Source organism: Manis javanica, chromosome 2 (assembly GCF_040802235.1).
Source record: "Manis javanica isolate MJ-LG chromosome 2, MJ_LKY, whole genome shotgun sequence".
NCBI lineage: Eukaryota > Metazoa > Chordata > Mammalia > Pholidota > Manidae > Manis > Manis javanica.
The window spans coordinates 131422732-131566910 of NC_133157.1; the positions used below are offsets into that span (position 1 = coordinate 131422732).

General features: G+C 41.8%; 3 long non-coding RNA genes and 1 other non-coding gene across 7 annotated transcripts; 2 read left to right on the forward strand and 2 right to left on the reverse strand.

The window, feature by feature from the left end:
- The first annotated feature begins 12179 nt into the window (after positions 1 to 12179).
- On the forward strand, positions 12180 to 74362 carry LOC140847884 (uncharacterized). Its single transcript, XR_012128148.1, has 3 exons — positions 12180 to 12450; positions 33580 to 33745; positions 71276 to 74362. It is a non-coding gene; the product is annotated as an uncharacterized lncRNA (long non-coding RNA).
- Positions 38852 to 99784, reverse strand: LOC140847883 (uncharacterized). Of its 4 annotated transcripts, XR_012128144.1 has the most exons (7): positions 99303 to 99784; positions 74389 to 74488; positions 51089 to 51179; positions 45874 to 46037; positions 45236 to 45349; positions 40405 to 40589; positions 38852 to 39420 (listed from the first exon to the last, which is right to left on the reverse strand). It is a non-coding gene; the product is annotated as an uncharacterized lncRNA (long non-coding RNA). The 4 variants fall into 4 exon arrangements; XR_012128145.1 differs by lacking the exons at positions 45236 to 45349; positions 45874 to 46037; positions 51089 to 51179 and having other exon boundaries at positions 99303 to 99752; XR_012128147.1 differs by lacking the exons at positions 45236 to 45349; positions 45874 to 46037; positions 51089 to 51179; positions 74389 to 74488; positions 99303 to 99784 and adding an exon at positions 44655 to 45229.
- Positions 99785 to 107892: 8108 nt separating this feature from the next.
- LOC140845217 (uncharacterized) lies at positions 107893 to 113269 on the forward strand. Its single transcript, XR_012123991.1, has 3 exons — positions 107893 to 108250; positions 111094 to 111143; positions 112084 to 113269. It is a non-coding gene; the product is annotated as an uncharacterized lncRNA (long non-coding RNA).
- Positions 113270 to 121722: 8453 nt separating this feature from the next.
- Positions 121723 to 121824, reverse strand: LOC118967779 (U6 spliceosomal RNA). The gene has a single exon (XR_005055008.2). It is a non-coding gene; the product is annotated as a U6 spliceosomal RNA (small nuclear RNA).
- Positions 121825 to 144179: the final 22355 nt, after the last annotated feature.

The window sequence follows — 144179 nt, forward strand, 5'->3', positions numbered from 1 at the left end:
AGAACTCTCCTCTGGCAGTGCCCAGGGAGCTGCTAAGGAGGAAAGTCTCCCTTCCACACTTCCAGGCCCAGGTACCTCTTACATAAGACACAGCAGCCTGAGGAAATGTCAGGTGCCACAGAGCTGTCGGCGGGAGGAAGACCCAGGGGCTGCATGACCAGCACTGGAAGAAGGAGCAGCCAGCCCGCCCAGGAGGCGGGGTCCCCGGGATCTCTGGCCACTATCCTCCTGCCCTGAGGCCTCCTGGCAACAGGGTCTCTCCTACCCCAGGCAGGAGAGAAGTCAGACAGCCCTTTGCACCCCTGCCTTCCTTCAGGTGATTTTAGCCCAAGGAAACCACGCTGCTGCTTGGTACCCAACCGCTGGCTCAGGACCTGGCCTGGGGACCATGCCTGCCTTGCGGCTTTGCAGGTCACAGAGATTAGGGGGCTCGCCGTTGGGATGCTCCCAGGGCAGGGCTCCTTTTCCACAGGTGCCAGGGCCACCCTCCAGAGGCGCAGACCGCACAGGCCCAGTGGCTGGCCTCTCTGGGCACCGGACTCTGGAGGGGGAACCCAGACACTCTGCGTCGTGGAAGACAGTGTCTGGTTTGTGGTGTGGACCTGGACCGGTGGTGAAACTCTAGCCCTGCAGATTTATCCCTTTGCAGTTCTCAAAGACTGGTTTGGGGAAGCTTCCTATGAAAATGAAAATTGCTTTGGGAGGAGGAACTCACTAAACACAGCTCAGCTAGCCCTCCATCTGGGACTGACTTCCAACCTCGTTTCAGGTGTCCTTGGAATTGGGAAAAGGCCACACACCTGCAGAAGGACAGGTAACACAGGTAACAGAGAAATGGGCAGCTGACAGGCAGCCAGCAGGCCCAGGGAAGTGCTTGATTACTTTGTTTGAATGACCTGCTTCCTGGTTGCAGGAGGGAAAAGACCCCAGCACAGCTGCATGCTCAGCCCTGCCTTGTTTGCTTGTCTCCAAAGTTGACCCAAGGAACTCTCTTTAAAATGGAATCTGTTCCCTCTTAGAATCTAGGAGTAAGAGTCCTTTGTAACAGAACTGGAAGGAGCAAAGATAGGAAAGGCAAAAGGAAACCAATCAGCCACTGCACTTCTGCAGCTGGGCTTACAGCAGCTCTGCACTGGAAGCAAAATACCTGTTAAGGAATATGGGGTGCCTTTCATTTGTGTTCCACAATACGCCCCTGGCTACCTATTAACATCTGGGCCAATTAAACCTTTGATTTTATTCTCAAATCCTCATGCAAAATAGAGTTTCTGATTATCTTGTAGTTTACCTCCCCTAATTCCTCAGCATGAGCCTTTGCTTTTCATTGAACTTCTTTGAGAAGTTGTGTTTTTTTCTAAACAGGTCAGACTATTTGGTTTCAATTTTTTTGTTGATGAACTTCAGATTTTCATTTTCACCTGCCAGCTACTGTGGCCAGGTTCTAGCAGTGTACAGCTCATCGCAGAGCAGCAGAAGGCCTGCCAGTCCCCTGCAGAGGGCCCAGCGTCCCTTTGTGGAGAAGTCCTGGGACAGACGTGTGCTTTCGCCTCTCAGAGGGTCAGTGCTTGCTCCCCCGATTCTGCCCTTGCAGAAATGCCTCGCACCTCAAGCGTTACTTTTTAAATAGACACTCAGAGAAGATGAAAGAGAAACTGATCTCCCTGTATTTCTTAATGACTTGTACCTATCTAGGGTGGGAGCAGGCACACTGGCCCAAGCACTTCACAGCAGACACAACTCTAGCCTCAGTTTCCCCATCTGAGAGTATGAGTATGGAAGAAGTCAGTGTTTCCACATGAACTTGTGCTGCAGCTCCTCTTTGTGGCCTCTGTGTGTGGAAGCCACTCTGTCCCATAGATAAGTGGAGACTGAGGGTTCAGGAGGTGCAGCTTGAGAACCTCAGGCCTGGGTGATATTCCCCACCCCCAGCCCAGCCTCTGGGTCCAGTAAGTGCCTCCGCATCTCCAGAGAAGCACCTTCTCCCCTGGAGACTGGCCTCCCAGCTTATTTTCTGGGTCACATTTTGGAGCCCCTGTATTCTCCTCTGTAAAATGGGTGCCCTGCAAAGCAGCTGGGAGAACTAGTGCAGTAAAATGTGCAAGCCTCTTAGTGCCTGGGCTACGGGGACCCAGACGTGCACAGGGCGCACCTTTACTTTTTGCAACCTGATTCATCAAGGGACATTATATTGTGTAAAATTGACTTTAAGAAACCCTTCAGGCAAATTGTTTTGGTCACCAATGGACTTAAATCAGAGGGAGTTTTTCTCATCATGGTTTTGCATTTTTTAGAGCCTTTTATGCAACAAATGTAATCTTAAAATATTATTTTTAAGTGTAACTATTTTGGAGATTTCTTACTGGAAGCAGTTTTCTACTTCAAGTCAAAGGATTAAAGAAAAAAAAAGGTCAGTCCGCAGCAGCAGCACACACCGTATGTGCTCCCTAGAAATATGTCTTTAAGAAAGCAGGAAGTCTCAGCTAAGGGCAGAATTTAAATTTGAAGCATCCATTCAGCAGCTATCTTTATAAGCAGGGAAGATTGAATTGTGTCCAAATTGAGCATCAGATTTCCAGGGAAAGCAGATGAAAAATTAGAAAGTGTGCAGAAAACAGCAGAAAGGGCCGTTAAAAGGTTATAGCCTTTTAATATTGACAGGACGTTTTGGCCCGATAACAGACCCCTGAGCTGGAGGTCTTAATTCAGGCATGAAGATGGGGAAGAGGCGGCAGCAGGCTTGCAGAAAAAATGGGGCAGGGCCAAGGGGCACCAGAGCCTATTTGGAGTTCCCCAACATGTAGTTTAGGTAAAAGATTAGAAGTCAGAAAAGAAATGTGTGTGTATATATCTCAGCAGAGCAGTTAGGGCCATTCTGGGAGCTCCTTGGAGAGCAAGTCCCTCATGCAGCAGTATCATCAAAGGCTCACATTCTGGCGACCTTTCAGACTTTCAAGTATCACAAAGGTAGCCTGAGAGCTCAGGCTTAGTCTGTTTAAGTTTAGCGAGACTCCCTCCACGCTTGACACGTGGTCATGTGCTCTATCTGATCAAATTCTTCATCCCCCACTCTTAATGCCTAACCACTCTGGCCTGACCTCAGCAAGAATCCCCTTGAGCTGGCTTAGCACGGTCCCCTACCCTTGGTGTCTTCTTTTGGTAATTTCCCTGCACTGACGCCTCCTTCCACCTGTGGGCACTAAGCATCCCATTGTCCTTGCTGCATTTCCGGCATTGCATAGTCTGAGTACTTGGCATTTTGCTGTGGCAGCCTGAGTTGACTAACATCCCACAGCCCGTAGCCCAAACCTCAATGAATATGTAGTTTGGTGAGAATTAAACCCTTGGGCTTTTGTTGTTTGTTAATTTGCTTTGATTGCAGCATGGCGATTTTAGGCTTTGGACTGTAAAACAGACTGTAGACCAGAATACTTACTCCTTCATCAAAAACCATGAACTCATCTAACTGCAGTTACATACTACAAACATCTGTGGCTCTCTTGAGGCATGCTACATCTTGTCTTGACCAAAAATTTTAAAAAATATATGACTTTCGGGAGTGTTTTTAAGACTTTCTCTTTATTTAGAATGACATTCATCATTTAATCAATCTCTGTCAGTTTGAGTCAAATGTATTTCATGCTTTTTACAACCATCTCACATGATACAGTTAATAAAACATTCAGACCTTTATTTCATCGGATCATTACATGATCTGTTTAGGTTTGTGTTACTGCTTCTAAACCTCCCCAGCTGTCATTGCGATCACTCTCAGTGCAGTTAAGCTTCCCTGGAGTGCTCCACCACCACGGCCCTGGAGGGCAGTTCCTGCTCCCAGAATATGCCCGGTCTCCTCAACTATCTCCTTTCACCATCCAGGACTTGAGGCAGCTAGGAATTGACAATCCATGTAAAAGGGTTCAGGGCATACCACTCCAAAATACGCAGAATTGGCACCTTGATTATTTTGCATTGAAGGCATTTGCAGGCACAGGAAAGCTTCCTGCCCTCCCTCTTTCTATCTAAAAGCTGGTCATCAAGTTTCACACGAGGAAGTGCCCTCCTTGCACCAGGAAGAGCAGGACATCATTGTCCATGCCAATGTGGACCAGTACACACACATCTGTTAAAAGCACCCTGGTCTCTCTTTGGTCCCCACCCCATACACCTCCTAGTCCCTGTCCTTCAGTGTACTGTCCCAGCCCAAGACCACACTGATATGGAAAAGTCAGGTTTACAATCCATATATCTGATTATCTTGGGCTTGGGTAATACATTTACTTCCTTTGTCTTTAAAATAAGGAGCTGTATTAAGCCATCTCTATAGTTTCCCCCCAGCTCAAAAGGTGTATTATTGCATGATCTATGACCATAATTTTAAAGCAGTATGTACCAAAGCTTGTTGGAAAAATTATTCCCAAGAGATGTTAATACAATTTGAAAAACAGGGTTGCTTGATCAAATAACTTAGAGAAACAATGAATACTTTTCCTTCCCTTTAAAAGATTCATGATACAATTTAACATCTGAAGAACTCTGAGAAATCTTGCCATAAGGAAAATGGTTAAACTTTGCTTTATCCAGTATTTCCTAAATAATTTAAATATAACTTTTTTAAAGTGATACTTATTTATTCTTTTGCATGTTCCATAGAATGTATTTTCCAATACTGGTGTCAAACATTCATTTTGCTTCATAATATGAAATAAATGAGTTAAAGAAATAAGGTTAAGAGATCCAAAAATATAGGTATTTGACCAGTCTTCATATTTCCTATACTTGAACACAGTAATCAAGTTCTAATGGGGACATGGTTCAGGCTTTAGTGGTCCATGTTAGAGTGTTCTTTCAGACCAGATTCCACAGTCTTGGTGGCTGCTGACAAAGAGATATAATGAGGTTAACTCTAGGATTTTTCACTGCTCCAGGTTCAATACGCTACCTGAACTCTCAAACTGAGCCACAGTTAAATGATACACTTCCTATCATTTTCACTTTCCACATCGCCTTTTCATATCTTTTGTGCGTTAGATTGTCCCTTCAAATGGATTGCAAGTTTCTTCCATGACTTTAGCTCCCCTGCAATGTTCACTTGTGGACTGTCACCATGAATACAATCTCAACCACTGGGTAACTTAATGCAACCATTTACACTAAAGGTACAGAAGTGCATGGTTGAGGAAACAAATTAGTCAACTCTCCTAATCTGGAGGACCAGCAACATTGTTTTCCTGTATGTAATGCTTCAAAGGACAGAGGCAGAGACTTCTCTGTCTTTCCTGTGACTGATACTAGGGATGGGAAGTGGTGTGAGTGAGGTTGAGTGAACCAGCACATGAAAGGGAACCTCTCTGGAATCCCCAAGATTCCCTTGATTTGGAGAGTAAACTTCATTGTACAGATGAAGAGGGATCATCAGAGAGACTTGGGCATAGAACCCTGAAACATCATACCCTGTTTTTGCTGGCGGTCTAAACTAAATTTTAGCATGAACAAATATACTGATATATAAGCATCATACTTTAGAGGACATCTAAAACACAATCGGAGATACGTATTGTCTTCCTGTTTCCTTCATTCTGAATTAGATTCCTCAAACTTTTATGTATTTGAGCATGTGTGTGACATTGTGTATAAGATCTTAATTAGAATTGTGGGGTGTTTGCTTTACTCTGATCATTGGACAGACATGGAAGAATGAACAATACATAATATATAATAAGTGTATATAAATCTATCTATGTAACATATCTACTTATCTGTCTGCCTATCTATCTATCTATCTGTCTATCTATCTATCTATCTATCTATCTACCTACCTACCTACCTACCTACCTACCTACCTACCTACCTACCTTGCCTAAGTATCATCTATTTCCACCTATCCTTTCTTTCTTTCTCTCTTTCTGTTATTTCAGAAAAATCTTTAAAAGGTTTTTTTTAGATTCCCCATGATCTCCATTTTCATGTATTAAGGTTTGTACTATTTTGTTTTGCCTTTTCCTATTTTGTAATTTTGGGAATGACATATGGTAGAAGTATGATGACCCCAAAGAAAGTTGTTATGGCCAGGAGTCTGATTATTCTTCCATTCTACTTAAACTTGATCATCCCTATAAGTTAAAAGAAAAAAAAAGGATTCAGAATTATTTCAGTTCAATTTCAATAGTAAGATCATTTTACATAGCAAATATCACTAGCATTTTATTATATCACTGAATATATTAGTATTGATATATTAATAAGTGTATCTATATATTAATAATATATTAATAATAATACATTAATACTATACTATAAAGAATAAAAATAAATAATATTCATATGTATTAATAGTAATATAAATATATTATTTTATATTATTTATATCACCAACATTTTATTAATTACAGCACTATATGTTTCATACTGATTTCAGATAAAAATATGTATTGCACAGGTATCAAATCTTATTTTTAAAAGTGGGTGGTGACAAATGCCTAGGGTGCCTAACTGGTTTTCTTGGCTTCACTGGAGATGGCTGGTAATTATAGATCTGCTTTGGTTATGTAACTGTATTCCTATTATGTTAATGTGTGTGTGCAATTTAATTAGTAGTTTAAAACCTATACATGCTTAAGTTACTCTACAAGAAGATATGTCAAAGAAATAATCAATCCTCCCATGTTTTCTTCCATCTGCTACCTCTATAGCTTTTCTTCTTCCTTCCTAATTACAACCCTTAAATAGAATTCATGCCTCATATCGAATTTACAGAGTATCATAATTCCTCCAAGTGGTAAAGATACCTCAAGACAAATGCTGGGCATAGAAGCCACAGGGCATAAATCTGCAAAGAAGTAAAAAGCTGACCTTTTCGAACAATATGGCTTCTCTCTCATTTACCAACTTTACATCTCCCTGTATGACCCCGGAAGATGACTGGTTAGCCAGAGATGGGTAAGATTCCTCAAGGGAGGAACAACCTAAGACAGGCACAGTTGCAGGGGGGCCATCAGGTGAGAAATTGGGGATCAACAGTGGTGAGGCTTAGAACCTCATCTCCCCTGTTTTGAGAGAAATCTTCTGCATCCGTGGATGTTTTAATGCCCTTGTCTAGCTTGGATTAACACATAGTCTACAGGCACACACCTGAGCATCTACATTTGCTCTCTTACATCACTAAACTATGTTTTCTACCTTTATCTTGCATCCACCTACCAGTTCAGCATTTTATTAAAAATAAAAAAATAATAATAATAAAGGGAGAAATATGGGATCCACATATAAATCAAGTATAAAAATCAAACGAATATTCATATTTGACCTGATTGTTTATAGTTCATAATGCGTGATCAAAACCGAAAGTTTCTGTGATGACTGCCCTTGTACTGTTCACCATGTAAGAACTTATTCACTATGAAGAATTTGTTCACCATGTAAGAACTTGTTCGTTATGCTGCAGAAGATTGGAGACTGATGAGAATTAGGTTTGGGGTGGATTAATGATTGTGCATTGAGCATTGACTCCCCTATACAGAATTTTATTGTTGTTAACAACCATTTGATCAATGATCAATAAATATGAGAGATGCCCTCTAAAAAAAAAATGACAGCTGTACAGAAGCTCTCTCTATTCTCAAAAAAAAAAGTGGGTGATGATATTTGAACAATGGAAAATAAGGTTTGGAGAGAGAGAATTGTAGAAAGTATAAAGAATGTATGCCATAATGGCATAATGTTAGACCTTGATACTGGAGAGCCAAAAATCTGACTAGAAATTTCTAATGAAGGCAGATAAGAAACACAATAGTTAAATAAGTCAGCGATTACATGAGGGAAAAGATACTACTTACTTAGGAGAGACACATCTATTTCTAGTTCATTCAGAACTGTTTCCCATTTGGTCTCCCTGAAGAGGATAGGGTGCAATATGGAGAGCATCATTCACAAGAGCACCGTCCCCAGAAACACAGCAGAGATTTCCATCGGCCCTCCAGCTCAGCTAGGGCACAGTGCCAAAGCACAGTTTTAGAGGAAAAGCCTTGCTGGGGTGTCAGAGTTGCGGCAGGCTGCAGGGTGCTGTCCACGATGCAGATCCTTGACTGATGTGGAGCATCCTGATTTCAGGAGGGACTACATGCCCCTCAGCCATCTTCCACTTCTTTCTTTCAATGAGTCTTTCTTAGAAGAACCTTTTAGTAAGTAATGTGCATCAGTCAGTTATAGGTTAGAGCCCATGAAAATACCTGGACTGAAGCTCTTCTGTCTTTCTGGCTTAACGTAGAATCAAGGCTTTAATGGGATTTATAATCTTTTAGGAAAGCAGAGGCACCAGACACAAGTATGTCACTGTGTGCATAGCTAAATGCCCAGCTTGCAGCAGAGGACAAAGAGAAGCGGGTCCTACGCTCTGGGCAGTAGCATGAGATTCTTCTTCCTTGCTAATTAATAGACCTGCAAGGATGCAGTTCTATTACGGCAAAGCAGTAGTAATGTTCCTAAGGGGTGTGACGAAGAGTCAGCGTCAGTTTTACAAAACAAATAGAAAGTGACAATGAAGACCACAAGAGCCACCACAGACACGAGTTTTAAGAGTTCCTATCTCCCAGGGTCAAAGTAATTGAAAGTATAAACTCTTATATAAAGCTGCCAACTTGCCTTTTGTTAAATGTTGGGGAACATGGCCCAAGAGTCATAAAGGTACTTAGAATAATTAATCTATTGCCTTTCTTGGTGAAAATGGTTAAGATTTCAGAGGCTAAGCCCCTCCTTGTCTCTGTAAATACAACCATCAGGTCTACATATATGAATGTCTGAAGCTCTTTTTCTGGTCCATGCAAAGGAGAGACCAGGAAAAGTTCTCCTCACCCCAAAGGAACATCAAGTCACCTATTCCTGTTAATATTAGGAAACATTCACAGAAGGGGAAGGGATTAAGTGCTGGTCTTTGGCCCCCTGGAAGTCGCTATGAGGTCGGTCCGTGAGCATCCCTATGGGTACCAGCTAATGATTGCCATGTGGTTCAGCAGCAGGCCTATCTGCACATAAGGAACAGTCACTGGGGTAGTAACACCTAAATTCCTGAAAAGTCTGATTTCAATGGCCATTATTTTATATCTGCAGCTTCATCTCCAAATTCTCTTACATTTGTGCTCTGATAACCTGAAAGCATTTTTAGTTCCCAGAATTCAGTGAGTTGCTTCCTGCATCCGTGCTACACATGTGCCATCACCTCCCACGTGGAGCAGCCTCCCTTTCCTTGCTCAACTCGCAAACTCACCTTCCACGCTTCAAGCCACATTCAGACACTGCCTGTTATGGATTATCCTTCCCACCCCCTCTGCACTCTCTGAAGAAGTATCAATTCTGTGTTCTAAGGAAAAATTGTAAAAGCCCTGTTTAATATTCCTAACAAGAAAAATCAATAGATTTCTTGTGGCAAGGAGCTTTTCCATTCAGATTGAGAGCCTCTCTGATTATAATTACACCAGAATGTATCATTTCAGTTAGAGTCACATTTAAATCAAAGCATGCTTTCTCCATGCAGTACAAACCAATCCTAAATTAGGACCAAAACCTCATCATATTATATCAAGATAATGTAAAGTTCTCAAGGTTTAAATGTGGCCATTTTAAGTATAAGGAACAATGCAAATTCAAGAAAGGCTTGTTTATCCTGTCTTTTGGTAATCTGCTACTCTTTTTGGTGCCATCATTTTTTGCATAGTCAGACAGCCTGGTAATATTCAACAATTTATTGTATAATTCAATCACTTCATGTTTCAATTGTATTCATCCTGAAGGTTCATTTCCTTGAGTGCCCTCCAGCTGGAATTCAGAATTTTATATGAAAGTTTAGCAAAGCAACTCAAGAGGTACTGAAGAAAAAAGTCTCACCTTTTTTTTTTTGTTTTCAATGAAAGGAGGACTATTCTTCAAATTCAGAGGGTACAGTCACTCGGGCATTGGTTGTTAATGCTGGTTTGGCACTAAGTCTTTTACATGTTGTCTATCACACATGGGCTTTGATTGATGGGGTACACAATCCCTAAGATGATGTGTATTGAACGTGTCCCTTAAAGGACTGGAACACTGACCTCTGGCAAGTGAAAACCAGCTTTATATTACACTCAGGATGTCTCCACTGTAGGCATTATAGATAAAGCATCATTTTCATAAGAGCAAAAGTAAAACTGGACACATTCTGTATTTAACGTTCTATCACTTCTACTGCCTTCACAGTATTTGTATATAAGCATATCCTGAGTTTTTATTAAAACAAATAATTATTTGAGCCCAGATATACCCAGTGACCAACGATTATTTTGAAAATATGCCTGTGATCATTTCTGCACAGCAAAAATCATTCCATCAATGGTGATGTCTCCTTTGAAAATAAATGGCTGTAAGCTGACTCATTCAGTTCTGGGGAAAGGAGGTGTCTGGAAAAAAATGTGTCATGATTAGTATGCACTTGGTTGGCCACAAAAGATAATAGGCAGAAATATAAAATAGGCCCCCAGTTTTAGTAAATTCCGGGATGACAGGTCTATTACACCAATGCAGTCAGACTCACAGTCCTAATATAGAGTAACAGAAAGGGAAACTTCCTCAGAAGCACAAGGAAATACTTCCATTTTTGGTTAACCCTTTTCAAGTTACTGGAGGAGGACTGTGTTCCTGTTTTGGATCGTTTGACTTAAAGTGAATGAGAAAAATTTGGGAAAGTATTAGAGGAGAACTATGATCATGAGTAAAAGTTTAAAAATAGTGCAGTGTTAGGCGTATAGGCAGAGTTAAATCCCCTAAACTGTTAAAGCCACAAGTGAAATTAGAAATAATCTTATCCCAGTTTTTTTCTATTTCATGGCTGAAGGAATTACAGCCAGAAAAATCCAGTTGCTTATTTACTGCCACACAACTAGCTGAATTCAGAAATGGAAGGAATGCATTGTCTTGCACTAGTGCTGTGCTTTTCATACAGTGACAAGGATCCATCTGCAAATGCTAGTAGGTGTGGAAACAGACTGGAGGGAAACAATACCTAGTTACCAAATGCCTTTTAAATGCAAGGAACTTCATAATGAGGCTAACAGAAAGTCAGTAATTGTGACTAATAGAAGTTATTGTACACAGCTGGTCTGACCAATTTCCAGAAGGAAAAATTTTTAGGAAACCACCGTATGGCTTTGTTTTGTGCTCATTTACTTAACCCACGTTGACTGGATTTGTTCTATGAAAACACAGAAGTATAGGGGTGGGCCTTTTGAAGGTGGGTATAAACTCCAGTGCGGCTCATGGAGTAAAGCATCTGTCTGTCATTGCATGAGGCAGTTACAGTGCTTCCACACCCTGCATGAGATGAACACCACTGTGCAAAGATTCGCTCTTGAAAAGTCTCGGCTACCAACTCATTCGGTCAGCAGCTGGCTCTGACTGCCAGGAAACCCAGATGTGCACCCCCTGCTACCACCACTGTTGGGCTGCTGTGTAGGATGCTGTGACAGGGAGGCTCAAGGAAGGCACAGGATGGCCAGTAGGTGCCTGGGTGATGCAGGAGGACGTCCAAACAGGTTCCACAGAGAGCAGCAGCTCCCAGACTGGACCCGCACCACGCCAGACCTGGTCGTCTGTGCAGGCTGGTCCCCGCCATGTACCCTTAGGACTGGGTGTGCCTTTACATGCATGCCTTGGATTGCTCTGGGGGCTCTAATAGGCACCACTGACAGCGGACCGCAAACCATAGGCCCTGAGCCCTCTCGGCTCTGGAGTCTGGAGCCCAGGGTCCAGGTGCCAGCAAATCCTGTCGGGTGAGAGCCCATCTCCTGGCTCACAGACATGTCTCCTCACAGTGTCCTTACCCAGAGGCAGAGGTGGGGAGCTCCAGCAGTGTCTCTTACAAGGTCACTGATCCTGTCATGCAGGCCCCATCCTATAAGTAGGTCACCTCCATCACCCTGGAATTTGCTGGGGGCACATTCAGTCTATAGCAAAGTAACTGAGTATATTCCTCAGAATTTGGTTTTATTTGCCATGAATATGCCTTTTGGGGACAGTTTTACTCCTGGCCACTCAATACCCTACACTTTTTATTTCTGCTCTCAGTTCAGGGCAGAGTGCTGCCTTGCGGTGGGGACATGAGACTACCCGGCCTCACCCTTCCGCTGCTCAGCAGGGACACAAGACAGGAAGCAGAGAGCGTCTCTCATTGGCTGGCTGTTGCCTATGGTCCGCAGGATCGGCTCCGTGTCCGGGCAGCCTGGGGCCGGCCAGCTCTCAGACCAGCGGTGGAGCAGGCATGCCTCTGTATGACGGTGCCACCATACTAGAAGCTGTTACCACTCCATGAACGCTCTGTGGTGAGACAGCAGCATACGAGCTGTTAGTGAGGATTCTCGGCCTAGTTATTAGCTGTCACATTGGAGTACAGAATGCAGCCCTTCCTTTGGGAATTGGGTACAGACAGAACTGGTAAATATGGATGGGGCATGGGGTGTGAGATGGGCTCAGGGGTGCTGGGTGCCACAGAACTGAAGGTGTGAATGAAAAAGGGGCGACTTTCATCTCACTGAGAATGACTCTTTCTGGAAACCTCTGTACTCCAGTCTGCATGAGCCCTCACTCTCAGCATCCTCCAAATGTGCTTGGTATTCATCACCCTTGTCTTGTATAGATGGGGTCAGTGAAGGCATCTCGGGAGAAGCACCTATTGAGCAAATCCTGAATAATAAGAAAAAAGGTAGACACATGAAAATATGGAGTAATATCAGCCAATTCAGAGAAAGCAGTGCCAAGGTACAGAGGTGGGAGTGAGCTTGATATACTCTGAAAATATGAAACCACAAGAAAAAATGAAAGCAGAGAGGCAGGTGGAGCCCGGTCCGGTAGGGGCCTATGGGCCCAGAAAGCAACTTGGGGGAATTTTAAATCAGAATGGAATAATCTGGTTCATGTTCTAAAAGAACTCTGGTGGCTTGTGCAGAGCATTGCGAGAGGGAAGCAGGGAGGCAAAACAGGAGGGACTGCTACCATCCTGACAAAAGAGTGGGGGGTATACTCAAATACATATGGATATATGTATAAATATATATAGTATATGTGCTATATATGCACTATATAATATATATACATTGAGGGACATATTCTAATATCTATGACTACATATGTATAGTACATGTAATATATATGTACTATATAATAATATACATGGAGTATATATTCAAATATATATAAATATATATAAATATCCATATACCCATATAGTATATGTGCTATATATGCACCATATAATGTACATTGAGGATTATTCAAATACATACAAATGTATACACATATAGTATGGACTGTAATGCACTATAAGATAATATAAATTGGGAAATATATTCAAATACATATGAATAGATTAACGTATAGTCTATGAACCATAATGCACTGTATAATAATATTCATTGGGGGATATATTCAAATACATATTTTAGATGAGGGAAAAGAATTGCTGACGTGAGGATGAGAATGTGGAGAATGAGGAAGAGAGAACTCGTGGATTAGTGCAGAGTTTGAGGCTGAGGAACTGGGTGAGTGGTTGTAATTTTCGCTCTCCTCTCTCTCTCTGGTGTACAGTTCTGTTTCATTTTGGAGGCTCTGTCAGTGCCCATCCTGTGAAGTTATCCAGATCTTTCCTACCTCCCTCCTTAGCCCAGCAGATGTGGTCCACCCACACCTGCCAGGGGCCCACGTGGTGGTTCATGTACATGCTAAGAGCAGGCATCTGCATGGCCCACAGGACACCTGCCTTGGATGGAATGTGCCCCTGAAGTTCATGCTGAATCTTCACCCCCAGGTGATGGTGTCAGGAGGTGGGGCCTCTGGGAGTGATGAGCTCATGAGGGTGGGTTAGTGGCATCCTAAAGGAGACCCCAGAGCCCTAAACCCCTGTCATGGTGTCTCTTCCAGCAGCCTTCTGAGACTAGGAAAACAGTCACATATCTTTTCTACTGGCTTATCAGAATTCTAGTCCCATGGACACTGTACCCACCTTCTCCCCAGGGCCCAGGAGTAGCAGTGCAGAGGGCAGTGTGTGCCAGCATAGAGGGGTGGCATGGTTTTGGCAGAAGGGAGGCAGAATGGATCTGATACTTCAAAATTGCCTCCCCTGATTGACACAGAAAGGGGAAGGGCGGGGTTCATGCAGCTGGTCTTGTTAGAACTCCTCCTCTCAGGAACACTTGCAATACAATGGCTGGCACCCTGGTGAGAAACTTCAAATCCTAAAAGCTGAGCTCTAGGGCTTTTGCTCTGGCTGTGGGCACCTTACACCTTTCATCACAAGCTGGGAAGGGACAGGAGTGGGTGTAGAAGAGGCCTTTCCCAGCAACCCTGAAAGACTGCACCCTCACCTTTTCCCTCCTGATAAGCCATCTTGTCGCATTCTCTTCTTGGTGTTTTAATGAAACGCTGCTTTCTCTCAGTTACGAAATTGGCAAATGAAGAACTGCTGCCCTTTTCTGCCCCATAATCCACTTTTAAGACTGCTTATCATGGCTGCCATCAGTTCTCCTAATGGAACAGCCATCAGGGGGACCCACTGTGTCTGAGCTCTGCAGCAAATGGGCCAGTTTGGCAGCCCTCCTGCTTTGGTACATAAATTTCCACATGTATAAATTACGGCACTCTGGCTGGTTCACTTGAGGAAGGTTATTGTATTTCACATGCTGTTAAAAACCCAGGGTGTCAAAATCATGCTTTATGCTATCACCCCAGGCAAATATATCATTGTCAGAAGGCTTACTTCAATAAAACCTCTTTATGGGTGATAGATTTTATTTGTGAGTTTATGACAAATATCTGAAACATCAGGTATTCGTGTTGTAATCACCTTTTATGGGATTTAGTTTTCTCCCATGCTCAGAAGGAACACGCACACCTCTGCCCAGGGTTTGGAGAGGCTGAGACTTAGATGCTAATTTCCTGATAGCCTTAGGCGAGTTGCTCAATTTCTCTGTATTGCACCTTTATCAAAACTACCTTGCATGAATGTGATGGTAATTAATTGGGCATTAATGCTAATATTCTTTGAAGATTTGAAAGTGCTCTGTGTGGCCATCATTTCAGCAGGCTTATGGGTTTGGGTCCTTTTTATTGGTTTCTGAGGATTGTTTTATTATTTTTATTAATCCATTAAAATTAACTCCTAAATGTAAATGTTCCTATTGCACTCTACAGTTTTGAAGAGCAGTGGAAATTGATGTGAAAGCATGCCAGTATTCTCTGTAGTAGGATTTGCTGTATTTCTTTTCCTATAATGTTAGAGGGTGAGAAGTCGATCCTGCACAGAGAGACTTAGCACATGTTATACAAATGGTGTGCTCCAAGGAACACTGATTGACAGGTGTGACTGGGTGGTCATGATGCTCATGCACAGTCTGTTGAGGAACAGGTCCATTTCCATGGGGATGCTTGGAGGACTAGCCAGTCAACTGTTACATTATGGTGCAGTCTCTGAGGAGGGGGTGTCCTGGCATGGCTGTCCTGTGCTGGGGTGTCAGACAGCAAGCAGTGCAGTGGCCATGCTCTTCCCTCACTGCTCTGGAAGTGCAGGCCTGTGCACAGACCACCAGACATGGTCATGCGTGCCACGGGTTTCTCTAAAGCAGACCCTAGTTAATGGGGAAAGCAGGTCTCCCTGGCAGCCCATGGCATGGGGCAAGCCAGGCCTGTGTACAAGACAGAAAGCTTTCTAGAAAATGTCACAATGGTTCTGGAATTTAGTTCTGCCTCCACACCTGCTACATAATCTTGAGTACATTTTATAAATTATCTCACCACGTGTCCTTACCGGTGAATGAAGAAAACAATGTCTCTTCTGGCTCTAAAATGAGAATGAAACACACATTTCAAATTATGTCTTATTAAGTAGAGGCAGGTAGAAAGTTAATTTTTTAAAGGTTGAAGCATGTAATTTGAGAAAAGGTATTTAAAAGGCATAGACACTGTCTATAAGTAAGTTAATCATTAAATTAGATGTAGCTTAAAATATGGAATCTCAGGAAAATAACCTCATGCTTTTATTCATTGTAATGGCCTGTTTGCTCAGCACGTTTACTCCATCAGCTAACAAGCTTCTTGATTTTATTCCAGTAAAAGCATGCTTCCACCTAGTCAATTATGCCCTCCATTCTGAACCATTCATTTCTGAATTTGATATAAAAGGTGTATCTTTAGTCCAAATGTGACAACACAAGAAGCAATAATGACAAATAACCGCTCTTGCATTTCACACACATTCAAAGGTAAACCTCATTTGGTTGAACACATGCCAACAGTAAAACTCAGGTGGATTTTCAATGTTGATTTTGGAAACTGCAGCCATTTGTAAAACCTGTCATCAGACAGCAGGTAAAAAAGGTATCTGGTGATGGGCTCAGCAATGGGATACAATATGTGCAAAAAATGAAAATTCACCTCAGCTATTTAGTTTCCCTAACACCTTGGCCACACGTTAGGAATCAAATTAACATTTTTAAAGCCCAATAACATTTTCATTATATTTTGCCTCTACCTTTTCCTTGCTGGTGTTACAGCAAATGCAACTTTGTTACTCATTTTGTAAGTTTTTACTCTGCATATGGATTTTACTAAGTGAAATGTACATGTTGGCACTATTAGTCAATTAATTTTGCAAGACCTATTATTTACACTCAACATGTAAAACAGATTCAAAATGTGATGTAGCTTACAAAGAGCTCTACAATGTATTTTAGGGAATGAAAGTAAGCATATATGGTTACTGGTAAGTGGACAGCAATACATATACTACCAACTTAGGTATGCAGATAAATAAGGTATGCAGATAAGTAAGACCACTGCTGAATGGAAACAAATCCAATAAAACCGAAAGCGGGGTAAGTTACGGGTGAAGCGAGAAAGTCGGGTCTCAACCCGCCATGAGGTTCGTACTGACGCGGTGGGTCTGAGCGAAGCCTGAGGCCGGAGACCGTGCCCCCTGCACTACAATCCCGTTACTGAGCCAGGGTCCCAGCTCTGTGGAAAAGAGAATTCACAGTGAGGAAAGAAATCATGGGCAAGGGCAGAGAACCAAAGAGCGTGTGCCCAGCCTTGCCCACCACCATGATGTTCACAGGACACTTTGGGGCTTCAGGTGTTTTCGAATCCATGCCCAGGAAACTGATTCTGTGGACTCTAATGCTAACCTTTGTCCCTTAGCCAGCCCAGCCCCTTCCCTCTGAGCCCGTGCCCTTTGCTTTGTCCCAAGAGATCTCCTTCTGCCCTCCTCCTGCCCATCATCAATCCTTGCTTGCACCCCGTTTCCCACTGAAACATCAGCCCAAGTGTCAGCAAGTACCGCATTCCCTTGGTGTTCTTCACCGGGTTCTGCAGTCCAAGCACGCCTTACCGTCACGTGCTCATGGCATGGTCTGCTGGCATCAGCGTCACCTGGGAGCTTGTTAGATGTCTGGCATGCTGGGTGAGAATCTGCATTCCAACAAGATCCCCCAAGTAACTGTACCTTTAAGTTTGAGAGGCCTTGGACTCCTCCCCACAACATTGATAATTATTAGCAGCTAGGAAGGCGAGGACTAGACCGTCTCACCAGGGCATGCTCAGAGCCTGTGGCTAAATCAAAGGCGTCTCTCTGGTGCTCAGACCGCGTGCTCCATGGAGGAGGGAGCCGTGTTTGCCCTCATTGTCTCCGTAGTGCCAGGCCTAGCACCTCCTGAGCATGCTGTTGAATGGATGAGCAAATGATTTGGGTGAGATTAAATCCCTTCATTTCTAAAGCAGTGGAGAACAGACGCGGTGAGCGTGACAACACTGGGAAAGCAGCCACTGGCTCAAGCCCAGCAAAGACAGACAGATAGACACAGGGGCACCCAGAAGTCCTTAGGATTGTCAGGAAAAGAAGCATCGGGAGTCATAGGCCCTTGACTGTTTCCCAGAGAAATGAACCCAAGTTTGAGATGGATTATGCCACAGTGAAACCTTGAGACTTCAATCATGCAACCAATATAAAGGAAAACTAACCTCATGTGAACAAGACCAAGGAAGACTTTTAAAAACCATGACAAAGTATATGCACTTGAAAGACAATTAAAATTTGAGTATAAATAAGCCTCATACTGGCCTTACATGTGTCTGCTTCTCTCCTGAGCCATTCTCCAGGCAACCGTTCTCATTTCATCCAGTACTCCTGGGAACCGTTCCCTGTCCGTGAAGAAATTTTTCTCCTTCCTGCTTGAGGAATTGGGGGCTATCCTCAATGCCTTGGACCATCCAAACAGTTAGAAGCAAAGTTTATTGTATCAAGTAATTCTCAGTGGTGTTTTGAGAAGACAGTATAAATAGAGAATACAGAAGAATCAATAAGGATGAAATCCCTTAACAAAAAACAGTGTTTCCATTCACAGGGCTTATTAATGAATGCTCAATTTCAGAGGCACAGTAAGACAAAGAAAAAGGCACAAAGCCTGATTGAAAGAAAACTTTCTAGACCATTAGGATACCTGAGGTAAGGAAATAAGGAAGTCTACCTTCCTGGGCTGTAGGTTTTCAAAATCATTGTTTTACCAAAATTTTTCAATGATTTTTTAAACACTTTCAAAAAGGTCAATTCTTGCTAACCCAAATAATATTGGAAATGCTGTCTGGAATTTAGGAATATTACTGATGAAGCAAAATCCTTTCTTTTACATCCTGGGGATGTTAAATGTGAAAAATCTAGTATAATCTGTTTTAAAGTGGAAATTAGACCAATGGTTTGCTAAACAAATTCACATCTGCTTGGTGATATTTCACTGTGTAAACGGCTAACAGTTGCTTTGCTTCTGAACTCTGTGAGACCATCTTGCACACTACTCTGTTTTTATCTTTTGTCTGGTCCCTTCAGGACCATAATAGCTCTTGAGGGCATGGCCAGATCACATCTGCTGATGTGTGTTTGGTTAAATGGATTCCTGATCTTCCAAAAAAGCAAATACTGAAAACATGCTGTTGTAACCAGACCTCTGCGGTTTCCCCTGAGTTTTCATCTCTCATCTCACGCTGTGTCTCTAACACTAAAAGATGCACATGGTGCTAGAGAGCAGGGGTGCAGTGGAGCCACGAGAGCTGCATGGGGCCGCCACAGAAAGATCTTCAAAGTTTATTTTCTCAGCTTTCTAGAGTTAGAGAGTCCAATGGTGTCATCATGAAAGAAGAAATTCAATTCCCTCCATAAAATTTTTAAAAAATTCTAAAAGAACTAAAATACAAGGTCTGTATTTATAGGAAATGTTGATAGCAAAACTCAATGGGCAGGTGCGCAGTTGGGGAGCATCTGCACTGGGAAAGATCATCGGAGGGAAAAATGTTGAAGAGATGGGTCATAAACAAAGGCCCTTTTGTTTGGTGAGATTTTCAGATGCTGGAAGCTAAGGCAATTTCAGATTTTTTTTGTTTGCTCCAATGGCCATGAGAAATTTTGGGAGAAAACCTAACACAATTTAATCCTATTTTTCTCCAGAATCCCCATTCTATCAGTTTGCACTTGAAGCCACTCTCTCTCTCCTGGTGAGTCCCCTGAAAGGGAGCTTTAGTGGGATATGGTTGTACACACTTGGATACATATTAGACCCAGTAGAACAGTGGTGGGTCTGTCTTTCATCCCAGGGAGAAGGGACAATCCAAGAGCTTTGGTGGGGGAGTATGACTTCTCTTCAGGAGTACTGGATTGAAAAATAAAGAGCTATTAGGACAGGTAAATAAATGAGTTGTCTTAGAAATTACACTGTAAAGCATTTGGTCTCACCAGCATTTTGTCTTTAAAAACACTATAACTTTTTGTCAGATAATGCAGTCCACATGCAACACACACCTTTCTCTGCTACGTTGATGTCAAATGCCCTGTTTCGTTTTTTTTGAGAGGTCAGCATGAGTATCAACTGTGGCTGTGGCTTGAAGTGTGGGTGTGAAAGTTCTAACCCGTTCATGAAATACCAAGATACTCAGTTTATGCATGCAAAGAAGCAACACAGGGTATCCACTTTGTTCCTGAACATGGACGTCTGCAAATAGACTGCCAAGGTTTTTAGGAGGCCAAGTGTTGCTCAGAAAGAACAGGGGATTTAGAATCAAAAACCACTTGTGTTGTTCCAGGGCCGACTCCACTGAGAAACCAAAGTCATGATCCCTGTGAAGGTATAGCTGTATCGCCACTCCTCATCTGCAGTAGTGCTTCTGTTCCAGCCTCTGCCTTTGCCTACAGGCTCTGCTTTGCCCCAAGCACTAGGTGGAGCTCTTTATATAGCAACCCAGGCAATAATGGCTTACTGCTGATAGGTGTGTAAGCATTCGCCTACATAGTAGGCCAATTGCATCACCAAGTAGATTAAAGTCAGGGGAGGATCCTGGCCATAGAATTTCTATTTTCCCTACAGTGGATAACCTCATTCAGTCAATAGATATTTACTGTAGTACATACAGCATATACTCAGATACCATACGAGAAAAAATAGTTTTATTTGCAAAACTCCAAGCTCCAAAGCCAATTCTGCTCTATGGTTTAATAGTATAGGTGAAATTAATATGGGTTAATATTGTCACAAACTTCCAGTGGAATCTGATTTGGAAGTTCTTACTTCCAAAGCATAATCAGGAATTTACAGCCATTCTGCAATTCTCTAACCATTTCATTTGGAAAAACATATAACCTGGTGTGACTGGGGAATGGGATGGTGGTGACAGTAGCAGCATCTTGGATGTGGCATCATTTCCAATTCACCAGTTTACTTGGGTAGTTGAGTATTTCCTACTTACATATTTATGCACACAGAAATGATATGGCACAATTCATTTTTTAGTGAGTAGTAGAAAGCAAGAACAAGAAGGGAGCTAAAATAAATATATTAATATATTATCTTACTAGTTTATTATATGTTATTTTATTAATTACATAAATATATTATTAATGTATTAACTACATAGGAAAATAATAAATCATCTGTATATATGCATAGGACTGAAGACCATCATTGCAAAAAAAATTTCAGTATTATAAGTTGCTCTGTTTTTAATAAAAAGTGTAAAGTAAAATATTTGAATCATTAATATGTTATCGAAGTAGAATAGGAACATAAAGTTGGATTTGACTGGTTAAGTAAAATCTCAAGAACAAGATACAAATGACTCAAATTGTTAAAATTCTCTGAATGAAATTATTATAGAAATGTCCATAGTGATTTAGTGATTCATAGTGATTCAACAGTATTTTCATTAACCAATAACTTGGAAAAGCTATTTGGCTTGAAAAAAGTTTTTTATATCCCATTTAAGAAAATATTTGTTTAACATGTACAGAAGGTAACATCGTAACTTTTACAATTGCAGGAACATTCGAAACCAGAGTTGAAAGAAAAAAATGGAAAGAACTAATTTATTTTGGCGGCATCAGTTAAGAAAAAATTAGTTACAAGTTAATCCAAAAAGGCATTTTGTAGTTAGTGAATTTTTTGCCTATTATTAGAATTTGAGTGATGTCGCTGATCCCTGACATGGTCCCGGTTTGGGGCCCTGTTTGGGCCCCACGATCTGGAGTTGTTTCTCAGACAAACAGGAAAAGGAGGAGAGTGGAACTGAAAATCCCATCTGGTTCTAATTCAACATCACCAAAAAACTCTGATGCACCAACTCCAAAAATATAAAAGCCAGATTAAAATGGAGCTTATTTGAAGGACTGGCCTTGAAAGGGAAGCACTGCTTTCTCATCATTCTGGACATTCTGTTGTGTGTAGCTAGTGTGGCAATGGATCTGGGGACTGTTTTTAAACTGAACACTGCAGTTCGTCTGAGAAATATTTCATTCACAATAACCTGTTAACTTTGTATCTAACCTGGAATGCAGTGCCTCCTCACTCGGAGTCCCACAAGGACTTTCCACCCCATTAAGTGTACTAGGCACCTCTCACCCCTGGGGGTGAGCCACCCTCACTGAGGCCCCTGCCTGGTCCTGCCCTCACAGTGAGGTGGTTCCATTCCAGGTCCTAAGGAGTGCCTACGTCTCTCTGTATGCTCAGGCTCTGAGCTGCAGTTGGACATGTCTTGTTTCCGAATTTTCTGGGGGTTCAGGGGAAATAAGAGTAACTCAGAAAATTTAGTTGCTGCTGCTCTGCTCCCATCCCTTGGACATTTGGGTTTTCATAGTACCCACTGAGCACTGGAAGAAGAAAGTGTGGTGTTTCATGCAACAGCCTGAGAACTCCTTGGCATAATGGAATCAGTGTGGGTCCCCAGCAGATCGATGGGATTCTGAAAGACATGTGTCCCAGCTTCCATGACATCTAAATATCTATGTGTAATATAGGTTTTATATATATATTCTCTAGTGAATCCTCAGGGATTTGTATCAAAACAGAGAAAACAGTCAAGACTTAAGGTAAGCAAGCAGGATTTTGGAAAAACCCAAAATTTGAATTTCATTAGCACAAGGGGACTGAATTTCTTAGATGCTAGTATCTGAAGTGGCTAGGTGAAGGGAGTTGAGTGACATTGTAGACCTCCATCCAGTTTGTCAATGAATTGAAGAATAATTGTGCTTTCAGTTATCACTGGAAAATGAATATTTAGGCTATGTTTTTGAAGAGCATAAATGCACATAAAGGGCAAAGGCAGCCATGAACAGAAACTGACACAGACTGGCCCTCTGGTGTCAAGGCCATTTGGTATCACTGCCTACGTGGTGGTATTGGGGAAGCTCAGTTCTAATATGGGCCATCTCTGATAGGTTCCAAATGCCACCTTCTAGGGCCAGGGGTCCCAGAACTACATCCATGAAGACCCTGACAGAGCAGGACATGATTAAAAAGGTCTAGCTAGACTTCCCAACACTTCTTAAGTTTTACTGTAACTTAAGATAATATTCTAGTATTTTTCTGATTGTAAGAAAAAGATGTTTATTATAAAAAAAAGTGAGAAGAAAGAAAATAGCATAAAGAGGAAAATAAAAGTTACCCATAATTTTTTTACCATAACTACCACTCATATTTAGATATAATTCCTCCAATTTTTGTGTCTATTTCTAAAAACATATATATATATATATATATATATATATACACACAGATATATTTTAAAGAAAACTCTATACTGTCTCACATTTTGGTTTTCTACTTAATTTTTATTTTTGTTTTATAGTGTATCAAAAATTTTCAACATTGTTTTCTTTTAAAATAATGGTTATAATATACCATTGTTATTATACTATAAATTCTGTAATAAAATCACTTTCTAAATGTTTACAGTATTTCATTTTTGTCAGTATAAATTGTTTTAAAATGAATATCCTTTTAAGTATAAGTATAGGTGTATAGACAGACAATAGATAGATGGTAGATTGATGGCAGGTAGATATGGGTGTAGAGAGAGATACACATGTAGATGATATGGACATATCTATAGTACATGTCAAAAGAGAAGTTGACAGAAATAAGCCAGGAGGAAGGCACAGCAAGTTTGATATGATTTGAATGGTATGCCATGTGCAATGAGGATTCAATTATAAATGATGGGAGGCACAAGAAAAATAGCTTAAGGATAAAGGAGATTAGCAGTTAAAGAAAAAATAATTCATTGCCTGACTGCTCTGACAGTACTCTTAAGTAATTTAAGCCCATTTGTGGCCCAGGTGGCAATGTTAACACAGTACAGCTCTGTATGAATGCTTTTTGACAGAGAAATGAAATACCAGTGATCATGTTTTAGAAATTAAGCCAGGGATTAGAAGTTGTTTACACATGCCTAGGAAAATCAGTAAGAATGTAAAATGTCAGTACACCAGGTTCTTTATCCTTCTCACTTAGTGTACATCAAATTGGTACCATTTTTGAAATTTATAAAATATAATTTAAACACAGTCCAAATTCCTTCAAGAATTGGACACCAATTCCTCAATGTCTAAACTCCTATTCACATGGTCAAATGATGGTAAGTGTCACTTTATGTTATCTTGTTTTTAAATTTTTCAGAATGAAATTAGTTTTTTGCTTTATCTTCTGAATTATTTTTAAATTAGCACAAAGCAACAAATAGCTTTGAATCAAGACTGACTCTATTTCCACCTCCAATTTTGTATTGTAGGGTGCATTATGTACTGTTAGCACAACACATGAGTAAACTATAGAATTTCATTTCTGTATAATACAAAAATGTTTTTATAACACAAATAATGTCGTGCCAAACAGCATCCTTACACAAGAATGCCAAAACTGGCAATGTGTTATGAAGATTTCTGGCATTCACGTCTTTGTGAGAGAGATTGCTGAATACTGTATTTTATTGTTGTTCTTTCTAAAATTTAAATAACATGTAGTCTTATTTCCAAAACAAACCACATATTTCTTTTTCCTTAGTAAAGTAGTACTCATCTTTTAAGGAATTGGACTTTAGTTAAAGTCATCAAATTATTATTATTTCAATATACACTTTTTTAAGATTCCTTCTACTTCAAGAAAGGTAAGATACAGAGATTTTCTTCCTCTTTTAAAAATCTGTACATATTTGAAAGCAATTCATAGACTGAGTGGTTTTTTTGGAAAGTACTTTTAGGATTGTGTAAGAAAATGTTGTATCTGTCATCATAGCAGTCATGGCACTTGGCAGCGAATGTCTCACCTGTCCACATGAAATGGACTACTCCTCCACGTAGATCACCCATGGTATACTGTGTTACTGCAGAGTGATAATAGAATTCCTCTTGAGGGTCTGATTGTATGAAGTCTTGTATCCATCCTAAAATATTAAACGGTGAGTGATGAGACAGCATTAAAAACAAGGCATCAGAAAGTGTCTTCAAAGAAAAGTACAGTTGTAGCTGCGACAGCTTTTTAACAAATTCCCTTATTTCAAGCCCAGCTCTGCTTATCGTCTCAGGACAACTGTTTTCACAGTCGACCTGGAGACACTTGGTTTTAAATGTCAACATTTGGGAACATATACCATAGATATGGGACAAATTCTTTCTAAAAAACAAAATAACACACCCAACAGACACAAGCATAAACACATAATTAATATGCAATAATTCTGAAGTTTTTTTTAAAAGAGACTAATTGTGCTGGGCCAAAGAATGCTGAAACGTGCTTCTAGCCACTTGGTGTTGTGCATGCTTTCAGTCCAACCTGGATCAGGCCCTGACCTTACAGGAGCATTTTTCATTGCCTGCTTGGCTCCAGGCCACAGTTGGGTGACTCGGGCACTGGCTACATGGCTCTGGAGGAGATGACTTAGCACAGTGGGCTCAGCTGGTTCCACTGACACTCTGGTGCCACACACATACATACATGCATATGCACACACATATATACACACGCACACCTGCACACATACATGCATGCACACACACACCCATATATGCATACACACATCACACATGCACACATACATATATACTATGTGCATACATACACATGCACACATGCACACACACAGATTTTTTATCCCACTTCCTGACCCCTAAGGACACATTTATTTATTTATTTTTTCCACACAGTTTGGCTTCATCAAAATATTTTTAACAGAAAATTCGTGATGCACCTTTTTTTGTATCTTTTTTAGAAATGTACATTCCCACTGACTAATCAGGTACTTCTTCAGAAACAATGAGTTAGCCACACTGTACCTCCTCTTGCCGGTCACCCCTGGACTCCTTCATCTGCGCACTGAACAACTGAAAGCCAGCCTGCTCCCCCTCCCTTGGGAAGGAGAGGTCTGGTCCACCAGCAGGTGTGGGCTTGCAGCTTTTGAAAACAAAGGGGAAGGAGAGCTGTGGTGATGACTGCCAGCTGGGTCTCCAAATGTGGGGAGTCGCAGTCCAAATGTGGGGAATGCACAGTGGGTTCATTCTCCTCCACTTTGAGATTTCTGCCTTTGAGTGTCCAGAAGAGCAGCTGGGACACTGCCCTGAGACTGGCTCTCTCTGTTTCCTCCAGTGTTGCCGGTTCATGTCCCCTCAATCCATCAGTGAACTAGAGTCCATGGGAACATTATTTCTAATGACTGAGTCAGAAGCAAGCACAGAAAAACTGATCAGGGCATGCTGTCACTCACTCTTCTCAATAACTGGGGCCCTCGTCTCCCTGTCCACCCTTCCATAGGTGGCAAGTAGCCCCGCAAGCCCACACTGAGATCTGGGCAGTGATCATGGCTCCTCTCTGCTTTTGGATGGCCTGAGAAGCTTCAGGGAAGTGGTTCTCAAACTTGATGGTGTATTGGGACCCCACTGTGCAAAGCCATACCCAGAACAAGGACAGAACAAATGCATCATTATCTCATTCTCAGCATCTGCTGGGGTCCTGCACACTGGGTTTGAATTCCTGCTCTGCCACATCCGGGCACAGTGATTGCTGTCATGATGTGATTATTCTCTATTAGAATGGTTCTTCCTGGTAAAGGGGTCTATTAACCTCGCGAGATAAGTGAGAAGCTTTAAAAAAATCCAAAATGAAATGAAACTCAAAATGAGAATGGGTGGGGGACATACTTAAAAATGACAGTGTATCTAAACAATTTCTGCTAAGTCTAATATAACTGTAGGACACCACAGACTTGGGAGAATACTAGAAGAAAGGTGTCAGTGCAAGAAACATGAGGCCTGTCATAAGAGTTAAATGAACAAACAGTCTTTATTTTTCGTTTCTTTAAGTTTGTGGCAAGATTGCTCTAGGAAAGGTGTGGAGGGTGCATGTGACAGAATAAAAATAAAATAAAATAAAAACACCTTATTTTCTAGGTATTTAATCTTCTCCATCAAAGGGAACAGCCTCTGAATTGGGAAAGGTAGTTGAACTGTGTGCATTTCCTATGTGTAAAAGAGGGTAGTACCCTTATGAGTGACAGCTGCAGGAAGGACCTCCAGATGTGGCAGGACCCCGCTGAGGACTCAGCGTGAACTCGAGGTGGGCCACAGACTGGCTGTCCTCCTGAATTCCAAGGAGAAATTATGATGTTGATCCCTGGTAAAAGTTTACAGCGATTAGGCACATAAAACAATTTATTGAAGTTTATAAGAAAAACCAATAGGTTTTGCTAAAAATACATGTGAACCCATGATTATTTTTCTGCCAGCAATGCCAGAAACACAAGAGTAATCTCCTCAGAACCTTGTTTTTAGATTTCACTTGGGTGCTTAGCCCAGAGACAGTGAGTGTGGGGCATGAATCCCGGTCCCACTCCATTGCGTGAATTGACCCTTAGTGGTGGACTCAGAATGTGGGGCCTCTCCTTCCCCATTTTGAAAATCACCAAATAATGGCAGGATTGGTGGGAGAAGGGCAGGAGGGGCTCTGTCACAGTGTCATAAATGTGCACAATCCAAGGCTGAGCCCATGGGATGCTGCCTCATGTCAAAGTGCTCTGATCTGGGGCGCAGGACAGGTGGCCTTCACCTGGGATGATGATGGCCAGACAGTCATTGTTAAGTCATGTCCAGAGGAAAATTCGTCAAGAAGGAGGGGATGGCCACTTTGGGAGGCTAGTGAAAGGAAGGTGCCCAGTGGATGTGGCCATATGGGAGTCATGGGTAAATTTGGCAAGAAACATTTCAGGGGGTGCTGCAGGGAAGATGCCACTTATCCGGGGATGAGGAGTGAACGGGGACTTCTAGGCAGTGATGGTGGAAGGAATGCACACTTTAGATTTTCTCCCATTTCAAGCAAAGTAAACAATTGCAAAGGGTTCTTATTAGGTACAAACCCTCAAATGAAAGGATGATGTGAAGGCCAAAACTGCAGCATGCCTTCTGGAGCGACAGAGCAAAGGGATGGGGTGACCACCCTCCCAAGAAAACAGAGTCTAATTCTGGCTATAGAAAAACTATTTATTTGTTAAACTGTGGCCAGACCACAAAGAATCAGTAAGCATCTGAGAAGGGCCTCTAGCATGAAAATAATAAGGACCCAAACAAAAACAAATCACAAAAACAAAATCAATAAAAAAGGAAAGTCACTTGGGAGAAGAACATTTCCCAGAGTAAACAAACAAATCCTTACTGTCCTCAGAGACTGAAGAAAACATACCTTCGTGAACTGAGAATTTGCGATACACATACAAGATGATCAGAGACCCAGACAGAGCATTTAGAAATTAAAAACGTGTTGTAAAATAATTAATCAAGAGACTGTTCGGAAAGTATGTTGCAGAAATCCACCAAAAAGGGCAGCTGAACTGAATAAAGGAGCAGAAAGAGGAAGAGAATAAAAAAGGCAAAGAAAAAGCTGGAGGGGCAGTTTGGGGTGTCCAAGCCATTGTTCTTAGAATATTAGACAAAGGAGAAAGAGAAGATGCAGAGCAAGAAAATATCAAAAGAATACTTCAATAATACTTCTGAGAACAGAGGATTTCTAGGCCAAAAGGACCCACTGAAAACCTGCAATAGGAGATGAAAACAGACTTAACCACAGAATTCTGCTATGAAATCTCAGCAAAGAGAGAAGGCATCAAACCTCCAGAGAAAACATAATAAAAATAGGTCATATATAGAAGATCAAAGTAGAATGACTTTGGGCTTCCTAATAGTAATTCTGAAAGCTACAAAACAATGGATGGATGCCTTCACAACTCTAAAAGCAGAACAAAACAAACATTTCTAAAATAGAGTCTGTACTCAACTATTAAAAGTCTCAAAGGATCTATCGGGCATTTGCCTTCAGGTGGTGCCTAGGGAGTCTGCTCAATCAGAAGAGCATGCAAGCTGGCAAGGCCGCAGCGATGGGAACGAGGGAGGACGCAACCACTGTGTGGGAGGCAGAGGACAGTCGCAGGGGGCCAGGAAAGGAGGCCCTGGAGGCTGTGGCGGACACAAAGGCGGCCGGGCCAGGCTGTGCGGGACCACAAGGGAGGACAGTCTGCTGGTGGTTAAGGTTACATCCAGGCAAACAGGTCACTGGAGCAATGGCTCCTCGAAGAACAAGAGGGTGTAAGAACTGAGGACACAGAGGAGGCTGTCTTTGCCAGGGGAGGGTTCTTGCTTGCCTTGGAAGCCAGGAAACTCCACAGGGATAGAGATGCACTTCAGTCTGGAGATCTTAGGAAGGGGCACTAGTGAGGAGGTGATGCCATCAGTACTTTTCTTCTCATGTCATTTAATTCTTGAGGTGTCCTGAGAGGTGACAACTGTAACTGTCCTCGTTTATAAAAGAGGACACTGAGGCTCATAGGTGTTAATGACTTTCCTAAAGTCACAGAACCAATAAGAGGAAGAACAGGAAATGAAAACCAGGGCTAACTGTTTCCAAGAGCCCCGCCGTGAACTGTACAGCAAGGCCTGTCCTGGACAGAGTGCATGCCACACACACATGTGACTCAATCAGGTTGTGCCGTCCTCTCTACCGTCCAAGCCAGGACGAGCATGAAAAGAAGCCAGGACTTCTATTTTTGATGGAATATGATTTCTAACAGATGTCCAGATCCTTAAGGCCCCTTGAAATCACGTTCGATGTCTGCACAATTAATTCTGTCAGAGTTGCCACTAACACCATGCTTTGGTCAAAATTGGCACTGGAACATGATGGAACCCAGTGCAGACATCACTGTTTATTTGACATTTCTGCACAATGTACCCCTGTAGCACTCACCTTGTTGGAAATAATGGCATATTTTACTGACGAGGCAGGTAGTGGGAAAAAATTGTAAATGTTTCAACTTCTGAAACAGAAAAAGGCTTTGGCAATTATAAAGGTGTTTCCAGAGAGGGCAGTGCAGTTTCCACACTCCCAAGATATGGCTATGGAAGGAATACTCAGAAGTGACTTTCTGCAGCCTGGGATAGATGATATGGGTCAGAGACTGAGGCTGTGAGAGCCTGCAAGTGCAGAGTCTCTGTGTGCAGGGCAAACAGATGCCATTTGCCCAGCTTTGGAGTAAGGTAAAAGCAGAAGCATGCTCCTGAGAATCTGGTTTGACTTAATGTGCACATTTGAAAACAGAAGCATATTCTTTCACCAGTAATAATAACAAAACAGTGAACTAAGTAAAGGTCCACAGAAATCATCTAAATGGACAGAACTGTATCTGGATCATGAGCGTCTACTGGGCACAGCAGAAGAGGAGGTAGGGGGCTTTCCATCTGGGTACTGCTTTGCCTCAGTTTCTCTGTTTCTACTCTGGATGGAAACACATTTTCACCACTGACTTGAGTGACTTCTGCAATTTGTGAAATGCATTGTTTTAAATTGTTTTGCAAATATAAAATTATTTCCCATGAGGGCCCTAATTCCATCTCATCCCATATCACACCTATTCGACATACATGCACTTGGACATTGTAACTCACGCACTTAACCCAGGGACTGGCTGGGTCATTGTCACACCTTATCACTCTTCTAGTTTCAGGAGAAAAAACAGAACAGTGTTTTCATTGAAACCTGGTCTTTATTTTAGAGCAAGTCTGGATCCTTCTCTTGCAGATTAGCAAAACCTGAAACACTAAAATTCAGTTTCTGGTCAGGGTCCAGGCATTTCCTTGCCAAGGACATTTGGCTCACCTGCCCCCATTAGGCCGTTTGTCACTTTGCTGAGATTCCTGCCATTTTTTTCTCAGCACACCCATAAACTTTGGCATTGCTCCCTGTAAATAGCCAGAAATTATATGCATTCAGAGGCATGCAAAGAAAGCCAGACCTGCCCACTCTGCAGCCTCTGTGTCGTTAACGAAATGGGAGGGTTTCTTAAACCAAGCCAAACAGGAAAATCACAGGCCTAGCACAAAAACAAACAGAACAAACAATACAAAAGAAAGCCTTTTTTTATGGACTTGTTCTGCTTTCACTTCCTATAATAAACTTAAAACCTTCTTTGGGCAGACTCTGCTAGTGCTTGTGGCAAATTATAATCAAACTATTCTTGCTTTTGCTGGACTTCCCTCAAAGTCCAAGGGGACTCAAAGACATTCTGTGATCAGAACCAATGTGAGTGCCAGCAGCGCTCTGGGATGGTCCATGTGGGTGGGCATCCCCTATGCAATGCCCCTGGGCCCGGCCACAGCACTGGGGCTCACATCTGCCTACCTCACAAGTGCCACCAGTCCATCTGCTTACCAAGCTCTGTAGCTCACATCAATGGAACTTTCCAGATACTGTGGTGTTACACATGTCCCTTCACTTGATCTCCACTTTCCTCATCTCTAAGTACATGGGAAACTCCTGCAGTTGACATAATGTCCACTACCCCAAGGCTACCAGCCTGCAGCAAACAGGGAGGAGTCCAGAGCTGTTGGAGACCTGACACTTTTCAAGAGGCCACCCCTTACTCTTGTGTTTGCCCTGTGGCTAAGGATTTCAGTAAGAAGGGCGGAGTGCTCCAAATGAAGAGCATGTGTGAAGCTCCAAGATTCGGACCTGATTCTTTGTAATTTTGCTCTTTAATGAAATATTGCCCTGCCTCAGTTTGGTACATAGGATGCAAAAGTTGTGAGACAGTTTCCTGTTTCTTGATGGGAGAAATTATTCTGTGCTATCAATGCTCAATGCTATCACTGTGTAGAGACTTAACATGATTACGACCCACCTCTGGCCCCTTGCCTGTACAACACAGGCCAGATGAGGGCCTTGCCCCTCACTGATACTGGAGAACCATGTCCTGTGAATGCTCCCACACCACGGTCTGCAGCCCCCGTGTGCTAAAACTCGGTGGCACGGTGGGAAAAGAAAGTCATAGCAAAATGCACAGCTACGCTTATTGGTGTCAGTCTACCTATAATCCATGCCATTTCTTCCTGGTACATCAGCCAGAAATGGTGACCTGTCCCCACCTAGAGGCAAAGAGACATCCAGAAGTGTGTGAATGTTCTGGAGGTAGTAGGCAGGCCTTCACTAATCACTTACTGTGCACCAGGCATTCCAACGGCTTGCAAATACTAGGTCATTTATTTGTTGGGTCAACCTCTAAGGGGTTCTTCTAGAATCTTAAATGCATATAGGACACATGGTTGAAATTTATTTCACATAACTGGAACAGAAGAACTACAGAGAGCAAGGTTAGTCTTACGTAGTTAGAAAGCTCAAATGGATCAACACTGCAAGAATGAGCACGAGCAGTAGCTGAGACTTGGGACAGGAAGGGGGCACAGCTGTTCTGTGCTGTACATGAGGATGAGTGCTCTGAGCCTGGTGCTGGTGCCTGACCCCTCTTGCTTGTGTGTGTGAACTGGAGAGTGCTGGCCAGCTCCTGCAGACCACTTCCTAATTCCTATGAATTCTAGGTCAGGAGAAAATTAATTATTAGACTTTACTACATAGAAATGTTTTGCTTTTGGTCCTTTTGCATTTGAATCTATGCTAAAGACTGTTATGAGATGATTACCGCACACAGAGCTCAGCCACAGGCTTCACCATCTTTTTGGTCAGAGTGTTTAGTTTCAGGCAACAGAAATAAACATTTAGCTTAAAGTGGAAGTTTGTCACAGGACATGGGACATCTCAGAACTGCTGAGCAGGAATGAAGAGAAGCTTGAAGAAGGTGCTGGTTCTCATTCCTGCTTCGCCACACGGCTACTTCTTTATCTTTGTGTCTCTGTCTCTGTTTCTTTCCCCTGTCCTGTTTTGCTGCTTCATTTAACAGGATCTGGCTATCTTCTGGTTCTTGTTTGCCTCTCACAGTTTTAACCTTCCAGAGAGACAGATGGAATTTTCTTAGTTTCAGCTCCAAATCCCAAAAGTGGGATGTGATAGCTCAGGGCAGGTGAGGCATCTGTCCTTGACACCATCAGCCTGGCCAGGCCTAGGGGACCAGCTTTGATCTTTCCCCTTCCATGGGGAAAGGCCTTCCCATGAGGCAGTGCTGGGCGTTGGGCAGATGCGCTTTGGAAGCCCACATGTGCCCAGGGAGGACAGCCTGTGGACGGCTCGTGGCTGCTGGGACTAGTTCAGTAGACAGTCAGTCAGCTTCTTTGCTGTATGCCTCTGAGTCTTTGATGAGTGAGCTCCAGTGATACCTCTCAGAGTAGCCCAGACATATGTGACCTGTATGTAGCAAATAAAGCAAGGATCTTCAGAGACAATGCGAGAAGCCCTCCCTTAGGTAATAGTGCCCTGAGTGGCTAGTGCCCACATGCGCTCTGCTCTACAATTGCAAAGCATCCCATCACTAACTATTAAAATTCTGCTCTTACTCAAGGCCAAAGTGGAAGGTCATTTCTCCCTGAGGGCTTGCCCTCTACCTCTCCCTGTCTCCACCCCTCTCGTTGGTTCCACCCACCCACACACCCACACAGACTTGTGCTTCGACAATTTGATTAGCCCAATGAGCAATCAGATAGATGCTACCGCTATTGGTTCTTAAGGAATAAAAGTGACATTGGAATCCAAAGGATGTGACTCTAAACTATGGCTTCTCACTGTTTGATTTTATGAAAACTGATTAGGATGCCCATGCCTGAGATTCCCATCTGTAAATCGTTGCAAAATAACTTCTTCTCCTTTTGGTGAGTCAGGTGATATGCCCCGGGGTGCGACCTCAGCACAGTGGCAGTGCACACAGGTTTGCAGATGTAGCCCACCTCCTTATTCCCCGAAGTCCTTCCTCCCTGCCTTACAGTTGTGTTTGTAATTGTCATTTCAGCCTCACGACGCAGTGATTGAAGCCATTGGGATTTCCTGGAGTGGCTTCTGGAAGGCACGCTGAGTGGAGACAACGCAATCACAGCATGTGGAGAACAGCAGCACCAGCTGCCATCAGGGGCAAAAGGAGATTGAACCCCCTACTTAAAACTGATTCTACAACAACAGTGAGTAATCATACCTAATTTTTACTAGATGCCCAAAATGTACATTTCCCTCAGAGCAATTTTTGCCCCAAAACAAATTCTTTGCAGGTGACAGTGGCGACTTCCTCTTGGGTTAGACCTCGGGTCTGGGCCGGCCTGGCTGAGCTGCACCAGGCTCCCAGTCTTCCAGACAAGCCCTGGAGGGGCAGCGGTTCCATGCCGGAGCTGAACTTGCTCCCTTGCTGTTCGCTCTCCAGGACTCTAGGGTCCCAACTGTTTCCTTTAACCACTGACAGCTGTGCAAGCAATGACCCCTGAATGTAAGCAATGACCCCAGAGCCTTTGATTCTGTGAATCAGGAAAACCCAGAAGCAGTCCTCCTGCCTGGCCATTCTGCCAGTTCCCTCTGCAAATGGTCGTTCATAGCTCCAGGCCCGTGCTGCATCCTCATGGGCACATAGATGCTGCCCTCTGACCTGCTGCTGCTGGGCCTGCCTGACCCCACCTCAGGCCTGTTTCTCCCTTTTAGAGCAGGAGTTGATTGTCTTTGCCATCAGGGAGCAGCTGTTTCCACCCCCAGCTCTAACCCCTGCCTAGTTTGAAGATGGAATATACATTCTTTGAAACACAATTCAGCCTGGCTCTCCTTACCTATCAGAGCTGCTTCTTTTAAGAAACAAATCTTCTTTTGAATGATCTGAATGATAACATGGGCATAGCCTTCACACTAGTTGGAATAGGTGGAGAAGGTTATTTGACAACACTTTCATCTAGGACCTTGTGGTTCAGCAGAGAAGATGCAAGACGCTGAGGGCTAATTAGATACAGAAGAATTCTTTCAGAGAATTTCCAGGTGGATGGGTTGATAGTTCCTAGGAATCCAGGAAGAGCTGTTAGGGCTCGGTGCTCATGCACTGATTGCTAGGGCTCTTACGTCAAAGGGAACCCACCATGAAACTCCTCCCCATGTCTTTGTTGTGAGTTGTTCAGGGGTAGGGCAGTGGAGGAGGATAAGAAACATTCAGGCGGAGAGATAGTCCTTTGATCTGGCTGCCCTGGGAGCCTCTGAGAATAATCCCCGAGACAAGGAAAATAGCTTCTCTGGGTGTTGCCTCCCTGTGCCAGTTGATAGGATTCCAGGCTGTCAGTCCAGGCTCCCGAATTAGAAGCAGCTTTCTTATAGGAGTGGCACATTTCAAAATATGCTGTATTTCTCTTGAGCAATCATTTCACTGCTTTCTCCCTCATTCGGTACATTTTCTGCTGATACAGATTAGAGAGTTCATAAAAATGCATCCTGGTCCCATCCACACTGTAAGATTAACTGCTAATATATGACATTAACTTGCAGGATTTTATGGAGATTAGCATGTATAATTATATTTGATGGTATATGATAATTACCTGTTTGGTTGCATTTTAATGTGTGATGACTTGGGAACATTCATCAATCCATATATGGCTCAAAGATGATATAAAATTGCAACTCATTTGAATTGTTTTTAAAGTATTCAAACTGACATCTTTAGGCCTAAAAGAGACTGATTAATTTTATGGAGGTCATATTAATTAATACAGTGATTGGAACACCAATTGAAAATATTTTTTAGAAAATGGGACATTCTGATCAGTATTTTCCAAAGGGGCTTATTAAGTGTGAATGTAATATTTCTACATTTCTGATTTAACATGCAAAACTCCAACTTGGATTTGATTCCTTTAGAAGGCCAGGGTACAGGCAGTTCCATGGAAACAGTTTTAGAATCCAGTAGGTAAATGTTTCCTAGAGCTTGTCTTTGCCATGGGAGCAGAGAAGGAGAAGCTTCACTAGCTCTTCTTGTACTATCCCCCACCCGCCAGCTTGAACTCTTTCAGGCCTTTCAGAAGCTGCTTGTCTCTCCCCTGGAGAGAGTAACTGATTCAGGTATAGGCACACGATTCCTCACGTCACGTGACGACAAGCTTCATTTCCCACTCTACTCATGCACACTGTTAATTGATATTAAAACTGACCTTGAGCTTTTTTTTTACATTCCATACTCCTCTGTTTTTGCTGCCTCCCCAAATGACTCACCTCAAATGATTCACCTCATGCAAATCCTAAATGATAATACACAGGTGACATACAACTTAACCTAAAGTGCAAGTCGCCTTCAGCTTGGAGGCATCACGTTTCAAATTTTTCTCATGTTGGCCATGGAAACTGGGAAAAACCAAACCCAGTAATCCATTACACATGGAATCCTATGTCTGGGAAGTGCCACACCCCATCACTTCATCCATCCTATTCTAACAGGGGGAGGAAGCACACAGAGTCAAGAGATCCTCAGGAGGACCCATGCTAAGTGCCGAAGGAAGTGTGGGCCTCACACAGGTTGAACCCATCTATGCCCCAACTCAGGAGAAATAGCCACATGGACACTGAGGTGGGCAAGTAGGCATGGACAGGGGATCCCAGCCTTGTGAGAGAGAATCTGACTGGATAGACACACCTCATCCTTCATCATTTCTCTTGAATTCTTGTAGCTTTATATGTAGTTCATATAAGCTGATGGGAAAGTTGATGGAAGCTGATTCAAAAGCTCTAAAAAGGTTTTTTTGTAAGGCTAACTACTATTATGAGGTGGTCGATAAAGCTGATTTCAGTGTCTTTATAAAAGCTTTATATTCTTTTTCCAAAATCTAAGTTGGGCCACAAACGAATCATTTTCCATTTGTACATTCACTGCTTTTCTGAAATGAAGTGAAGGAGAATAATATGATGGCAACTGCTGAATAGCGTTCATGCTCAGTTTTCTAATTATTTCCACAATTAATCTTTCCTGCTGCAATTTTAGGATACCAATAAAATTATTAAATTTAAGACTAACTGCAGCTCACCAAAGTGCTTAATTAGGAGGGAATGTAGATAGCTAACTTTCTAGTTAACACTCCTGGGAATTAAGAAAGTTGATTATTTATAGCCATTGACCAAATTCATGAACCTGGAATATGGGTGGCAATCCTCCAAAGGGAGGTGCCAGTCAGAGACTGATGGGATGTTCCTGATTTTTGTAGAGCTCTTAAAAAAACACGTGACTCCCCCCATGAAATGGAATGAAAAGGAAGATGTGCCTCAAATTGCAGCCAGGATCATTTAACCTTAGACATGTGTTCAACAGATACAGGATAGGTCCACTATTTACTGAACTAACTGATGCTTCTAGCCAAGGACTGGAGAGAAACTACAAATAAGGCAGGCTCTGATGGCTGCCTTCGAGCATCTCCCTCCCTCTCTCTTTCTCCCCACACAGAGAAAAGGCCCCCTGAGGACACAGTGACAAACAGCCCTGCTGGCACTTTGATCTTGGACTTCCAGCCACCATGCCATCTGCATTAGTAATCCCTGCACACTGTGGCAGCTGAGCACAGCCACACAGGGCCTGCACTGCACAGAGGCATTTATTGGGTGTCACCATTCTTCCCCATCTTAGAACATCCCCCCTGAGGCTGAGGTAGATATTCTAGTGTCTACAGAGAAATGTGAGACCCACAAGTTTAAGTGGAGAGGTGGGTCCCAGTAATTCTAACCCCTGGGTGCACCTTAGTTATGGAACCTGTGCTGTGAACTCCACTGTCTGGGGGAGGGGGGCGAAAGCCCTGGGTGGCTGGAGGGTCTCACATGCCTCTTGCAGAGCACAGGATTTGAAGTCACTCTGCACCGATCTGTTCCCACTTTCTGTGTGTGCTTAGCTCATAGGTAACTGCCAGGAAGAGGTACAGAATCATGGTTATTGTAGGCATCTTTGGGTGGGGAAATGGCTGACTGGGTCCCCCCACTTTTTATTACCTACTTTAGTGTTTCTACACCTATGCTTTTTGTTACATTTTAAAATGTTTACATTGACACAAAAATGAATCACACTGATGCAATTGCAGGCATCAATCGCACTGTAGGCAGTAAGATAGAGCAAATCACCCAAGCTGTTGGTTCCTGGAAAACACTCCCTTTTCCTCGTTTTGCACCCATGGGCCACACGCACTGTTCAGTCCCTCCCGGGCCTTTCCTGGGCTTTCCCTCTCTGACCTGCTGGTGGTGGTGCAGCTTCTCATCCTCAGAACATGATCTCATTCTTGCTGGGAGAATTCACTTATGGCTTATCTCCACTATTTCATTTCAGTCCCACCCACTTCAAAGTATGCTGATGATCTATATGAATGCTTTAGAAACGCGTCACCTCACTGCCCTCAATCACTCCTGGCTCCTCACAAGCTCCTGGCCTTCCCAACAGATAATTTTAAGCCATGTTTCAGACTTTTTCCATAGAATGTCTCCTTGCCACATTTTAGTGAAAGATTTATCTCCTTTTCCTCAGATAATAACCATGTAATCCACCCCTCTTCATTATCTGTTTCTTGGGAAAAGTCCTAGCAGCAGTGGGCCAGCACCTGAGAAATCCTAAAACAATCCCAAAGTGGTTGTTCTCAGTTAATTCACCGTGCCTGCTGTTGTTGGGGGGACAGAAGTGCAAATTAATTGCAGTCAAGCAAAGCCTGAATAGATCAGTGTATTCGGAAAATATGTTATTGCCATTTAAAGAAAGTTTCCAATAATAAAATGTTAAAATAACAAAACCAAAATCAACCTAAATAGAAAATAAGCTTTTAAAAATTCTCCCTTTGATAGAGAGAAATTTCATTAAAATGTTTTTATTCCTGGGCTGCCATGGGAGTGCCCATCTTCCCAGCCTGGTGACCCACCCCAGTGGTCTGCTTCAAACAGATGTTTCTGAGAGGCAGGAAAGGTGAATGCCACTTTCCATGCCAACATTAGACCTTAGAGTGCATTGTAAAAGCTCTCTGGGGAGCAGGGATGGCTGGGCAGGCTCCTGGGAGGTGGTGGAATGGTCAAGCAGCTAGAGGGCTCTCCCCAGAGAAATGTCCTCCCAGCAGGCGGCCTGAGTCTACATGGTCCCTTTCCTTCTCCCTCTGGGGATGTGCTCAGCATGGATGCCGACTGCTCTTGACCCTCAGGGACTCCACGCATTCACTCGTAATGAGTTTTTCTACCTATAATTTATTTAGTTTGTGGAACCTTCTTTCTAACATTGGGCAACTAGAGTTTCTCTTTTTAGACAGGTTCATAGAAGGAGAGGATGGGGCTGGACTCTGAGGATGGGGACACAGTGATTCCTCCCCAGCTATGCCAGGTTCCACAGGCCAGCCAACAGAAAGCAACACAGGTCTCCCCAAATACTTATTTTTTAATGAAATTGTAACTATTAAAGCACTTAGTTTATGCTACTGAAATGTAATCATTCTAAAGAGAATGTCTCTGTACATGTTTTAATTAGTTTCTTTTGTTTTCTTTAAGTACATCTTAAAAGTGGGCAGTCTGACGTGATGCCATGTGGATGAGACGACGCTCCAGGGGAGGGGGCCCAGGTGTCAGTTTCCCTCAGGTGCGGCCTGGTACTTCTCTGGTTCCGGTTACTCATCTGTTAGATTAGGGCCTGGAGGAGAAGCATGAAGTAGACTGAGAAAACACTCCCAGAATTCCTGGGGGCCTTGGTTGTCACCTGGTGGTGTGGGAACCTAGAAAAGCAGTCAGATCAGCAGACCGTGAGCTCACAGGGCCACATGCAGGCTACTTCCACCAGAGACATCGAGTTGAAAGGTCTACTTCAATTATAGGCATAAGAGATACACTTGTCATCCTGAAATCAAAAACGCAAAATTTTAAAGGATCAAACCAAAACGCAAGTACAGGCACTTAAGCATGTCTGGTTTAAGGACAACATTCATAGAAAATTTAACATAAGCAAAATCACCTAGTGTGTCTGAGAAATATTTGAAGGATATGATGAGGCTATTTTATCCTAAAATTGGTAGGCTGACGGGGTTTTGCGTTCATGCTTTGAACAATGAGGATACATTTTTCACCGAATGGAGCCAAGCTGATGAAACATATAAAGCCCACAGTTGGAAACAGCATTAGAGCCAACATGGCAGCACGGGCAGCCAGGGCACAGACTCCCGGGGCCACTGTGCCTCGAGGAAAGGGAGCCAGAGCCCTGGCACAGCCCACACTGGGCCCAGGCCACCACCAGGGCTTCAGCCTTTATGGAGAAAGAATTTAGTTTAGAACACATTCATTGTTGTTGTTTTATCTAAATGGTTTCACCTAATACTTTTTAACTATGTGTGTAGAGTGAAAATGCAAAAGTATAAAATTGGTGGTGTTTTTCAAAATACTACAGAAGATATTAAACTGGTGTTTTAATATCTTGGAAAATACATGAAAACAAAAAAGCTATTTCCACTAAGGACAAAGGGTAATAATTTTAAATAGGACTCATAAGGGATTCATGGGAAACCATCAGGGGAGACACTTAGGGGAGGAATCTGGGGGTCACAAGGCCTAAACCCTCCTTCCTGCCCCTCCATCACCAGCACAACCTCCCCAGGCTTCTCTCCCATGTCCAATGGCAGCCGCATGGGTGGCCTCCCCCAAGGGCTGGACATAACCTGGGTGGCATCAGCACTGTAGTCCTCAATGGTCAGGAACATAGGCAGTGAGTCCTGGGAAGTGCTAAGACTGCAGAGATAGGAGACCCCTGGGTGGAGGTCATCTTGGGCTCTGCTTGACTTGCTCTGGCCTCCCAAGGGTGAGGAAGTAGATGACTGGAGCAGAGCCCCACCTGTTCTGAATGTCGGAGACATGAAGGCAGGTGACTAGGAAGCAGGCCTCAGGCAGGTGTCTCAGGAGGTGGCTGAGAAGTGCTGGCTTCAGCACTAGTGGCCCACAGAGGGATGGATCACTTTGCCTTGAGTCTCCAGTTTTAGGACGGCTGGCATTTGGGGTGCTACACCAACCAGATATGAGCTGCAGTGAACAAATGAAACAAAATACCACACATCTATGAGGTCTGCACAGCCCTAGAAAGGAAAGACAGCCACGGCAAAGAGCACACCCTTTTAGAGAAATGGAGCCACAGCTGAGAGCTACAGTCGAAAAAAGCCAAGTGCTGCATGAGAAAGTTCTCTGAAGCTAAAGTCTAAAGTAGTTTCTACAGGAGTTGGAAAAGAAGATGGTTATTATTGAAGACAAAATTAGAAGTCTGGAAAACCTAGTATAAGAAATATCTCCAAGCACAGTGCAAAATTACACAGTTGGAAATTATGGGAAGAAGATGAGACCAGAAAAGAAAGCCCAAGAGAAGACTATGAACCTAATAGGAATTCTAGATGGAAAGAAGAACTTAATGAACTTGGGAAAAATTTCCCAGATATACCTCAGATAAAGAAAATAATGAGTTTTAAGAAATAAAGATGCAAACAGAAATAAATAGGAGACCTTGAACCATCTTAAGTCTATAGGTGGAAGGGACTCTTCCTTTAGAAGACACTGGAACAATATATTGAGACAATATATGAGAAAGGTCAACCAGTTTTCCAAACAAAAGATGTGGATATGCAGTCATTTGGAAAATATATCAGCCTTACAGTCCATCTGAAAGAACTCTTGAGGAGGTGCTAACATCAAATAGCAAATACATTCTAATACCTCAAGGTGAGCCATAAACAGGCACTCCACAAATGGCAACAAAAGAGAAAGTTAGAGGACCATCGGGAGAATATTAACTTTAAATTAAAAACAACAGAAATGAAGAAGAGGGACATTCTATTATTCATATGTACCAAACTAAGTAACAAAGCAAAAACTAAATGTTAATATTGTGACTTTAGTGGGGGATATTTTAATCAGCTCCTTTGAGATCTGGAAAGATTTAAAAGACAGAAAAAGTATGCCAACCTCAAAATTTAAGAGTTGAAATGATGATAAAAAATATTACATTAAAGAATTAAATAATAAATTGAATAAATGTTGTTTAATTGGTATAAACCAAATTTTACATTCTTTGAAAAGATAATTGTTTTTATTGACATGTTCACAGATCATTCACAAAATCAATCACTTTCTTGGCCCAAAATAATGCCTCAGTATATTTAAAAAAAATAAAACCTTAATTGAGTTGATTCTGTGAACATGAACTAATAATATTAGAAATAATAATATAAAGTGGTCAGAAATTAGAACCCTTTGGGAACTAAGCAGTATATTACTAGACAGATAACTCTTAGATCACAGAGAAAAATCAGAAGGAAAATTGCAACTGTGTGAAAAGTAAAGAAGAACATTCTCCACAGCTAAACCTGGGGACAAAGTGAAGGCAGTCCCTTCCCAAAGAGGAAAAGTCCCTTCCCAAAGAGGAAAAAAAAAATTGGCATGAAATATCATTATTTACAAAGAAAGTAAAATAATAAAGGGGGTTTGTGCTCATCCTAAGAATTTAAAAAACAATTTAAAAAGCAAATAGGAAATGGAAATCCTTATCAAGTGCTAAAATGAACAAAAAATTAACAAGGCAGCAGAAATTTAAAAGTTCAAATCTAATTTAAGTCAATTTAATTATATTAAAGCCTCATAAGCTTGTTGAAAGGAAAAAGAGAGAAGGCAAAAATACACCAAATTGGGAGGGAGAAACAAGACGTAACAGTAGACATGGAAGTAATTAAAGCAGTCATAAAAATATATGTATGTGAAACTTTCTGACAAGACATTTGAAAATTTAGAGGAAATGGATGATTTCCCAGCAAAATATACATTGCCAAAAATCACCCAAGAAGAAAGGAAGGGGAACTTAAATACATCAGTTACCATAAGAGAGTTTAGAAAAAGACACTTAAAGATCTACCATTGAAAAAGACACCGAGAACAGATGGCTTCCCAGCTGAGGTTTATGTAACTTGAATTTTATATAACCTTAAAGAAAGAGGGCTTTTCACAGTTAAATTATTCCAGACCTTAGAAAAAAGATGAAAGACCTCCCCAATTCACTTTACAAAGGCAATATAACTCTTTTAAAAAGCCGATAAAGATTGAACAATAAAGGAAAACTGCAGCTAGATCAGATTTATGAATACAGATGAGAACGTATTAAAATATTAGGAATTATATTCTGGTTTTGTTTTCAATATTTATGGAATGATTTTTTGTTGAATAAATAACATGTTCCCTGACAACAAACAAAATAAATAGATAATATATACCTAACACATTAGATGATAAGTGAAATGGTGAAAGATTAAACAGAGAATGTATGAAGAGGTTTGTTGGGAGGAATTGGCCATTTATGGTAACCTAACCCCTTGCTCTCAGCAGAGTTTTGCTGTAAGGATAGATAAAAAGGAGGCAATAATGGCGCAGGAACCCAGGATAAAGAGAGGTTTTTATTTTTTTAACGATTGGAAAAATAACAGCATGCTTCTATAGTGGTTGGGAAGATTAAACACAAGAAAGAGGAAAGCTTTATTGGAGTGATGTCCCTGAACAGGCAGGAAGAAAGGCAGCTTGGCAAAGAGTGACAGGAGAGAAGGCAGAGACTCATGCAGGTCATCAGTGTGTGTGTGTGTGTGTGTGTGTGTGTGTGTGTGTGTGTGTGTGTGTGTTGGGGTGGGGGTGCGGTGGTCTGTGGATGACCTCTTCATATTGGTTCCCAATCCTCAGAGATGCAGAAAGTAATGTCATCAACCCGGGATGAGGATGAGGGAGAAAGGGCTTGTGGGAGGAGGAGAGTAAAAGGACTCCGGTGGACAGACTTAAGAGTTACCCCAGGTGGGTTTTTTTCTTTTCAGGCACATTCCGTTGGTTGGCATGGGCATGGTATAGGCACAAAGATGAACCACTGTTTGAACATGTTAGCTCCATTATACAAACATACAAAAGAAAACAAATAAAAGATGTTAAAAAGATGTTTGATAAAATTCTCCTTAAGTCATTCCTCTATAAAACTTTAAGCTAAAAAAGGAGGTTGATGTGAACTGCCTAAATCAAATAATGACAATTTCTACAAAACACCTGGAATTATTATTCTAAATGGTAAAATACAAAATTTATTTTAATTAAAATTAGATATTAGACATGAATCCCTAATATTATCATTATAATTTAATATTGTCATCAAAGATCTAGTCATTATAAGAGTTTAATAAGCAATGCAAATTTCAAAAGATAAAAGAACCTCCTTTTTTATGACATGATTTTATAACTAGAAAACCTAGAAGAGTCTTTATAAATGAGAATTAACAGAATAATTTGGTAAGGTGAATGGATATGAGATAAATATATAAAATCCATTAGGGTTTTTTTTCTAGTTTAATAAATGAGGGGAAGATTAGAAAAAAACTCCCAGAATAATGAGAAAATCCTGAGATACTAGGTATAAATGACTAAGAAGCAAACAGATCCCATATTAAGAGAAACAGAATATCTTATTGAGAAATATACTATATGAAAAAAATGGGAAATTGTATAATATTCTGGAATGAGAAGTCTTTAATATAAAAAATGTAAATTTTTTCCAGTGTAATGCATAATGTTAATTCTTATATCAAATTCCATTTTAATTATATGACCATAAAATTCATATGAGAAATAAATGTCAAAAAACAGTCAAGAATAATTTGAATATGAAGAGTAGGAAGGGAGCAATCTGACCTACTAGACATCAGGGAAAAACAATGGTAGAGCCATTAAAATAAAAATTGTATGTCATTAACGTATAGATATTCAAATAGATAAACGGAAAATATGAGAGGCTAATATAAGGATAATATTTCTATTTAGTAGGAAAGGATAGAAGACTTTAATAAATGGAGCTGGCAAAAATAGCTGCATATCTGGAGAAAGATAAAGTGTGTACACTATTTTGTTTCTTGTAAATATGAGTTCCAAGTGATGAAACACTTGAATTAAGATAATAGCATGGCTTTGGAAGAAAAGGAGAATCAAATGCAGGTGGTCCTCAAAATAGCTCTCCACTTTCAGCAATTTGTTAGGGCTAAATAGGAGCAAGGAGCATGGAATAAAACCCCATCCCCTACTCACCCTCAGCTCGAGGATAATCTGGAGGAAGTCGAAGTTGGTGGTGAGGAGGGTGACCACCACCTCAGCAACCAAACACAGCTCAACTCCTGATGAGATTAAACTCAGCCTCCTGTCCTGACAGCCTAGCAGGAGAGGCGTGCCTGTGTCTGGGCATCAGTCTTACTCCTCCAAGCTTCACAGCTAGCATTTGATTAAAAGTAATGAGGGATAGAAGCAAGGAGAAAAGACACATGCCATTTTCAAGAGACAAAATCATCAACAGAACCAGCCTCAGAAATGGCCAAAAGTTGTAACTATTAGACAGGTGTTTAAGCAACAGCGCTAAATATCAAAAGCGCTAGAGGAAAAAGTGGATAGTGCGCACTAAGAGACAGGGAACTCCAGCGGATGGATGGAAATTTTGAATCGAACAGAATCCCCAGGCCTAAACAAACAAATCCCAAGATAACACAGGTGAAGAATGCATTTAACACTCATCAGCTGACTCAACACAGCCAAGGGAAGGATGATGAACTTGAAGCAATAGGACAGTAGAGATCAACCAAAGGGAACAAAATGGCGAGAGAACGCTCAGGCAAAACCATATAATAGCCGTTCTCCATTGTCCTCTTCCTCCGTGAGCCTCTCTGTTCCTTCATTTCAATAAAAGTCTCAGGAAACATTCAGGCCCGTTTCCATTCACTTTCCGTCAATACCTGATTATAACAGAAAACGAGGGCTGCTGAGCATGAGCAGGAACCTGATGAAGCATCACCTTCAACCAAACACAACTAGAAGACACTGCATACATGTCCTACCTACACACATCTGCCAAGGCAAACAGCAAATCATGCAATTTTCTGGCTCCCACATGAAAAAGCATGGGGGAATTCACATAAATAGAATATTAGACATATCACTTATATTCTTACCACACATAGTTTCTGCTTTCCCGAAGTTCTTCACCAGCAATCAGACCTACTTCAATATTGTCCTCAGACAGTTTAAGCCTCTGTTTTAATTACTATAATAATGAAGTTATAATAAATATCTTAAGACAATATATTTATATATGTGAAAAGAACCTGAAACAATGCTCAGAACAAAATAAGCACCTAGTAAATGGAAGTTCTGTTTGCTCTGGCTATGACTGAAGTTGTTTTTCTTATGCATCATATTCTCAAACAACTGAGAGTGACTACACATCACAAATTGTATGCAAATTATAAAATCTCTTTACCTGGAGAGCAAGATACCTATCCACCTGTCTGAAATGGTTCAGGTGAGCCCTCCCAGCAGCAGGGAGACAGAACAAGTCATCTCCACATGGCTCTCAGGCCTCTGGTCCTTGGATTTTTCCCACTAAGCATGTGTAACCTCCTCAAAGCTTCCTCTGTATTCATTCTTAAGAGAAAAGATGGAAAATCCAAATACATTGTTGTAAGTAAATCGTGATGATATTTACAGCTAAAATTGGAGGAAGTACACCCTGGTCCAGTTAATTATAGCAGTGATATTCTCCTATTAAACTTCTGTGAGGACAGAACAAATAAAACATTTTAATCACCTCAGCAGTTAAGAAAAGTTAACCAGCTAAACCTGAACATAAGACATGTGAAATTAGAGCTCTGATCTGATTTTCTCTTGTTCTCTGTCCTTGTTGTACATTAAATATATAATATTGTGTTTAAAAATGATTTGGGGCAAATGGCACTGTGTTAATAGTTGGACATATCTGAACCAGTCATGTAAATATGAGTGTAATAATTAATTTCAACTGTAGAATAGCAGATTAATGATTAATCACTTGTGCAAACTTAAACCTGCATGTAATTTGTCAATGTTTATGTCAGGAATGCTCTAGAATAGCTTTAATCCACACACCTGCATTAAAATTATTTAATGATATTTCAAATGATATTAATCAAATATGATTAATAGAGAAGGGGATAGAATTTTGGCTCATATAGCACTTTTTATACTTGAAATAGCTCCAAGTGCTGGGCAAATTAATGACTAAAGTGTGCAGTGACTGGTAAACATTATAAGGCCCATTGCAGCTCACAGTCAACCTGAGATACCAGCACACCTTTCACAGCTGCAATGCAGTCTTTAATGTAAGCATTTATGTTAGCTATGGGAGGGGCAAAAGGCAGTCTTACACCACCTCACTAAGACATGAGCTGTGGCCATGCAGAAGTACTCACACTGGCACACTAGCAGCCCTGGAATCTTCACTCCGTCCCACGGAGGGTTGGAATGTGCAGGCTGTTCTTGTTCACGGATGGAGGTTGCCAAGTTCTGTTTTGCTACCATCCAACTCAGTTGGTTGCTCAGGGTATTGCCATTTATTTAGAAAAACATTCTAGAGTCCAAACTGTTGGACATAAATAATTTCAGTGAGTTTTAGTGTAGGTGCAACTCATATGCTGCTGGAAAGGGCACAAATCAAAGGAATGTGCCCACTTGAAGTGCCCAGAGTGAAGAATTTTCACTAGAGCAAATGTGTTGGAGTCACCACCACCCAGATCAGGATGTGAAATACTACGACCATTCCTGGGTCCTTCCCATGCCCATCACTGCCTCACCAAGGCATCCACTCACCTGTTTTTAATGCTTGAGATGAGTTTTTGCATTTAAAATTGTTAGGAAGCTATCCCTTTCTTTTTTATAGTATACCTCAAAGTATTTATTCATTCTGCTCTTTAGATGCGTTGGTGCTCCGCCCTCATAGTTGCTGTGAATTCTGGCACAATAAAGATTCTTGTAGATCTCTTTCCGTGAACATTTATCCTCATTTTGGCTGGCGATGTTCCTAGCAGTAGAATTGCTGGGTGACACTGCATGTGTATGCTCCATTTTAGTGCATGGCACACGTGGATGCTTCCACCAACAGTGACTGAGAGTTCAGGCTGCTGCCATCTCCCCCACTGCCTGCCAATGTTAGCCTCATTTAGTAATTCTGGCTGGTTTATGCATCCTGGGATCTAATTTGAGTTTAGGCTGCATTTCCCTGGGATTGACATGCTGGGTACTTTTTCATGTGTATATTGATTGGACAGCCTCTTTTATGAAGTGGCTGTTCAATTCTTTAGGGTACATTTCTATGGGATTGTCTTTTTTATTGACTTATAGAACTTCTTTATATATTCTGGACATAAGTCCTTGGTGCCATATGTATTGCAAATATCTTCTCCCAGTCTGGCTTGCTCATTCACTCTGTTAATGATATCTTTTGATGAAATTCCTAATTATAATAAAGGCCAATTTATAAGCTTTTCCTTTATGCCCAATGCTTTTGGTCTTCTTTTTAAGAACTCTTTACCCACTCCAAGTTCATGAAGATATCCCTCTATTCTCTTTTAGAATTTTATTGTTTTCCATTCACATTTAGATCTATGACCTACCTGGAATTAATTTTTATGAATGATATGAGATAGGGTCAAATGGGTTTCATATAAGGGAAATAATAATGAATAAACCATAGTGCCTGACTTCAAAGACCTTGCTTTCTGATGAGGGAAGTGGAAAATCCAACAATTAATTACAGTATAGTAGATATTTCTAAGTTACACTGTAATGAGAAAGGGAAATGGTTATTTTAAAAAGTGTGCTTTGAGTTTCCATTAATAGGCTTAAAGAAGATATCTTAATTGGTCCATCTGGTAATGAGAGACAGGGTTTCCTGGCATAGGTAATTTAGATATCTTTGGAGAAACAACAGCTATTTTGCTCTGCATAATAATTGACAACATCATTCTGTCTTCTAGGGGGGTTAAATACAGGGAATGGGACCTCCTGAACAGTAGAAGGAGGTGTCCTGGAAGCCAGGGCTCCTGAGCGAGGGGCAGCCACAGGGTGGAAGGGGCGATGGCCACTGAGAACCCACCAGCAACAGAATGGCCTGGGGATTTAGAGCCTTGATGTTTCCTCTTCTCTCTTCAGTGGTTCCTTTTCTGGGCTGTGATGTAATCTCCTTCAGTTCTTAAGGTATCAAGTAGATGTTTTTCCATTCAAAAGGCTGGGAGCTGTATGTCTGGGTTCTCTTGAACCTTCGTGAAGGCTTTCCTCCCCTGTGCTCTTTTCCCATCAGTCCCCGGAAGCCCGGCGTTCCACATTGCCTCACCATTGCCATGTTTTTTCCCAGGCTACCACCCTCTAGCTTATCATAAAACTTGCTTCTCAGTTATGTTTATAGCTAATTATAAGCTCCATGAGGGCATAGAGTTTTGTCTTTTTTTGTTACTAATTTTTTTTCACATGTATCCAGACTGAGGACCAGACCAGTAGGTCTTCAGTAATATTTGTTGAATGAATGTGTGATTTCAGGGTAGATGACCTGGGGCACACAGAGTGGTCCAAATTGTGCCATAATGGAGACTATTCTGTTGTCCACATGATTTAAGAAGTATCAGCAGTCTTATTGGAGGGAAATATTAATGTCAGAAGCCACATATATATTACTATATGAAACCGTATTTGTATACATGCACAAACATGCACAAACATGGATGATTTTTATTCAACTTAAAAAATTCCCAAGTTTAAAAGTATCTCTGCTGCTGGGATACAGTGGTTTAACAAAACAAAACAAAACCTGGATTGATTCCACCTGATGGTTGAATAAAGATTTTACTTTTTGGAGTGTGTGGAACCCTAAAGAATCCTAGTTTAATTGGGATATACTCTACTTGCAAATGCTATATACCTTAGTGACAAAGCAACAATCATTATTTTCCATCAAATCCACTGGACTCAGATTAAATCATATACAATATTCTGAAACCTTTCTAGATTGTTTAAAACATTTAATCTATTGAATAGCTTTGTGAGAAAGCTTCTTTGCAGTCATCATGTAGTTTTGACTTCAGCAGTGGTTTCTTTCTCTTGTTCTTCCAGTACTTTAGCCTTTGTGTTTTCATGATGATTTCATTGTGAGGGTCTACAATGCCTTTTTTGTCCCATTAATTATTAAACTCTTGATGGGGGGCATATAGACCACTTGTCTTTGTATCCCTCCATTCCTAGAGCTTCAGATAGATGCTCAGTAAATGCGTCTGCCCTTATTGATTAATTGGAAACACCAAACTCGCTTCTAACCACCTGGGCTCCAAATTTAGCACATTGTGTAACTAACAGTTAGCTAAGGCTGAACCAGAGATAAGTTGTGATCCCTTTGGTTAATCACTTCTGGTTGATTTCCGAAGTCATTTCCTGGGAAGTCTCCCTAAAAGAGTTGGTATAATTATGTCCTTACACCATCGTCAGTTGGCTCCATCCAGGAGCCAATAAGGTGACACACTAATAAGGTGACACAGCAGAAGCTCAAGCCAGAGAAGAAGACCCAAATAGTGATCATGCCTAACAGGACAGAGCCCTCACTGGAAGAGAAGAGGATGGCAGAGGAGTGACTATTAACGCTGATAAGAAAGATCCTGGAATCTTAAATGAAGTAAACTACGTGGCAACTTTTTCCTTTCACTTTTGAACATACAATGGGCTACTGTGCCAAAGAAAGTACTAGGTAATAGGTATTGCTATAAAGGAGATGTGAAAACCACTCACTGTTGCAGGTGAGTGTGTGCATGTCTGCATGATTCTCTGCGTGTGTGTTGCTGTGTTTGTGTGTATGTCTCTGTGTGTCTGTGTGTTTTTATGTGTCTGCATATGTGTGGTATGTCTGTGTGTGTGTCTGGATATCTGATGTGTCTGGATGTGTGTTCATCTCAGTCCAAGTCATTTTGTTTTGTTAATTAAGATGCAAGACTCCTTCACTTTTCCTTTTGCAATGTCTGCAAATTTTAACTGAATTCAACTTTATTGTCAAAAGTAATATTGTTCTAATATATGATATTTGGTATTAGCTATTCTCATTATTGGAATAATTTAAAATCCCACTGACAGGACTAACATAAGATGAGTTTTTTTTTGAGGAACTTAAAAGGACAGAATTGAGATGTGAAATCTGCTGGTTTGTGCAGATTATATGCTAAAATAAGAAGCGAGGGTTTTGGTTGCTTGAATCAAAGGGAAATGACTCATATCAATGATAGTATATAATAGACATCCTAAATATAGCTTTCCTTTTAATGTAAGACCTAATATTGATATAGTTACGTGAAACTTTATTTTACTAAGCTGTGATTTTCTCATTCCCTTTTCCTATATGTCAATTATCCCATCTTTCATTAAGTATCTGTTAAGACATATTTAGTATATAAAATAAAGTATTATAAAATCTGAGATGAACTCATAGGCCATAGAAAATGTTGAATAATCAACAAAGTGAGAACAAAAGGTCTCATGTCTATTGAATTTAAAGACAAAACACAAGGAACTTGGGGATACTATTATGAACATATACCCTTTGATCCTTTTGGAAAGCATATACATATTTACAACAAAAGCTGTTTCAGAAATAGACTTATTTTTATACTCTGCATCTCTTTACTTACTGTTTTGTGCTGAAAAATCATCAAGCTCACTTAATACTGCATCACAATAAATCTCAGTGTGGAGAACATAACCAAATAGTTTTACTGGATACTGAGAAAATAAAAAAAAAATGAAAGAGTCCATGTATATATACATAGAGCATTTTAAAACTCATTATTGATTTACACTAAATGTCCATTCATTATGCCTGACATTTATCCACAGGTTGCTTCACAAGAGTGTACCTGAGAAACACAGATTAAGAAAATAACAGACCACGTGTATCAGGTAGCTGTGCTGGTCTGTGAGGTACTTAAGTTAACTCAGGGATAACCACAGGAAAATATAGACAGTCCCGACTCATGATCCAACTTATAATTTTTGGTGTAACAGCAATTCACATTCAGTGGAAACCGTACTTGGAATTTTGCATCTGGCTTTTTCCCTAGGTTGGCCCTACACAGAAGGATGTGCTCTGTGATGCTAGTGGGACAGCTGTGAGCAGCCCAAAGCTACTTAGGTAATTCAGCAAAGGGACCCAGATTGGGATATAATCATGTGTCTCCCAGGATAATTCTCTTCACTGTTCAAATTGCTTCACAGAGCTCCTCTGAAACAGTACATAAAATCGGGGGAGGGGTGTGAAATAAAAATATTTCTGGAAATTAAAGGAGAGGGAAAATATGCCATGCCTTTAGGTGGATTTCAGTGGGGACAGTTACCTGGCCCCATACCCCTGAAGGCGGCATTAATCATAGGCCTTCTCTAGGCAACCTCCTTAGAGAAGATCTCTTCTCCTCACCTTCTCACTGATAATGTGTAGAAAACTAACTTAAACATTGACAACCATGTCAATGTGGGAATATTTGTGGGTTGTTTTCTGAGATGATTTTCAATAAATTCTGTAAAGTTTTAGATTGCCAGTTAGTAGATGTGCCATTTCCCTGATTTTGAGAGAATCCTTGTGGAACTGAATAGCAATGGATTGCAGCAAAGTGTTCAAAAATGCTGACATCTTATGATTGCACTTGGCTGAAATTGTAGTTTGTATGGCAAATCATTATCCTGGTAGTGACATTCTCTCATCTCTGCCTCCTAAAGTAACCTAGTTGGGAGAGTGACCTTCCTTCATTTTTGCTGCACTCTTTCGGTTAGCAACAAATCACAGGTCCTGCCCACTCAAAGGGAGGGGATTCCACAGAGCATGACTCAGCCAGGGTCACCTGACAGCTTGTTACTCAATGTCTAAGAACACTGTATACATTACAAGTGGTTTTGAGCCCCACACTGCGGGTCTGCAATTGAATTTTGCCTTTAGATCATTTAATGTTGACCTCAGAGTGCCAAAATAAATGTTGTAAATGTTCCATTCAGACTCCACAATATTTACTTTCTGAATCATAATACAACTAGTTCTTTATTGGGTTATTATTGTTGCAGTATAATCCACAAATTTGACAGTGCTCCCACTTAAACTTCTTTCCTTTGTGAGGAAAACTGTCCTAAAAATAACAGTGAACATAGGAAATTGGCCGAAGTGGTGGCAACACATTGGGTTACTGATTTGTTTCCTTCTATTAAGATGCATGGAAAGAATTTTACTTCCATAGGGGATGCCTTCAGGGAAGGCTTCTCCATCAGTGGAAATAAGCTTGCTATGGTGACATCATTCCAGTGACATGTGGCTGTTGGATTTACCCTTTAAGCAGAACTTTGTGATCCACACTTGAGTTCTTCTAGGCAGTGGTGTGTCCCTTGGGGTAAGAAGGCTGCAGGTTGGGGATGGGGAAGGCATCAGAATCAAAAATTGTTGTGCAGTGTGGAGTTCAAACAAAAAGTTAACAGAACAATGAGAGTTCACTGCACACCTGTTAAAAAGACCAAAGTCCAATAATCTGGGGACCCCCAGTTACTTGGTGAGGGCTTTGTGGGAGGCTGGGATCCTGTATTTGCACATGTGAATAGGATCCAGTAAAGCTCATTATAAAATCATGACTAATATGATATATCTCATAATTGTTAATATTTGCATTTATTTGGTAATTGGATTTGTGACTTTTCTTTTTTCCAAACTGCTTCCTAATTATGGCTTGCATTTTGTGTGGCTTTCTGAGTAAAGTATCACATATTTAAAAAAAAAAAAAAGATCAAATCCAGAACACTGACAATGGCAAATGCTGGTGAGGATGTGGAGCAATGAACAGGCACTCTTCCTTACTAGTGGGAATGCAAAATGGGGAAGCCACTTTGGAACAGTTTGGCGGTAACTTACACATGAAACACATTCTTACCACATGCTGCAGCAGTCACACTCCTTGGTATCTACCTAAAGAAGCTGAAAGCATATGTGCACACAGAAACCTTCATGTGGATGTTTCCAGCAGCTTTATTCATAAATGCTTAACTGGGAAAAACCCATCACCCACCAAAAAAACAATGTTTTTTTTTGGTAGCTGATGGATAAATAAACTGTGTTCCATCCAGACAATAGAATAGTATTCAGCACTAAAATGAAATGAGCTATCTAGCCACGAAAAGACATGGAGAAACCCCAAATGCATATCACTAAGTGAAAGATATTAGTGCTTAATATCTTAAAAGGCCACATACTGCATGATTTCAACTTTTTGACACTCTGGGAAAAGCATAACTATGGAGACAGTAAACAGATCTGTGGTTCCGATCAGGGGGAGGAGAGGTGAGTAGGGGAGCACAGGGGATTTGGGGAAAGTTAAACTCTGTGTGATAGAGCAATGCTGGACACAAGTCTTTAGACATTTGTTCAAACTCACAGAATGTGCACCACCATGAGGGACCCTAATGTCTGCTGTGGGCTCTGAGGGATGGTGGCGTGTCTGTGTATGTTCATCCAACAAATGTCCTATTTAGCGGGGACGTGGATAGTGGGGGAGGCTGTGCATGTGTGGGGATCAGGGGTAAGTGGGAAATCTGTGTATCTTCCTTTCAATTTTGTTATAAGCCTGAAACTGCTCTAAAGTTAAGTCCTTTAATTAAAAAAAAAAGATAAGTAGATATTTTTCACAAGAACTTCAGTGTGTCAAAGACATGCTCATAGCTCTCTATACTGATGAAAACTTCTTGAACAAAACATGACACACCTATTAATACTGAGATTTTCTGTACAGTAACCACTTATGAACTGTGGTATAGAGAACTTACTCCCTAAGGAAAGCCCTTCAGGGCACGGGTGGAAGGAACTCCCCCAAATGCCTGGCACTTTGGTGATGCTGGTTGTTTCTTCCCAGAGATAGTAAGTCTTCACTGGGCATCTATGTCTGCTGACTTCTGGGACCTGTTCACAATGCTGCGGTGTAAGACTTCACAGGGACCTGGTGATAAGGGAGCATCTGACTACCTTAGTTCTTCTCTAGGACCGTTCAGGTTGTTGGCACAATGCTGTTTTTACAGGTGTGGGACTGAGTGAGTCTGAACCAGGAAGCTGTTGTTCCTCCTCTAAAACCAATGGCTTCTTATTTGCATAATGGCCTCCTCATGTTCCCTTTACAGAGGAGTTAATTACATTAGAATACTGCAAATACAGGGCTTATCTATTGGGTTAGTAATCCTCTGATAGGAACCATGGATCTCCCCTCTGAAGTCCTCTCTAATGACTGTGGTCTGAAATTTGTGGAATTGAGTACATGGGGTATTTGCGTGCATAGAATTTAGAATACAAAACACCACAGCATACCATAACACAATTTTGAAAGTCGTTGCTTTGATTGGATTTAGAGCAGGATAATCTGCATTAGGAAAAAACTAGCTTGTCAAGAAGCTCCAAATAACAATGGGCTTAGCAAAAAGTAGTTTATCCCTCTCTCATTATTCAGAACCAGAAGGGAATGAATGGCCCAGGGCTGTGATGGCCCCTCTGCCTCTCCACATCCAGACCCTTCCAGCTCTCTGTTCCACCGTCCCCAGGATGTGGGCTAAACCTTCACAGTTCAGAACCGTGGTCTCTGAATTCTAGGCAGCAGGAAGGGAGCAGAGAGCTGCAGGGATGAGGAGGGTAGGGGGTGGCTTTCGCTCCAGTTGTCTCCCACCTTAATTAAGCCTGCCTTCAGGGTCTGGGGGAGCATTATGCTTCCACACAGCACATTACCACAGACACACAGGTGGGACAGAGCCCACTTGTGGCTCATGGGCCAGGGCAAAGCCTAGCTGGGGCCCCACATGGCTAAATTCCGACGGTGGGCAGGCTGTGTCCCCACCTTGGCTAAGAGTCCTTCTTTAGGACCATTCAGGTTGTTGGCACAATGTCATTTTTATAGCTTGTGTGACTGAGGTCCCCCTTTTCCTTGCTGGCTGTCAGCTGGTGGCTGCTCTGGGCTCCGCAGGCCCCCATGTTGCTCACCACATGCCCCTCTCCATCTTCAAAGCCAGATGCGGAGACTTTTCCTTGTGGCCTTTCTCCTGCTTCAAACATTTATTAAGAGGAGACCAGTTTCTCTTAAGGTTCACTAGATTAGGTCAGGTTCATCCAGAAGAATCCCCCTCTTAAAATTAAAGGTGCCAGCTAGCCTAATGTGATCCTGGGAGTGATAGTCCACCATTCCACAATCCCGGGGTTCCCTGGACCTGCACACTCGCAGGGAGAGGTGCTGGGTGGGCATCTCAGAGGTGTGCCTACCACAGTAGTCCAGGAAACATGATCTTTATTCTGGGTGGCTTAAATGCAGTACCCAGATTTTTTGAAAAACCACAGCCTCTGCTCAGGAGAGGGCCCCCGTGCCTGGCCTTGCCCCTCGGTAGTGCTTAGAAGCCACCGTCGTCTCTGCGACACTCCGTGAAATATCTAACTCAATGCAAGAAGAGGCCAGGAAACATGGTCTTCCACTAATTGCTAGTTGTCTTTTCCAGAACCAGTGAGGTTTAGATGACTATTTGACTAGACCACAATTCTGCAGGAGTTACAGTTTGAAAGATTCTGCTCCTTGGTTACTACCTCTGAAATGTGTCACTCTCTCCATTCTCTTATACTGTATTTTAACTAAGAGTGGCATTCTTATGTTCCATGACAGTTGCACTCTACTGAGGAAATGTAAGGGTTTAGTACACATTAGATGATAAATAGCTCGATTCTGCCTGAGAGACTAGAGCCAGATTTCCCAAAGACAATAGCATTTTCTGAAGATAGCCACACAGCATCTGCTCTTTCTTTTATGACTTCAACTTCCCTCCGTTGGGGTGGAGCCTATTTTTCCTCCCTTGAATCTGGATGGACCTTGGTAACTGAGTGATAGAGTAGAGTCTGGGGCAGAAAAGGCCATACCCCTCTGCCTAGGTTTCTCGGGATCCTCACTTGGAGTTCTGGTCACTATGTGGGATGTCCCACTGTACTGTGGCTGCCATGTTTTGAGGAAACCCAGGCCAGCTCCTGTGGGACCACATGGACAGGACCTGAGGCTGCACGAAAAGAGATGCCCACCTACCCACCCTTCCCTCCCCTGCTCCACCTTCCCCCACCTGCCTGGCCTGTCCTCCACTGCCCCCAGCTGCCCTGCCTGCCCCAAATAACCCACCTCCCCCACCTGCCTCCATCTGCTCCTACCTGCCCCCAACTGCCCCACCTGCCCCTACCTGCCCTCCGCTCCATACAGGTCCAGGACCAGCTACATCATGACTGGAAACACATAAGAATATATGCCAGACACACCTTTCCAAACTGAGGTGAGCCCTGCCTTTTGGGGGATTTGTTAACCAGGAAGAGCTCACTGGAGCATTCTTCTGGTCAGACCTGCAAATTGATTTCTCTAGAAATAATATAAGAAACATGCATGTCTACTCCAAGCATTTTGCAAAACAAATATAGTGAGAGACATGCTGGGGATGTGAATGTGGTTTGCACACTCTCATTGTTCTAAAGAAGGCACAAATAATTTAACTGTCATAACATTCACATTTAACAGCATCAACTCAGAATGCGAGGTGACATTACTGCTATGATGTTATGTAAACATTATAAATGAATATGTATTTGTGAAATGTTTAGGTGATACTGAAGTGTGACTTAAGTGTAAAGAATTTTGAAAACTGAGTTAATGATCATCTAAATTTTAATATGTAATAAATATAATTTTGATAAATACATGCTTTCAGGAATTTTTGAGAAATATTTATATTCACATGTTATTTCTTCTAGTTTATTATTTCTCCAGGAGTTTTAGAGTCATAAATAATTCACATTTATTTGCAGAGTAGGTCACTAGCCTCTTATCCCTTGTTAAATTTCTCTTTTAAGATTTTTTAATGAGGTGGACTTTTTGCTATTAATAGCTCCTGAGTGGTAACCAGGGCAAATGGAGTTTTCCTGAATGTTGATACTTTATATTAACATGAGTGTTGACATGAATGAGCCAAAGCTTCTTGTGTTGTGTAGATAGGCTTTGTCAGGGAATTTGAATGAGCTTGGGATCCCATTCTCCAACTGCTATGTCAAAGTGTCCTCTTCCCAGTTTTTGGGAACTAGGTTTTTTTCTAAAACAACTTGTTAAAAAGATGAAAAATATTGTTCTTAAAGTCTAGTTGTGGGACTCTTTGTCTGAAATGACCTCACACATATGATTTATAAATGTAATCCCTTCTCAAAGATCACGTGCAAAGTCTCTTCATGTGTTTTAAAACAGGGTGCTCCAAGCCCTGACCCCTCCCCCGGGACTGGAGTATCAGCAGGGTTCTGCCTGCACTTCTTTTACATGGTCCCCACGTTAACGCAAATATTTACTTCCTGTTTGATTCAGAGCCAGGAAATTACCAGAAATCAAGCTCAGCAGCAACACTAAACGCAAATGGAAAGAACAGAGACAGGAGGGAGGGGACAAAACGGAGAGCAAAGGAGGGCTTGGCTCAAGGATGCGCTGGGCTGGGGAGAAGTGGGGGGGTGGGGCACGTCGGGACAGCGCTGGAGGCTGGCTTCGTGCCTTCTGCCCCTTCATCCTGTGGCTTCCGAAACTCCACCAGGGTATGTGAAAATACATGGTACAGTAGTTATGCCCATCCTTGCAAATTTATTCTCAGTTATTTTTATTCCTATTTCAACATAGGAAAAACCACTCCTTTAGACTAATAGAGTACCTAGGGAAATAAAGATTGATCAAATAAAATTTCTGAAATTGAGTATATTTAAACATAATTTTGTTATTTTCAACATGAGAAAACAGTATCATTTTTCAGTAAAAACTCTGTAAATTATTATTTATATAATTATATACTATATAAATATACACATACATAAATAATTATAATATCTTTTAATTATTAATGAAATGGTGCCTTTAAAGTATAAGAAAGCAGGAACCAGAAAATTTTCTTATAGAGTTAAGCACTTTGTATTTCTGTTACTTGGCTAATCGGGGTAAAGAGAATTAACATTTATTGGACACTTTTCTCTAGGACTTTGCATGTATCATCTCAGTTGTTTTTAACAATAGACAAAATGTAAATATGAGACTAAGAAAAGATAAGCAATCTGTACAGCATCACACAGCATGTTGGTGGGGGAGCTGAAGTGAGATTCTGATCTGATGGCCCCAGAGCCATTCCCCCCCCCCCGCCCTTCCCCACTAGAATAGCTCACCTGCTCAGTCAATAAGAGCTTGTTCGAATGTGTTTGTGTTTTCAGGCCTGCACTACACTAAAAATAAAATCAAATAACTAAGCATATCTTTATGTTTGATGCTGATTGAATCCTTAAGTAAAATCATGGAATATATTACTCAGCTACTTTTTCTGTTTTTATTAGAGAATCTGTCAAAATGAATATGAGCAAGAGGGCATGAACACCAGATAGATCCCATTTCTTTACAATTCAATTATTTAATAGTCAAAACTCCTCATTTACCCACTGCCAAGAACCTTTCAAGTTACTTTCAGAAATATGCCATTAGAGAATAGCACCAGCTTGTTTTCTTGGCTACTGGAAAGAAAGAGAGAAAGAAGAACAGAAATCAGGGCACATTTATCTAGTTTTTACTCCAGGAAATCTTTGTTATTCAGTAAAAATTTGCTAGGTTATCAATACTACTTCAACATTTGTTGAGAAAACTGTCTTCAAGTGAAAATGCAGCTCTTGAATGCTAGGATAAGGATCTTTGCATTTAATTACAACATGGCAGATATTTTATTTTCCTATGTAGTAGCCATGGTAAAAATATGTACTAGTAAGATGGTGAGCTTAATCACAGTAATGATAATTTACTGTGTCTGTCTATAATTTTACAGCATTTTCACATACACAATTCCACATGTAAGCTTTACTTAGTTTACACAGCACTTTTGAGCAAATGGAATACAATCCACCTCACAGTTAGTAGGAAATAAGTAAGGAAGTTCTGTTGCTAGTCAGTAACCTGGCACGGCCTGACACACTGCCTCCTGCTGGCAAAGGAGCAGCATAGGAGATGGGCTGGGAGCGGCGGCCAGAGGAGCGTCCTCCTATGGGCCAGCCACCCACCCAACCATTGTGAACAAGATGGGCTGTGAACTGCCTGGTTTGGAGAAGTTCAACCCTTCCTCCAGATCTTGGCCTGGTTCAGAGACTTGCAGAATTTACCACTGGGTTTCCGTCAAGCTGCCATAACACCTTCTTTCCCCCTAGAGGAGACTATTATTAAGTCGTTTGCATGGTTTTTCAGAGATAATTAGTAGAGCATACAGAATAGGATCACAAATCTCCAAATACCTTCCCACCAAGCAAGTATTACCTTATTTTATTGTAAGAACATATTTAAGAAAATCTCCTCTTGGAAACCTGCCAAAACATAAAAGGAAGATGCAGACCTTTCCTCAGCTTGCCAATGAACAGGAGTGGATTTTTAAGTCTCTGAAATGTGTGCTCCAAAACATTTTCAGTATTCAAAAAAATACATGATTTGCCAACTACTGGCTTGATAGTTCTCATGGCCCAGAAGGAGTGTAAGAGGTGTCCAGTTCCACCAGCATGGAAGGCCTTCCTGGGAATCAGCCAGCTCCAGCCAACCCCTCTCAACAGGTCGCAATCCTGTAGACTTGCAGAGGCACTTCTGCCAAATCATGGTAGCACATGCATTTTCATATTTTTAAGATTCTTCTTAGCAGATGTATGAGTGTGGTTGCTGTATACCAACAGTTAACGTTGGTTAAGTACTTTAAAGTCTAGAAGACTCTGTTCCAATTTTCATCATAAAGTCTCTTTTATTATGAAATTACATAAACACAGAACAGAAAGCTAGGATGACAGGAAAGCCTCATAATTCCACAACCCTACCAGAGCAAATTATCCAATTATCTGGGAGCACTTTATACAGATTTAAATGTACATTAATCGGTACATACAAATACCAGCAGGGCCTTCTACCCTTTGTGACTTCTCTCAGTACTGCCTGAGAGTATTGAATGCAGAGGCCTCGTGTCTTCACGAGCTTTTCTACCTCTAAGTCCTGCATCAATACACAATGCCTCTGTTATGTCTGTGGCAACCTGGGTATAAAACTTAACTATCTACCAACTATCCCTTGCTCCCTGGGCCCCCATACCATCAAGTAGAAATACACACACTCTCAGACACTGAGTATGCAAGTTATGCCATTTCATTAACTACTTGACAGTAGGTTAACAGTACTCTCTGCTCACCCAAGTAGGCTTTGGTGATTGGAAAGTTCCAGCATAGGATGCACATGTGAGAAACATGCAGGAAATCCAGGCCCTTCTCTCCATCCTTCAGAGAATGAAGGAAGCTTAACTCGGCATCAGCACTAAGTGGAGACCTTGACCCTTCCCATGTTCAATGGATGTGCATTCATTTAGCCTTGAGAGAAGCACCCTCCAGGAAGGCTCTGTGTGTGTGTGTGTGTGTGTGTGTGTGTGTGTGTGTGTGTGTGTGTGCATGTGCATATCTGTAAGGGTGTGCACAGTACTTCTGTTGATGGTCTTCCTGTTAATTTTGGTGACTCCTTCCCCACTTTCCCCTTTTCCCACTTACTTTCCACACTTTCATGTAACAAGGTGAGGATTTCTCCAGGATTTCCCAGAATGAAGTGGCTTTTCCCTCCCCTAACAGGATTTATGCACCTTCCAGGCTAGGGTTAGCTCTCATTTATTTCTATATGACTCTAAATATTTTCCATGCTCTAGATATTTATCACTATTTCTAATTAGCTGTTCTGATCAGAAGGCTTTCCCTCTGAGGACTTTTAGGAACATACTTCTTTGTATATCTTTACTGATACCTTAGTGAGATTTTAGGAAGGAGGGAAATCATGGCATGTGCTCCAGCTGCTAAATTGAACTTAAAGGCACAACCTTGTCTCAAAGCATTCTGCACTTAATATCTCCCACTCCTCTTAGTGAGAGCATACTATTCTATTCAGTACCTGCTCCATCATTTATTTACCTAGTTTCTGATTATGTATATTTATCATCTTAGTTTTTATGCTTAGAAAACATGATACAATGAATATTATTACCTCTTCATGTAGCTTTTGTCTTCATTTAAATTTTTTCCTTTGTTTCAATTTCCAGGAATAAGATTGCTGAGCCAAAGGAGATGTGTATGTTTATGATTTAAATGGTTTGCAAAAGAGTCGTGCCAATTTACAATGATACCACCAGCAAATGAGAATACTAGTTTAGTGCACTTTTTCAATTTGGCCACTAAAAATATTTCAAAATATTTGCTTTTCTGTGACTTTAAATTTTTTATTCTTAATTAGTTTTTTAAGTTTATAATTATTACTTTTGCCTGGCTCATTAGTAAAACAAATGGTTTAAACAAAGTAATCACTCTGATTTCTATTTTAATGAAAGCATAGACTTCAGATTCTTTTGATTTTACTGTGCCAACTTTTAGCTAATAAGTTAAATGGAATTAATTCCCACATTTTGCTCAATAATTTCACCTTTCTCTACTTCTCAAATAAATAGTAATAAAAGCCACTCAGAGCACTTTACTATCCACCTTCGGTGCTCCATTTCTACTAGAAATATATTACTTTTTAACTTAGTAACAAGTTTTCCTCTTGTCTATACTTACTGATACTTGGAGCACAATACAACAGACACAAAAGACTAATAAACCGATTGGCTTTAAAAAGCAACCAATTCCTTTAAAAAATAAATTTTATGGTACCTGCCAACTGTTGTCTGAGACCAACAAATAATTTGGTTAAATAAAGGTCTTCTTCTGGCATTATGTGCAAATAATATATATAACTTCCAAGACAACCCTGCCAGGTAAATACCAATGTCTGTTACCTAGATTTTACTTCACAGGAGGTGAGAAGCAGCAAACTAGAAAAGCCACTTGAGCTTACAGTGATTATGTAAGGAAAACTTTTGGAATGAAAAGTGATGGTCTTTTGCCAGTCAAAGTGGGACCAAATAGAGAAAAATATTTCAATATTTTTGCACAGATGCCAAGCAAAACAAAGCCCTGGCTTTTAAATGATGACCTATTGGGTCATCAAAAACGTTTAAAATTTCTAAATAATTTAGAAAAATTTATTTTAAACATATTTTTGAAAATTAGAGTGATTCTATGCTGCATCTTGAAAGTATAAAGTGGTTAACAGGATTAAAGTACTGTATAGAATATACCTTTATTCAACATGGTTGTATATAAATGAAAAAGTCTTCAGAAGAAGTAATTGTGTTTGAAAATTTCATACTATGAAGTTAAAACTTTGGAAGTCTCTGACTCTCTGCCATGAGACAAACACTTTGAGATTCAGTGTTGACTGGAATTCTACCCAGATTATCTGTTGTTGTTTAAGCCCCCAGTCTGTGTTCTTTTCTAGCAGTCTGAGCTGACTGAGAAAAAAGTGGAGAGATATATATTGACTCTAAGATTTTACAGAGGATTTGAGTTATGCTTTTATGCCCCTGCCTTGACTGTGTGCTATTGCATTTTATTTTCCTAAACTAGATCATGATTCAATTAACTGGAAAATACCCACCACATGATTGCAGCTTCTGTAGAGGAATGATATATGAAGATGATTCAGTATGCACTCTGTCCAAGAAATACACATTTTTGGTTAACATCTTTATAATTTGCTTTTCTGCAAACATGCTAGTCAGTGCTTTCCCAGGTCATCACCACTAATATAAAGACCATTTTCATTACATATAAACAAAAAAAATATGCAAGTGAGCATTATGTTCCCTCCCTGCATGAATTGTAAATCTTGTTGTTGTAACCACATTGAAACAGAATTCCTACATGCTAATAAAGCCAGGAACAAGGACAAAATTAGATCTAATTCCAGTGCACTCACCCATAACCTGAATCTGATGGAAGTTAGGAAAAATTCTATGCTGAAGTCCCAGGGTAGTAGAAATTCTTGTACAATTGAAGGAGAAAACAGATCCTACAGCTCCTGATAAGCTACAGTTAGCTTCCATGCTGGGGTCCAGGATGCACTATTAGGTGCTAACACGACACTCCCAGCACTGGTGGTTCTGGCAGGTGCTACGCCTTCCCTCCCTGAGCCAAACGGCCTCACTGGGGACAGTAACAGATGTGCTTCCCACCCCACTGATTTTCTAGAATAAGAGTACAAAAGGAAGGGAAAGAGCTCTTGATTATGTTTGAATAGAAACATACCTGCATCCTGCACTAGTGGTGTTGGAGACCAACAAAGAATTGGTTAAATGAAGACTTTTCTGCTGAGCATTATGTGCAAATATTATACATGCCCTCCAAGTCAATCTTATAAGACAGTACTGTTTTCCCATTTCCCAGATGAGGAAAATGAGAGCCAGAGAATTTAACTGATTTATTCAAGGTAACACACCTGGTAAATGAGAGAGTGGATTTAAGCCATGTTCTAATATTTCAAAGCCAGCGTTCTTAACTGTTCAGCAATATTGCTTTCCTAATGTCTTTGAACATGTGTATGTTAGCCAGTCAAGTTAACGCTTGTTAACAGCTCAGTAATTGATTAAAAATGAATCAAAATTGGTCAGGAATGAGTATCCTTTAAATTCGTCAACAACAAGAGAGTTGTTATGGGACAGACTTATATCCTGAGCACGCTTTTCTAACAGTGCTAATGAAGGCTTGCTCAATTTAACACTGCTCAGGAGCATATGCTGTCATGGTGGTTTTCTCATTTTTACCGAACAGATACTGTACATTTAAGATTTGCAAGACAATCTGCAATTCTTCTTCTGGCATGACCCTGCCAGGACATGGGGAGTCTACCAGAGCCAGAGCTCTGTGTTGGGGGGCACACAACATTCCTTAGCCAAGCCATTCCCAACCCTGAGGACATACTGGTTGGTAAGGGTAAGTGGTGGATCTCACAGTTCCCAGTTGTGCCCCAAATGAGTGAAATTGTTATCACAAACCAGCTACAGATTGCAGTCTCATAAAACAATCAACATGATGATGTGTCAGCCACGAGACTGAATCGTATCTGTGTTCATATAGCTCAAACTCCTAACAATTTTTAATCCTAACTGGCAAAGAGAATTTTCAAGGTATCATTCAGTGCTACCTTTTGGAGTTCATGGGTTTTTTTTTTTGGAGTTTATGAATGTGCATTTTATTGTTTATTTTCTCAACAGTAAAGTCTTGAATCACCCACTATCTGAAAATTTTCAAATGAAAAGGGCCTGAAAGGAAATTTTCATAATAGATCAACTCTGTTCTTTTAACAGTTAAATGAATAAAATATATTTTAAAGAGTTTATATCTTGGTGGGTCAACCCTTTAGGAGAGAATATATAACTTGATTATGACCAAATTCTCCACCATCCTTGTCAATCTACCTAAAGTCAGTCCCCACCTTCTGGGCCCACCTGTACCTCCACGTCTGCACAGAGCCTGTCCTGTGGCAGCAAAGCCATAATGACCTCTCTTTTCCCCAAGATCCAAATGTGCTTCATCACATTAAATCATGTTTTAGATACCATTGTGATGTTTTCAAAGCTCAACTTTAAGCTTTGTTTAAAATATAGCATTGCATTACTGTTGTATTCATTACATCAGGAATTTTGCATAATAAATGTACATTAACTGATAAAATTCATGAACAGTTTTTAGTCGCAAATTCTGATTGTCGGATAGTTAATGTTTCCAATTCCGATGTGGGGAAGGCAAGATTGTGTTGCCATATTGGTTCATACTCAGATAGAAGTCTGGAGATGGCTGAAATGTGGACTTGCTTGTACCCCTATATGGATATTTAAGAAATTTTACTGAATAATCCAGAAAATCAATTTTGTTTTTAGATTTATTCTAACACTGGTTCCCTTATTACATTCTTTTTCTGGACTCTGTTGGAGGGGTAAGGAAAAAGGAAACCATCTCCAGACATACACCAATGCATCAGATATAGGATAAGAAGGAGTCTAGTCTTACAACAGTTTATCACTTTCCATTTTGTTGACTGATGTCTCACTGAATGTCATGGGTAAGTTCACATGCCAGTCAGAGGAGCTGAGGTGATCCTTCCTGAGGTCTATTGAATAGGCTGGCCTCAACTTTGAACATTTATCACACTCACTAGTCACTCTGTGCTAATATTCTTAAGCTCCATTTGCCTTCCTTGGGTAAATAGTTTGAAGACCTCTTGTCCTCCTAACTTAAAAGTAAGGTATTTCTAGTACTTGCAAAGTCAGGTAATTGATTACAAAGGGAATTCAGAGGTTAGAACTGTAATTTCCTCTAAAGGAAACACCCATGTTTGGAATTTTTAGTAGCTGTCTGTCTGTTATTAACAACCCTACTTACATTTGACAGACAAGTAATAATGTGGCCATCTATCTCCAAGACAGCAGAGCTGAATATATTTCTAACTTCATAAATGAACTTTAAAAGCCCTACAGACAAATTTCATTAAAGAATGGAAATTCAGTAAATGGAGTCTTTGGATTTTATTGATGAATAAATCTTTACTTTTCTACAACTGCTAATAACAATCTTGAAGACTAAATAAGTAAAATAAATATTGCCTGTATATTAGATGCAGTATTCTTGGAGCAAGGTGGTGCAGAATGCTTTTAGGATGGCTGCACATACACATTCTTGCAGCAGGGCCAAAGCATCCTGTAGGAATACCCTGTAGGAAGAGTATCAATCTTTGGAGAGTTCTGATCTTCCACAAATGTAACCCAGGCGGGACCCTCCACTTTCTGTTCTGCCCTGCTTGCTTATATATAAGGATGTCCAAGGCCAGAAGAGTATTTTAGAAGCTCACCTTGAATAAATCAAGTTCAATATTGTTACCTTTGCTGTTTTAGTAAGTAGGGATAAGCATAGTGGTTGATCATTAAAAACAGTTCTTTCTTCATATAATGCAGAAGTTACTTTTTCTTTTAGAAGAAATTACTTTTCTCCTAAGAAACAGTTTTGGCCATATTTTTCTGTAAGTCAAGAACTTCCAAGCATTCTGAAACATTTACATGCACAGTCTCAAACTTTGCTGTCAGTTCATCTCCTGGGGTGGCTCCACATTTAAGAGAAGCTTTGAATTTTGGTTAAAAAGTGTGGTCTGATGAAGATGTTGTTTAGCTTAGTGGTATCTTAAAAATTTATTGGTTTGTGCCGTGTATCAACTACCCAGTGTTCAAAACTGTTGGTGTGTAGGATGAGGAGGCAAGAAAGAGGCAGAAAACTTTGGTTTCTAAGAATATTCTGGTGTTGAAAGCGACTTGGGAAAAACTGCCTTGTATGACAGAGAGATCTATGGCCGGTGCCTGGCCTACCCAGTGTGGGTGAATGGCGGGCACCGAGTCAGGCTCTGGCTGCCCAGACACTCTTTTCAAGACACTAAGGCTATCTGAGCACAGAACAGTTCCTGACAAAGTGTTTGCTGATAGGCATTCTGATATTGGGAGAGAGATTATGCATCAAAAAGGTGAACAATCACCCTCAACTTCTGTAAAATCGTTCACCCCCTCATCCTTCAGGGCGCACTGTGGGCGAAGCTCCCGAGACTCTGGGCTTCGAGACATGATGATGAGAAGACCTGGGCCTGCTGGGAAGCTGTCTGAATGGAACGCACAGCACTAGGAAATCAGTACAACAATGTTTTCCTCTTCAACATCTACATAAATCAACCAAAATAGAAACATTTGTTTCTGAAATAATTTGGGCATTACTCTGTTTTGCCAATAAGCAATGAACATCCACCACTCTATAAGCACTGTGACATTGTCAATATAATGCCACAAAAGATATGGACACTGGCCACCCTGAGAAATCATGGGGAGAAAAGGTAAATCAAAGGAAAAACCTGAGGGATGATATAATTGAATTAACTAGTGATAAATTTATTCTGTTAAGCAATAAGCTGAAGAGGAGAGTTAACTGTGGGGGAAGGATTTGGACAACCAGCTAAACTGAGCAAAATGTTAGCCCAAGTCTCCTAGAGGCATGGTGGCTAGGTAAGAAATTAGAATTACAGTAAAGGATGGAAGTAAAAATTATACCCCAGCCAATATGCTAATGAACAGATAGTTCTGAGCACCAGCTGTGTCTGGAAATGTATGAAGTACAAGTCTGGGGCATTGTAAGGTGTGCAAGTCGACATTGGGTCTCTGGAGGTTAATACCTGCCTCTGCGGTAAGTGCCGTGGACGCCTCTTTACAGATTGAGACAGTGATCCTCAGAGAGCGTAAGCAGCTCATTCAGGATGCCTCAGAAGGGCCCGGTGATCTGGGAGGTAAACCCAGGCTTGTGTGTCTGAGACGTTCCTAAGCCCTGTTGTTTCCTCCTGCTCTTCTGACTTTATATCGGATCCAAGTAGAAATAAACTATAAAATGAAACACGTCACCAGGTCAAAAGGTAGAAGGACTGAGGAAACGTTGAGAAACAGACTGCAGAGCAGGCCAGAGCAAGCCTGTCCCTGTGACGGCGGCGGTCCTGTCTGAGCGTGGGAAACCCACTGCTGGATGGGGCTGGCTGTGCAGAACCAGGAAAGTCATGGTGACTCAGAGACTTAGAAGCGTCTGGCTGGGTCCCCAGGGCTAGGAATCTATTACAAAAACACATCAGGAGAGGTGACTGTTGTCTGGAAGGGTTTCTTAGCTATGAAAGGTGTGGAGAATTAGGGTAGGAAATGAGCAGAGAGGTGAATTCAAAGCAAGGGGATCAATTGATCAAAGGATTGGGATGAACAGTATGTGACCATACCAGTGAAAGACATAGCCAATGTATCCCTGCTGGTGGAGGACGGAGCACTTCCAAGACCCTATCTACAAATATCCACCCATAAGAAGATACAAGAGAAACAACATGTATTCTTAAATTTTTTATTCAGCTGGGAAACTCTTGTTAACATTCTGGGTCTTTGATTTTTTTTTTTTATTCCTTGCAATGTCTTGGAGTGATATTTGAAAACTACTTCAAATAGAAGCCCCATACTATTTATTTAAAATCCATCTACAAAATTCTTTTAAAAGTAATTACAGAAAATTATCAGCCTTTGTATCTTTGCTGGCTGACACATCATATAAATCATCTAGTGTGTCACTTCTGATAAAGCCCATGTAATCATATTACATGGCAGGAACTGACAGTCATAAATAGACATGATAACCTAATTTGAGAAAGGCAGACAAATGTAATGAGAGTTTAGTTCAAAAACACTGGTGAAATTTTACAAAGGATTGGCATATTGATGTGATTTTAAAGAATATTTATAACATTTTCTTCTTCTAAACCTTAATGCTATTTCAGTTTCATGCTTTAGATATAAGTTCATAAAAATGAGTAATATAAATTATTTATAGCAAACTTTAAAAAGAAAGAGAGATCTGATTATGTGACTCAATTGATTTTTACATGGTTACTTAGTAATTAGTCTTTTTCAGGTGCAGGTTATAAGCGGGGGTCTCTTCCCTTGGCAGAGAATGAAAGCTCACCAGTGACTGTATATTGAGAAAAGAAGCAGCATTTTACTGATATACTACCTTGGTATGGCTGCCAAACATTGAACTTCATTAACAATATGAATACCACAAAAACAAGAAACTCTGTTTCTTGGGCCACATAGAACATTGAAAGGAGAACTTGGCATTCTGAAGGTGGGCTGAGATGGGGAATGCTCATTTTTAATGCTGGTGGTAGTTGGCCCTACAAGGCATACGCTAGAACCTGTAAGAGTGATAAAGATGGGGGCCTAGGATAAGAGTGGGCCAGCCAAGCTCTGACTATTGTCCTGAGCTGGGAAGATCACTCCAGTTTGCTCGCTGCCATCTCAGAGCCCTACAATGACCTCAGGTGCTAATGTGTGTGGATAAGGGCCTCTTATCCTTCACTTGTTATATTCAACCAACCCAACAGAAGAAAAGAGTGGCCATGCCTGCCATATTTCCCCTACTTGCTTGCAGTCCCATATGCTTTATCTTTGTGCATGAGAGTAGTGAGTCCTTACCCACAATGCAAGGCTTGTGCATTCTACAGGCTAATTTATCCGGATATGCACTCAAGAATGCATTGAATACGTGAAAATTCTAATCTAATGTTGTGGTACGAAGAATGTTGTAATCCATGTTTCTAGAAGTGTGACACCTTTTTTGTGTGTGTGTGAATCTGGGAACAAATAACTTCATCTATTTTTCTTTTCACACAACCTAAAAAAATAAAAAAACAACCAAGCACACAGCTCAGTACCTCAGAAGAGTATGTCAAAAGGGGGTGAGGTGAGGAAGCAAGTAGCATATCTGTACTCATAAAACCTCCTGCAAAAAATGAGGGATGCTGAGTGATGGTAATTTTCTAAAAAGAATATTGTCAAGTTTTCTAATGATAGTTTACTTAATCTAAATAAGCCCTTCCCCCAATATGTACAAGTAATGAAGTTAGTTATCTCTAAAATGTATCTCAAGGTAGTTTCTCTCAAGTCTGAAGCAGGAAGATTTAGCTTTGAAAGGATTAATAAAATTTATCAATTAAAAAAATTACAAAATTGGCAACCTAATGAGTCATATTCATTTACTAGATGAAATATTCAGTTAATGAAAAGGGGATGGCCATCATGGAGACAAGGAAGAATCAGGGAGCAAAACTATTATTGTACAACTGTGCCAGACAGTAAGATAAATCTGGAAGATCTGAATTTTCCTGGAACTAAAAAGGGCATTTTTGAAACAACAATATTTTATGTCTATTCATGACCTAGAAGAAGTATCTCTCAAGAGCACCCCTATGCTGCCATCATTTAACATTACTTTAGAATTGTAGTAAGTGCAATAGGATAAGAAAAATTAAATTTGAATATAAGAAGGCTGATAATAGAAATACTCTTTGATGCCCATCTTTCAAACATATCCTGTATAAGACATTCGACCCACTGACGCCTCAGCTGAGCCTGATCCTGACTCCTGTAGTTTACTGTTTAGGTGTATTGGGCATCGCTCTCAAGACTAAAGCCCCACAGCCTGGCTAGTCACATCTAATTTATTTGTCTGGGTTCATAAAATGATTGGGCTAATCACATTCACTTCCCAGGAAAATACACATGCTTTGTTCACTAAAAGTGGAGAGAGATAAAGAAGCAACAGAAATGAAAAGGAACAGAGTTGTAAAGAGAGGAAAAGTGGGAATGCCCCTCAGAGAAAGCACCCCTAGTTCCTGATACTTTTCACTGTCTGTGGAGATAGATGTCTCTGTTTTTTCTTCTTAGATTCCTCTCAGATTTTTTTTTTTGTATTCTTTTAATAGATGATAGTCAGTCTCTGTTTCCTGAAAGAAAGAGTTCTGAAAATCCAGGTTACATAAACATATTTAAAGTCTTAAGCAATTACTGCTGGCACATGGTATGACCAACGCGTTGCTTACATTTCCTCATTTGGCTTCCCAGTAGTCTGGGATGTAGGTATTATCAGCACCAGTTCAGGGGATAAGATCCACATTAAACCACACATGAATTGCTCATGGTCATGTAATGATGAATAATGAAGAGAGGATTTGGATACAGGCCCTGATCTGGGAGTCGATGTTTTTAACTGCCTGCCGGACTGCCCCTTCGCTGCTGCTGATGTGACAATCTATCTACAGAACTGAAGAGATTAAAAAAGAAACCTATTAAAGTGACTGTAGTTCCTTGACTCTGAAATGCAATAAATTTAAATATTTCAAATGTCTTTAATAATAGCAATGTACAGAAAAAATAAAACAGTGAAATAATTTTATACTTTTTTCTAGGATGCAATGACAAAATATTTATGAATAAAACTATATCTTGCCTTCCTCCTCAAGGTACAATCAGTAGCTGACTTTAAGTGATCTTCATTTCATTGTCAAGAGGTCCTTCTGAATGATGCTTGGCTACCAGCACTTATGCATGTCTTCACGGACACTCACCATTCTAAGAACCTGCGCTCACGATTTTTACAGATTGATGACATAAATTTCAAGGATTGAGAAGATTGGAATTTGATCAAAATTGTAGCTTTATTTATTTTTTTATTAGCTGACTTATATAAGGGTAAAACTCAATGAACTTTTTCCTAGAAGACATGTGGAAACTTCAAATAAATGTATTTTTTAATACCTACTGATAATCTGATAATCTCTCATGATGCATGAATCTATTATAATGACCTCTCTGAATTTAAAAATTGTATGATTTATTGGAAACATTTAAAAATTAGTACTACACTAAATTGATGTGTAGCAGCATTGTGTGTACATGCAATAAGTGTTTGTTTCAGTCATTTCTCAGACAACTGGCAATTTTGGAGCCAAATTTAATGTAAATTTTAACTGCTACCAAAGCAAATAGCTCATGTGGTGGCCAAAGGAACTGATGTCTTCTGTGTCCAGATGAAAGCATCTAACCCTAGTGACAGCTGTCAGGATGTAACTGCCTCCCATGACAGCTGGAGACAGCATATTGTTCTTGACATTGAGTAAAAACCAGGCCTTGATTTCAGAGACATTAAAAAGTGAAGAAAACATCCATTTAAAAATGATAGAAATGGTGATGACAGTGATGGCCATTTGCAAAATCATTATAGAAAAATCTGTATTTTCTCCGTATGTTAACAATAAAAAAATTACTGTATGGAAGCTAGGAAATGTATTGGAAAAGATTATCTGTTATTCTCATTATACTATTATAGTAATAGCCTCCTGCTCATAAACTTATCAATCAATAAATAAACTTGTAATAAACTTATCAAACCTTTTTCTGGAGCAATAAGAAGAGGAACATGCTCGGCCATCCTTGCATTCCACCAGGAATCATGCTAGCCACTCCACACACACCATTTCATTTAATCCCCAAAGAAACCATGTAGGAAACTTATGAGAAAAATGCAAAGCTGAGGCCCAGAGAGAAGTTAACAGGTTGTGAAAGAGCTCATGAAAAGGCAAGACTATTTTCAAAGTCGCCACACTAGGTCATGAACAGCAAATCTATGTCTCTCTTATTCTAAAGTCCCAACAACTTCTCCATAATTATGTTGTTTCAAAAAATGTATTTTATGGCAGAGAAAGTGGCCAGAACACTTTTTTTTTCACCAAAAGTTAACAAAGGGCTCTAATATTTGCAGAAAATGTTTGTTTTTTCATTTGGTTGAATATTTTAGCCATGATCAGAAAAAAAATCAAGTACATGAAATTTGATTACAGTGTTTTTTTCAAATACTTCTCTGAAACATATTTGAACCATTAGAACTTCCTGAGACCACTGGCCAGAACTGAAAGCCTCTGAGGTACACTTACATCTTCCTGTTCTCAAATAAGGGAGGGCTCCAGTGACGGCTTTGAAAGCTCTCTGAACTGGCTCATCCCTCTTCAATCCCCATGGCCAAATGTAACCAAGGCACCATAACAACACTCCGTGGCATGCATCCAGTGAAGTAAAGATAAAGTACAAACATCAAACTGATAAGGTGATGACAAAAACGTCCTGTTAAGTAAATAAAACCAGAGACCGTCTAGGGACTGCCTTCGCTTCTTGGGTTTGAATGAGAAACAACCATAAAACCTTAATGTTGGGGCTATTGGTTTTCTCCATTTTATCCCTCAGTGGCACTCTATTCTCAAAAAGTGGATTATTAAATTACATATTTACTGAAGTGGATTTGAAAGAAAAACACTTTTGAACTCATAATGTAATAAGCAGGGTACACGTTAACTATAGGGTGTGTGGGAGAAGCAGATGCTTTCACCATTTATTCACCTGCTAGTGAGTCACTGCAGACCTTATCCAGGTTGAATTGTTGACAAAACGCCTCTTCCTACCCCTGATCCGTTGCCACATTTGGCAATGTTAGAACTATTATAAGTCTGGAACTTCCTGTAGAACTTGGAATGACCATGACCAGAACACCAGCATAACCTTTAACAATAAATCAAACTAAGGAGTTACCGTTTCCACCATCCGCCCACACTGCCCTGACAGGCACTAGGGAGAGAGAACACTGCTACCTCCCCTCCTCCTTGGCCTTGGTCTCAGAACTCCATTGGGACTGCTTTTTGTGGCCACAGCCTTGAGAGCAAAGCCCTTGGAAATCAGTGCAAGCGTCAGGCTCACCAGTGATCTGCTGAGGAGAATGACATTGACAGATGCTCCCCTGAGATACTCTGCTCAGCAAAGGTGGCACAAGGATATGCCTGAACTTGAGGCTGCCACCGTTGATGCTGGGTTCTGTCCGCACCATACCAGCATGTCTGGGTCACTGGGTTATTTCACCATCAAAAGCACAGCGCCCCTCCAGTGGTGGGCTTTAATCCAGTCTGCAGGGGATGAGGCCATAGGCTATAAATGCCATCCTCATGCCACTGTTGAAATCCTCTGAGAAAAATAACAGGGGCTGCTTCTGTTTTATGCTGACACCACCTTCAGATGATCATTTCATGTTACTCATCAGTTTTATTGCTTATACACATGACTGTGCATGCCTCCCAGAATCAAAACAGGAGTCAGGAGTCATCTAGTCATTCAACAAATGCATTAAAGCACCTACTGTATGCCAAGCAGCACCCTAGACACTTGGGGTAGATCATGAACAGGGTAGACAAAGATCCCTCACAGTCAATTTTCTTTATGAGAGTAAGAGAGATAATAATCAGAAGCATAATAAACAAGTAAATTATGTAATATGTCAGAGGTGGTTAAGTGTTCAGGCAAAAAGAAAACTGAGAGCAGAAAAAGAGATTTGGAAATACGAGAGCTTGGTGAAGCAGGGAGGTTGGGGCAGGCCTCAGGTTTGTAGAAACATAAATCAATATATAAAAGCATAACCTGCAGGCAAACCATCAAGGTTTAAATTCCATGCAATACAAAATTAAAATCTGGCTCTCTCCACACACCCCCCACCCCCAACCTTTGCATTGCCACCCCCAGGCCCTAATTTCATTACCGTTGCATATACAGGCAGAGAAGGCAGATTCTGTCCATCCCAACTGGCCTCCATTCTGTCTTCACAGCATTCTTACAAGGCAACTTCAGGTTCATGTTATCTGAAGAGAATACGAATTCAGACCATTCACAACAGAGATAGTAGCTGCCCTTCAAGGGAACATCAGGCAACAGTAGGAAGGATTCCACATGAAAGTCAGACATGTGAAGAGTCTAAGGTTTCTGATAAGACTGAATTTTCAACTGAGTCTCCAAGTAAAGAGATCTCTTTGTATTTTAGAAATAGAATGAAATCAAATCATTGTTTCTTTCATAGTGAAAAATCTTGCACAAATTGATTACAAATTCATTTATATAACACACACATATATATTTAAATGTGAAGAAACCAAAAGTGCATGAAGAATGAGAAATCTGAGATAATTTGTGTGGAATGGATAGCAAGAGAATAATTATAAGGCTTAGTCCATTCCAGCTGTTATAAAGAAATTCCACAGACTGGGTGGCTTATAAACAACAGAAATGTGTTTCTCACAGTTCTGGAGGTTGAATATCTTGTTTATTGACCTGAACTGGTATTTCACTTTGTGAGAGGTAGGCATGCATATTTTGCAATGGAGCCTACTTATTTAAACATGAAGTTTCTATGAAACTGAATTTTGCCTATATTTTGTAACTTCATGTGAACTGTCTTCACCTACCTATGTAGTGATTACTTACATTAAACTTTTTTAGGCTGCCTCTGAGAAAAACAAGATCTACAAATCCAGCCTACATATTAATTCCACAGTGTGAGTTTACAATTCACTGAGTGCATTATTATTCATATGAAGGCCTCAAGACCCTGCTTCATTAGCATTTGTATACAGACATGAAGCCCATGGGGGAGGCAGAACTAATTACAGCAACAGCCAGCCATGCCCCAAGCCTCACACATCTGCCCTTTTCCCCTGACTCCAGGATGTCTTCACCAGTCTGTTCCTGCTGTTAATGATGTTATTTATCTATCATTAGGCTCCATGACTTTTATTTAATGCACGTCATAGCTTATCCAGCTTAGAAATCTTCTGAAATGTCCATTCACCACCTTGAAAATCAACTTCAACTTTTTCACATGACTTGACAGGCCAAGCCACTTAGTGCCTTTCTGCACTAACTTACCGGGTTTCTCTCCAGTTTCAGAAATGTAACTTCACATGTCAGGCCTCTGTGCTTTGCAAATGTTTTTCCCCTGCCCAGAAGATTCCTATTCCTCCTTAAAGGCTAGTGAAGTGCTTTCTCTCACTCTTCAAGACAGTTTAAATTTGGTCCTTGACTTTTCCCAAAGCCCGTTTGAAATCGGGTTCTTCAGACCTGAACCTTGCTTATAGATTGATTGCCCTTGTATGCATTATAACTATTTCTCAAAGGTGCGTTTTCTTTCCTTGAATGTGAGCTTATTGAAAGCAGGAACCACATTTTATCTGTGTTTTATCTCAGCCTCTGACGCTATGCTCGTTACATCACAGATAATCCATAAATGTTTATGGATTGCCTCTGTTATAGCAGGCAGCTTCCTGCGTTTCCCAATGCCAGTCCTCTTTCTTCCATAGTAATGGGATCTGTCTAGAGACAAAATGTGCATCCTCCCTTCAGTGGAACTGCCTACGTGGAGAGGTCTGGGCCAGCAGAACGGGATGATTAAGTCTGTGAAATACGAGGTCTGTGAAATGCTGAGGCAAACCCTTGGCCTGAAGTTCTGCTCCTGCTCTTTGTGCACCTGGAACCCCACATGGCAATGACTCTGACTAGACAGGATGTGCGGGGGCACCAAGACACAAAGAGCAGGCACCCCCGTGGGTGCAGGAACGGAAGCCCATTCTCAGACCACCACCCCTCTCAGCACGGCAGTGTAATGGAGAAGGAGACTTCTTTAGAAGGCACTGCTCTAAGGTTTCTGTTCCTGTAGGTGGGGAGCCTCTTTCTCACTGCACACAGGAGCGGGCTCCACAATACTTGGCAAGTTTTAGTGAACTTCTTTTTGCAAGTTTTCAGTGACGTTCCCTACCTCATGAGGTAGCCGCTGCCACTGTTGGAAACTCCAAAAATCAGAAAGTGTTTGTCTAGAGTTAAGTCATGATTCCTTATAATTTTCACCAGTTGATTCAGTTCTATAGTCTGAAGCTGCAGAGATGATGTAGCAAAGCCACACTTTTGTTACATGAAGAACACTGTCACTTTGCTGATAGTCTGCCCTTTACCAGACTGCATAACCACAGTCCTCTGAGCTGTTTCTTCTATGACAAGTTGCCCAGATCATTTTTATATTGTTCACCAGGCTTTTTCAAGATTTGTAGTTTGTTAAGATCTATTTTATTTATTTGTTTGTTTGTTTATTTTGTTATTATTAATCTACAATTACATGAAGAATATTATGTTTACTAGACTCCTCCCTTCACCAACTCCCCCACACACACCCCATTACAGTCACTGTCCATCAGTGTAGTAAGATGCTGTAGAATCACTGCTTGTCGTCTCTGTGTTGCACAGCCCACCCCATGCCCCCCCTACATGCTAATTATACATGTTAATCGTAATACCCCCTTTCTTTTTCCCCACCCTTATCCCTCCCTTCCCACCCATCCTCTCCAGTCCCTTTCCCTTTGGTAACTGTTAGTCCATTCTTGGCTTCTGTGATTCTGCTGCTGTTTTGTTCCTTCAGTTTTTCTTTGCTCTGATACTCCACAGATGAGTGAAATCATTTGGTACTTGTCTTTCTCCTCCTGGCTTATTTCACTGAACATAATACCCTCTAGCTCCATCCTATTTTTAAAGGCTGCTTTCTGGAACTGATATAAATATGGCCTCAGCTAGGCACAGGAACTGAGAGCCCCATGCACATATATGACATTTTGTATTCTTTCATTCATTCAGAAAGGATTTATGGAGCGCTTATCAAATGCTTGGTATTCCTTCTGGTGCTGGAGACAAGCAAGACAACTCCTACCTTCCAAAAGCTCATGCGCCACACAGAGAGTGATTTTCCTTCAAATATTAGGAGGAAATCATATAATCAGATCTGAATTATCAGACAGATCTAATAATTCTGCCTCTGGTCTAGCAGAGCACTGTGGGTTCTTCAAGTGGGAAGCTTTCTCTGCCCTTGGGTATCAACAAAATTCAGATTTTGAGGCCTACATTTTTCCCAAACATATTCTTCTACTGTAAGAGCATTTGATTTTTTTAAAGATTAAAAGATGGCAGCTTAGTTGTGTTTTTTTAAAAAACCTTCTTCCCAAGTATACAGCCACTAAAAGTCCATGTTTCTCTATGTTTGAGGGAATGCAAAGTCATTTATGAGTAAACGTATCTCTCTTTTCTGATGAAATTTCTATTCTTTCAAGGTACATGTGTGCCTGTTTGTTTGGGTATTGTGCATACAAACTTTATGTGCAAATATGCACATAAAGTTATCCAAGAATTTTAGGAAGCAGACTTCTTAAAGGCTCTGGGCATCCTTTGGCTATTGTGTTCTTGACATGTGCCATGAACAACAGGGTGTGAGGTAAGCCGGGAGATGGAGAGTTATGCTATCCCAGTCTTGATACATGTTTCATAAAATTGTTCCTGTTTTTCTAGTCAGAATAAATTTTGATAATAGAAGGATTACAGGAGATGATGTTCTGCTTTCTAATCGTATGTGTGTCTATGTGTGGGTATCCTCCAGTCAGTTGGTGAGAAACAGAACCTCTGCCAACTAGCAACGGTACTGAGGACCTTGCCAGGTTGCTCTGGTGGATGAGGGCTGGAGCTGATGCTTGACTAGGGTCATCACCGGTAAAGGGTCTATCAAACTGAATAGTTCTGGGAACAGTTCCCACTCAACAGTGGGCTATGTTCTAGCCTTTATTCAGTTTCTTTTAATTTTGTTAAACTGGAAGGTTTATTTAGCACACAGTTATGTGGACTGTAGCACATTTTAATGGCATATATAACATGCTTCCTATAGGACATACTCCTGGGACATAGTGACAAGAGTAACAACAGGTGAGCCCCCTGTGGCAGTACAGGAAGAACCCTCTGAGAGCCTGGTTGCCCACAGGAACTGGACTCCCTAGGCCAGGCCTATTAAGACCAGGTTCCTACCAGCCCTGTGCCTCTGAATGCTGCACTGAACGGTGCTTAATACCATGCAGACGCCAAGACGCCTCCAGTTCAGACTGATGCAGTCAGGGCCCACAAATGGTGATGCACTGTCATCTCAGGAGCCTGTGAGGGGAATCGCCGGGGAAAGTAGACAATGGAAGAGTAGGCAGGGGGAGGGCCTTCTTGCCTCTTTGATTTTAATTGACTGGAACACCTGGTGAATTAACATTTATTCTGCAAGAAAAATGCTTGAAATTCAGGTTGCTGGGAGGAGGGCAAGTAAATTTGCACGAGAAGACTAAAAACTGCTTGAGAGAAAAAGACTGAGCCCCAAATCCTTTCAGGACTAAGAGACATGGAATCTGCAGCAGGGTGCAGAGCAGCCCACAAAGGCCAATGTCAAGGAAAAGTGTCTCAAATAGGGTTCCAGTGGGGTGGGGGACACAGGACCAATGAATGTGTCCTCCACTAAGTCTGGCAGTCAAGGGAGGCCATGCTGGACCCCTGGGATGGGTGCCAGGGTCTCTCCTGGAACACCCTCCCTCCAAGCAGCCTGGCTGCTTGGTCGCCTGGAGAGCACTGGGAAGGGCTTTCTGGCAGGAAGGCACCCCTGCCAAGCAGCAGTACTGTGCTCAGGACATCTGTGCCCAGGTCAGTGGCTGATCCTGTGCAGAGACCTCATCTCAGCAGGATTGGGGATTCTTGCACCTTGAAATGATGCCCAGATTTAGCTGGTATGTCCCCAGCAGCTTCAGGCTCCTTAGCTGTGGGATACCCACTGCACTGCGGCATGCTGCTGAGAAGCATCCACATCTTGTGGGGTGGGGGTGTCCTCTGACCTGTGTCTGTGTCCCCCTGCTCCCTGTTCCCTCTGATCAGCACAGGAGGCGCCTTCAGGTGGACCTTGGAGGGGCAGGAGCAGCCCCTGGTCAGCGGGAAGAGCTGAGGAGCCCTTCCCAGCGCTACGCCCAGGTACCCATGCATGCGCATCCCATGCTGATTTCCAATCAACACCAACACGAATTATTGAGGCCCTTTTCATCTTTCTAAAAAGTATTTAACCAATCATTGAACTAACAAGAAAAAGTGGTCTGATAAGTAAAAAACCCATCAAATCCAAATCTAGGAATTGACTGCTCTTCCCACTGACTGGCCTGTTGTCACCATAGTTCAGTCGAAGAGACAGATTCAGTGTGAATCCAAATACGCTTCACTTGACTTAAGTGAAATGTTACATGTATGTAAAAATTCTTAAACATTAACCATATTAACCCCTTGGCCTTCATCACAGGTCCAGAGTGAGCCTCAGTTAACAGTATTCATTAACAATTTTTCTTGCACCCTGAATGTACAACTACAGAGGCTTGCAGAATTCCTTAATGCACCAAAGGCCTCCTATTTTATTCATCTATGAAATGAGGGACTCTATTTCAGAAGGAAAAGTGAATTCCACTGTTGTGTTTCATAAGGTGTTGATACCATGCATTCTTTAAAAAAATATTTTCATTATTAAATTATTGAAAAACCTGTAAATTTGCACCATGATTTTTCACTAAGCATGGTTTTTTCTCCATCCATGCCTATTTTGTTTACAAGCAGTAGACACAAACCCAGACTTGTTCAGAAGGTTGAGGTGGGCAATCCACGACCAGGACCCATCACCCACGAGTGTCCAAAGCTGGAAGGCCTCCTCCACACGCTCTTCGGGGCTTTGGGGTCCCTCCGCATGGCTTCTCCCCACTGCCTGCTCTACCCTCCTCTGCCAACCTTTTTACTTACTCTCTTTTTAACTCTTCATTTTAAATGCAAATAACATTCCCAGAAAAGCTTACTTATCTTTATTAACCTGTCCCTTTCCCCATTGGATATTTAAAATGTTTCAGGTTTCTTAAAGAAAGATTTGTTTTATTCTCCTCTCACATGTGTATATGACAGTATATGACATATACATCATATACATCACATACATATATATGAGGGAGATTATACATAAGATATCTCTACACCTATGTGTATGATCTCTCAGTATCTTTAACTACATATTTTTCTATATGATAGATATGGAATAGATATATAGAAAGATTTATCTGTAGATATACATATATATATAGATCTCTATATAGATATATCGCTCTACATATCTGTATCTTTATCTATTACAATCTTATGTACTATTATATAGAAATCTATATCTGACATACATGGGTACATATTTTTATTTTTATTTATGTCTGCATCATAAATAAATCTAAAGAAGGAAGTGGCATTATTAAGGGTCTTGAATATAAGAGAAAGAGGAAGGGCCCAGGGTTCTCCAGGGAATAAAAGTAAATTATTTCAGTATATCAAGTTCATGCATTATAGAGCATAAAATTCAAAACCACAAGTAAGACTTCACCGTGCCATCATCTCAATTAAGACTGGGCTTGCTGCCGGGACCTGCAGCCAGAGGCCCAGTGTCACTGCCTGCCAGCCTCGGATACATGACCGAGGAGGCAAAGCACAGGAAATGCAAGAGCAGAACTTTGACTTGAGACAGGGCAGGTGCCAAGTCCTGCAAGTCCTATAGCCCCACCTGTCCCTGCATAAGGATGAGGAATTATTTAATTCCTCTGAAACTCAGTTTCAGGGCTCGAAAAATTAAAAGAAGGACTAAAAAGCTAAAAATCAGTAATAACATTTCTATTCATCCCAAATGTTTAAGTTTAACCAGATATTGCCTGTAAAATATCATCTTTCCCATCTTAACTTTTGTATGTCTTATTTTTAAAGCAAGAATACATGAAAAGCGTTTAGCATAACAGGCATACAGAAAATGCTTAAGAAGTGGTAATTATGATGATTTCTTATTATAATTGTAATTAAGAATAAGTATAAAGAGGTTTCACAGCTTTAGTGATTCTGGTACAACATAAACAATCATCAGATAATGATAAGCTCCTTCATCAGCAAAATACATCACAGCAGCTAAGTCACCACCTCACAGGCTCTGCTTAGGCCATTCATCATCATGCCTTTTCATGATATTTAACCTGAATGCTGCATCCTTTAAGTTACAAATATATCTATATTCACCAGTGAATTTATGTCATGGATAAGACTGATAAATAAAACTTGGAGTGATAGATTACCTTTGTGGGACTATTGCACCCTTGCAAACCTAATTTCATACATGAGATTTCTGGTCAACCTGCAGTTTGGGTGTTCAACACAGGAATATGTAAATACCTCTTCTGCTCTAGGTAATGGAAGAAACTGCATTCCTTCTCAAGACACATACAAATCTTGTACTCCTTTCAAGGACATCTGGCCAATAAGACAAATTTTAATTAACATAATTTATTCTTTAAGTTGATGGATTTTTCTGTCCTTTCTCTTTGTCATGACATAGTGCTAATAAAATAATTAAATAAAAACAAAAAGAAATGATTGACTTTGATGAATATAAGCCCTAAATTCACCAACTTATCCAAATCTTTATTTCTTATTTCATTATTCAACAAGTGAGCTAAGTGGCTGGCAAATTACCTAGGGGACGTAAACCAACAAATACGAAAGTTAAAGAAACTTAAGAGTACATTTTGTATTTTGTTGTTTAGTAAAAAAAAAGTTTTCAAAAAACCAAACCTTTAGTGATGATACAGTTACAAAACTGTCACCATGAGAGCAATTGGTGAAACTTGGTTGCCTTAGGAGAATTTTCCTTTGTTACCATGAAATCTCGTTCTTGCCAATAGACATTGCAAAATGTCAGCCTGGCTCACGTTTACAAACGCTCTTGAAATGATCAACACAGTATCCAGGGAAAAGCAAAGAGAGACGATTATTGCACATCGCTATGCTGGCAGCACTCATGCACGGGGAAATCTGTTTAGCTAAGCCAGTTACTGTTCCTTGCTGCTAATGATGCCAAAACACGTCAGCTGTCAGTGCACGGAGTAAGCCGTTTCCTCAGCATCAGCGGCGAGCTGGGGCACAGCTAACTCAACCCACATCCAAAAAACATCCAGACACAACGTTCAGCCCTTAGAACTCGTGCTGGTAGGGAGAAGAGGCCCCTTCAGGTTCCCAGGAAAGCGCACTTCCCAAAAGCATCCTACCCCATTTCCACTCTTGTTCAAAGCTATGGGGCTTATCTCTTGGCCCACTGCCTAGAGAACGCTGTGGGTTCCCATAAAGATATGTGAACACGGGATATCAGAATTCCCTGCTCTGAAGGCATCTGCTATTTGTCCGTGGCCAGTCTATGTTACTTTCTCATCTGGATGGCAATGACAAATGACGTTGGCAGCCTCAAAAACCTAGATTCCCAGAGTCAGTGACGAAATCGGGACTGTGTCAGGTTCCATCGGTGCTCAGCGCAGTGCCCCCTCTTTGTGCTAGCTCACCCTCAATGCTCAGACTCCCTTAAGTCCGACGCACATGCCGACTTCCAGGCCATCACCACCATTGAAATGAACAAGCATTTCTCCTAAATAGTAATATAATAGCGTCCACATGACTGTTGCTGCCTCATGTCCTTTGCCCTGCCTGTAAGAGCTGCAAATTCCCATCTCACAACAGCTACTAAATGTGCTCAGGGGCCAGGGAAAGGCGCAGAGGCAACAGAGGCATCCTTGGCTCTCTTCTTAGCCAGGCCTCTGATCCACCGATGGGAAAGCTGATTCCAAAAGGCCCCCTTTTCATTCTCTTCCATACAGAGAGTGGTAAATATGGATGTTACAAAGGCGGGAAGTGCATTTTAATTTTGGCACAATTATTATTCTTAGCATTAGCCCCTGTGACCCAGATTCCGGGTGGGAAAACTGTTAGGGTGAGGTCCAGAGAATGAGATAAAGCTAAATGACAAAGCAAAAAACAAGACTGCACTTCTCAATACAAATTGCACACATCAAAATACGGGCACTGAGATTGGGAGAAGATTTTGTTTTGTTCTGTAAACTTTACCATGTTTTCCAAATTTTCTGTAATGTACTTGGAAACTCTTATTTTGAAAAAAATATATATTTCAAACTAAAACTATGTAAAGAGATTCCATGTAAACTGAACCTCTAGTGGAAACAAAATCTGAAATGAAAATTATGATTATTGATCCATAACAATTCACTTTAACCTGTTTTCGAGGAACAGTATGATATCTATTAAAAAGTGGATAATGAAATTTCTAATTCATAGCCAAATGTTTCAAAGTAACCAAATATCTCTCTTAAAATAGCTTTTTAGTCTTAATTTTTTGTGTATTCTATTCCAAAAACATTTCTGATTCATTTTTCATTGTACTAAGTGAAATGACATGTTGTTAATCATGATGAAAATGCAAACAATGTAGATCTTAAAAAGAAATTGCATCATACCACTTCCTTAACACAAACATGAGAATGCAGAGAGCCAGACAGGTGCACGATTTGGCAATACCAGGACCCTGTTCACTCCCTAGCTCCTGGGGGAAGCCACGCCTCTCTCCCCCTCCAAATTTCCAGGCTCCTTGTGGTGTAGCAGATCCTGAAGGCTTTGGGAGGGAACGGCACTAGGCCTGTCGTTAGATGCCCCTTAGAACAGCATGAAGGATAGGCATGCCACCCCCACAGACAGGCCACACACCCACAAAACACACACACTCTCACCACACACATTTCAAAAATTCATTATTCAGACTATACATACACTTGGAAAATTGAAAATATAAACTTTCCAGACATGTATCTTAATTGGAGGGGAAATATGCCCTTGAAGTAGCAGGGAGCATAAAAACATCCCTCAAAAGATGGGTCCTCTCCACAGAAGGTTGGGTAGAGTCCGCTGGGACCCATTCTGAAGTTTAAGCTCTGCCTGTCTTCTGTCCACATGGATATAAAATGCACACGTGCCTCCTCATTGTCTGTCTGATATGGTGGGGAAAGTAAGGATTAGGAACCTGGGCAACGATGATGTTCAAGCTTGATTCCATCCAACAGAGCTGTGAGCTCTTGAACGTGTCACCTCTCTAACCTTAGATTTCTGTAAAATGAAGGCAATATTATGTATCTTACTGCTTTATTATAAAAATCATACATAAGATATAGCCTGTTATGAGCTGACTTTTGTCCTCCCCAAATTCTTATACTGAAGCCTTAAACCCCCGAACTGCAGAATGTGACTATATTGGAGACAGGATCTTTGGAAAGGTGACTAATGTAACATGAGATCATGGGGTGAGCCCTGACCCCAACTGATTGAGGTCCTTATAAGAAGAGGGTATCTGGACATGGGCATGCATGGATGGATGACCACATGAGGACACAGGAGGAAAGGGCATCTCCGCACCAAGGACAGAGGGCTCAGGAGACCAGCCTGAGCACACCTTGGATTCCAGCCTCCAGGAGTGGGAGAAATAAATGGCTATGGTTTAAGCCACCTCAGCTACGGTACTTTGTTATGGCAGCCCGTGCGAACTAACACAGAGACTTAAACAGAGTAAGTGCTCAACAAATGGCAGGATTTAGTACTACTTAATAATTATTGGTATATAGGGCTTTGGCTCTGAAATACATGTTCAATGAGCAGAAATAAGAGATCTCAACTCACATCATAAGTTATTTTATTCACTTCCTGTTTATTCCATTGTTGAAAGGGTGTCACATTCAAAAGTTTCCTGTTTTTGCAGAAATTTTATTATTATTATCTACAGAGGTAATTTTCTCCAGCTTTATTTTTCTGTTTTAGGGGGAAGGAAATAAAACTGAACTAGGAAGACAAATATCAATCACAAGTTAAATGAGAATCTGAGCCAACAGATTAACAAATCAGCTCTATCGTGAAAGCACAACTCAGCATGTGAGCTATTGTGGTCTAACCCAGAGCTGTAACCAGCTAGTCTGAGACCTTAGCAAATCATTTCACCACAGTAGGCTTTGGCTTCCTCATCTGTAAATTACCAAATTAGGTTCAGTCTCTGAAACCCCTTCAATCTCTGATCCCATAACTCAGTATTTAAGACCTTACTTAAAATAGCAAAATATAAAAATATCAGCCAGTATTTTTGATATTCTGGTGATGACAATACCAGGTGATCCTAGGTTGTAGCCATTGTCTGGAAAGGAAATTCAGAGACTGGATGGAGAGTTATGTATGGGAGAGTGAGTATCAGCAATGAGAAACATCTTTCTATTTAATCTATGCTGCTCAAGTTCTGTTATCAGTGTTTTAAGACGTCTTTCAAGGTTTCCAATATGACTTCACTCACCATCAGTTTTTTTACACAAAAAGGTATCTTCTCATTTAGTTCCTGACCAATGAACTTTTCCTACACTTATATGTAAATACCTTTAATACGCATGGAAATTATACATTTAAACATATACATGTGTATAAATACATGTATGTAGAGATCTATTCACACATATGATATACAGTATATTAAGATTGGTATATCATAGACATCATAGCTATCACCATGATTAAATTAATTACATGTAAAAAATATATATATATATACACATATAAGCAATATATAAAAATATATAACAAATACACAAATGAATAAATCTGGGCTAAAATCCAGGCTCCTTGACTTAACATATACATGCCATTAAACATTGCTTATGCTTATGCTCATCTGTAAAAAGATAATTAATGCCACTTAACTCAAATATTTTTGTGAAAAATAATTGTTTGTATATGTATGCTGATGTTTTTCTTAATTTGCCTGTAAGATCTATTTAATACTAGAAATAGGAATGCATTCTTTTCCAATGCTTGTTCTATGAAATTGTCTCACAGCCAATTATCTCACAGGTATTTTCTCTTCCTGTATCTTTCTGTCTCTTTTTCCACCATTACTTTTATCCTTCCTCTGCCTCCCTTTGGTGATAGAGTTGTTTTATACCCTGCATTGTCCAATACAGTAACTACTAGACACATTTGGCTATTTAAATATAAATTTAAATAAAATAAAAATTTTTAATTCATTTTCTCTGTCACATTGGTCTCACTTCTAGCTTTCCATGGACACTTGTGCCTTGTGGCTATCATTGTAAAGTGCAGATATGGAGAATTTCATTCCTCCAGGAAGTTCTGTTGGACACCAGTTAGATAGTTTCAGCCTATTCCAGCGTTTGGGTAGGAATAGACTTCTAGGTTGAATCTGAAAAAAGGATTTTTTTTCTTGAACTGTGTAGAAACAGCTGAATTACTCCCTGAACTGTAAGGCTTGTTTCTTAAGTTCTGGCTGGGTGTTACTGCTCAGAAGTTGTGACTAGATATCTGTCTGGGTTATTCCACAATCATGTCAGATTCAGTGTAAGTCAACTTTGAGATGCCTATGCCAAAATGCTCACTACAAGCCGGAGCTCGGTAAGTGGGAACACAGAAGCTGGGATGGGAAAATGATGTCATGGCCCCATTGAGGAGCCCCCAGCCGGTCAAGGACATGTGACATTCGTTTCTGAACAGCAGAGTCTAATCAGAGCCCTGACTCTGAAGTGTGTCCAGAGGAAAATGAGGTGAGGAGGGACAGGGTCCTGTTATCAAGGACAGCTAACAGCAGTCTCAGTGTTTGATCTAGGAAAGAGAAGATTTAGAGGGACGTGATGAGTCCTCAAACAGCAGCAGGTAGCCATGACAACCATGGGCCACAAAGCAGCCCTGGGAGAAATTGTACAAAAAATGGATTTTCTGGCTAATAAAGGGAAGGCCTTTCTATCATGGATAGAGTGAGCTGAAAGGAAATTAAATTCCTAAGGAAGACTTCTACTGCTTCTGAAGAACTCTCAGTTGGGATGGGCAGTCAATTGTTAGGAATATTACAGAAGGTATTTGAGCCTCAGACTTATCTGTATAAAGATGAAGAAGCCTATCACTTCCAGGTGTGTGGTCCCAAGGGTCTATGACTTTGGAAACATACTGACCATGTCCAAGTAAAAAACCAATTCACATCCCTGAAACTTCATGTTTTTTCCAGTGCAGCTCAAAACCTAAAAACATAGATATCTTCCTGACACACAAAATGGTTAGGCAGCTAGCCTTGTCCCAAGAACATGGAGGGCACTCAGGAAACAACTGTGGGCAAAGGGCCAGAGTACTGGTGGGAGAAGTATCTTCCTAAGGCATCCTAAATAAAGAAAAGGGGAGGGGGAGGAAAGGAAAGCATAACACCTTTACTCCTCACCTAGAAGAAACAGAAGGGAAATAAGCTAAAATCAGAGCACTTTTGATGACAGAAAATGGAAAACCCAGTCAAAAAATATGCTGGCTTAAGCACTAGTTATTTTTCAGGTCCTCAGAATCAAGATCAAGTGCCTTGACACATCTCGTGATGATGGCTCTGACATCTGGTTCCCTTCATCTCTCCATGGCCTCCTTCTGGGTCCCTTTCTGCACCCAAGCACTGGTTGATTGATGGCTCCAGTTTCTGGAATGTGCCCTGACCTGCCAGGAACTCTCGCCTCACCTGCTTGGCACCTGAAACAGCCCTGTCCTTCAGATTGAGCTAAAGCTTTTCTTACTGAAGAAAGATTCTATGATTGCCCCACCTTCTGCAGACTGGGCTTGGCGGCCCTGACAAACCCTGACAGCTCGGGGTACCCTCCGGATGAGACTTTGCCAGGCACCAGCTTTTGCCTTGTGGCCCCAAACCACATGTGCCCAGGGACACTGCCGTGTCACTAACCCAGCAGCCTGGGGCACAGCTATGCATTGGGACCCTGCTCAGCAAAGGATTTCTTACAAACTACTTACACACACAACCACCCTGATGAGTCACAGGGATGTTATTTTCAAAGAAAGGAGCAAGACCAAAAAAATAGTGTATGAATGTGTTTATGTGAACTCCAAATTCTGGCGAGATGCAGGTGGTGGAAGAGGGGCATGTGAGGAAGTGCAGGAAAGGAATTGTTTTATCCTGTCTGGGCTCTGGATATGTGCACGTACGCAATCGTCAAAACTCATCTAACCAGATGTGTAAGAGTAAAAAAATAAAGAATAGATACTGATTTTTAGAGTGCTTGTATTTCTCCATGCATATACTCCCATCCATATGCATCTGCTCTCAGTGGAATCTTCTAGAAGCTTCTGGAGCTCTGGCTGTCACATGGCAATGGCATGCCTAACTGTCCATGTTGGTTGTGACTTCACTAGAGAAGTCTAGATATAGACTATTATTCTCCTTCATTTACCATGTGAAATGGTATCATTTCTCCTTCACTTCCCATGAAATGGTTAGCACACTTTTTGCTAATTTCAAAACAACAGCAGCAAGACCCATAAATCCTAAGGCTCAGGAAGCTCCTAAGCATCATCAACCTCTGAGGTTGTCCCCTACTGTTTGGGGGCAGGACAGAGGAGACAAAGTATTGAATTTACCAAATTTTACAACATATTGAGCCCAGAGGCGCACTTAGTTCCAAGTTAATAGCTTTTTCCTTCCCGTTTTGGTCTCCGTGATGTGGCAGGGCTGTGGGAGACAAACCGGAGAGAAGGGCTGTCCCCGCAGTGTCACTGAAGGAATGACTTCCTCTCACCTCGGCTTGGGCAAGGCCGTCTGATCATGTGAATGTACAGCCAGATGGACTGTAGGTGTCAAACCTGATGTTGCCACTTAGAAGCCAGGGGTGTTCAGGAAGGCCATGTTATATCATTGCCCACATTTCTCATGGGCAGGAGCATTTGTGGTGGGTGTTCAGTTAGGATGGACATGTGACCAGTGCATTATAGGTACTGAAGAAATGCTAGTTTCCTCTCATATGTCTTTTATCCTTGCTGTCAACCGGACATTCAGTAGAATAAGAAATCTGAACAGATAAAAGCAAAAAACCATACGAAGGATTTTGCTTTAGAACAGTTCCTACAAATTAGCTAATATTTTTGCAGTACCTACAATATGCCAGTTAATGTTCAAAACACTTTACATATATTAACTCATGTAAGCCTCATAGAAATACTATAAGGTGGGCACACTTATATTCTTCCCTTTTGCACCTAAAGAAACCGGGAAGCCCAGGGAGATAAAGTAACTTGCCTGAGGTCACATAGCCAGTAGGGGTAGAACTGGGATTCAAATTCAGGCAGGCAAATGCCATGCTCCTCAACACGATTTAATGCTGCCCTGAGAATGTCTACTTCTCAAGTTGTTTTTACCTTTAAAAAAAATTGTGGCTATATCAGACTTGCTTCTGGTACTTTATGAATTATGATTCACTTAAGGCAAATACCTACTTCCCTTTTAAGACATTTGTAATTCTTTCTGTCCTTGATGAAGTTCTACTGATTATAGATATTGTTAATGGTTCCATAAAGGGGTTGAGTCTGACCTGCTATGGGACAAAAAGAATCTCTCTCAGGTACATATTTTTACATGATCTTTGTGATGGAAACAGAGTATATCTGGGGACCACAGAAATACAATGGTTACTGAAGAGGTCATCAAGAAACAGTTAGAGATCAAACAAAAGGGTTTGGAGAAAGCAAATTAAATTGTCTGTCAGCAGTGGAATAGGACTGAGCTGCCCATTGCCATCTACTGAGGCAAGCCCGTACTCCTAGGGTGAAGATGAGGAAGACCTGGCTGCACAATGTGAGTCCCTGGAGTTGAATGAGGAGGCAGGCTGAAGGGCTAAAGCCAGAACCTTGCAGGGGATGCAGAGAAGCCAGAGTAAATCCAGTCCGCCCCCAGAGACTGTCCCTGGGATCGAGGAACACTGCCTTCTGAGTAATATTCTTCATGCAAGGTAAAAGCCTTCTTCTTCAAGAATTGTTTCAATCACATCTATCATTCCCACAGACACCTAGCACTTTGCTGAGTGCAGGGGCAGCTCAAATGGGGCTTCCATGGGCTGTAGATGGGAGGCATTGGCATGCGGCCTAAGAGGCAAATAAAGAAATCCATAAGCATATTTGGCCACAGCTACCTCCTCTTCTTTCCTAGGAAACATTTATATTGTGCATCTGAGGATGGATTCATAGCACATGCCTGTCTGTACAGGCATGTGTAACCACACACAGCTATGTGGTACATATATATGTGCATGTGTAGCAGATGCAAGGGTGTGCAACCAGCTGCCCACCTCCAAACCTCAGTTTACTAAAGACTTTGGAAGGGACAGTGGTCACTCTGTCCCATTCTGAGAATTACCCGCAGCTGCAGAGAGCCCATTTGCCCAAGACCTCGACTAAGAAGGACTCAGCCAGGCATCCCAGCCTGAACTCCAGGGATGAGCTAGTGCTTTGCTTTCACCACACTCTGGCTCCACTTCCCCCTCTGCCTAGGCTCCTTTTCTGTCCTGAACCCCACAAGCCTTTCTGGGTGGAGGGGAAATGCAGGCACACCTCCGTCTCCATCTCTCAAGGTCTGTTTTCCAGGGAACCCAATGCAAAACCAAATGTAAACATACCTTTATGTCCCCCTCTGGGGAGACAGTACAGGACATGTCCACTGTGACGTGAGGTCCACATGCTCTCCCACCTCTATCCATGTCATAGATGCTTAGCCATCTCTCCAAGAATAACGGAACTTAAGAAGAAAGCTCAGACTCCTAAACCCCACCTGGCCCTGATGAGAAAGGGACAATGGGTCCCTCCATTGTCCTTGCTAAAACATGGGAAGTTTGTGGTAAATTATTGCTAAATAACTATAAAGACACAAGAAGATACATTTTCTTTGAGGGAAAATTAAGCAAGTTTTGCTAATATTTATATTATTTGGTATCTCAATATACCTTCACAAAAGCGTTCTCTATTATTATCTGCAGTCTTTTTTAGATGGAAATTATGGAAGTAATCAAACAACTTATTCTTATTCAATAATTTTTTAAACCAGAAGAGCTCTCTAAATTGGGGGTGGGTATGAATTCAGTAAGTGGATAATATGTCGGTCAGAAAAACAGGACAGAGGCAACAGAGTCAGGGGTCCACTCCTGACTGAGTGGCTGGGGGATGTGAAGAGCTGGGGGCTCTCTCTGAGTAGGGACTGGGTGGTGTACCCGCTAGGGTGGATATACTCCTCTGGCTTTAGAAACTGGGGCAGTTTGCCTTGTTATGTCCAGTCCTTTGTAGCCACACACGTTTGTGCTCCACTCCAGTTGGTTTGGACCCTGTGTTCCAATTGCTTTGATGCTTGGTTGGTCAGGGTAGAGGCTGGGTTTTTGGGAAAGAACCCTTTCAAATATGAACAACCATAAACTTGATGACAACGTTTCAAAATACAACATGTAAAAGTCAACCCCAACAGTGGTGTCCTTACAACCAAGTTTCTGGTTCTAGTTCTACAAAAAATTGAGGATTTATACTGCAGAATTTTAAATGTCATGAGCAGACTGCCACGTGCTACATCATGTGCCAGAGGTATGAGGAAAGGCCAGTCATGAGCTTTTAGAGGTCAGATGTCATGAGACTAATGCATGGGAAGTGTTCCCTTTTCATCACTCCATGTACTTTAAAGAGTAGGGGGTCACAGTACGAATGAGAGGCTGACATCCACCAGGGCACAGAAAACAAAGTGATTCAAAGGAGCTGAAAGTCCCCTGGCCCTACAGGGAAGGTGCATGTGCATGCACAGTAAACATGGTAAGACTCTCTAGAGGAAATGTGAGAAAAGTGGGAGCCACTGGGATTTCTCCACAGGATGCGTGTACTGTTGGGGTTCTACCCAGACCCTCGGAATTCCCGGCGCTGGCAGCTGAGCCCACCACTGCATGGCTTTCCATGCAGAGAGCCCTGCACACACATGTGGGTGCTCTGGGTGGCCCTTCCAATCTGATGCATGCTTTTGAGAGATGACAGGGCAGAGGGACATTTGATCATCTGACTCGCCATCAGTCAGTAAAGCAGAGAGAGAGAGATGGAAATGCTGTAGGGGGTGTTCGTCATCCTTGCAATCCTTACTGGGACCAGAGGTTGGGAGGCAGTCATATGACCATAACCCAGCTTCCAGGGCTGCTTAGACGGGTCCCTTCTTTCTCTAGAGTTGGGCTGAGACAGGCACTTGGTGGGGGAAGTCTTGTTTGCTCTGATTAGCCTGTTAATGTTAAGGACTTCATTAACTTGGCCTCCAAAAGCTGTGAAGGGTCATCAGACAGAGCCCAGTGGCGCAGATGTAAAGGGCCTGGGCTCTCTGCAAAGCTCCCACAAGTCCTTAGTGTCCCCAGTGAGGATACAGAGGTGCTTTATGGGAGGACCGGCACTGGGCCCATGTGGCTATTTGCCTACAACTTACACTGCCTGTGTCCAAATCCATTTTACATCAAGAGTTGATGAATTAAGAGAAAAAAAGTACTCAAATCAACTCAAAAACCTGGGAAATGGAATGTGGTCTCCAAGGAGATTTTTCTTTCTGGGTAGGTTTTCCTATTCTGAAATGTCAGGCCACCTACAGAATACTTGGTTTCCACTTAGCAGTATTTGGTTCATCAGTATTTATGGTATTAAATTGCCTCACTCTTTAAATATGTATTATTTCACAAGTTTCTATTCACAAATCTTCTCCTGTAATAAAAACATTAAGATAGGTCTCCAAGGAATAAATGAGACATTTTTAGTCATCGGAGAGAAAAACTCAATGGACATTTTTCCCACATTCACTACTTAGGACCTTGGGTGAGGTCCAGGGTTTGAAATCTTGCAAGTTAAAAGGGAAAATTCTTTATGAAATTGTTTTTGGAAAATGTATATAAACTCTCAAATTTTAAGGCCTGGCTGTATGCTCACTTTGTCCAATGATATGGGCACAATTCAGTATTCTTATTCAAATATTTGCATTTAGAATCCCTACCTCCACCTTTAAAAAGTGATTGCAGACAGCTGTCAATGGAAGTTAAAGATTGCAAAGCATTAAAACAAGAGCCAAGAAAGGAAGAGATGAGACAGTTGTTATATTAAAAATAATAAAAATGGTGAGAGTGGTTAAGGAATGTGACCATGGGACAGAGAAACAAGAAGTTCATGAAGGGAGGAGAGAATAATCTGGAAAATCTGCCAAAGGGGCAGATTCTGGGCACCTTGCAGGACTTGGAGAGACGGTGTGCCAGGGAAGGTAGGAGATGACATGGTGGTGGGACAGGACCTGGGCTTTCCCGAGAGGGACAGGGAGCCACCAAAGATGAGGAGGTAGGCCTGGTGACATGCCGTCACTCTGCTTGGGCGCTCAAGGGCTTGATCTGGTTTTCACTGGGTGATTCCAGCTAAGATGGTGGAGACATCTGGGGGGTAAAGCCAGAAGGCAGGTGGGAGGCAGGTGCTAACTGGTACTGCCTTGGCCCAGCCTGGCAGCAGAGTGGGTGGAGAGATGGAAATGGGTGCTGGGGATGTTTTAACAGCTTGGGTGCTAGGAGGGAGAGAAGGTGGGTGTGAGGAGCCAGCAGAGCCCCCTGCTTCGTGGCCTAAGGAATAGGAGGGAGAAGGAAGATGTTTGGGAAGTGGGGCTTTATCTTCAGACACGGTATGTTTGAGATGCTGGCAGGTAACCGACAGCATTGCCGAACAGGGAGGTGTGCCATCTGGGTGGGAGATAAGCACTTAGAGGCTTTGATGAGAGGTGGGCAACACTTAAGCACAGGGATGGAGGGGCACAAGACAGAAAGAACTAGTAGAGAACAAGGAATGAGGGGTGCAAGGGGTGAGGACGGGGCCAGGAGGCAACCCAGGAGCATGAGCTTCCCAGCTGGTGCTGAAGGGCCCATCTTCAGAAACGTCCGGGGCTGCTGGCTGTCAGTGGGATGACAGGGGAGACCAGACCTGTTATCAGGACCTGAGCAGAGGGTCAGGAAGCCTGCTTTGGGAGGTTCCCACAGCAGGACGCTGCCTACAGCAAGAACAGTAGGTGGAACCACGGACAAAATCAGACACGTGGCCCATAAAGGAAAACGGGGAAGTTTTAAAACCTGAGCAAATCTAACTAATGTGTTATGAAGAACGGGAAGCTTCTTATCTCAGAATAAAGGAGTTTGATGAGGAAGATGTTAAATGGTGTCTGCCTATGCTGGGTGACACGCCCTCAGTCTGGCAATTAGCGTGACTCTTAGTTTATTAGAAGATGGAGCAAAATCATAGTGAGGAGGGAAGATACAGGAAGTAGCGAGGCAGAAACCAGCAGCTCAGCCTCTTTCAAGAAATGTGATATCAAAGGGAAAGGGAGATTCAGAAGCGCCTGGCATAGACCTCACAAAATGATTTTATATCATAGGATGCATATTTTTTTATATTTTTACAGCTCTGAAAGCAGAATTCATCTACAACTGATGGCATTTTTTAATGTTAATTGGCAACATCTTTTTATCCTGTGCAGCACATACTGTAATGTTGCATTTTGTGATTGATGCTGCCTTAGAGTTCATAGAATATGGGTGTATACTGAGTAACTGAGCCCAGGAGAGGTAACAAGGTACAGCTCGAGAGGAGGGAGTAAAATCATTTGTACCACTGTCATTCTGTAAATATTTGCTGAGCCAGCAAGGTGAGAACATGATAGAAGTAGTGAGGGTGGGTTTTTAACTGCAATCCTTTATCCAGGACTGAAGAACAGAGACAGGCAAGTTGGGGCATGGAGACCAGGAGGACACAGGATGAACCAGAAGACATGGAAAACCACTGATGGGTGAGGACGAGGGGCAAACGGGCAGGTTAGTGCAAAGGGCAATTCCTGAGGGCCACTCCTGATGATGGTCAAGTCCAAGGTGTGTCAGCTGAGAGTTTCAGGTGTGAGACAAAGGACAAGGTTGAGAATGTGGAGGAAATCCGTAAACCTTGATTGTGGGGTGACAGGAGAGTTGACTGGCATGCACACCATGGCATGAAGCACGGGGATACCAGGGCTTAAAGTTCACAAGGGTCATGGGGTTTGACTGCAATGGAGGGAGTGGTGGCAATAAGAGTGGAGGAAGGAGCTGAGCCCTGGGAGAGGAGTTTGAGTAAGAGACGAAACACAGTCTGTAAGCGAGGGCCTGCTGCATGTCCTGTGGGCTGGGCAGGATGGGAGCCTGCCTAGTCCTCCTGCAAATCTGCTTCCAGAGTTCGCTGAGTGCAGATATCAGAGAGCAAAATGCACTATGCTATTTCAGCTGAAACTGTCCTTCTAGTCCACCGAAACCAGCCTAACTCAAGCTTGCATCTCATGTCTATCCCCATGTGTCCCACCCACATTCGAATGTTTCACCTAAGGGTCACAATAAGGCTCTGGTGCTTGTTTTCTGCTTACAGTGTTTTCTCTGTTTCACTTTTTGTAAAATAAGCAGTGTTCATTTGTTAGTGAAACTAAGAATACATGTGACAACTTGTCACTGAAGCTCATGGTACCCAGAGCACTAAGTTCATGGCACACAGGGACACATTCTGGGACGCTGGCGTTTTCTCAGACACCAGCCTGTTCACAGCTTTGCCGACTTTGCCATGTATGCATGCAGGGTGGGAGCAGAGTTGTCTCCTGATGTGTTCTCAGGGAGGCTGGGAGCTGAGCCTACAGAAACAGCCAGAGCATGAGCAGGCACCAAGACTAATGCAGTCCCTGCTGGACAGAGAATATGACCCAGGTCACCGACTATCACAGAAGAGAAGCTGGGCAGGAAGGGAACAGGGTGGAGGGGTGCCTTTGGGCAAGTGAGAAAGTGAGCCAGTGATGAAGGACAATGTATGTCCACACAGAACATGTTTAAAATGGTGATTTCACACAAGATTATTTGCCTGAATCACTGTGTCACTGCAGGGAAGAAAAGCTAGCACATGCATTACAAGATAAAACACAAAAACCAAAATATGAAATATATATTGTTTATCCTTCACCAAGGGTCCCTCCACTAGAGGTTTCCTTGGCACAAACAGATTCCCTTCAAGTGTCATCAACCCTGATCACAGTACTTGGTAGCTTTGAAGCAGGACGGCGTCGGGTGGTTCACAACCGGCATCTATCTGCCAGTGGAGACAGCTACTACACATCTGAGAAAACCACTTTCTTGTGCCCCTCAGACTTCTGTTCCATTAAGAGGAATATCTAAGACTGTTGAACTTGTCTTCTTAAATAATCTAATTCAAAAATATATGAGGTATTTTAAACTTTAAGGGAAAAGGGCGCACTATTTATTTCCTGACCCAGAGTAAAGATTGCTCCAGGAGACAATGACAGTGTGATGAAAGAATCTGCAGTCTGCAGGCTGTCCTCCAATTCCAGCCACATCCCTGGAGGACAAAGGAAATGGATAAAACAGCTGATGGGCAAGAAGAGGCAGGAGACCCCAGCTGCTGGTGTGCTTTATCACATGACGGTGGCTAGAGCGTCCCAGAACGGGAACAAACATCCCGTGGTTCTTGGCCAACCTTTGTTCTGTGATCAGATGATAACCCTTTCAAGTAAACTGTCCCTATTTAAAAATTCTTTGCTTTTCATTAGGTTTTTTTTTAAGTCAACTGTTCATACACACTTACAATTATATGTATTACTATTAAAGGCCCATTGGAAAGAGTTGGTTTAATACTCAGAATAAAGTCAAACCTCTATCTTCCAAGAATCCATAGTCATCAGCCAGAGAAGGAAGGCCCCCAACTCATGCTTTGAGCAGGGGACATACAGAGATCCCAAGTGTTGGGGGATACCGAGTGCTCCCCCCTCTGCCTCCTGGTGAGCGGAGGGGACCGCTCAGACCTTCTCCTCCTGGGCTGCCTGTCCCCTACCATAGTGTGCTGTTGACCCCTTTCCCTCGAGGCTCCCTCTCCCTTCAGGATTGCTTAGAGTTTTCACTCCTGCACCATTAGCTCTCAAGTTTAATTCCCCCGGCAAAGGAAGTGACTCCCTCCCAAGCTGGGGCTCCCTCCAGGTCTCCCTCACCCGCTCCTGGAAGATAAGCAGGATGCCTCAACTCAGCAAGTCCAGGTAGAGGCAAGCCTGCAGGCTAGGGAGATACTCCCTGCAAGAATTTTGAAAACGAGCCAAGCCCTTCCGGTCACACAGTGGGCTGTCTGCCCAGGCTTTCATGCTCTCCATTTGGAAAGTCATGATCTTAGGCACCCAGCTGATGGTCCTTTGTCCCATGTTCTCTGGGAGAGTACTGGGCCATCAAGGTGTCAGTCAGCAAATCTACTATCAAGTCCAAGCTTATGCTAATAAACAGAGAGGCAAAGTGTTGGGGTCAGGAAAGGGACTTGATTTGGAAAGCCAGCAGACCGAGAAGGTAGCAGACTAATGTCCCAAAGCTCTATTTCTCCTCATTGTTGAAGGAAAGCTTCTTTCATGCTGGGAATGGGGAACAGGAGGGGAGCACCTAGGGGGTCTCTGAAGACCGCAGACATATGGGCACCAGCAAGGGTACGAGGAGAGCTAAGAAACTCTGAGTCCTTTGTTAGTTGACTCTTGCTGACCTAGGTCTTGTCACGATGTTCCAGAAGTTTTTGACAAGGCAATCATTATCTTCATACATGTTTCCTTATCTCTCCTGGGGAGGCACACTTTGGGTAAAGGGCCATTTGCAGAAATCTCAAACCTTAAGCAAAACTCTGTTTGATGATCAACAAGCCTGTGTGCAGAGCTGCAGGCTGAGTAGAAGCCCTTTTTTTTCTTTTCATTTTGGCCAAAGTTTAACGCAGCAAAGGAGACAAATACAGTGTGGAGGCAGAGGTGCCACTTTGCCCCTCAGATACAATTAGACCCTGTGTGTGAAGGTGGGTGGAGTGTCTCTGTGTGAGCATGTGTGAACACACCTCCTCTGTAAAATATTTTTACCACATTGCACACAGCACATTCCTGCACAAGATGAACTTCTTCCCTCCTAACAGATTCATTCTCACTCATCATTTAAACACCTGTTTAGACATCATGTCCTAGAAGCGTGGATGGAAACATTCACATCAAAGCTGGGCTTGCTGCTGCACTATCTCACGGCACCTGCCTTTGCCTTCACAAAGTTGGGTACACTCTACAGTCTATGTCCATTTGGGGTTTTACTTGCTTGGTGCCTGTCCTCCACTGGCCTAAAAATGCCCTGAAGAGAGAACCATGTCTGTTTTGTTACCATAATATATCGAACCCCTAGGGCAGCACTGAACACTGAGAAGTCATGTGACCTGTGTTTGTTGGATTGAACACCTGAGTGAGTGGGTAAATAAAGATGATCCTGTAGCCTAGAGAATCTTGTGGTGATAGTCACTGTTACAACTTTCAACAGCCCTTTCTAGTTTGGGGTTCAGTTTCTATTAATAACTCTAAATGATATTTCCTGAATCACACTGGAAACAGCAGATCTTATTCTGTATTAGGGACATTTCTGAACTGAAGCGATCAGTTCTTCCCACTCCAAGCTAACTCCTTTTTTGTACATGACACTTTTCTAGATATATGCAGAGCCATGTGTAGTATTCCATGAAGTTTTGGCTAGGAATATCTTCCATTTCTAGTCAGTTTAATGTTCCCTGCAACACTGGATATTGAGAACCACATTTAACATTAGACTCAGAGTAAATCGTAAATAGCATTGGCTTGCAACTTTGTGCCAGCTTGTGCTGCATTCTCTGCCTGCAGCAGAACGAGTAATGTGGCCATTCCAAACCCCTCCTATTTGCTCTATGGGGGCCCCTCATCCCCAGAGGGTCTCCCCTCTTTTCCCCATGAACACTCAGGCTGTCCCTGCTGCTGCTCAGCCTCACAGCACAAGCAATGCAGACTTGTGGAGGCAGGAAAGACCAGATAGAGGCATGGAAATGACAAAAAAGAAACATAGGACAGTATGAGCCGAATGCTGGCTGGCTTCTGGAGACTAACACAGAATCTTGAAGGAATGCCAGCATTTACGATGGGGAGGAAGACAGAAATAAAAAATGTTCCTTCCTCCTCTTCTTACTTACCACTCCCAAATGGCCATGCTTTGTTCATGTCAGGTGACATGCAGCTTTGGTGGGAAGCAGCTCAGAACCCAGGCTGCTGGAGAGCGCTGGCTTTAGAGCTCACTAAAATCAGGTAAGCAAGCTGAGTGCTGGCATGAGCCAGCAGAACACAGGCTTCTCCTGGGAGAGTTCTGCTTTGGGCTTGATTGTTGGGGATGTTGCCTTGTCCTCCATGCACATGGCAGTTGACCTTGCTCTCAAGCTGTGGTTCTCAAACTTGACTGCCTGCTGGAACCCTCTGGAGAGTTTTGGAAATCCCAGCAGGAAAAATCCAAGAGGCATCCTAGACTGGTTGGATCTGACTCATTTGGGACACCCCCCCCCCCTGCTGAGTAGATGTTACAGCTTTGTGGATTCTAGTGTGCAGAAAAGGGTTGAGTCAGATGCAGGAAGGAGGAGGCAGTGCTCTGTTTAGACTAAGAATCACCTTTTGTGCTATTTTTAAGAGATTTTATCTAGGGAAAACAAAACATACATTCATTTTCTTTCTTCCTCTTGAGTAAAGTTTGCCTTATTCACGTGGAGGTAATATCGACTGTTTTACTCTTCACGGAAATGTTCTGTTTTCTTGCTCATTTTTACAGCACCTCTATTCCTACAGCTATAATTTTATATGATGCCTTGATGGCATTTGCAGAACAAAACCATTATATGTAGTTTCTAATGCCAAAAGGTGTAGAAAGTTTTATAAAACTATGGGAGGGGAGAGAGCAATAGCTTTATTTTAAGATCATAACATTTTTATTTGATTTTTTTTCCCTCCTTTATACTGGCTGCTGTTACTTTAAAAGTCTTCTGGCATTTAACTGGCAATAAACAGGCAAAACAAACTGTTCCTTCTTTTAGGTTGTGCAATTTTTATTGCTCTGTTTTAGAGAGACCAAATATGACTTTTCAAAAAATGCATGTTTAAATCATGCTCTCTGTCTGTAAAGCAGTAGGGCCATTAGCTGACAAACCTCAAGGGTGAAGTGGTGGTTTTCTGGGTGCCTCGCATTTTTCAAAGATAGCTAGAAACATCTGATGTTAAGTGTCATTGATGACACTAGCTTCTGAGCCAGACAGTTGCCGGAACTGAATCAAAGCCGGCTGAGCCCATTTTGAACCTACTTGTGGCAGAGATAATTAAAGCAGATCAGAAGCCTGCAAGCCCACAACGATCATACTGGAAGTGAAGCAATCATTGTGGGATTCTCCATTTTCTCAGTATTTGGGGAGCCAGAGAGCAGAGTCAACATTCCACACTCCATTGTCTCAGGCATTTTTGATCCCATGGGCAGTGTTGTCTAAGGGGATGGTGAGTGAGCTTCGCTGTAGCTAATTCTGTCACTCTTTTCTAAAGATGTTCACACAGACTTCAAACTTCAGAGGAATGAGTACAAAGTAGGGAGTTGCACTCCAACATACTCCTCAAGTGGGGGCAAAAAACTGGATTTCATAGCAGTAAATACATTGAAAGACAAAATTTGAAGAATTTGGAAGATTCTTAGCCTTCTCAGAACATTTTTTTTTTTTTGGCAGTATGTTTTGTCTCCAAGGCAAATAGATCAATGATCTCCACTATCAGATAGCTTTTGTTCGTTGATTTTTCACATTTCTTCACTGCTGTCCTTAATTTCTCATGTTCACAGTTCCCTGAAATGAAAGGCCATTATTCTCTATCTGGGACTTCTCACAATAGCTTCCAGATACCATCCCCAGCCCTTCCTCAAGAGCTTTGTGTCTCTTGTCCATGATCAGACCATGAAACTGGAATTCCTTCCTTCTTATAGTACTTTATCATGTTGACAATGTCCTCCAGAATACTGTAATAATAATGACATTTTATTTTCATGGCATATTTCCTGTACTCTAGCTACTTTGCTAAGTCCATTGTCTATGCTGTTCATTTAACACACCATTAGGAAGCATTTATTAGGTTATTGTACAGTTTTACCATTAAGATTCATAGCTTAAGCAATAGCCAAATAGCACATAGCTGTCCCCTTGGGATCACATACCCTGTACTTCAGTCAATACATTTCCATTCCTGACCTGTTTGAATCTATCTCACCATCTCATTTGTGCTTTCCTATTTTTTCCATTTGTGTAACTCTTTTTGTGCTTTTCCTCCTTCTTGAATCCTTTTTAATTTATTGAGGATTTTTCTTCACTCTAATTTAAATTTCTGCCATGTTTAAGTTACAGCCCCAATTTCTATTATTTTAGTGTTAGCTAATGGTTTTCATAAAGAGATTGGAATGTAATCAGTATTTTACCTTCCTCCATATGACACAAAGTCACAGGAACAGCAACTATCTAATTTCATCCAGTATTGCAAGTCTAACTTTTCACATCTTCCTTCATATAGTTTCTACTGTTGGCAAAAGCTCATATAGTTTTTGTCTCTATTTTACACTAATTCTTGAAGAACAGCTTTAGTGAGGATACAATTAGGCTGACTGGTGTGTTTTTCACTGCAAATAGGATATAATTTCAGCTGTTCTGATTTCCACTGTTGTAGCTGAGATATGACTCTGTCTTCCTGTCTGTCTTTGAGGAAAGCCTGTCTTCTGCTAAGGGCTCAGTAACTTCTGTGTGAAGTGTGATGTTGAATGGTGCAGAAGTGGACTTTTTACCCCCATCCTGCCTGACACTGGACTTTCAGACTTGAGGATTGATGTCTTTCAACACATCTGGAAAATCCTCACATGTTAACTCATCATAACATCTCTTCTCATCTAGAAGCTAAGCCAATGAATTTTAGAGTGTCTCACCTCATCACACCCCTTGAAATTCTTTGCTCTGTTCCATTTTTTTTCTATTACAGTATTTGTATTATTGTAACATTTATTTTCTCATTCATGAATTGCCTCTTCAGCTGCATAACTCACAATTAAAATTGAGTCTTTCAATTTCAGTTTTTCTTTCTCATGTCTAGAAATTGTATTTTTTTCTCCCAGATTTGCTTGTCTATTTTTTTAAGTCCTTATTATTTGCTTACATTTTTTTAGTCACCTTCTTGATGTAACTATAATGACAAAATATTTATTGAAAGATGCACACATAACTCCATAATTAGACTGGACTAGATGGAGAGTTGAGAAATTCCCTCATGGTGAGTCAGCAGGGCTGGTCCTTGGGTCTTCCAGCTGTAGCTCACAGGGTCCTCCATCCTTGTTGACTTGTGATGTAGAGCTATGAACTCATATTCTTTGAAATTTTCCTCTGTGGAGATTACTTGAGGCTTATGCAGAAGTTGTATTTCTCTAAATATAAATTGTGTTTGCTTCTGTCACATAGATTACTTTAAAACTGATGATTGTTTTGAAGGTTTTCCAGCCCAAAATTTTGGCTGGAAGTTGATTCAGATAGTTTCAAAGCAATGTGAGGGCCAGCTTGTGGTTATATGAGGGCATTTTATTTGGTTTCCCTACACTTGGGGCCAGATTTCTCCTTCCTTTCTATGAAATTTGTTAATTTCTCCTCCACCCTCAGGTTAGCAGTGTGACCCATTAGGTGGTGTGGTCTCCCGTTGGATTCTTCAGCAGGAATTGGGCTTTGCCCTCTGTCTTAGTCTGTTCCACTGCCTCAACCATAGGCCCTGGGTCTTTGTGGCTCTTGGGCTGGAGACCAGGCTCAAGGCACTGGCAGATCCCCTGTCTGGTGAGGTCACTTCCTGGTTCACAGATGCATCTCCTTGCTGGTCCTCACTTGGGGAAGGAAGGGAGATCTGGGCTCTTCTTTCTAAGGACACTGATCCCAGCATGGGGGCTCCACCTCACAACCTCATCACCTCCCAGAGGCCCAGCCTCCTGACACCATCACCTGGGGTCAGGTATCAACATATGAATTTTGGGGAACACATACATTTTGTCCTTATCATCTCATCTTCCTAGACTCTACTTGGCCATTTTGATTTCTTCAAGGAGAAGGCCAACTTTGGTGTTCAACCTACATCTGACTTACAACTTTAACTGTGGGAAGTGGAGCTGGGCTCATTAATTACTTTTTGATAGCTCAGTAAAGCCTGTGTCTCTGTGTGTCTATCTGTGTGTTTGTGTGTGTCTACATACATACATTTCTGGTGTAGCTCTGTGTGTTTTGAGCTAGAAGATTGTTTAGGATTTCTCATCTACTTCCAGATAAAAAAGTCAAAGCTCACGATTCCACTATTGTGTGCACCTGACTCTTGGCTGCTGATTGTATTAAACTCAAATCTTGCAATTTAGTGTGAAACAAATGTCAATTTGGGGCTTTTTTCCAGAGGACACACTGAGGTTTGCAAATGGCCAATCTCTGGGTAAGTCTCTTTCAGCCTTCTTTGGGGTCTGGTAATTTCATGACCCATCTGAGGAGGAAGAGGGGCATCTGGTGATACCCACAGTGACCTCCTCCATTGGTGGTCTCTTACTCTTTCCTGGCCCCCTACACAAGCTCCACAGCTTGGCACCATCATATGTGTAATCCTTCCAGCTTTCCACGCTTCCTTCTTCCATGAACAACTGCCTCACATTGCTCATGCATTAGCTCTGTGTCTTTGTGTCATTCAGTGCTTTTTATGTGACAAGGTTCACCCTTACGATTTGGCAGGGGGTGAACATAGCTTTAAATCCAAGCTCTGTCATTCACTAACTGCATGAGAGTAAACAAGCCCCCTGCATTTCCAGTCTGATTGTAAGTGGCCTCTGGACCTCTGATTCCCAGGAAACAAGAGGAAATAATATGTTGTGTGTATCTGTGTGCATGCATGTGTGCATATATATAATATGTTTTTCAAGAGTGGTAGAAAGCTCATGAATGGCAGGAAATTTTGTTATCTCTTGCATCTGCTAATGTTTTCTATGTCTTTGGAGATGCTGTAAATACCTGGTTCTCATAGAAAACATTCTGATGGAGAGTTGCTGTGTGTAGTTAGCCAATACTTTCCACCTATTCATGAGAGTGCGATCCAGAAAACCATGAAATCTTCTTCACAGCTGAGGAGCTCTGCCATGCCTGGTACACTGCCATGTCTCCACTCCCAGGCCTCCTTTCCAATGTATTCATGGGTAGATTTGGAAAGAACCATTTTGTGAATATGTTTCCAATATGGCAGAAAAATACAGAAATCAGCTAGTCATTCCCTATAATGAAAGACTTCAGTTTGAAGATATTTTTAATAGGCAGAAAATCAGCTGTAAAATATACTTGACTGTAAATGAGAAAGAAAAACAACAAGCAACCACACAGCAATCTCTTGCTTTATTTTGCATTTGTTTATTTTCAACACTTTATGAATAAAGAGGTTAAGTACTGCCCAGTACTGCTGGAGGTCAGAGTAATGTTTCTCTTCTTTTTAAATATACATAAAATGTATGTCCATATGTCTATACATACATATACAGACATGATGACTGTGGACACTCCATTTAGGGTTAAGTAAGATTGCCAGAGAGGAAACCCTGGCTGCATGGGTCGTTCATTTAACAAACTTGAAAGAACAGGGATCACTGTAAAACCTACCCAGGAGGTTTTGTGAGAATTCAACTGAAAATGGCCCAAAGACTTTCTGTGGAGCCTGGCGTGTAGGGACTGCAACCACACAAGTGGTAGCCAAAAACTGAGAGTCATGAGAGTCATCTTCTTTGGTAAAAATACTAAGTCAATTAAGGAATACATAAACAAGGGAAACCACCAGTAATTTCACGAACAGAAACAGTTTCTCTCTCAGGATACCATAGGCTTCTCCCCTTCCCCTCTCACCCATTTTGCTGGCCTTCCTGTTTGCGTGTGTAGTTTTGCTGGTAGAAATTAGACACTTTCCTAAGATGTATTACCTCCTTTTATCAAGCAACATGTGCTGTGGATGCTGGTATGTCAGGAAATGCAAGTGTAGAGTGGGGATAGCTTTTATTGATGAAACTAGATTTATCTGACCAGTCTCCCACTGGTGAACCTTAATGACTTTTATTCCCCCTTTCTCCTTTTCTAGAATGACTATCCTTGCTTTTCAATTCTGTGGACTTTCTGTGGACATTCCTGTATAGATGAGTAAACATGAACTGAAGGCCAGCTTTGTGCCAGGACACACTGCAGGCACCAGAATTGTTTAAAATATGAGTGAAACAAATGCTTTCTCTCAAGAAGCTAGGGCTCTGTAAAGAGGTGGCAGACATGTAAACAGATACTTGCAAGTCAGCATTAGTACACAGCTGTAACGAGAGAGCTAAACAGAGTGGCTCAGATTGGAGGCCCTGAAGAATAACTATGTTCCAGCTAGCAGCTGTGTGACCCTGGGAAAGTTGCTTCAATTTTGTATGCATCTCCTCGTCTATAAAACTGAGATTGTAATAGAACCTGCCTTGTGCTGGTCTGATCTGAGGATGAAATTAGTGTGATACACATAAATAAGCAGAACAGAGTCTGGAACATAGTAAGTACTCAAGAAGTGTGAGCTGTTATTACGTGCATACCTCTATCTCCTTATCTGCGACATGAGGATGTAATGTCGGCCTACCTCAAAGGGAATGCAGCAGCTAAGACCGGGCCATGGTAAAGATGGTTCAAAGACTTAATGTTCCTTCAATAACAAAGTTCCCTACTAAGTATCTCCACCCCACGAAAGAATATGTGTGTGAGTTTCTGAATTGCATAGCAAGTGCCATGTCCCATGACTTTTGACAGTGATTCAGTTTGTGCACTTACAAATACTCATCGGCAGTAAGGCCGAAGTCACTCTTTATAATGAGCTGCATGCTGCTGCTTTCCTTGTCACACATTTCATTCAACAGAAGGAAGTGACAAATAAAAATCCAGCTCACACAAGACTAAACAAATCCCTTTCAACTCTCCAGAGATATGGACTACCCCACGAACACACGTGCCTCTGCCAGGTGGCCGGATGAGCCACACACATCCAGCAAGTAAGGATTAGGACCATAATCATGGATTTTTTTCCCCATCACAAAGTAAGGCAAAAATAAAGCCCTCACAACCACACTGAGGATTAGTATGAATGGAGCAGGGGAACTAAATTTGCTGACATGACTGACCGTGTTCATCATTTGCTGTTCTCATTAGCCCGCTCAGCTGATTCTGTGACAGAAGTCTGAGCTGGTGCATAAAACCTAACCAAACCAACAAACGGCGAGCAGAGGAGATGTCCCAATGAGAGCCCACAGCCCCTCTTTCCTCACTCAGACTTCCTCTTCCAGGCTCTTTGCCCATTTCTGCTGCTCTGAGCCACTCAGGGAAGCCCATTTACGCATACCTTGAAAGTTTTCAAACCTGAACATGTGGCTGGTTCACTTCTAAAGCCACACAAATGCTTTTCAGTGAAATTGTATAAAATAGTAGACAATAGTGGAGGTAAAACGAACATAGAATTCCTACCAGACCCCATCAGAGATGCCTTGGCCAGAAGGCAGCTCCATTTTGTGAAAATAGGAGTTTAGTTCATTTTACTCTGTTGGTAACACCTCAAATGTTACTAAACACTAGAAAATAAAGGAAGACTATCTAAAGATCTCCTCAGAGTTAAATGCCATTGTTCTAATAATTAGATTTTGGCCTGTAAATATAAGAAAACAGCTGTCCCCATGACTTACCGACAGCTATCTAACGAGTAATATGATGGGAAAACCTTGCCTCAGCCCAGCTGGTCGCTCTCCCCCAGCCTCCGTTCCCTGCCAGTGTGGGGCAGCGCCCTGCCACTGGCGTATCTCCTGCAGGCCTAAACAAGGTGAGGAAACGGACATGGGTTTTTCCTTCACTTTTTTGGTCTCTCAGTTGTTGAATCTGGAGTGTTCCAGGTTACTGAGAATCTGAGACAAAGACTGAATAAGGATCATCTCTAAGTGCCAAACCCAGTGCCTAAGTAAGGAATAACCTTCCTCTTGTTTTGTTTTTGGCAGTTTGTCTTTTCATTTCTATCAGTGATACTGAGGAAATACTGTGGCATTTGTCTTCCTAGAGTTCATCATTCAGTTGGGTAGTGGGATGAGCATTCATGAAACAGCTGGAGCATCACCTGGGTGTGTGATGTTGGCTTTTGGGGTTGAGAACCTGGGGAGGGACCCCCAGGCAGAGCTTCCGGGGTGGATGTCTGAGTGGGCCGGACCCCCGGCGGAGGAGAGGAAACAGAACAACGTACTGCCAGGTGCGGCAGCCACTGGGCCGATGTCAGGCAAGCCTAGGAATGAATGGGGTCCTGGGGGCGTCTGGCTGAGAACAAAAGGCTTGCCCTCCACAGCATCAGGGCCCGCACCTGGAGGACCCAGAGGAGCCAGCAGCGGGGTTGATGCGTGGTGTACGGAGCTACTGACCATGTTTGAGCGAAGAGAAGGCGAACATCACCTGTGGGGAAGGCTGACTGGCTGTAGTGCAGAATGGGGGGGAATGGGGAAAGTGAGGTTGGGCTGTTCACTGGGGAGGCTGGGGAGGGAGACTTCGGGGTGACAGTTGCCAATGCCACTAAAAAGACACACTTGAAAACACTTTGAGGAAAAATAACAGGATTTGGTGATTTGCATAATGGTAAAGATATGTTTTTTTGCTTGGAACATGTGGTTCTCCATGTTTTCCACAGAACCAGTGAATGACAATATTTGAACCAGCTTTGGCCACTGCACTTGAAGATGACAGGAAGCAGAGGCTTTTGCAGGAAACCGTCCACAGGCTTCCTAAAGGGATTACACGGCTCCTTGAAGGAAACCTCATTACCCATGCACCTGCCACTCAGTTTCTAATAAAATTGCCTTCCACATCATCCCATGTGAGCTAAAATGACAAAACTACAAAACCACATATATGACCACATCTTCTCTGGATTCCTGCTCCCAGACTTGCCCTCCTTGGTACCACTCAGAATGCCACAGGATCCAAGCTAATGGTAGAGTTCACAGAAAGGCCGAGTTTGCTTCCAATGGCTGAATCCTGGGAACATGCAGGTAACTCTCATAAACCAAAGCTAGAATATTATTCTAGGGCCTTGTAAGGAATGAAGAGACAATTAATAGACTTCTGATACTGAGTGTACACTGCCCACAGCCCCACCTCCCTTAATTAGATGGAGGACTGTATAAGGTAGAAACCAGAAAAGGAAAAAGGTAAAGACTAGAAAAGAAAAAAAGGAAAGCAGTTTTGCATGTAATTCCAGTTCTGTGCTATTCTTGCTTGGTAAATGTAAACACAGAGGCTTCTAATCTGGCAGCTTTCCCTATAAATTCTCAATCTAACAAACTCTTACATAAGTGTTTGGAGGAACAAGTCCAAATATCTTGGTGAAATTCTACACAATTTATTTCTTAAAAAACAAAAAGCAAGACATACTCTAAAGTGTACTATGAAAATCTATAGAAAGGATGTTTAGATTAAACTCTCATCTTCTTTTGAGCTAGTTTACTTGGATATTGTAGAATGAAATATTAAACAGAAAGGCTTAAATGTCAGTGAAAAAAATGATCCTTTTCTAATTCAAAATGCCTATGAACTACCTTGAAACACTATTTCAAATCTGTCATGTGAGTTCAAGTTTAGAATAATTGCTGCTTTTCTAAAAGGGCAGGATTGAAAAACAAATGTTTGCTGCTTGTAAGAAAATGATGGTATTTAGACTTTAGTCACCAATCTGAAACCACAAACACTATACAGTGTTCTGAGACTTTCCTGAGAAGACTAAGTGTGGCCACCTGACACCCGTCCTGAGGGCTCCCTGGTCATCCTTGTACCTGTTCCCTGTCTACCCTCTCCTCTCTGTGTCCCCAGCACATCACCCATTCTGACCTTCGACCTGACAAATGGCACAGCTTCTCCTGGCCTCCCTGGGTGCCCTGGTTCTCTTGCATCCTCAGGAGGGACTCCCGCGAGGTCAGCTTAAATAGAACCCACTTCACATGAGGGAGGAGAGAACTGGAATCACAGAAAATGGTTTCTCTACTTGTTCAGGGGACCTGGATCATTTCTGTGCTTAGAGTGACCCCTCACCCCCACCTGCCAAGACAGCCCCCCAGCCATGGGGCCAGATTGGCAAATATGGGCCTCTCACCCTGGAAGGCTGAGCACTGCCTGCCCGCATTGGTCTGGGTCCTACTGGCCACTGAATTGAAAGTCGACATGGCTGCTGAAGTGCTAACATTTGTTAGAACACCATCATTTGGGGAGTTCCAAAGGAGAAAAGGAAAAAGAGGTTTCCAGAGGAAGTGGAGACTCAGCTATTTCATGTGATGGTCAGAGCAGGCTACTGCAGAGGTCAGGTTCCTTGGGCTGAGCTTGCACCAGCTCAGAGGTTTGGTGTGTGTCGATGCTCGTGGGAGCCAAGACCTCATCTCTGGCTTGCATCTCTCAATACCTGGTCTGCTTGTTCACCCAAATAATTGAGATGAGTGGAAAGAGGATAAGAATGTTTTCTGTCCATGGCTGTAGATTTTTTTCTATTTCAAAATATAATATTAAGGACAAGTGACTATGGTTCTTTTTGTAAAAAGGGTCTTCATTTCATTGGCTAAGTTAAATACTTTCAAAATTTGAGGACCTCAGAATCTCATATAAGGGAACCAGGTGAGATATATTTCCCATATGTCCGTTGTGGGAATGTGATAGACAGATTTCACCCAAGGTGATGAGCTCCACTGGGGATGTGATATTTTCCCATCATCTCCATAGACTCCTGACCTTCTCCATGAGTAAAGAACACAGTGTGCAGCACACCAGTTTCTGCCCACTTTGGGTCCATGATGATGTGTTTGCTAAACTCCATACCCCGTTACAGTGGAGGGGCAGGGGACTGTGCTTCTCTCTGCAAGACCCCTGGTGTTATAGGCTGAATTCCTGTGTTGAAGTCCTGCTCCCAGCACCCAGAATGTCACTGTATTTGGAAATAGTGCCTTTAAAGAGATAATTTAGTTAGCGTAAGGTCATTGGGGTGGGCCCTAATCCCATCTTGACTGCAGTCCTGAAATCAGGACACAGACCCACATACAGGGACGACCATGTGAGGACACAGGGAGAAGATGGCATCTACACCCCAGGAGGGAGGCTTAGGAGGATCCAGCCCTGCCCACACCTGGATCTCAGATTCCCAGCCTCCAAACTGTGAGAAGTAAAAAGTAAATGTCTGTTGTTTGAGTCACCCAGCCTGTGGTATTGGTTACACAGCCTCGGGTTGACTAACACACCTGGTATGGCTTGTGCCCACCTAGAATAGACCTCACGTATCCTGCCAATGTAAGGGTTTCCTATTCTGGGTCTGGTAAGTGGCAGGTGTGTTACAGAAATCTGGCAGAGGTATAGGCATCTGAACTCAGAGAGTCATTGAAGTCCAATTTCCTCCACCTTCCTGCCAGAGATGCCGTGAGGAACAGCAGCCAGACATGAAGGAAAGAGCAGGGGGCAGACACCTGCACAAGCTCCTCCTCAGAAAGAGGGCCCCGGTTGTGAATACTGTGATGTGAAAAAATTAGGATCAGACTGGTTGACCAGAATTCAGAGACTGAAATGAAAAAATGGAACTTGATTACTGAATAACATAGAAAGTTCCATCTTTTTTTCAGAGACAAAAGCCTTGGGAGCTGATATGCTAGGTTTTCATCTTATAAATAGAATTTATTGTCATATCCTCACCCTGGGACAGGTTTTACTTTGAGACCAAATGTCCCCTTTACAATCAATCTTACATATCTTAATCAAAAAAGGAATATTTTAGCTTTTGTCTCTTTCTACTGCTCACCAGAGAAATTGATTGTTTTTTCTATTAGTGTTTTCTGAACTTTCCATATTTTCTCATTTTCTTTAGAACCAAAGGCTCAACAGTTTGAAGTCAAGATGGGAAAAGCATTGTTTTTGGTGAATCCCAGAAATTTCACATTCACTGATATATTCTTGAGCAGTGTGCTTCTATGAGCTTAAGTATCTCAAGTATTTATTTACAAAATAACATGACCTCATTAGCTGACACTATTTGTTGTGCATGTCCAGAAAATGCTGACAAGTTGCAGCAGCTTTTTGTATTTCCCACTGATGAATGAAAGTGACACAAATAGAATTTCTTGGCAATTGGTGGTGTGTCCCAACATATGTGATCACTTCCTTCTATTGCAGAAAAGGAAGTGCCAATACACATTGCTCCAGAAAGATAAGCTGTGCAGAGGCTCTGTGGGGGGAGGAGGTGGGAGGTGAGGGTGGGAAAAGTGGTGACCAGAGTCCGCCTGGGCGGCAGGACTGGAGTGGGTCATACTAGGTGCCTCTTGGCTGACAGATGTCGACAGGATGATGCCCACCAGCAATCAGCAGCTACCAGAGGTGCTGCTTCTGTCCTGTACAAGGCTGTTTGTCATCTCAGGGCTGCTTTTTCCTTTACTGATTATCTCAACAACTCTTTATTGAGAATCTAAGGGGAGGTCAGGCTCTGTCCTAGACTTGGGAATTGCAGCAGTGAGCCAAACAGACGAAGTCTATGTCCAAGCCACTCAGGGTGTGGCATTTGTTATGGAGGCCTGAGACTGTAACCCACGGTGTCCTAATCTAAAGCCCTAGGATCTCTGGGGATAAGAGGATTGATGATTTTGGCCTGATTACACCTCTTTATTACTTTTGAGGCCATCAGCCCTAAACTGCATGATTTTGACAACCTTTCAGTTTTAGCTGGCGACACTATGAAACAGAGGTAGATTGACTGTAAAGCTGTAAAGATAGGCATTTGGGGAATTCAGCTAAAGGAAAACTGACAAGTACTTTTAATTTGGGTTTTCTGAGATGTGACCATGTGGTTCTTTGTCAAATCTAGTAAGATATCGTCAACCAGGTCAACAGAGGAACGCTTGCAAGGCGACGTCAAATACCCTGGTGTTCCTGACAGCAAGGCGGTGACTGCGCGAGGCCCGCTCACTTCCTTGATCTCACTGGAAAAACCAGCTCCTCCATAGGATCTGAAATTGTTGACCTCATTGGTACTTTGCAAGTTATGTGTTTTCTTTTCAGGGTCATCTAGATTTAAGCACATATACATTTCATTTTTCTTCAGGTAGTATAGATGAAACATTTATAGCCTGTTCAAGCCTTGAAAATTGGATTTCATGATGAATTAGGACATTAAGACATATGTTTAAAGACTCAGAAGAGAACCTCAAACACAAATGAGATCCAATACTTGTATTTAGAAGACTGATAGAGCCTGTATATGCCATTGTAACTGCAATTTGATAGGATGTTTTGGAACTTTCATGAAACAATAAATTACAAGATCCTTATTTATACACGTATGATGGGTATGTTTCAGTCCCTTTCAAATGTATTTGTTAAATAGAACACAGATGAAATGCAGGCAAAAATAATGGAATATGAAACCAAACAGAAATACATATATTGAAAATGAAATACTTATTCTGATATTGAGCAGAAAATGCGATAAATATTCCTGGAGATGATACCAAAAGGAGTAATTCATTAAGGGCGAGAAATAAATTTCAAACTGAAGTAATAAAAAGGCTTCTGAACTTTCTGATAATACCAATAGTGAAAAGAATATCATCAGAACTTATTGTAAAAAGTTTTAAAATTCTTTCCAGTTTGACACAAAATACTGCCATTGATTAAATAAACACATAGTAAGCCACTAGAAAAGGGACATTTTTGAAAGACTGGTTAATGAAGTCAATCAATTCAATTAATCATGAGTGAAATAAAACTGAAAAATATCTTTAAATGCCCTGAAATTCCACAGTTCATATAGGAAAGTAACCTCTGAGATCTTCACAGATTTTACAACATTCCCATAAATTAACACACCATTACCAATAACAAGTTGTAAAGCTGAAAGATATTTTTGTAACTATTAATTTTAAAGCATTCTATTAATCATTCTAGAGGAATAATTAACTTTTTCTATTTGTTCTATAAAAATGTGATTAACAAATCTTTACACCTGAGTTGGGTTTGTACTACCGAAGTTCTTTAAATGGTTCAGGGTTATATTAAGCAGCTAATTAAAATAAAATTGTGTTACTTTTCTGAATTCTTTAATATTTGTCATGTTTGAATGCTTTTAGTTTTTTATTTTTAAAAAGGGTCTCCAAAAATATATGTTTCAAGCCCTACAAGATGGGATACATTGTGCTAGTAACACTTGTGGGAAGCTAATTTTCAAGAGTCTTGCTTTCAAGATTAAAGGAAAATGGAATTGTTTTAATCTCTTTTTTTTACTTACTCTTTTATGGCTCTCAAAAGATTTAATTATGGTCCTCCCAAATAAATTACATTACGTTAACCCTATTTTTGTTTAAAAGAACAAGTTAATAAGGACAGAATTATTAAGGTACATATCCCTTTGAATAAAATAAACAATAATGACTTACTCATTTCAAAGGTAAGATGTGATTCAAGAACAAAGATCTGCTAAGATGAAAGAAAAAGTATTTCCCCAGTGGTTACTGTTGGGGGCACGGTGGCACACTCCATGAGAAATGGTGAATTTTATATTCTGGAGGGCCTTCCCACCCCCTGCAGAGGTAAGCCTCATCTTCAGAATCATCCTAACCTAAGAGGTTGTAATGCCATCTCAGTCCAACCCAATGGGGACACAAACAGTAGACATTCCCAACACAGGCCATCAGCAGACTTCACATGTAGGGGAGTGGGAAGTCTCTTATTCATGTGTTTAGATAAAATGCTTTTTATGGCTCTTTCAATGAAATTTAACTAAATGGTTAATTCTCAAGGCAGGGTCTATAACTCAGTAATTGAAGGACTTACATACCGTGAGTGTAACGAGAATCTCTGCTTTGATCCCGGCCAACAAATTGACTTGCACATTAGATAACAGATACAACAAAATGTCTTAAAAGTGAATATTATACATGGTTAACACCATGGCTGGAACTTATTGACAAGAACACTAATGTATGCTTCTCTATAAAGACATTTTTTGTAAAGTGCAAGTCATTCTCTTCTGTGGGTTTGTTAACTGACTCCATGCAGAGACAGTTGACACCTTACTAAATGCCTTTATCAAATGGATGCATTTTAGAGAACTATCACAGGGAGCTGACACCTGAGTGGGAGAAGAGGGGAAGGAGGGGAAATACGGAGGGTGGGGGGTAGAGGCTCTGCCACATCACAGAGGAGGGGGAGACAAATGGAAGGGGCAGGAAGTCACAAAAGCAAGTAACACTGCAAGGAACAGTACAGAGGAAATGGTGGTGGGTAACTTACCTTCTTTGTTAACTATATGGCTTCTGATCATGTGTTCTTAAAGAGAACACGATTTGACAGACAATGGATTATGTTTTTTTTATGACAGATCACTGATACTTTTTATATAATTCAGAAAAAATTTGAAATACTTCAGTGAAATTCTATGACATTCTAAGTTTTCTCAGGGCCTCCACCAACAAAAACAACTACTCTAGTTGCAGATTTAATGCTACACTGATCTCATTCTGTCAGTTTAGTAATAATTACCCAGGGATACATAAATTAATAGACAAAATATTTCCATCTATTTCATTAGATATGAATTTGTGATTAAATTTTATTTTTATTTGCTGAATATAAAAGTGTATTTGTAATTTTAATCACTTACATAAATATTAATTGTAGTTAGAACTGTAGAAAAATGTAAGATTTATCAAAATGTAAATATTTTATTTTTAATTTATGTATTTTTTTCACAGAAGGAATTATGAAACTATCAATATAAATGTTCAAGGAAATACATTACATTATAATAAAATTCTATGGAGGAATAAAATTGGAATACAGTTCAAAGAGAAAAGAGAATGATGTTCAGTTTCTTAGATTGCTTCTTTGTGTGTATTTTTCTGATAAATGGTGGTCAGTACCAAATCACTTTGTTAATAAAAGTCCACTGGCCACACTTAAACAAGCAATTTCACAGTTTCATTTTTATCTGTCTATATTAAAATAGGCTGAATGTAAATCACAACTATTTAAACTTATGAGGAAAAATTTTATATGTCTGTTTAATAATGATTCATAGGTTGTAGTTTTTAGTTTGCAAACTAACAGGAGGAAGAGTAAAGCACATTTGAGGATCACTTGTCTAAAGCATCATGAAACCTCTTTTCTGAAGCAAAATTATCTGAAAATTGGCATTTTATTCTCAAATAGCTTTTGGGGTTTATCTCAAAATAGTGATCCATGAGAAATATTTCGTGTTTCTATGATGGAGTGTTATTTTGTTGAATTAACTAATAATTTCATCATCATTTCCAGTGATTTTCTTTCTTGAAGCTATGTCTCTGCTGAAGTTTATTTTGTTTAGATTTTTAAAATCCACGAGTAAATGTTTAGTTTGTTTGTTTTTTTAAATAATGTGGCTTATACACGTTTCAACAGAAACATGCAACATTTTAACAGAAATGCACATATGCACAAACACTTAAAGATTTTAACTTTTAGGACATTAGAAATTGATTAAGAGTCCTTACTATCTTAAATAATTAGTTTCATTGGACAAACAAAATAAAAATTCACAGTAGATAGTTGAAAATTATAGTATATCTAGATGTAACTGTTTGAATGCATATGGATGGGAGCAAAATACAGCTTTAACTGATATGTTCTGGTCTGAACAGATGTTTCCAAAACCACATGGAGGATGTGAATCTCTGAATATAACTCACCAACTCCAGGGGCAGCATTAGAATTACTGGTAACAAACTGCTATTCACTAAAACCAGTAAAAGTGTAAAGACAGGAATTTGGGATTGCTTATAAGGGGCACCAGCCCTAACCCACCCTTTAGGATATTGACTTGTGCATGGCAGGTGCCCAGTAATATGCATAAGTGCAGCTATAGTCACAATCAAGTTAAGAAAAAGTTCCCAAATCCTGGAAGTGTGTGTGTGCTTGTGAGGGTGTTGACAGTTTTAAAATAAAGATGCGTAACACGTGAGGGTCTCCCTGTCAGTAACATCCTGTCACTTCTCTGGCTGAAATCTAAGAACACCGACTCCTCTGTTAGAGGCATCCCATCCTGGTCTTGCCCAGGAATTGCTAAGCACTCCTGCCATTGGTCAAGTGGCTTTTAAGGTGCTGTTTTCTCAAAACACTGTGGCAGTTCATTGAAGACATGCTCCAAGTTCAGGAGGGTCTGAATGGAAGACCAGGCAGCGGGGCGGGAGGCCAAACCCAACACGCTGGTTCTTCCAGCGGAGGGAGCCCGGGACCGCCGCCCCACAGTGAGCCCGCCGGAGCCCGGGACCGCCATCCCACAGTGTGCCAGTTTGGCACCCTGATTACTCAGAGCTGAAGGCCCGTGAGAAACCGCAGTCACAAGGCAAGGCTTCATCCCGACTCTCCTGGTCGCCTCAGCGTGGAGCTTCGAAGGGCCTCAGGTGTCAGGGCCCCGCCCCAGGGGTCACCATGCAGGAAGCCTGCCTACTGTCCCAGGAGGGGCCTAGAAATGGGCCCTACACCAGACAGATGGTCACAAGCTCTCGCCCGCCTGTCTGTCCTTCTGAGGGCCCAGTTGCCTTCCTTAAAACCAGCTACTGTCCGCTGAGAGGCCCCCTCCGCCTCCCCACTAGGATGATGTGTAAGCCTGAATCTAAGCCACCCAGAGTCACTCATTTTCCTGGGCCTTTCCCTTGTGGCTGTGAGGTGTACATACATTTGTTTGTGTTTCTTTGATAATTTGTGTTTTACTACAGTGGTCTCAGCCAAGATCCCCGAAGGATAGAGTGTAATTATTTCCCTCCCCCAACTACACACAGCTAGGGACAGAGCTGGCTTGGTCCTTAGAATTGGGACAAGCCCTGGGGCCACTTATCTTGCTTGGGAGGCTTCACCACTTTCCACTTTCCACCAAACCCTAAAAGCAACACTGTTCTTTCTAGATTTCTCCTTCATCCATCTGATGTACAGCTCTATAAGTCTGGCAGATGGCACCTGGCCGGAAGCTCCCCTTCCCACCAGGCCTGCCCAGCTGTGTGGAGCTTCCTGCCAGAGCCCAGGACATGCTGTGTGCTGAGCACGGGGTCCTTGGGAAGGATCCTGTCCCAGCCCCACCACAGCCCCCCTCTGTGGCCTGGGAGGTTGTCTGGCTCTCCCAGGGACTGTCATCTCCCTGGTAAAATCAGGGGTGGATTTCTAAGTCCTTGTCAAACTTTAAATTTTGATTCTCAGAAGAGTTTTGCTTTGTCTTGTTTGTTCTTTCAAAACAAGTTATCTGGATGTTTGACTACACCAGCATCTAAGTCAAAAGGAGCCCAGCAGGGGCAACAGGAATGACTGGTTCTTGGCATTGACAGCCCTCCACAAGCATCTAGCACAGGATCTGGTTTTGGGGTGCTGGTCCCACAGCATGCATGACAATGCCTGAGAGGCAGAGACAGGCTGTCTACCTTAAAATACTCTATTTCAAGACAAACATAGGATAATTTTACTTATAAAAATTCTAGTTATAATTCTACTTATAAAAATGTGTTGATTTGCCCACCTTCATCCCTACAGGCTCTATTGCATAATGTGAAATACATTACGAAGTATAGACAGTCTTGAAACAACATTTGATTCTTGAGAAGCTCTGCCTTTTTGTCCATCGTCCAACCACTCAGTGCTCCAGAATGTACATTTTGGGCCCTGACTCATCTGCTGCCCCACTGGCCACCTGTCCCCACTACCTCCTTGTGATTTCAACAGTTCATGGGTGTGACACATTTTTAAGCAATGAATAAACATGGTTTCCCAACTGTGTAGCTCATGCTCCTGAAAGTTTAGGAATATAATTCCATAATACTAAGCATCCCATTCACACCAGGAATCAGCAGGAACCTCCCCACAGATTCTTGCCTGATTAAAACCACCAGTTTCCTGGCAAAGAGTTGCATGCAGCACAATTTTAGAAATTTACCTGAAGTCCCCAAGGGAAAAATGTGGCTGTGTTTTGACCTAATGTGGCAGTAATTCCCAGCACACTAGTCATCTCTCCAACTTGATTCCCTGGCCTCCTGAAAAATCCTCTTTTGGCTGCACTGTGTAGCCATCTGGATGCAGGAAGCCAAGTTTAGAGCACATAAAGCCCCAAGTACAAAAGTGATCGGGATGAAACAGTAATTTTACCTTGAATATATAGGGAAATCACAAAAAGTAGGTATTTCTCTTTATGTAGAAGGTAGAAGAAGCTAAAGAAGTTATGTATTAACATCCGACGTGTTAACACAGGGGCACTCTAGTTGATGCAGTGTGAAAACAATGAGACAAAATGAAATCCCAAAGTAAAGACTCACCCTTGGAAATACATACCTGAATCTCTCTTAAATTTTTCTGAAGAAATTACGCATTGACCCAGGAATATCTGACTTTATTACAAAACTGGAAATCAGCATAAATGGCATCCTTTTTAAAATAACTAAGAACAATTTACTTTCGGTGATTTCAAAATTCTTGTTTCTCTTTATTTATCACAGAATGCTATCCCAAAGACTAACTAGGATTAAATAAGAGTGTTTTCCCTCAAATTAGGAAGCACATGTTGTTCATTTCCAGTGAGCACCTAAAATCAAATGGTTTAACTGCAGAGCCTATTGCTTATTTTTTGTTTACTGCTCTGATCTACTGGCAGCAATCATGATTTAGGCATAGAAACATATTATAAAAAGGTAAATAACTGAAATAAATAACCATACAGCTCATTTCTTGGAATTAAAGTTGGACATGGGATCTCCTTGTACCTGATCCCATTTGCTTAAAAAGGGGGAGGTGAATATTTTGTAACTGGAACATATAAAGAATAACTTTATCTTTATGGCTTTGAATAAAACAGTGCTTCTTAGCAGAGTAAAGTCAATTTAATTTAAAGTTATGAAAAAATTTAATTCAAAGTTTAAAATTTTCCTTTCAAGAAGAAATCATTTACAGAATGAAGGAATAAACGAAATCTAATGAGGTTTCCAATGTATTGGATATGACTTAAACAAGGTATTTCGTTGTCTAGCTAAGTGTTTGTGGTGCAAATCAGGGTACAGACTCAAGGATACTTAAAATAAATAACTGGTTATCTACAACCTGAAGGCCTGCAAAATTAAATTTGGACTTTCCCATAAATAAGCAGCAGGCTTTCCCACAAGAATCTGAATGTAGGTCTGTTCTGTGGCCATAAATGCCATAGTCCTGGTGCACTGGATGAAGATTTCACCATCAAGCTTCTTGTCTTTCTCACTGACACCAGGCACCAACAAGCAACTGTGCTGATTCCCACTGTCAGACCAGCAGATAAGGCTTAGGCACAAGATGCTGGCCCTGGCTGCTGTGGATCAATCTCAGTAAGTTAATGAGAAATGTTCTCAGTTCCTATGGCTCCTTTCACAATTATGGCTCCTTTCACAGTTATTACTAATGTACAGCTTCTAAAACGGTATGTATATTTTTAGTCTCCAGTAACAACATAATTAAAGGTTTTCAACCCATAATTTTCTATCTTGATGCACACAGATATTGTACAATATGAATTACTCGGTGCACAAGTGTCCAGCAGAATAGCCAGCAAACAATCGATTAGGCTTCAGACCCTGTGGAAAAAATGAAAGTAAATAAAACCTACCCCATGCTTATTTAGTCCAGTAGTGTTTGAAAGCACTGTTATATGCAATACATCATCCCATTATCGTCAGGACTTGTCAAAAGTTTGGCCAAGGCCATGCAGCCAGTAAGCTGCAAAGCACTTTGGATGGGATGACTTCTCCTGAAACTGCTGCTGCTGAATGTATCCACTGTGATGGGTTATCAAAGAGATTATATTTTTTTAGGAGGCAAGGATGAGACCTGGCATTGGCTGGGGAAATTTCCCTGTGCAGCAATAACACAGGATGAAGAGGTTCCCTTTCCACCACACAAGCTGTCAACAGCAAGTCGGCCCCTCCCAGCATTGCCACCTCTTTGATGCAACACACTTGAGTGAAAACAGCTTTACTGATGGATGCCATCAGTCAGCAAACTTTAGAAAACAAGGTCAAGTTCATCAATGAGACATGCATGCGCTTTAGGATGGAGGGATGCAGAAAGCTGGTGTTTTGCACCTAAGAGACTTGTGATTTGGCAGGACTTTAATTCCGTAAAAGCCCACATTTCCTCCAAATGGGCGGGCCAGACCACCATGTTGATTGTTCATGCGTATGTGTAGTTTCTTCCCATAATGAAGGATGTCATGCCAGCAGCAGGGAGGAGAGAGTCCAAAGGGCTGGATTGGTCGCCCCAAGCCAACCACCATAAGTCTGGGATGCTCCCTTGCACAGCCTGGGACTGAAGGATGTCACAGGAGGGCTTCTCCCATGCCAGGTCCTAGAAGAAGAGGGCAGGTGTCCAGGAACTGTGGCTGTCCTCCAGTGGTAACCCTGTGGGTACACAAGTGGCTCTGCTTACACTGTTATCCACTAGCAGTCATGAACATCTGGTCCAGAACTGGGAGGAGACTTGGGATCCGCATCCTGATTCCACATGGGCACCTTCCTGCCTAGAGATGGGCAAAAGCCACGTTCAGCCTCTGACAGATGGTGGTCCCTAGGGACTGAGCCGCTGCCAAGGCATCCCTCACATAAGGTATGAGATGCCCCCAAAGTCAAAAGTTTGGAGATGCAAAGAGCAGTACTGACAGAGAAGCTTCTGGAAACCAGCAGTGATATATAAACAATGGAAAGACAATCCTGAGGAAGGTTGTTTCCTCCTCTTCCTTTAAAGCTCCTCCAGTCCTTAGGGTGGCCCTACTCACTGCCACCATTGTTTACCTGGTGATGACAGCATAGCCACTTTTCTTTGTAATCTGCAGACCTGACTGTGGAGGGCATGGCTGCAGGGGATGTGAGCCCTCTATATGAATGCAGACCAAACGGGGTCCTTCCAGCCCCAGCAGCTGCTCTGAGCTCTGCATGGTATTGACCTCTACCCTGTTTCAGTAATGATACATGGGGGCTAGAGGGGGTGAGGGAGGGGAGCCTTCATCATCCAGGTATAGCAGCATCAATAAGAAGTAATGGGACCGGACACTCAGCCACCCCGTTTTCCCTAGAAGCCCTTATTTGGCACCCATGAGCCCAAAGCAGCTCCAGGGGACATGGCTATGTAGACCTCCCTTCGGGAACTCGGTATCTTATAATTCCTGATGCTATTAGTTAAAAAGAAATTACAGGTACAAAGATAAAAAGCATGTTCAATTTTTATTTTCTCCTCAAAAGTATCTCATAACTCAACTCAAATTTACTTACTCTTTGGGTATCTTTGCAATGTATAAATAGATGATGATAATATATATAGTATATAAGCATTTAATAATTATAATTACAATTAATTATAAATATGTCTGATATATTAATATAGTTGATTACAGATATAATTATGTAATATATGCATTACATTATATAATAGTTATATTATATATTATTGCATATTATTATATAGTGTATATGTTATGCTATATGATTTATGTATTATATATATATATATTTTTTTAGGAGCCATGCTAATCTTCTCTATATCATTCCAATTTTAGTATATGTACTGCTAAAGCAAGCACTATGTATTATATATATATATATATACATTATTTTTAATTTTTATTACAGTATGATTGATATACACTCTTATGAAGGTTTCACATGAAAAAACAATGTGGTTACTACATTTACCCATATTATCAAGTCCCCACTGGTACCCCAATGCAGTCATTGTCCATCAGTGCAGCAAGATGCCACAGATCCACTATGTGCCTTCTCTGTGCTACACTGTTCTCCACATGTTCCCCCACACCATGTGTACTAAACATAACACTCCTCAGTCCCCTTCTCCCTCCCTCCCAACCCACGCTCCCACACCCCTCCCCTTTGGTAACCACTAGTTCATTCTTAGAGTGTCTGAGTCTGCTGCTATTTTGTTCCTTCAGTTTTGCTTCATTGTTATACTCCACAAATGAGGGAAATCATTTGGCATTTGTCTTTCTCCACCTGGCTTATTTCACTGAGCATAATGTCCTCCAGCTCCATCCATGTTGTTGCAAATGGTAGGATTTGTTTCTTTCTTATGGATGAATAGTATTCCATTGTGTATATGTACCACATCTTCTTTAGCCATTCATCTACTGATGGACACTTAGGTTGCTTCCATATCTTGGTTATTGTAAAAAGTGCTTCAATAAACACAGGGGTGCATATGTCTTTTTGAATCTGAGAAGATGTATTCTTCGGGTAAGTTCCAAGGAGTGGGATTCTGGGGTCAAATGGTATTTCTATTTTTAGATTTTTGAGGAGCCTCCATATTGCTTTCCACAATGGTTGAACTAGCTTACATTCCCACCAGCAGTGTAGGAGGGTTCCCCTTTCTCCACATCCTTGCCAGCATTTTTGTTCTTAGTCTTTTTGATGCTGGCCATCCTTACTGATGTGAGGTGAGATCTCACTGTGGTTTTAATTTGCATTTCCCTAATGATTACTGATGTGGAGCATCTTTTCATGTGTCTGTTGGCCATCTGAATTTTTTCTTTGGAGAACTGTCTCTTCATGTCCTCTGCCCATTTGTTAATTGGGTTATTTGCTTTTTGGGTGTTGAGGCTTGTGAGTTCTTTATTTTGGATGTTAAATCCTTGTCGGATATGTCATTTACAAATATATTCTCCCATACTGTAGGATGCATTTTTGTTTTGTTGATGATGTCCTTTGCCGTACAAAACTTTTTAGTTTAATGTAGTTTCATGAGCTCATTTTTGCTTCTGTTTCCCTTTCTCGAGGAGATGGATTCAGGAAGAAGTTGCTCATGCTTATATTCAGGAGATGTTTGCCTATGTTGTCTTCTAAGAATTTTATGGTTTCATGACTTACATTCAAATCTTTAATCCATTTTGAGTTTACTTTTGTGTATGGGGTTAGACAATAATCCAGTTTCATTCTCTTGCATGTAGCTGTCCAGTTTTGCCAACACCAGCTGTTGAAGAGGCTGTCATTTCCCCATTGTATGTCCATGACTCCTTTATCATATATTAATTGACCATATATAGTTGGGTTTATATCAGGGCTCTCTAGTCTGTTCCATTGGTCTATGGGTCTGTTCTTGTGCCAGTACCAAATTGTCTTGATTACTATGGCTTTGTAGTAGAGCTTGAAGTTGAGGAGAGTAATTCCCCCTGCTTTATTCTTCCTTCTCAGGATTGCTTTGGCTATTTGAAGTCTTTTGTGGTTCCATATGAATTTTAGAATGATTTTCCCTAGTTCATTGAAGAATGCTGTTGGTATTTTGATAGGAATTGCATTGAATCTATAGATTGCTTTAGGCAGGATGGCCATTTTGAAAATATTAATTCTTCCTATCCATGAGCATGGGATGTGTTTCCATTTATTGGTATCTTCTTTAATTTCTCTCATGAGTGTCTTGTAGTTTTCAGAGTACAGGTCTTTCACTCCCTTGGTTAGGTTTATTCCTAGGTATTTTATTCTTTTTGATGCAATTGTGAATGAAATTGTTTTTCTGATTTCTTGCTCTGCTAGTTCATTGTTAGTGTATAGAAATGCCACAGATTTCTGTGTATTAATTTTGTATCCTGCTACTTTGCTGAATTCAGATATTATATCTAGTAGTTTTGGAGTGGATTCTTTAGGGTTTTTATGTACAATACCATGTCATCTGCAAACAGGGGCAGTTTGACTTCTTCCTTGCCAATCTGGATGCCTTTATTTCTTTGTGTTGTCTGATTGTCATGGCTAGGACCTCCAAACTATGTTGAATAGAAGTGAGCAGAGGGGGCATCTTTGTCTTGTTCCTGATCTTAAAGGAAAAGCTCTCAGCTTCTCTCTGTTAAGTAAAATGTTAGCTGTGGGTTTGTCATATATGGCCTTTATTATGTTGAGGTACTTGCCCTGTATACCCATTTTGTTGAGAGTTTTTATCATGAATGGATGTTGAATCTTGTCGAATGCTTTTTCAGCATCTATGGATATGGTCATGTAGTTTTGTCCTTCTTTTGTTGATGTGGTGGATGATGTTGATGGATTTTCAAATGTTGTACCATCCTTGCATCCCTGGCATAAATCCTACTTGGTCATGATGAATGATCTTTTTGATGTATTTTTGAATTTGGTTTGCTAATATTTTGTTGAGTATTTTTGCATCTATGTTCATCAGGGATATTGGTCTGTAATTTTCTTTTTTTGTGGTGTCTTTGCCTGGTTTTGGTATTAGAGTGATACTGGCCTCATAGAATGAGTTTGGGAGTATTCCTTCCTCTTCTATTTTTTGGAAAACTTTAAGGAGAATGGGTATTAGGTCATCATTAAATGTTTGATAAAAATCAGCAGTGAAGACATCTGGTCCAGGGGTTTTGTTCTTAGGTAGGTTTTTGATTACCAGTTCAATTTCATTGCTGGTAATTTTTCTGTTCTGATTTTTTGTTTCTTCCTTGGTCAGCCTTGGAAGGTTGTATTTTTCTAGAATGTTGTCCATTTCTTCTAGGTTATCCAGTTTGTTAGCATATAATTTTTCATAGTATTCTCTAATAATTCCTCATATTTCTGTGGTGTCCGTAGTGATTTTTCCTTTCTCATTTCTGATTCTGTTTATGTGAGTAGATGCTCTTTTTTTCTTGATAAGTCTGTCTGGGGGTTTATCTATTTTGTTTATTTTCTCAAAGAACCACCTCTTGCTTTCATTGGTTCTTTCGATTGTTTTATTCTTCTCAATTTTACTTATTTCTGCTCTAATCTTTACTAATCTAGACTTTGGGTCTCATTTGTTGTTCTTTTTCTAGTTTCATTAATTGTGAGTTTAGACTGCTTATATGGGACTGTTCTTTCTTGAGGTAGGCCTGTATTGCGATATACTTTCCTCTTAGCACAGCCTTGGCTGCATCCCATGGATTTTGCTGTGTTGAATTATTGTTGTCATTTGTCTCCATATATTGCTTGATCTCTGTTTTTATTTGATCATTGATCCATTGGTTATTTAGGAGCATGTTGTGAAGCCTCCATGTGTTTGTGGGATTTTTCATTTTCTTTGGATAATTTATTTCTAGTTTCATACCTTTGTGGTCTGAGTAACTGGTTGGTACAATTTCAATCTTTTTTAATTTACTGAGGCTCTTTTTGTGGCCTAGTGTATGATCTATTCTTGAAAATGTTCCATGTGCACTTGAGAAGAATGTGTAGTCTGTTGCCTTTGGGTGTAGAGTTCTGTAGATGTCTGCTAGGTCCATCTGTTCTATTGCATTGTTCAGTGTCTCTGTCTCCTTATTTATCTTCTGTCTGGTTGATCTGTCCTTCAGAGTGAGTGGAGTATTAAAATCACCTAGAATTAATGCATTACATTCTATTTCCCCTTTTAATTATGTTAGTATTTGTTTCACATGTGTGGGTGCTCCTGTGTTGGGAGCATACGTATTTATAATGGCTATATCTTCTTGTTGGATTGACCCCTTTATCATTATTTAATGTCCTTCTTTGGCTCTTGTGACTTTCTTTGTTTTGAAGTCTATTTTGTCTGATACAAGTACTGCAACTCCTGCTTTTTCTCTCTGTTAGTTGCATAAAATATCTTTTTCCATCCCTTCACTTTTAGTCTGTGTATGTCTTTGGGTTTAAAGTGAGTCTCCTGCCAGCAGCATATAGATGGGTCTTGTTTTTTATCTATTTATTGACTCTGTGTCTTTTGATTGGTGCATTCAGTCCATTTACATTTAGGGTGATTATCGATAGGTATGTACTTATTGCCATTTCAGGTTTTAGATTCATGGTTACCAAAGGTTCCAGATTACTTTCCTTACTGTCTAAGAGTCTAACTTAACTCACTTAGTATGCTGTTACAAACACAATCTAAAGGTTCTTTTCTATTTCTCCTCCTTTTTCTTCCTCCTTCATTCTTTATATATTAGGTATCAAATTCTGTACTTTTGTCTATCCCTTGATTGGCTTTGGGGATAGTCAATTTAATTTTGCATTTGTCTCACAATCAGCTGCTCCACCCTCCCTACCATGGTTTTACTACCTCTGGTGACAGCTATCCAACCCTAGGAACACTTTCATCTATAGAAGTCCCTCCAAAATAGACTGCAGAGATGGTTTGTGGGAGGTAAATTCTCTCAGCTTTTGCTTATCTGGAAATTGTTTAATCTCTCCTTCAAATTTAAATGATAATCTTGCCAGATAAAGTAATCTTGGTTCCAGGCCCTTCTGCTTCATTGCATTAAATACATCATGCCACTCCCTTCTAGCCTGTAAGGTTTTTGCTGGGAAGAATGATGTTAGCCTGATGTGCTTTCCTTTGTATGTGATCTTATTTCTTTCTCTGGCTGCTTTTAATAGTCTGTCCTTATCCTTGATCTTTGCCAATTTTATTGCTATATGTCTTGGTGTTGTCTTCCTTGGGTCCCTTGTGTTGGGAGATTGGTGGATCTCCATGGCCTCAGAGACTATCTCCTTCCCCAGATTGGGGAAGTTTTCAGCAATTACTTCCTCAAAGATATTTTCTATCCCTTTCTTTCTCTCTTCCTCTTCTGGTATCCCTATAATGTGAACATTGTTCTGTTTAGATTGGTCACACAGTTCTCTCAATATTATTTCATTCTTAGAGATCCTTTTTTTCTCTCTGTGCCTCAGCTTCTTTGTATTCTTCTTCTCTTGTTTCTATTTCATTATCATCTCCTCCACCATATCCAACCTGCTTTTAATACCCTCCATCATGCTCTTCAACGATTGGATCTCCGACTGGAATTCATTCCTGAGTTCTTGGATATCTTTTCGTACCTCCATTAGCATGTTGATGACTTTTATTTTGAACTCTCTTTCAGGAAGAGTCATAAGGTCCATGTCATTTAAATCTTTCTCTGGAGTTATATTAATTTTACTCTGGACCAGGTTCCTTTGGCTTTTCATATTTGTATATGGTGCCCTCTAGTGTTCAGAAGCTCTACTCTCTGGATCTGCTCACCTCCTGAAGCAATGTCAGGGGTCACAGGGGAGCAGTATTGGTGCTTGGGGAGGGAGGAAAGAGCTGTTTCCTGCTTCCCAGCTGCTATACCTGTCTCCACTGCCTGAACCAGTCGGCCGAGCTCACAGGTATAAGCTTTTGTCCCAGAGCAGCCAGATATGGATCCCTGCTTTCCATAAGTGGCTGGAATCTCAGTCTCTCCAGGAATTCTGCCTGTATTAGCTTTCAAACCCTGTAATCATGCAAGTATCATGAAAGCACCATGAAATGTAGGTTTGGCTCCCAGAGCAGATCTCCAGAGCTAGGTATTCAGCAGTCCTAGGACTTCCACTCCCTCCCTGTTCTGTTTCTCTTCCTCCTACTGGTGAGCTGGGATGGGGGAAGGGCTTGGATCCTGCCAGGTCACAACTTTGGTATGTTGCCCTGTTCCATAAGGTCTGCTCTTTTCTCCAGGTGTATGCAGTCTGGCGCAGTCCTCTTTCCTGTTGCTCTCTCAGGATTAGTTGCACCAACTATATTTTCGAATTGTCTGTGGTTTTAGGAGGAAGCAAGCCTCTGTCTCACCTCTCTTGCTGCCATCTTTAACCCATCTCCATGCAGTTTTTTTACTTCATAAGGCTCAGTTTCTTCATATGGCTGGTAAGTTAGTGCTGGTCATTGCAGATCTTCACCAAGTGAGTCCCTCTGTAGGCTGCTTGAGTGTCCTCACAACATGGCAGCTGCCTCCCTAGTGTCCTTTCTTTTCCTCTTTCCTAACAGTATTCAGTACTGAGAATTTACAAGTAACTGCCACTCTGATCCTTTTCCTTGCTTCTGTCAGTCTGAATTTCTAGGGCTTCCCATCAAAAGTATCCTGATTCCCACACTCTGGATTCAGTCTCACGTGACAACTGCAGCAGCACTAGGTTTATTGCACCCGCTACTCCCACCTTCTGTCAAGGCCCCCTATGTATTATATTTTATTTGGATAATATCAGCATACAAATACTAATTATAACAATGTCTGTGATTGTGTTGTCATATATTCCATATAACTTATGTATTATACCTTCTAATAATATACACTATATGTCTACTGTAATATAACTTACATGTGACATGTCACATGATAGTATACACTGCATGTTATAGTCACAGTATGTGTCATTACCTTCCACGCTGATAGAACATATCAGGCAGCCATCACCTCACAAGTGGGTGGCTGCCTGTCCCTGTGAGGCTGCTGGCCCCATCCTGCCACAGGAAGCCCCTCTCCTCCTGGCCAGCCTTGTTAGCTGCTCCCCACCCCCCCATTTAGGGCCCTCCCTATACCCACAGCTGCTCAGCCCAGCCCAGCCTACCTCGTGGGGTCATGTGTCTGAGGGATCTGCAGCCTCAACCCAAAGCAGGGTCAGCTTCATACAGGAAATCTGGTTTCATTTGTTAAATTATCATCAGCCAACCTCTTTCCCATAATGTCTCCACATCTCCACTTTTCCCACCTTAATACACTCATTAGATGGGAGATGGAAGGCAGAAGTGACAGCCAGGAAAACCAGCTCAGTGGCAGGGTCCGGTTGAGTCTGTGGTTCTGCATCTGCCTTGTCTCACTGCCCGTCAGCCTACATGGGAGGGTCACAGAAGCCACTGTGTAGATGACAGGCTCCAAGGCACCTCCATAGTTTGCCCTGCAGAAGGGTTTTACCTTTAATAAAACACCAAGCTGAGCCTTTTCTCTGCCAGGAGGGACAAAGGCTGTGACCTGAAGCATCTAAGCTTAGTGTCCGAATCTCTTGTTCTGCTCACACATGTGTCTCCAAATCCCTACCCGAGGTACTGAACTTATTTGAGCAAGAGAACCTACCATGGAAACAAATGCTTCTCCCGACATTGTTCCTGAGGAACACAGCAGGTGGAGGAGAGGCGTCCAGGTTAGCTCTATGGCATGCGAGCAGAACCTCAGAGGAAGACAGCTATAAAAATAACAGCTAGAGTTCCCCTCTTCATCTAAACTTCGCTAACAGGCTGCTAAAATTTCATCCAAGTGATTGACATATTTTCAAAAATTATATTTCTCAGCCTTGTGGGAGGCCCCAACTGAGAAAACAGTATGTGGGCAGCTTTGAAATAAAGCCTTAGACTAGACAGGAGCATTCTGGCTGCCCCAGGAACACACAGCCCCTGCTAAGAAGTGTAATTTCCTGTCTGTGCTCTCCTGTCTCACCCAAAGTCCCTGGGACAGCCCAGGGTGTAAGGGTGAAGCTGCCAGTGCCCTGGGGCCTCCTTCCTTGTGATCTGACTGTGCTTCTCCCTGAATCTCACTGGGCTTCTCCTGACTCCTAATTCTGCGCTTGCCTGTCAGAGTTATCATGATGCCTTCACCTAGTAGTTCCTGAAAGTTAGCACCCCGGAATTCCTGCCATTCCTGCCCTATCCCAGGACAAAAGGTTTTGACAACTTGGGGCATGTTTTATTAAGTAGAAGGAAGGAGAAAGCATAGCTCCTTGACACCCCACTGTGTTCCATGTTTCTCTGGGCTTTGCCACCTTTAGCCTTTGGTGGAAAAGTGACCATGAGCCACATGAGCACAGCCACTTCCTGATGTGACCCACACATCTGTACAGAATGACCAGGGCAGCTGCCTCTGGTCAGTGCACTGAACTGGAATGGGCATTGCCCACAGGGCTGTAAATTCAGTCTTTGTGTGAACATGCAGTGGGGCTGTGCTTACAGAATATCTGCACAGGTGGTCAGTTACTAAGATGCCAAGTCGATAGATCTAAATTAAAGAAAGAGGGCAGAGAAACCCACAACAGAATTCTGGACACAACTGGTTCTAGGAACACAGGCATTCAATTTTCGCTTGACACTTATTTCTTGAGACCCCCTGAGGGCTAAGGCACACTGCAGGGATAAAGGGTGAAAGAGAGACACTGCTTGAAATGAGTCTGCTGCACGATGGAGAGGCAGGGGTCAGAACAAGAACAGGGACAGAGAAAATTCACGGAGGTAACTGGAGGGAGCACACAAGGGCAGAGCACGCAGAGAACAGAAACAAACACTGGCATGCTTTCTCAAAATACAGACACATGGATATTCTGCACTCAAGATATTGGCACCTGATTACTTACATTAATTATCTAATAATATTATTAACTTACAGTGTTAATAGCTCTCCATGCAGTCTCATCCTGAACAGGTCACTTAAACTTCTAGTTTCCCTTGAATAAGGGGAAGTTAGGAAGTTAAAGTGACAATCTCTAAACTCCCTGATGACATCATGATCCTAAGTCCCCCAGGTATTCTGAGCACTAAAAATAGAAATCAGAGTAGTTGTCCCAACCTAATTGTGCTGTGATTAGACAGCAGGAGATGTGAGGGGGTGATGGGCTGTTTGGCATTCCTGCCTGGGACTCCCTCTGGAGTTTCTAGGTGGATTTCAGGTTGGATTAGCACAGTGGCTGTAGATGGGGTTATTCTGTGCCCTGCCATCTGCTAAGCGGCATGCAATTAAGTGCATGAAATATCGACCCATCAGGTGTCAAAGTCTTCATTCAGAAGAAAAGTTTCCACTCTAGTCAGATCAACTAAAATTCTTAATAAAATGGAAGCTCTGAGGCTCTCCTTTAGAATGGAACACGTAGGAGATTACAAGCCCATTTGCTTATTTCAATAATTGAGTGATTTTATTTTTTGGTTGAAGATAGTATGTACACACTTCCTTGGCATCTGTATGCTTTCATGCTTTGAGTTAATCATGACAATTTTGTAATATCAAATGAAAAGCCTATCTGGACTGGCACATACTGCCTGGTTCCAACTCTATGACACAGGATGTGGGGCACAGCTGTGGGGACAGTAAAATGACCGGTGGTTGCCAATGGCTAGAGGGGAGGGTGGAACAGGCAGACACAGAGGGTTCCAGGGCTGTGAGCTACTCTGTGTGAGACTAGAGTGGTCGACACACATCCTTACGTGTCTGTCCAAGCCCAGTGAAGGTGTAACATCGGGTAACTGTAAACCGGTCTTTGGGGTAGTGATGTGCCGGTGCAGGCTCTTCAGCTTTAGCAAACGTCCCATCTGACGGGGATGGGGGGCTTTGCCCATGTAAGGCAGTGCTATATGGGGAGTCTGTGTACCTTCTCCTTAATTTTTCTGTGAAACTATAACTGCTCTAAAAAATAAAGTCTTAACTGAAAAACAGAACCACCAGTTGTAGAGCATGTGATGGGGACAGAAGCCTTGCAGCCTGAAGCACAGATCTCTGATGCACTATCAGGGGTCCTAGTCTGGGTAGTTGCTAAGGAGAAAAGAGAAGTAGGTGCCTCCCGGCCTCAGCATATGCTATCTGCTCTCTGCTTGCTGGACTGCATCTCCCATGTATAGAGTGAGGCCTCAGTGATGGGGCACCAAGGTAAGGTAGGGCAAAATCTTCCCAGGACCTCATCACTGACACCAGCTGAACAGCAAAGCTCTCTGCCTGCAGGTGAAGGATGCCCTAGGAATTGTCACTGAACTGCAGTAATCTGCCAGCCAGGCAGCTGGTGTCCCAACTTGGCACAGAGTCCTCTGCTACATGAAAGGAACCCCACAGGAGGGGAGTAGTTTCACGTGAAAAAAACCAAAACAGAGTACATCTTCTCCCATTTCAGGGGGGGCTTTTACACGATTTCCTGGTGATGAACTATGAGCCTTCAGCTGGAATTCAGATAAAGACAAGGGTGAGGGAGCACCTGCCTGAACTCATGGGGCTGCAGCCTAGATTCCTGTCTGTGAGCTGGTCCCCTATGATCCCCAGTTTCTGTTCCTTCTCCTGCCCTTTCCTTGTCCCGTACACTGAGGCGGAAGGCAGAGTGAGTTGGTTCGGAACCCCATTTCAGAGCCTACTTTTTCCAGGTGAGGAGCGGCCAAGCCACACATCACTGGCTCTGTCTATAGCATCTGTCATGCCCATGCCACTTTCCCAGTTCATGTCACCTCGAAGCCACGCCACTTCTGGTAATGGCTCTGGGGCCTCTGGTTCAGGCTTTGCACGCAGCTGTTGCCTCCACCTGTCTTCTCCTGAGCGGGGGGTTCAGGAGCAGCTCCTGGACACCCCAGTTCCACGCCCCGACCCCCTCCCCTCCTGCCCCAGCTGCCCTCCTCATGTGGGCCCTGCTGCCACACAGTGTCTGAGAGGCTGCACAACCCTGCATGGTGCCCCAGTGGCCAGTGGCTGCACTGAGGAGGTGCTCTGCTATGTAGGAACAGTCTCCAATGGCATTTTTAAAATGTGTGTGTGGGGTCCATTATATGATGAAAAACTCTTAAAAATAAGTTTATTTTGCAACTGGGTGACTCACATTTAGCTATTGTTCTCACATCTGCTCCCCACACTCTTCTCATTCACCAAATTGCCCTGTTTGTTTGGAAACCAGAATGAACACCAGCAGAAGGGGTATCAGACATAGGAGTTAAGGCAGGGGTTACAAATCGTGGTTGGAAATAATTCTCTTATTTGAAATTTGCAGGAACATGGAAAGGAGGCCTTCAAGTTAGCAAAGTCCTCCTTAGAAACGCTTCAGGGCCAAAAGCCCGGGGACCGCTGCCCTTTGCGGTGTTGCTAGCCTCCCAAGTGTTAAGCCCTTCCCTTGACATCTTCATTCTGGATTAACCTGACATGCTTATGAAGCACATCTGGGTCTAAACAGTGACTTCCACCCTGTTTTTCAATTTAGGCTCCTCATTTGCTTCATCTTAAAAGCAAAACATCTGAGGATCAGAGGTTCCCCAACAGCTGCCGGGGAAGATGAGGGAGCCCCCAGGCCTTAGGCAGCTGCTCTTACTATCTCAGTAGGACCATTTTCTGAGTCTTCCTTGAACTTAAAAAAAAAAATTTCATTTCTTCTATTCTTAATTCCTGTGTTTTGGGGACATCAGCATGTTTTCATATGCAGAGAATAAAATAGGGCTTCTGCTTATGTGTCCACAGACAACCGGATAGAGCTGCCGTGAGTCTCCCCCCTCCCCCTCATGTATTTATAAATAGATGTGTGATATGTATATGATATATGTATGCATATATATTAGATTGATATGTGTATCTGTGTATATCCGTATATCTGTGTATATATGTGCATATGTAACTATACATATAGGTACACACACGTATATGCACAGGTGATACACACACACATGCACACACATCTCAGGTTTCTCAACCTCACTTCCAACATCAGTGGGGACCATGTGACTCTTTGTGAGGGGGCTGTTCTTGTCCTGCAGGACATTTAGCAGCACCCTGGCCTCTACCCACAATGTCCCGATAGCACCCATCCTGTTCTGACAATTACAATGTCCCTGAATCACTAAAATGATTGAGTGCTACTGATGTATGCACATACTCTTTTTTTTTGGTTAAGAGATATACATAAAATATAGAAATGCTTTATAGTCTAAAAATAAGTGAAAGCTTTTATTTCTATCACTGAATTAGCTATTGGAAAATAACAAAAACATAGTAGATTTAAAAATTGCATTGTCATCCCATTTCTTATAGACCACATTATAACACAATTATAAGAGTCAAATCATCTGGCATCTGACCAGACCTTCACAATTCTGAAATCACTGTTTGGTCCATGTTTCATTAAAATAAGCAGCCTCATATGTAAAAAAAGGAATATTGTTCTAAATTTTATCTTCAGGTTTCCTTTCAGCTGATTTTGGACCTTAACCAAGTAAACATGATTACCTTGTGACCCTCCTTATTAGTATGCTGCCTCATATGGGTCTTGAGATTAGAATAAAACACATTGCTTCAGTCAAGAGACTTGTGACTAATTTTTAAAACATTATCACAAAGCCAGCATGGTTCTCAGCCCTGCAGGCATGGGCCTGGGGGTGTGCTGCATGGGAGAAGCCCCAGCATGGTGGGTTGAGCTGACAGATGCGCCTGCTGGTGGGCAGCCAATTCATCAAGGAATGAACAGCAGGCACCACACCTCCTCCCCATGGCCCTGGGAGCACTAGCTGTGTCCTCACCTCCCCTGTGCCTCAGTCACTGCTGGGACAGATGCCCCACAAGGTTAGTCTCCTTCCATCAAATAGTTTTATGGAATAGTTTCTGCCCTCAGGGTCTACTCAGGTGTAGAGAAACAATGAAGGTCCAGCCATCATGAACACCTTGCAGTCAGCTTGGCTCTGGGCTTCTACACCATCAGTTTCCCCGAAGTCAATGTCTATCCCAACTTTAAGTACTATTCAAGGCACTGTGATTGTCAAGGCTGCCAAACAAGACTGATATTGCAGGGTTTTAAAAAAATGAACAAAACAAACCAACACTGAGTCTGCTTATCAGTAATATCTTGAGCTCCAAAGCTCTGTAAGGTGGACTCCACACCACCCAAGTTTATTCTGACAATAGGCAGGGTGTGGGTAATAAAGCAGGTAAATGGTGTGTGCCCCAAGGCAGATGGAAAGGTCACTCCTCCTGCCAAATGGTGTTACTGCCATCATTGTCCTGGAGGAGAGCATTGTAGAGGGCCTGAGGGCCAAAGGGCTGACACTCAGTGCTTAGAGCAAAGTGACTCGAGGTCAAGGCCAAGAGCGGCAGAGGGAACCTCCAGAGCATTGTGATAGAGCCAGCTTTTCACCTAGACACAGTTCTACTTACCATAAACTCGAACACCTTCAGAAGCGAGCCTAACGTGTCAGTCTGAGAAAAATGAAACATCTCTCTCAATCTGTATTTCCAGTTTGGATAGACGGATGTTCAGGAAAAGGTTCATTAACAAAAATGAGCACAGCAGCTGATGGTAAGTCATGTGAGACTTCAGTGTGAGCACCAGTGGTGTTTCCTGGGGCAGCCGGCCCTTCAGGCAGGGCAGCGTCCCCCAGGGGCTGCTGGCCAGGGGAAGAGGTAGACTGGGTGTCAGGCTGGCCCCTGGAGACACTGGATTTGTGGTGACTTTAGCCATCTCTCAGGTAAAGCCAAACCTACTGCAATGGTCCTGAAGTTCCCTCTGCCACCTCCTCAAGAGAACCCACACTGCGATTTCTCCACATTCAGCCATTAAGTCAAACTCTCTACAGTTCTTCAAGGAAACACATCTGTAGGTGACTCTGGCTCATGGCCCTTGGTCCAGGCCTCTGGGCCGTCCTCCTCAGCAGCAGAAGGCCCAGGAAAGCGAGCACCGTGTGCTGCTCCGGCCACCTGCCACACAGCTGAGAGCAGACACCTGTTTCCTTCGATTCCTAGGACTCCTTCCGCTGTGTCCCCAGTCGGTGAACTGAGGCTTGTGACACCATCACTCAGCCTAACTAATCACCTCCAACAATGGCAAAGCTTTGCATTGTGAGGCCTAATTTCATTTCTGTTCTCTGGCTTTACACACACACACACACCACACATTTTTTCCTCTCTAGAGACTACATCTGCCTAAATTAAAAGAAGTCCTGTGTGTGCCTCAGTTGTGAAGACTGCATGACAGTCCAGAGTACAAAAAGCCACATATCCACACTCAGTGGATGCAATACATGCTGTATAAACAGGGACAATGGCACCAGGATCACACCAGGCCCTAGTAAGAGAGCAAACATGGGCAGGTTTTGTTTTTTTTCAGAGAAGTTAGTATTATGAAAGTATTTTATACTATGGAAATGTAAAATTCTCTACTGGTAATACTGATGGGAATGCATTGTTTTCTTTCATCTAAGACCAAAATGTCAATGTTTGACACTAAAGAAAGTCATGATCCCTGCCGCTGGGTGATGAAATTAAAAGCACTAGTTAGCCCATGATTTCAAGAGCCCAACAACCTAACTCCACATGACACTTTAAAGTGAAGTCACAGAGACACTCCCTCACCTGCAAACACAGAAAGAAATAAAGGAGACGAACAAGGAAAGAAAGGTGGAAAAAGGAGGATGAGAAAAGAAGCTGCACTACTTGAACAGAAAATACAAATGTGATGACAAGGAAGTACCTGCAGTGTAACCTCCATGGCCTTTCTTAATGCCTATTTGCACAGTATTTGGATTGCTACAAATTGCTTCTTAAATGTGGGTCAGAACAGCACTCCAACATTTTTCTCCGTTTCCTGCCAATCTGTGCAATGATGATGCCTGTGTTTATCCTTCGGTACCTGGAGGTTCTAGAGCCTGAGATAGGGACTGGCAGAAACACATGGTGGAAACTTGGTAACTTTCATTCTGGGGGTGCTTGGCACTGTGCAGAGGAGTGGATTCTCCGTACTAAGTTCTGTACCACAGCAGCACAACTGCCGAAAGTTCTTTGTAGAGAACTTGCTCTGGTATAGGCTCATGATAAATACTAAGTAAATCATTGTGACATTTGTGGTTAAGATTTTTAAAATAAAGTAGTCTGATTCTGCATTATCCAACATAGTAGCCCCCAGCTCTATGTAGCCACTTAAATTTAAAAAAATTTTTTAAGTTAGCATTCAGTCCTCAATCACATTAAGCACATTTCAAGGGCTCGACGGTGCCACATGGCTCCTGGCTGCAACCGCCTCCTCCACCAGGCAGGGCAGAAGGACCTTTCCCTCACTGAGACATTTCAGAGCACCAGTGGGTATTTGGACTCTGCAAGCCCCCACTGCCACAGGACCACACAGCTGCTCTTTGACATCGCCTCTGGGTTCTTCTCACAGATAATCTTATTTTTTATAACTCATTGCTCAATAAAGTGTGCTATTTTAGGGCAAGAGAAATGCAGCCCAGTGAGATACCAAGCCCCAGTAGGAGCTTTGCTCTCCTCTGAGCAGAGTGGAACTTTGGGTTGGTTACTGTAAAGAAGGTCCTGCCTCTCCCCACCAACCACTCCTCACTCCAGACTTCACATTTTTAATCAGTATATTGATCTTTTGGTGTTTTTGGTGTTACCTGTTTACTTGCTTTTTATAGCTAGTATCTTCTGAGAGCCTGAAGGTAAGTTCTAGATCACAGAAGTTGTACTATAGATTCTAGAATCCATGGGATTGGGTGAATCTGTTGTGACTCCTGCCTGTTATTATGATTAAAATAATCTTCATAGATAAGCATTCACATTGTTCAAGATCTTTACATGTTTGTGTGACTGTCACTCTTGTGAAGCAAGGGACTCCTTCTTCCCTTTTTGTTAATCCCACTAGAGAATATATTTGAAGCACCAGCTCCTACTGCCTGCCTCACACTTATTTTTACCTTTCAAAGCAGTGCAACATATATTATTCAAGGCATTTTCTTGCAGATGTGAGGCAAACTCAGCTGTGGTATTGCCTCTGAAAGCGAGCAGTTGCCCAGCAATGAGCAAACCTCTTTTTCAGTTTCCTGGTATTTTCACCTGTTACTTCCATTCACTGAACTGGGGCGAGGAATTATCATCACAAAGAATCATCAGTGTGACAAAAGGAGGAGCTGATGCAGATCCCTAATTCATATTATCTTGTTCATTCTTCTAATCGTCTCAGTTTATATCTCATCTTGTGCTGCTGGGCTTGAGGGCTTTTGTTTCCAACCTTTTTTATCTTAGATTTAATTGAGTGATGTGTGTGTTGAGGGTGTGTGTGAGCCAGCCTGTGCGTGTGAGCCTCAGCTTCACTCATGACTTTGTCTGCAGCATAAAATGAACTTAACTGGTCTCCCAGTCTCTCTCTATTTTCTCACCCATAAAAAAAGGATTAAACATTATATCTCTGCTTACTTTCATCCCTGAAGCACCTCTTACACATTAAACAGCATGTGAGTGGAGGCAGGCAATGGGCGAGTGATGCTGGATGTGGGCGGCTGAGCTCAGGGCCTCCTGGACGTTACCATGGCCCCCACGGAAAGCATGTGCTCGCTGCACCTGAGTGCCCAGCAGACAAGGCCAATACCCTTGCATGCACCGAGTTCCTAGCACACAGCTCACAGCTGTCACCCAGAGCAGTAATTATGTGTATGCTTGAAATACCCAAAGCAAGGGCATCCCTTCTGAGGTGCTGTTTCAGGTCTGCCCTCTGTCAGGGTGACGCTGTGGAGCATGCTCCAGCAACATAATCCTCTAGTGCTGTTCATGAATTTAGCTTGGGAATGCATGGATTTCCTACAGGAAGAAGTCTGTTTGCTTGTTTGTTTTTACTGAGAGCTTCGGTAAATAAATTAGTTGAAGAGAATATAAACAGAACTACAGACAGAGTTTACACAGATTTACCCAATAATCACATCATTGTACACACGTACACACTCTCATGCACATACTAAGGCACATGAGCGCATAAGTGCAGTGCTCTTTCCTCATCAGACACCACCTCCTGAGCCACAGGACTAGCATGAACTCAACTTCCCCATGGCTGTGTCCTGCCCTATTCTACAGGAACCCCTTCATGGGCAAGCTGGGACCAGCCATGGTCAGGGAGGCCCCTTGAATTCTTTGTGTATGCGCTCAGTATCTGCTTTCGATGCTTCAGGTTATGAATAATGGCTCTTTGTCCTCCTCATTTATTGTCATGGATGGTTCTTTAACTGTGATGAACATGGGCTTGGCCATCTGTAAATTGGGGATAAAATAGTACTTGGTGTTCATGTTATCATGGTGATTAAATGCAATAGTGCAGCCCCTGCACATGGAATTAGGAGTATAAAAACTGTTACTATTACTATTGTTACTGTTATTCACAAGGTCTCTAATCCTGAAGGAGAAGGAAGGTCTGTGTAGTAGTTGCTACTTGCACTGCAGTTTCTTGGTCCAGTTGATGAATGGCCTGCTTCTTCCATTTTGTTAATTTCAGTGAAGGGATTGACAGCAGAGTTCTACATCCAGATATCTGAAGTTCAAATCACAGCTCCAAAGCCTACTGGTGCAATGACAGAGAACACAATTTCAATTTCAGTGAAGGGATTGACAGCAGAGTTCTACATCCAGATATCTGAAGTTCAAATCACAGCTCCAAAGCCTACTGGTGCAATGACAGAGAACACCCATTCCATCAGCTCCACATGGTGGGATCTGTGTGTTATTCACACTGTGTCCGAAACAAAGTGTTCTGATTGGCAGGCTGCTCCTTCCAACAGTGATGTGGCATCCCCATTCTTGTCTGCATCTCCCACTGTGGCTCCCCAGCCACCAGGCTCAGCTGCCTCATGTGAGCAGAGCAGGGCACATAGCTAGCTCTCAGGGATTTACATGTTCAGAGTGGAAATGGTGTCTGTTACCTCTGCCTACATCCCATGGGCTGGAACCCACCCCTGTGGATATCTAACTGCAGGAGGTTCTGGAAGCACAGCCATGCAGCCAGGAAGAAGAGAAGATGGTTTGGTAATCACCTAACACCCTATCAGGCAGATGGCAGAAACAGTCTAGGTGGGCTCTGCTGCCCGAGCTCCACATGGGCACTCAGCACCTGCAGCCAAGAGCTGAAGCATTTCCCTCAAGTAATACTTAATTTTAGAGAAGTGATGTCCACATGTGCCCAGGATTCCATGTCAGACAGAACAGGCTGCGCTCTCACAGAGACTTTGATCAGCTCACTTCTCCAAGTCTCCTTGTCTGTAAAATGCAGAATAACAAGAGTATGCATCTCAAAAAGTCAAATGAATCAAGTGAGTAAACCCTGAAGTTGTCTGATTACACTGTATCTCAAGTCAACTTTCAAGAGTTCTCTGTCTCTTGAATGAAGAGCTGCCATCCTCACTTGCTACTCCATGTGAGGTTCATTGGCCACAGAGAGCAGATTCTATAGTTAGACCTGAGTTTAACCCCTGGCCCTCTGTATCAGCTGGGTTATATAGGGTAAATGACACAATTGTGCATTTGCCTGTCTGGAAGGGCTGTAATGATTCTTCTTAGTAGGTGGTTTTAAGCATAAACACAATTATATATATATGTGTGTGTGTGTGTGTGTATATATATATATATGTAATTCAGCTGAAAGTTTAGGTCTCAAATCTCACCCTGCATAAGGTCCCTTAATTGACCCAAATCACAAGACCACCTGCATAAACTAATTCCCCACTAGCAATGGCTTCAACAATTTGCAAACAAAATCCAGTATTGGCCACTTTGATCTGAATCACTCCTTACTGTTTCTCGGCATAGTGATCATGACTACATTTTTAACATCTGGGAAGCCCTATGTTTTGGGCAGGACCATGTTTTTTTTTTTTTTTTCAGAATTGTCCCTCAATTCCAGGCTCGCCCATGAGTAAACCCCTGGGGATGGCACCAAGTAGCTCTTGGTTATTTCTTTCGACCACACGTGACTTGCAGTCCCAGCCTGGATATTTGTGCAGTGCCCTTGTCTTCCTTTCCCACATGCCAACGATGCAGTTCCCTGCATGCCGATGTTCCTAGATTGTGGAGTACGCAGCTTCGTCTTGAGTAGGCCTTCCAGTTTGTGATGTTATGCTTGCAAGATGAGGGATGAGTCTAGAATAACAAGGTGCCCCAAATATAAGCTGGAGAACAAAGATCATTCCCTACCCTCAGCAGGTCCTGAGGAGACAATTTGGGTGAAAACTAGCAAGCAGGTCCCCCAATCCTGTGTACCCCCACTTCACCAAGTTGGCAATTTGAGGAGGCAAAGAGGCATTCTTGAGTGCCCAGGTCTGATTCTCATCACAGGCCTTTCATTCCCAAGGTGGGAGAAGCTACACTTAAGAACAAAAAGTTCATGATGACATGAACAAACCCATCGGTACCCAGCTGAAGGCAAGCAGTTTATCCATTCAGAAAGTTTCAAAAAAATTTTCACAATTCTGATGCAAATAATAACCAGCTTATCACCCATGATCACTGCACATCATTATATATCATAATTGCATCAGTTCAAGTTACAATCCCATGACTGCATGCATTAGAGATGAGTGTGCTCCACGACATAATTACCTTAATAAGGCTGTGTCCTCGTGCTTTCAGGTTCACCTTTGGGATTTTTGTTTCATAACCAGATGACTACCTGAACTGAGATGTTGATTACAAAATTGACCCTGTTAATATCTTCCTTCAGGAGTACATTCTCTGTCACATTTAATAAGTAGCTTCTTAAATACATACCACTTAAAGAACTCAGACTGGAATTTGCCACAGGAGCAAACTTACTACTCCTGCTTTGGTTCCAAAGTGCACTTGCCTCATATGCTGTGAACAGTAGGGAGAAGCCATGTGGGGGATGACGGGGAGAAGGATGACTTTCAGAAAATGTAAAGTAAGTGGCTTACGCTAAGATGAACAGTGAGATCTTGTGACTTGTACCTTATGCAGGGTGAGAGTTGGCAGCTAAACTTTCTGCTGAATTACATATATATATGTAAATATAAAATCTTTAATCCTTAAAACCACCTGTTAAGAAGAATCATTACTGTCCTTCTAGACAGGCAAATGCACAGTGAGATCCAACTTTATTAATATCCACCAGTTTGTCTCCTTCCTAATACCTGGTATCTGTAAGACAGGGCTTCCCAGGACCATGGCCTGGGCGCAGTGAGCAGTAAGATGAGCAATGAGATCTTTACCTCCATTTCTGGAAGGTTAAACCAACATTTCCAATTGAGGTGAAAAAGCAGAAGTCTTTAGTAACAACACTGAAGCCCCATAGAAAGAGCCATAAATGAGGTACGTGACTTTGGACTCAGTAAAGCAATAAATATCATTTATAAGGAATTTAATTCAATGGTGTTGCTGAGACATTTGCACATAACATGAGTCACCGATTGTAAATATGCTGCAGACCTCTTTCCATTCAGCAACCTTACATTGAACACCTTCTGAGAACCAGGCCCTGGGAAGGAAAGCCAGCTCCCTCTGGGAGGGTTCCGGCCGAGCCAGCCTCCTCCGATCTTGCCTCCGTAGCCCTCTTGCTTCTCTCCTCTTGGACCTCTTCCTAAAGTCAGGCCCCTGTGAAACTATTTTCCACATTCTTTTTAAATGCATTTGTTTGCATGCATGTGTTCTTTTACTTGCATTGTATCTAGATTCCAAAAGATTTGAGGAGATCTAAATTTATTTATTGATGTCTCAAACCATCAAGTTCCCTCACTTGCTTTTCAATAATGATCTTGACAGTAGTAATCTGGAAGGAAGAAATAACTGTTTTTTTTTCTCAGTGCCTACTCGTTGTGAATCATTATGCATGTGATTTTAAACATTACTACAGCTTTGTAAGACAGGTAGGGCTATTCCTGCTTGACAGATGAGGGAGAAAGAACAACATGAGATCCACCCTCTTAACAAATTTTTAACTGCACGATGCAGTATCATTAACTACAGATGCTCTGTGGACTGCAGAGTCTTGAATGTACTAATCTTACACAACTGAAACTCTACCTACCGAACACCAGCTCCCCATTTTCTCCACCCTTCCTCCAGCACCCCAAAACCACCATTCTACTCTCTGCTTCTATGTCTTTGGCTATTTTAGGTCCCACCTGTGAGTGAAATCATGCAGTATGTGGTGATGGTTTCATGGGTATATGTGTTAAGTCCCAATTCATCAAAGGGTTCACATTGAGTACATGCAGTTGTCTGTATGTCGGTTACCATCGAATAAAGCTGGTATAAAAACCTAGCCTAGTGTCCTCCCCAGAACAATTAGGGAAACACTAAAGTGGCCTCATGCTCCAAATTCAGTTTTTAGAATAAATTTTTCTATTGAACTTCAGAAAAACATCAGTAAGTTTACTGATTTTTAAGAACATTTTGCTCTGTTTTTGTTTGTAAGAGCTTTTTCAGAACTAATGATCTAAAATAATTGAAAAGGAACACTACAGATAATATTAATTATATAGGAGATGATCTTGGTACAAGGATCAAATTCAGATATTTAGGGTGATATTTAGATATTTAGAGTGAATAAATCAAATAATGAAACTGGAAAAAATGCTAAATTGTATTTCTATTTTCATTCACTTTCTTCTTTGCCTGAGAATCTGATAAAAACAAAGGCAGAAACTCCACTTAATTCACCTTTATATGCCCAGGAATGACATCCTATCTCTGTTTAAAGTGCTTTGGAATGAAAGGACTCTCGGACCAAGGCAGTCTGGTAGTACACATATACTGCCACATAGGAATGTCTCAAGTCGGAGGATAAGTGGTTGCTTCTTGCAATTTAGCTATAGCTGGCTGTTATTCCATTCAAATTGTTGTGTTTTTTTTTTCTCTGCTTGAAAATAGATTCACCCTTTCTGATAAGCAGGACTTCACTTCAGACAGTGTGGTAACGACTCCCAGGTGATTCTTAGTGTCTGATAAAAGCCAGTGTCACACTTCCCATGCCAGTGGGGGCCATGCAGACCGTGTGGCTTACCTGGGGAGGTAACATGCAGGATGACAGATGGGAGCGGGATTTGGCTCAGAGAGAGGGATGGTTGGGAAAGACAGAGCACCAGCCCAACACAAGAGGGCTGAACACTTTCAACTCCAGCCAAGCAGATCCATGTGAGCATGGGGGCTATATTTAGAAGCCAGAAATCCATAGTTTAATGTGAAATCCTGTGATTTTTTAAATGTTGGTACCCAGCCTAGACTTAAAACTCTGTTTGGGCCAACAGTGTGAAAAACACTGTTTGAGCCAACACTGTGAGGCCAAGAAATACTACTGGGCCTCACCTGGGGGCCACCAGTTTGTCTCCTTTCTGATACCTGGTGTCTATAATGCAGGGCTTCCCAGCACCATGCCTGGGATGCCAGGCAGTCCCCAGGAGCCAGGCATAGCCATTTGAATTTACCACTGTTTCATCTCTTGGCCATTGGAGCAGAGCACATAGCCCAGCTCTGAGCTGATGGCTTCCAGAGATGGACACTTATGTCTTCAAAGAATGCACTACTGTGCCCCTCCCTTCAGAATACATCAGCTTCAAACCAGGTCATGACCAGATTTTTGTAAACCTTTTAATATTATCCAAAAATAAAACAAAACTGACTAAAAATTCTTTAAATGCCGTAATAGTAAAATGCATTATTCTTTACACGTAACTTCCTGTATGGTGACCAGTAGAGAACAAGCATGAGAATTTCAGCCCCAAAGG